A 141,648-nucleotide genomic window follows, 5' to 3' on the forward strand; every position below is an offset into this window, starting at 1 on the left:
GGCCACTGTGACAACTCTAGACAGAGCAAGGGAAAAATCATACGTGACAGCATGGGAAACGCTGAGCCCTCCCTGCAGCTGCAGCAGTGATCAGTCTCAACTGTTTAAAGGATCAGCTGTACCTGATGCACACCTGGCTGGAACCAGATGGCACAGACCATGTGTGGTTGGTTGTGCAGGGTAGAGCAAGAGTCAGATCCCCCCAAAAGTTAGGCCAATGTAAGACTGACATTCGGGCAAGATACAGACACTGAAAACCAAAGGGACATGTTTGTACATGCTTTCTCTCACTTATTTCAGACTGAAATTTGATTCCACAGTGGGATCTTTGAAATTTGACTGAGTCTTGGAGACACTGCCCTCCCTATGCTTGGATTAATGACTTTCTTTGGAGACTAGAATAAGTGTCTCTAGAACAGGTTATAAAGTGGGCCTAACATCTCCCCTTGCTTGTCTTGAACACAGGCTCCCCTGTACACTCCCACTTCCCCTGACTGCGTTTTCATGATGCTGTGACCCAGCACAAGGCCATCACCAGAAGATGGACAGATGCTGGTACCATGCTCTCAGTTACCTCCAGAACTGTGAGCCAAAATAAGCTCTGTTCTTTATAAATCACCTGCTGAAATACTTGACAGAAAGGCCTTTGGGGAGGGGGGATTTGACTTATGGGTCGAGAGGGTTACAGTCCATCAGACTTGCTCATGGCATTGGAGCCTGTTGTGTAGACTCCTCAGATGGTGTCTGAGCACAAAGTAGAGAGAAGGCTGGTGCCCAGGGTAGGTATAATCTTTAAGGCCTATGTGACCTACCTCTACTAACCAGGTCCCATCTCTACAGAGCCCACAGACCTCAAAACAATGCCACAAGCTGGGGACCAGTTACTCACAGCATGAGCTTATGGGGTGGCATTCCCAGTTCAAACCATAACACCCAATCTCAAGTATTCCATTATAGCAACATAAAGTAGACTAGGGTGATGTCATCGGTCAATCATTTATTGCAGGAGAGGTAGAAAATTAGACAGAATCCTCATCAAAGGACAAAGAGGGGTGGTCCCTTGACAGCAAAGGCTGAAGAAGACACAGAACAGAGGGACTGCCGTTGGCTGCAGGGAAACATCTTGGGTCTGTGCTTCATCTCTACATGTGAGTCAGCCACACAGTAAAAGGGAGTGGGAGACAGGCCACTGAGAGAGCCCATGACGGGTCTTCCCGCACCAGACAGGGAGAGAGGCCACTGAGAGAGCCCATGACAGGCCTTCCCGCACCAGACAGTTCCCTGCACTGAGGAAAACAGGGCTGAGGGAGCAGGTTGGGATTTCAGTGATAGAGAAAACACTTCCCAACTTGGAAAGGGACCCGAGGAAAAAGCAGGAGAAGAATGAGGACCACAGCCTCCTCACGGCACCGCCCCCCTTCTGTCATCTGGAGGCCTTTTTGGTTGCACAGCTGCTGCCTGCGGCTTTGGCTGAGGGATCCTTGAGTTCGCTGCCGCAGCTGCCTTTGGTCTTGACCTCCAGGGCCAGAGGTCTGTAGTTGTAACTGCTTGAGGAACCGAAGTCCACACTGAAGCCAGCACCTCCTGGTCCCGCATTGGTACTGCTAATGACAGCTGAGAAGGATGACAGAAGACCCAGCCCCAGTTAGTCTACACCCTGGTCAGAGCCCTTCATGCTGGAGACACTCTGGCCACTCCCTTGCTTGCTCCCTCTTTCTCTTAGTTTACTAAGGAATCTTTGTAAGCACCAATCATAGCCGTTGCTTCCTTTTATCTGCACCTAACCCCAAATATCCAATCTTTCTGGCAAGTGGTCTGGGTCTGTATATCAGCAGAAGTATGGGGAGGAAGATGGCCCCGCGTTCTGGGCTCAGGGGAAGAGCTGCCACAAGCATCACCTGCAGCCCACTTCCGGAACGCTGCTGTTGGGAACCACCAGACTGCTTTCTTTCCTAGTCCGGCATTCTTCTCCAGCCACTGCCTCTCTCACTGAAGCCAGACCCCTCTCCCTTTCTATCCTCAACCTCATCCCACTCCTTGGATTCCAATCTATCCTTTGTGCCATGGAATTGGAGCTACCTAGGCTCCTGAAAAGGTAACCAAGGACAGACCAAGACATGCAGATACTTACAAAGGCTCACGAAATTTGGGTATTCACCAGCCATCCTATAGGGAGAGAACAGACAGGTAAACCCACCATAACAATCACCCCATCTAGTCACAGGGTCACCTCTAAGATTAAGTCTCTCCCATCAGAGCAAGCCCCAACCCCAGCCCATTCCTGAGCTGCCTCTGAGGGGCACTCTGCTCTCTGGTGTGACGGGAGGGAGACTGGTCCCACACCCTCACTAAGGCTCAGGCTTCGCCACAGTGACTTCGAACTTGGATGACCCTGGGAGTTCTTGTCCCTCTCCCATCAGAGAACCATGAAGAGTCGGGGGACACTTTCTAACATTAGTGGCATTGACACTTGCTCTCCCATGGCCTTTTAGGGATTTTGCAAGTCAGTCCTTCTTGCTGTATAATTTGTGTCTTCCCTACCACAAGGCAAGCACGTTTGTTGTGTGGTTTCACTTCTCTAGGCCCCAAACACAGCCCAGTTGTCTTTGGCTTCCTTTTAAAGCCAAGTTTCCCTGACAAGATGAGTGTTGCTCAGAACTGCTCTGCTCACCGGCTCTCCTCGCCTTCCAGCAGCTTGCGGTAAGTGGCGATCTCCATGTCCAGGGCCAACTTGACATTCATGAGCTCCTGGTGCTCCCTCATCATCCGGGCCAACTCCTCCTTGGCCTGCTGCAGGGCACCCTCCAGCTGGTCCAGCTTGGCTCGGGCATCCTTGAGGGCACAGTCGCCTCTCTGTTCAGCGTCAGCAATGGCCGTCTCCAGGTTGGAGCACTGAAGAACAGACAGATTGAGCACTGTGGATCAGCCCTCCTCTCCTGATGCAGACTGGTAACAAATGTTTTGGGATCTCACTGGATGGTCACTGGATGTTGAGTCTATCTTGCTGTGACTCCAGGCACCATCTGCCTCACCCCCTCTACAACCACCACTCACACCTCAGCCTCTAAACATAAGCATCCTTCCCTGAGAGGAGGACATAGAGAAGGTGGCCTCTCTGGGTATGTGCCCCTGGCCCTGGCTACAGTTCAGCGGTGCCCATAAATCCCGAGGGAGAAATGGTATCTAGTAAGTTACTCTAAGTAAAGTACCTGCCTACTAAATCTACCACAACTGCAGCCTACCCTGCCCACTCTGCAAAGACTCTTAGGAAGGGGCAAGAACAGGCTTCAGAGAGGCATTTACACGACTGGCAGGCTCTGCAGCTGGCAAACAGCGTGAGTTAGGAATCTTGCAATCTGCTGGGGTCGGGGTTGGGTGTTTACATGTGTAAGGGCTCTGGGGGCTTCTTGAGACTTTTAGTTTGAGGGTGTTTTGGTCACTCTGCTAAGGCTTTGGTAGGGTCTAAATCTCAGCCTATTCCTTTTGGGTGCCGCCTTCCTACCGAAGCTTGCTTCATAGTGAGGAAGAAATAGCAGTTCCTGACTCCAAAAAGACTTCTAGATTTTTCCTCAGCTGCCACCTCCTCTGATTAGCAGCCCACAGATCTGCTGACACCCACAGAATTTTGGATGAATGGTTCAGCCTGGAGGAGACTCCAAGGACCAAGCAGCCTCCCCATGGGAAATCATAGCTCATCCTCAGGACCAGAGAGGCCCAGTCAGGCAGGAGGGTGACATGAATTTGGTCAAACTGCCCTCTGCTCTTTGGCAGGGTAAACTGGGGAATGCCAAAAGCCTGGGTCTTATGAAGAGCTGAGTCAGAGGGACGTGAGATCGGCAAATCCTTTCAAACACTGCAAACACTGAGAGACCCGGTGGGCGTCTTCCTCAGTGGAAGGGAGAGAAGAAGAGATGAGCCCCGTGGCTGGGAGTCTCAGGGGATACAACATGAAATGGATATCACAGGGGTCCCCACAGAGGATCTTCCCTGACAGCTGAACACAGTGGCAAACGGATCTGAAAGGTGACCGTAGGGAAAACAATCCCACACCCTCACTGGGGCCCAGGCTTCACCACAGTGGCTTTGAACTAAGATGGCTCTGGGACTCTTGCCCAGCTGTGAACATGCAGAATTGCATCAACTAGACGCCAGGAGGTTACTCAAAGTACCTTTAATATTGCATTTTCATGCATGTCTATCAGTCTTAAATAAAAAATCCATAAGTTCTTATTTCATCTGGGGATTATAAACACAATGAACACAGGAATTGTGTGTGTGTGTGTGTGTGTGTGTATGTGTGCGCACTCGGGTGCAGACTGAAGAGGAGGAGGATGGGGAAAATCCGACCTGCTTAAGAGGCTGGGGCTCTCAAATGCCTGACTGGTTTCCATACCCACAAATGATGGCTTCAGAATCACAGGCATGGCACCAGTGAGATTTCCATCAAATGCTCTCAGGGAGGAGGACAGTAGGCGCAGTTCCTACCTCATGACACCATGAGGAAGGCCACAGCTATGCAGAGCTCTGGGCTAAGGCCGGGGCAGAAGGTCACTGCCTCCCTCCCCATTCCATCTAAAGCTGACCACAGGTGACACTTCCTGTAGCAATGCTGGAACCTAAGAGTGGCATCCATGGCCCACCGCAGCCACCATCTGGCTTAGATGTTGACCGCCATCTCCTACCTGATGGTGTCTCTGCTCCTCCCTATACTAGAGGCAACACTCTTTCCTTGACTTCCCCTCTCCCTCTGCCCTTCATCCTGGAGAGATCTCACGTCCTCATAGAACTTCCCTTGGGGCCTCACCTGACCCTAGTCCCAGTGGATCCCATAGCACTTACAGCATGTGCTATGCGTGTAGAATGCTGTGCCCATCCACACAGCCCAGTCTGTCCCACCTGATGATGACCCCAAGACTGGTGCTGAGCAAACCCGTGTGCTGTCTCTTTGCATGGAACCCACCTGTTTCTTCACGTTCCCTATCTCTGAGTGGATCCTCTGGATCAGCCTGTTGATCTCTGTGATCTCGGCCTTGGTGAGTTTGAGGTCATCCCCATGCTGGCCTGCTGTGGCCTGCAGCTCCTGGATCTGAGGTAAGACCAGAAGGGAAGATTGCAAGGTGGTTAAAGACTTACCATCTTAGGAGCACTCAGCATGAGGTGGAGTGCCCAGCACAGAGGGAGTGCTCCTCAGCATGCAGTGGGGTGCTCAGTACAAGGGATGTGCTCCTCAGCATGGGGTGGGATGCTCAACATAGAGATGAGTGCTCCTCAGCATGGGGTGTGTGCTCAGCACAGGGGGGAGTGCTGTTCCGCATATGGAGGGGTGCTCAGCACAGAAAAGAGTGCTCCTCAGCACGAGGTGGGGTGCTCAGCACAGAGAGGCATGCTGTTCAGCATGGGGTGGGGTACTCAGCACAGAAGGGAGTGCTCCTCAGCATGGGGTGGGGTGCTCAGCCACAGAGAGGCATGCTCCTCAGCATGGGGTGGGATACTCAGCACAGAGGGGAGTGCTCCTCAGCATGGGGTGGGGTGCTCAGCCACAGAGAGGCATGCTCCTCAGCATGGGGCGGGGTGCTCAGCACAGAGAGGAGTGCTCCTCGGCATGGGGTGGGGTACTCAGCACAGAGGGGAATGCTCCTCAGCATGTAGTAAGGTGCTTAGAGCCTGTAATCTCCCTGTTGAGCCAGCATAAGCACCAGCCAAGGAGGGAGAGTGGTAGGAAGTAGAAAAGCAGCTACTCCTACCTAAAGCAAGGTCATGCTCTAGCTTGACGTGGGATTCCCCTCTGTAGGCTTTGAATATGTTTTATTACCATTGGTTATTTAAAAAGCTGTTTTGGCCAATGGCTTCCTAGAGTAAAGCCAGGCAGGAAATCCGAACAGAGATACAGAGAGAAAATAGATGGAGTCAGAGAGATTTAGCTGCCGAAGGAGAAAGATGCCAGTTGCCAGCCAGACCTTACCAGTAGATCACAGCCTAGTGGCGATACCATATTAATAAAAATGGGTTAATTTAAGATATGTTAGCTAAAAATATGCATAAGCTATTGGCCAAACAGTGTTGTAATTACTATAGTTTCTGTGTGATTATTCGGCTGAGCAGCTGGGAAACAAACGAGCAGCCTCTGTCTGCACTAGCCCAGCAGGGCCCTTGGCTTCTTAAACATGATGGCTTGCTCGAGCTTGAGTTTTCTGTCCTTGTTTCACCAAAGTTGGAAACCAGAAGCTAAGCTGGGGTGTGTGGATTACTCACAGACTTATGAGGGTTGTAAATGGCACGGTCTCATCTGCCGCACAGGGTCATGGTGAGGCAAGGGACTGTGTTTGTCTCTAAGGCATACTTCTGACTTCTCAGGCCACATGCCTATGAGGCCCAGCTCCCAAACAAAAGGGATCTCAACTAAGCTCATATATACATTCAGGCCCTCGTGTGCACATACACACTCACAAACATATACACACACGCACACAAAGAACACAATGGGTGTGCTCAGAGCTCTCTGCTCAGTGCAAACAAGGCTCACCTTACACTGGTACATGTTCCCTATACATCCAGGCCCACGTGTGCACATACACACTCACAAGCACATGTACACATGCACACTGAGAACAAAACGATTGTGCACAGAGCTCTCTGCACACTGCGCACAGGCTCACCTTGCACTGGTACATGTTCTCTGTCTCAGCCTTGCTCTTCACAGCAATCTCCTCATACTGGGCTCGAACCTCAGTGAGGATGCTGTCCAGGTCCAGCTGCCGGTTGTTGTCCATGGACAGGATAACGGATGTATCGCTGATGTGGGACTGCATCTGAGCAATCTCCTGGTGACCAATGTGGGGTGTTAGAGTTCCCCATGAGGACAGCACTTCCCCTGACTCTCCCTGGCCAACTCTTTACCCCTCCTCAGCTGGGAGTGAGAGTGGCTATCTTCAGCTTCAGTCCCAGGTGATAGGCACCTTGTTTGTACCCCACTTGTACTCGGGTCCCCCCCATTCTTCTTCAAAGCCAGAAACGCTAACCATGTCAAAACTCAAGGGAGTCATGTGCCACTTTTCCCTTCCCAGACTTCCTCTCTCCAGAAACGTTCCCTGAAGGCCCAGGCAGGGTTCGCAAGCCTCCCTCTACTCTCTCAAAGTTCCTTCATGTGATGTTTCTATGCCAAGCCTGAATGACAGTGGTCTCTGTCATCACAGTCTCCTCAGAGCTAATCTGGCTCTGTGACAGCCCTCAGTATTGCCTCAGTGAATGTCAGCCGCGCCAGGACAAAGGCTTTCCCATTCCAGCCCCAGCAGCTCCCTGAGGGAGGCCAGTGAAGTCCTTACCCCTTCATAGAGGACCTTGAAGAATTTGATGTCATTTGTCAAGGTATCTACCTTGACCTGGAGCTCCACCTTGTTCATGTAAGCAGCATCCACATCCTGGGGACACATATGATGATCAGGCTGCCTTCTCTAGCCTGCCCACCCTGTCCTCAGTGCCCTCCCTGTTATTTGGAGTGGAGTTTCTTTAACCCTTCATTCCCTTCACCCCGTGCTTCAAGAAACTAACTCGTATGAATTCCAAGGCCGCAGTAGAAATGCAGAAGAATGCCTGGGATATACGCTGGGTGCTAGGTTTGCAGGTTCTAGGTTTGCAGGTTCTAAGCACCCAAGGCTCTTCCCTTAGCAGAAGGAATGGAGACGACAGAGTCCCTGGGAACTGAGCTGCCCAAATGGTCCCTGCCCTTGCCCTGTGCACACCCCTGTGCACACCCCTGTGCACATCCCTGTTGGAAAGGCTCTAACTTTCTTCCTCCCCCCCGCTGCACCCGACCCTCACCTTCTTCAGCACCACGAACTCATTCTCTGCAGCAGTACGCCTGTTAATCTCCACCTCATACCTGTAGGAGAGAAGAGCCTTGCTCTCAGGACAGGTCAGGTCTGCAGACTTCCACCTCCGCGTGGCTACAGTGTTTACTTACTCCAGACCAAACAGCTTCCCCAAGAAGGAATACTTCAGAGAGTATTGTTTTTTCTAGCTCCTTCATCCATGTACCGTCTGCCCTGACATGATTTGCCCGGGACAGCACTGGGTGGGGGACATGAGGATCCACTGCCCTCCCCTTCACAAGTGACCTGCTCCATGTTGCTGGAGGTTCACCCACCCACACGCCCATCCCCACTGACGTGATGTGACACCAGACTACCGAGCAGAAGCACGACTCTCACTTTGGAACTATGCCACCAGGTTCAGACTTCCATTTCAGGCAAAGCAAGGTCTCAGAAAAGTGTTTGGATAAGCCCAGGATGTTTTTTATGTGGATATATTGTAGATTGAGAAAGTAACATTGTTAACTTTTTTTATTTAAAAAGCTCAAAAATGGTAAAATTTTGTTATACATTAAAAGGAGGGGATCTAATGCTTGAAGACATCTCTCTATATATTTAAATATAAGTCACGCTTTGCAGCTCCTCATGCATCCCTAAGGTACGTCACTGGCAGCCCCTCCACCCGGATGGATGTGAGTAGAAAGCTGAGTGTTTGAAGGTGTAACTGGGGGCTGGGGCTGTAGCCCGGTGGTCGCACACTGTACTAGCATGTAGGGGCACTTGGCTCCATCCCCTAATATAACTAAAGAAACAAACATAGTTAATATGCCTGGGATGCTTTCTGAGACTGCCCTGTTTGTCTAATAATGTTGGATAAACACAAAGAAAGCAGTTCATACATCATATCCCAGATTCCAGGCTGTGCTCCCTGCCCCGCCTCTGCAACCTCTGCTCAGATCTCCACCTAAGACCCAGCCCCATCCGGATTCCATTGTTCTCAGGTAACCTGCACTCATTGCGACCGTTTGGAAGCATTTCTGTAAGCCTGAGCCTATAGTCTCTCTGCGGTCAGGGCAATCGCCAGCTCTCCATGGGGGTCCCTGTGCAGAGCTCAGACCAGGCTTCTGTCTGAGGGGACTGCAGGACGTTCAGATGTGGAACAAGAAAAATATTTCACACTGAGCGTCTCCACCCCTTGAAATTATGGCAGCTGCTGCCTGACCCTACAAACCTGGCACCTAGAAGCAAACTTTCCAAGTACCAGGTTCGTGTCCCTCTGAACTCCCCCTCCTTGCTCTCAAAGACATTCTCAATTTTCCTTAAAGATGAGATTGCATGGGATGTGTACACTTCAAGATGAACTAAGTTTTAAATTTTCATATTGCTTAGTTTTAAATTTTGCTTTGGGGGGAACTGTCATAGAAAATCTTACTTAGGGGAACTCAAAAAGCCATTTGGGCTAAGAGGAGTTTCCGCCAGTGCTCTTTGCCCTAGCCTTCCACTTCCCAGGCTCGAAACTGGACAGGTTTCCTGGACAACACAGAGGAGCATGCTGAGTAGATCTACAATCGTTCCAACCCCATTTAGGGGTCTCTGCCTGTAGGATATGAGAGAAATACCCACGGTCTCAACCAGGGAGCTAAATCATGGGGAGCCATCTGCGGCCACTCCCAGCCACACCTCCGCCCCCACTCACCACCTCCGCCCCCACTCACCACCTCCGCCCCCACTCACCACCTCGGGCCCCCACTCACCTCTTCTTGCAGTCCTCCACCACTTCCCGCATGTTCCTCAGCTCCGAGTCCAGCCTCACCCTGTCCCCGGACAGTGTCTCCAGCTGCTTCTGCAGGTTGCTGATGTAGCTCTCATGAACCGGCTCCAGGCTCCTCTTGGAGTTGTTCAGGTCCAGCTGCTGCAGCAGGGCCCACTTGGTCTCCAGCACCTGGTTCTGCTGCTCCAGGAAGCGCACCTGCAACCAAAAGGCAGTCGTGGCCCACAGTTCCCTGTGCTACTGCCTTCTGAGAGTGGAACAGAGGAAATAATGGTTTATCCGAGGGACCCTTCAGCCAGGAGCTCATGGGATCTGAAAGGTCAAGGGAAGACCGTCTCTGAGAATGCAATGCTGTCATCTGCCTGGCAAGTGGCCATGTGACTGGGTCAGTTTCTCTTGCTAAAGATGCTGAGAGCTGGGGAAGGGGGTGGGGACAACAATGCTCCCTTTCTCTTAGAGCTTGGATGCTACTGGCTGACTTTTCAGTTTGTTCAAAGCCAGTTCTCACATATTTCGGGATTCCTCTCATTTCCTCTGCTGCTCACCAGCCGTTCCCGTCTACCTGTCTCTGAGCTCAGGGCAGGAGGAAAGACGCTGGAGTAGGGAGTTAGGAGCGAAAAGTCATTGACTGTTCCACCAACATGGGTTTATTTCTCATCATTCCAGGCCTTGATTCCTTCACGTAAAAACCAGAGGAGAAGCAGAGGTCTCGAGTTGATAAGAGTTAATGCGGGAACCCAGGATACAGTAATCTCTCCGCAATGCCAGTTGTCCCTAACACCCTCAAAGCCGAGCCCTCTTATAGGGGGCCAGGTGAGAGAAACCCATTTCTTGTCCCTTTCCCATTCACTAGGGTCCCTGCCACTGAGCCCCAACAAAGACACTTTCCGGGTTACCTATTGCTGAACACTCTGTTATGTCTTCTCTGTAAATATCTCTAAGCCTGACTTGAATTTTTTGACCCTTTTCTCTCACCTCTTCTGGAAATCTGCCCTCCCTCCTTTTACTTCCGTGCCTTATGACACTCCCTGGTCTTCTCCCTCTAGTACCCCTCTTCTGGATGTGGATCCCCAGCTGTCTTGTCCCACATGGAAGGATAAGGTTTCCCTTCACTGGGTGAGTGTGCCAGGTGCTGTCCTAAGCACATTAATCCTTCGGTCCCAGTGGGAAATCATTATTGAGCCCCTTTGACAAATGCTGGAAAGGAGACTAGCCCAGTTCTCCCGCATCATCAGCGGTAGAGTGAATGCACTGTGGCGCTCGCCAATGTCAAGGCAGGCCTAAATAGATGCCGAAGCACATACCTTGTCGATGAAGGAAGCGAACTTGTTATTCAGGGCCTTGATCTGCTCTCGCTCCTGCGCGCGCACCTTCTGGATCTCCGGGTCCAATTCTAAATTGAGTGGGGCCAGAAGGCTCTTGTTGACGATGACCTGGGGGATGCCGCCCGGTGGGCACATGGATGGACACGTGGGGCCCAGTCCTGCGCTGCCGAAGATGGTGCCCACGAAGCCTCCGGGGCGCCCACCGCTCGCCCCTCCGTGGCCCAGTGCAAAACCGCCGCTCCGCCCGGCAGAGCTCAACGCCAGCCGCCGGCCACCCCCCATGCAGAACAGGCTCCTGCTGCCAAAAGTTGCACCCTTGACCCCGGCCCGGACTGAGGCATGGCTGCCACTGAACCGGCCCGAGATGACAGCAGAGCAGCCACTGAAGCCCAGGCGCTCGGCTCCGGGATAGAGGGTCAACTGGCGGCTCATAGTTGGCGGTGGGCAAGGACCGGCAAAGCGGCAGCAGACAGGCCTTGGGGCACGGATGCAGCTGTACTTCTGGTCCAGCTCGCCCCTTAAATAGTCCTGCTTGGTCTGGCAGGATGGAGACAGATAATTTGTATGTTGAAAACCCCTTTTGGATCCCTGGATGGGGGGAGGGGACCTCTTGGGTCCTTCATTTAGGAAATTACCATTCACTTGCAAAGATTTCCGACTCTTCCCCTTCACCTGTCCATGAATCCCCCTATAAAACGACCCGGAACCCTGAATTTCCTGTGCTCACCTCCTGCATTATAATAATTTCACCACCTTATCTCCAGAGGCCTCTCTGCAATTATGTAGGTCATCACTACCAAGATCTTCGGGAGAAAATTCCAGAGGAGAGCTGGGGGAGAGGACACCAAGTGGAGCAGATGTCCGGGTTGGCTCTGCTGCAGAAACTTCCCATACGATTGACAGCCAACCTGGGTTAATTCTTCCCTCCCCGACTTCTGGGACCCAGAGCAGTGTTGGTACCAGGAACGCTGAGGATGACTTTGGAAGAAACTGGTGCTTCGAATCCAGCTCTTAGTTATGCCACAGAGCCTATGTTCCCCTTGGGGCAATCTGAGGTGGCCAGGCAGCCCTTGGGGGAAACTGACATGGCCTCCAGTGAGTGAGTCCATCAGAGGGCATAATAACAGCCAAGATGTTTGCCCACATCGTGCAGTGTGATGTGGTTATTGGGAGGGGTGAAGATGGCGGCGCCAGGTGAGATGGACAGATAAAGAAGGCCAAGGGGTCCTCATGGGGAGAAGTGGGCTTCTATGCTGTCAGAGGAGGGGCTGGGACCCAATGGGCCCTTACAAACTCCAGGCTGTGATTCTCAAACTTTTGTTAGATTCCACCCCGATTAAATTTTTGCCTCTTTCCCCCACAACAAGAACAAGAATTTATCAGTTCTAGCATCAAGAACATAAAAGAAGGAAAGATATTTAAAGCCAATTTGTGTAAGCCATTGGCTCACAAAAGTCACCCTTGTGGTCACTTTTCTTCTGAAAACTAAGACAGAGACACACATCCCTCTTGGGCTAGGTCTCCCCTTCTGCAAATAGGGAAGAGGTAAAATGGCCTTTGCCTGCCTCCCCCTGGGGGTTCTGCTGTTGGATGAATCAGGAACTCCCCACCCCTGCACTACCTTCATTACAGATGATGGAGAGACGCAGGTGACACATGTGACTTTAGAGACATCTGATGTGTGGGGATGTGGGCAGATCAAAGGAGGCTGAGGCCGGGGCTGGGGGGAGGGCGGTTCTGGCACCTGCCTCTGATAGCAGGCTGCTGTGTCACCCGGGCCCTGGAGGCAGCCTGTAGCATTCGGGTTTTTGATCGAGTTACCCCTAGAGGTTGGTGTACCAAGGAAGAAATGTCTTTTTTCAAGATCAGGTCTACAACAAAAGGTGAGTGAAGCCATTCTGGAATGATTCTTGCTAATGGACTGTTCAAACTGTCTCTCCAATGCCCTGGAATACTGTGCTTGAGAAATTAACAAGTACCATGTGAGAAAAGTGTCAGGGTGGGGGATTTTAGGTTTAGAAAAAAGTTAGGAAGATGTCTTGTGCAAGACTCGCAATTTTATTACTGCACTTAGTGACAGAGGATTTTCAAGACAGTGAGAACGCTCTGCGGGTATAGCGAGAGGACCTCAGTTCGGATCTACAGTAATCACACAAATGCCAGAGGATTTGCTATGTGTGCTGTGCAGAGACAGGAGATTCCTAGAGCAGGCTGCAGTGGGCTCTAGAGTAAACCAAGAAACCCTGCCTCAACATATGCAGTAGAGAGTTATCAGGGAAAACATGTGACATCAACCTCGGGACTCCATTCACACACATGTACAGGCAAAACACAAGCAAACAAACAAAACCAAAATGTCCAACCCTAAGAGTGAACTATGGGCTCCAATGGCAATTATGTATCATGTATGTATTATGTATGATGTGGAGGCTGCGAAGGCAGAGGACATGTGGGAAACTGCTGTACCTGCCTCCCCATGAACCTTAAAGTTTTCTTTAAAAAAAATCAAACCCAAGACAGGCATGGTAACACATGCCTTTAATCCCAGCACTTGAGAGGCAGAGGCAGGTGGATCCATGTAAGCTCAAGGTCAGTAGGGTCTACATGGTGAGTTCCAGGATAGTCAAGGCTACATAGATAGAACCTATCTCAAAAAAAGAAAGAAATCAAACCCAGCATAAGTAAATAAATGGATGGGTGGCATCCACAAGGTTAACAGCAGCAAACGCATCCGTGCTTTCGGCTAGCCAAGGGGCACTACAAGCCTGGACCTTTTCCACATACAGTGGCAAGGTGAGGTTATGAATGGTTGACTTTTTCAATTTTTTAATATTTCTGACTTGTCAAATATGAGCAGAAAATATTTTTATAAATGAAGCACTTTTAAATAAAACCAGAGAATAGAAAGAGAGAAAGTTGATCTTTACATCAGACATAAAATACTCCCCTTATTCACAAAAGAAAGTCTCAGGGTGTCCAGAGAATTTTGAACCAAAGAACTCACTCTGGCCACATATGTTATGGAAACCAGAGCTTCAGGGTTCCCCACTTCATCATTAAATGTATTTCAGTTATCCAAATGCAGAATGATTGGCATTGCCTCCTTGTAATGTTTATCGTACTGGTAAATTGTCACGTGCTACTGGAGTTCACTGGGAAGTCTAGAAAGGGTCCCTCCTCATTTCAGACCCAAGCATGTTCATCTCAAACTGTCCCCCTCCTTGTCCAGGGATGGACCACTCAAATGGATGAGCAACACAACTGAGTCTCCCCGAGAATAACTAGAAGGTCAGCCATTTCCACCTGAGGATTACTATGGTTTGTCCCAGGATATAAAATTCCCTGGAATGGGAATGGGAAGCCGGGAGTTGAGCCATGCAATGCCCATCCATGGTGGAAAAGTTCAGTCGGGAACTCCAGCTGTCTGCCTCAGCTTCCCCAGTCATTTCTGCTGGATGATTCTAAGTGCCCAATTTGATACCATCTATCTGCCCCTTGCTATGTAAGTACTTAAAAGCCTTTCTTTAACACTGTTACATCTGAGGCTCTCCCTTGGGAATGCCAGCTGATTGTCTGTTTCCCGGTTGACTTCTGCTGCATGTGTTTAAGCCCGTTTGATGGTGTCATCTTCTGTTTGCTCTCTCAATTTTGGGCTACTCTAGTCAACTCTGCTGGATGCTGTAAGTGCCTGATTTGGTAATGTTTGTTATCTGCCTGCTGTTTTCTCTATCAGCTACTTGTTATGTATTCTTCTGTTTGATATACATAATGAATTTACACATTCAATTGAAAAATGTGGCCACTGTATAGATAATTCTCCAAACTGCAGAAAGTTCCCCTTAACAGTCATTAAATATAACGTACAGCCTCACGTAGCTTACAGTAATGTCAACCAAGGCAGCTTGTGCCAGACAACCTCAGTTTCCTCTTTATCCCCAGCCTCCTTTGGGGTTCCAGTGGTGTTTGGAATCATGGACAAGGACTGGCCATTGAGAAGTGAGTTTGAAAAGAGCCACATCTCTGGTGATGAAGCCTTTAGGAGCCTTGGTGCCCTTTTCTTCTATCTCAGTGACCTTGGAAGCCATGTATCCCATGTGTCCTAGCTAAGAAAAGCCTAAGTGATACCCAGAAAAGCCTCATGATACCCAGAGATGCTGTTTGTGGGGTGTTCTAAGTACAGGCACTGAGAGAAACGACTCTCAAACACAACCCCTATTAAATTTAATTCTCACTGCAACTTCAGATGGTAACTACTGTTACTAACCACATATAAGACAAGGAATCTGAGACCATGGAGCAAAAGTATCCTCAAAAAGACTCCCTCTAATGCCTTGTTGCTGCCTCCTGTCTTCAGGGGTTACCATGCCCCTCAGCTGAGCCCCATCTGTCTCACTGGCCACAGTCCAGCAACAAGAAGCAAATTTGCCCACTCATTCAAGTGCCTCTGCTCCCATCTTCACTCCTCCCTGTCATCCACACAGGAAGCTGCCGGCCTCTGAAGTTTGCAGACATCCTGCCTCCTGCGAAAGCCTGCCCTGCCTCCCCTCAGTGGCTCCTCACTGCCAGGATGGTCACTGGGTCTTGTTGTTTCCTCACTGGGATATGGTTACCTTTCCTCGTGGTCATATCTCCCTACAGGACATACACAGGATCTCGTCATCCCTGTATTTCATCTGTTAGCACATGTAATAAGCAAATGTCTTGCCACAAGACTTGCTGTGGTCCATTAGCTTGCTTAATGCTGGAGGATTTGTAGAGCAGTGAAATAACTCTGTGTTTTGCCATGATGGAAGATGCATGTCATTATGTGATTGTTCAAATCCATAGAATGGACCGTATGTCAACTCTGGTCTAAACCATTGGACTGCCCATTTTTGCTGCCCTGGAGAATTTATCCCTGAGAATAGCTATTGGAAAATACAATTGTATGATCCTGGTGATATTTAATCTTCGTTGTCAGTCTGAAATGATTTAACCACCATGGAAATGTATCACTGTGTGCCTTTAAGAATGTTTCCAGAAAGGTTTGACTGAAGGTAGAAGAGACTGCCAAATGCAGGCAGAGTCATCCTATTGGCTGAGGTCCCAGGCTGTATAAAGGGAGAAAAGAGCTAAATGCCTGCATCTCCCCCTTCTCACTTCTCTCTGCTTCCTGACTACACTGGCAATGTGGCCACCCACCTTCTGCCATCACACCTTCACTGCCATAGAGGCCTGTGCCCCTTCTTTCCGCTTCCGTTCTTTCTTCTTCCCTCCTTCCCTTCCTTCTCCTTCCCTTCTTCCCTCCCCCTTACCTTCCTTCTCCTTCCCTTCTTCCCTTCTTTCTTCCTCCTCCTTCCCTTCTTCCCTCCTTCCTTCCCCCTTACCTTCCTTCTCCTTCCCTCCTTCCTTCTTCCTCCTTTCCTCCTTCTCTTCCTCTTGCTTCCCTCCTCCCTCCCTTCTTCTCTCCTTCCCTTCTTCTCTTCAGTTACTTCTTGCCAGGAATACAATCACAGCAATCAGAAAACGTATCGAACACAATTCCTAATGAGATGATCTTGCCCAAGCATGGATTTTGTGAATCGTTTTCCTAGTTCCCACACACCATTCATAAGTCAAGCTTTTGAAGCAAGGAGATGGCAGGCTTCTGTTGCCACTTGCATTAACTTAAGATGTCTTGACACAATATGCCATGAATCTCACATGATCTCTTCTTACTGTCTCATTCCAGCTAATATCAGAAGTATTATTCTGCCTCCTTTAGAGACAAAGAAACAAAGCTCATGTGAGCTGAGAGTTTTGCTCAGAATCACCAATTAGTTGCAGAATCAGAATTCAAATTTCTTAGCTCTGTTCTTGAAGTCTATTTTCTCCCTGTATGGTGGTTTGAAAGAAAATGGCTCCCAAAGGGACTGACACTCTATTAGGAGGTGTGGGCTTGTTGGGGGAAATGTGTCACTGTGGGTGCAGGCTTTGAAATCTCTTTTGCTCAAACTTCTCTCAGTGTGGTAGTCAGTCAACTTCCTATTGCCTGCAAGGTGTAAGACTCAGCTCCAGCACCACATCTGTCTCTGTCTCCCAAGTGCTGGGATTAAAGGTCTGCCTGGCCTCTATGGCTAACTAGTATGGGTAGCTCCACAGTCTGATCTTCAGGAAAGCTTTATTTGCTACAGTACAAACAAAATATCGCCATACACGTGTAATTGAGATGACCATTTACTTAAGCATAAACACACACATGTGCGCGCACACACACGTATTTACTAAGGACCACCAGGACCTGGGTCATTCTTCAAAGAGGAATCTACCTTTGGGGTTTTTAATCAGAAAACATCAAGTGTTAGGCATTCCAGAATTGGCTTCCCGTGCCTCTTGAACAACTTTAAGTCCTGCTTCCAGACATTTGACTCCTCCTGTGAGTCTGTATGCTGCTAAACATTGTATACCTGACTGTTGCCTGAGGAAAGAAGGGCTCAGAAGACACACCTGCTGGGGCATGGACAACGCTGAGTATCAGTGCAGGTGCTGGGGTTCATGCAGGTTAGTGGGGACCCAGCCTGTGCAGGGTCTAATTCATGCAGATCAAATGGAGGAAGCTCAGATGCCAGAGGCTTTCATTCAGTGAGCGCCCCTCATACAGAAGGGAGGTGGTCTGAAATGAGGATTTCTTCAGGAAAGAGGCAATGTGGCCATACACGAGTTTTATAAGTTTATTAGTGGAACACAGGAACAGAGAGCTGGGGCCTAAATAAGGGACCCCTGGGCCTAAAACAGACAGAGATCATGACAGATGCAAGTATGGTCACGTGTTGCTCTAGGCTGGGCTGGTTCTTGCAGGACATCCATCATCACATTCCAAGTCTGTGCCCAGATTGTCAGCCTAGAGAACCTTCATCTGCAAGGGGGCATGCAGGCAGAGGGATCAGGGCCTCATGGAGGTATGGAAGGCTAAGAGAAGTGGTTTCTTTGCACTGGGGCAGAAAGATGCATGAATAACTTCCTCAAATCCTGGTGCTGGTTAGTAAAGACTAAGCGGGGTGACTGCAGAGGAGAAGGCGATGTTGGTAACAAAGAAAAGCAAGAACTGAGTGATGGTGAATAGAACAGAAGACGTCCCGGAAGAGAATACAGAGAAAACCAAGGCTGGGCAGATGCAGGGATTGACTGTTGGCTTATCTCATGGTTTTCTTTGTGGGTGAGCCCAAAGCCATGTTCTTCCCGGAAACATCCTTAAATTCACTTGCACTACCCAGTCTGGCCTTGGTCTCTCCACGGGAGCTGCAATTCCCACCACCAGTGACACAGCCCCCAGACAGTATGCTGTAGCCCCCACCAACAGAGCTGGTCCGGTAGCCATAGTTGCCAGTGCTACTGAATCCAAAACTGGCCCCTGCACCAACGGCCCCAGGAGTGGAGCTGCTGATAACTGCTGTAAAAAGAATGGGAGAAAAAGGATCAGTGGGCATTTCAGGACAGAAGCCACCCGAAGTCCCTTCCAGCTTCCAGCCTGCCCAGCTAAAAGATCTCCTTCCTAACTAAAGCCCTCATGTGTGCCTCAAGTTTACATTTAGTGACACATACTCAATCCTGAACAAACCAAGCTCTGAGGAAAACAGCCCAGATGGTACAGAATCCCCGGTCAGGCACCTGCTCTTTCTTGGATGAACAAGAAATAACAAGGTTGCCCTAAAAGGACAGGGGATGCCCAAGCACGAGCCATGTTCTCGCATTAATCTGAGAAGGCATGCTTAAAGTCTTTCACTGTACTTCCAGTGGCTTGAGTTAGGGTGCTCGTGCTGCGGCCCCTTATCAATAGAGTGACCGAGCCTTGCGGGGCCAGGGATAGCGCTACTCTGTGCTTCGTGAAAGCATAGGAGCGGACAGGTGACTCTGACTCAGTTTCCCCTCATGCTTAACAGTGTGGGCGTGGGTAGCAGGAGAGGGTAGGTAGCTACAGAGTTTTACCCCAGCACAGACAACATTTCTGGGGGAAGCGGTGATTGTGCTAAGCAGGGTTGTGAAAAGCTAACTCTCCTGGTGAAGCAGTAGCTCAGAGTGGTGGAGGCAGGAGGTGGAACCCAGGATGCTCTCAGTGGCCACGGTGGCAAGCACCCCCTCGTTCACTTTCTGCTTGCTGACTGCCTGGAGCTATGCCCTCGGAGACATGAAATACTCACAGATGCTCACAGCACTGGTGTGTTCCCCAGACATCCTGCACAGAGAAAACACAGAGAATCTCCATCACAATTAGAATCCTGAGATGAGCTCCCATTCACTAGCTGGCGGGCTCCACTTGCACCAGCCCCGCCAGCCACCAGGCGGTCAGAAAGTGTTAACAACCTCTGTCTCAAGACTTGAACCTCTGCGTCCTTCCTGCCCTCCTGCCCTCCCCACTCTGCCTTCCCCACTTTAGACATATGAGGGCTACAGTCTTGGGGGTCCCATGCTAACACCACTGCTGGGGCCACTCTCCACTTGTGGAGTTTTTCTTGAGCCCATTGCTTGACTACTGGGTAGCTGAGGCCTGAGTAAGTAGTGGCATGGAGTACAGACCCGATAAAGTAGCAATGAATGAAACTCCCGTGTGGCTTTCGACCAGTCCCAGGATTTCCAAACGTCAATGTCCTGTGTCCCCCTAACTGGACTGGACTTTTGTATAGCCCATATTGTTATCAATTGAGTATTTTTAGCTGGCTGCCTTTTATAGAAAAAAAATGCATTTCTCTTAAAAGAAGGTTTTATGCCACAACGGACAAAACTAGAATTATATAACCAAATAAGAAAAGAAATGCCTCTAAAAAATAAATACAGTGAAAAATAAAGCAAGTTAGCTGGAGGAGGGGAGAGAGATGGTGCTATCTGCTGAGAGGCTGAACTTAGGGCCCACGATGAACACAAGGTATTTGTAGGGGCCACCAAGAGAGGCCTTGAAGCTGGCAACATTAAACTGAAACACTCTGAGGAGCTGGAGGGGAACCTAAAGGACATTGCTGTCACACTGTGCGGATGGAAATCTCTCTGGGACTTGTTGAACTGAAAACTATCCATCTACAGCCCCTCCTGTGTCCACATCCCACGGTCTACGGAACCGGATTGGGATGGGGGCTGTAAGGGTTCTCTCAGCGCCTCTGCTGTCACCTGCACTCCTCACCCTCCAGCACCCCTACCTGCACTCCTCGCCCTCCAGCACCCCTACCTGCACTCCTCGCCCTCCAGCACCCCTACCTGCACTCCTCGCCCTCCAGCAGCTTGCGGTAGGTGGCGATCTCAATGTCCAGTGCCAGCTTCACGCTCATCAGCTCCTGGTACTCGCGCATCATCCGCGCCAGCTCCTCCTTGGCCTGGTGCAGGGCACCCTCCAGCTCATCCAGCTTGGCCCGGGCGTCCTTGAGGGCACAGTCTCCTCTCTGCTCGGCATCAGCAATGGCCATCTCCAGATTGGAGCACTAAGAGACAGGAAGTGGCATTCCCCTTGAGTTCTGAGGTACCTGGGTCCTACTCTATTCCCATATGCATGTGCTAATGGCGGCGGGGAGGGGGCGCTCTTCTGTCCTGCTCCACTTCCTGGAATGTATCTGGCAGTGAGGACCTTAACCCGGGCGCAGAGAAGTGTACTATTCTCAGTCTTGTGGCTTTGGGGGAAACCATATAATGGTTCTAGACTTTAGAAGAGGAACAAAATAGGGGAGAAGATCAGGCTTCCCTGAGGAAGGGGTTTCTAGGACAGAGTACAAAGAGAAGGAGACAGGGCAGGAAAAGCCTCCCAGCCTTCCCTGGGGTGTGTAGGAGACCGTCAGGAGCCTTAGCCTTCCCTGGGGTGTGTAAGAGCCCATCAGGAGCCCCAGCCTTCCCTGGGATATGGAGGAACCCATGAGGAGTCCCAGCCTTCCCTGGGGTGTATGTAGGAGCCCGTCAGGAGTCTCAGCCTTCCCTGGGGTGTGTAGGAGCCCATCAGGAGCCCCAGCCTTCCCTGGGATATGGAGGAACACATCAGGAGCCCTGTTACTCACCTGCTTCTTCACATTCTCAATTTCTGATCGCAGCCTCTGGATGAGCCGAGTCAACTCAGAGATCTCGTTCCTGGTGTGTTTGAGGTCATCCCCATGGCGACCAGCTGCCAGCTGCAGCTCCTGGAACTGCAGGTAGGAAGTCGTAAGGCATACATATGACTTGGGGTTACCTGAGCTTACTCTAGCACAGAAACAGTACCTTCGCTTGGAGCCATGTGGCAGAGGAGGGAAGGGACACCCTCCATCCCCAGCTCATAGCCTCCTTGTCTTTAATCATCTGTCCCTGGGAGTATTCATGTCCCTTAAGCCTGGCCGATCTTCCTGAGGGTTGGATTTGGCACAGGACTCTTGGAAGTCCCACCTCTCCGCATTGCGTCTTTGTAAGATGCCTCCCCAGCTATGGCCCTCTCGGCCTGTAGCCCTTTCAAAGTCAAGCCTAAGCCGGGCGGTGGTGGCGCACGCCTTTAATCCCAGCACTCGGGAGGCAGAGGCAGGCGGATCTCTGTGAGTTCGAGACCAGCCTGGTCTACAAGAGCTAGTTCCAGGACAGGCTCCAAAGCCACAGAGAAACCCTGTTTCGAAAAACCAAAAAAAAAAAAAAAAAAAAAAAAACCCAAATTCCTAGCCTGGCATCAAGGCACTCACTTCATGGCCCTGCCTTCCTTTATCTGCTTCCTCAGCTTTGCCAAACAGTCCTTTGATATCTGCTCTTAAAGGACTCTCATGCTCTTGTGCCTCTGAGAGAGTAGGAGCATCTCTCTCCTCCAGAACCCTTCCCCACAGGCTCTCTCTTCCTTATGTAGCTGTAACTAGGCCAAGTCAGGAGGCCTTCCCTAACCCTCTGATTAGGTGCAATTCTGTTCCTGTAATTCTGGGCTTTAGCAGTCAGATCTCACTGACACGTTTCCGTACGTTCCTCAGTGGATGGGTTTTCAGTACGTATAGCATAATGTCCCTCCGGTACCCAAGGGAAAGATCTGATGGGCGAGTAGGTGGCTGGAAGGGTGAGGAGCCAGTCAGCGGAATTTCTCCACTTCCCATTCTCCCTGTCAGCTTAGCTGAGCACAAGCTATACAGACTGTCTTATGGGGCAAGGAAGGAGGGTGAACTTAGCACTGAATATCAGCCATGAATCTCTGTCACCTCGTGTTGTTTGGCTTATCCATGAATAGTCAACAGAGAATATCCCAGCTCAATCTCAGAATTCAACTTAAAGGGAAAACAGAGCAGGTGTGGTCTTCGGCACTTGGGGTGGTGTGTTGCCTTGTCTCCATCCCTGGATGTTCAGCTCTGATGTGGTTTAGCACCATCTGAAGTGACAGCACCATCACCCCTAATCTACTGAGTGCTCTTGGTGAGTCTCCTGCACCTGTAGCGCTCACTTATTCATCTCAGAATGGTGATGATGAAAATCAGTCTCTCACAACACTGGTCAGCACCCAGCCACGGCATCCCTCTCGCTAAGCCCATGGTGGAGTGGAGGAACCAATAACCCATGTGCAAATGGTCTCTAAACCCATCTGTGAGACTTGTCTTATTCTTCTGGAAAGGACTATGGAGATGACAGCCTGTGTTTGAGTGCTGGATCCTGACCACCCAAGGGGGTTAAATCCCGTGGCCATTCCCAGCCCTGGCTGATGAGAGTAAATGGAGAAGGAACTGGGACCAGGTCACTAGTCTGAGCCTTCATCCAAAAGTCTAGGCCTGTGTTGTCCTTTAGGCCCTGAAGGCTAGCCCTTCCCCAACAGGCTAAACCTCTCCATTGGAGACTGGGAAAGAGATGGGGAAGGAGAGATAAGGTCTCCTGGGGGTGATTTATCGAGAGAAAGAGCCCAGGGAACAGCAACGAACAATTAGAAAGTTACCATCATGATCAGAGAAACCAGATTATCTAAGAGTCACCTCCCACCCACACCCATGGGGAAGCTGAGATGTGAGGGATAACAACGCCCTCTTCATCCGTGGAGGTGGACTTGAACGAAAAAGTGGGGGTTGCCTGATCCCAGATCGCACTGGAGAGACCCGTGACTCACTGTAACGACAGAGCTGAGACACTGACATCCACACGCCCCTCCCCCAAGGGTACTTCAGAGTTCTCTGCCTCCAGAAAGCAGGTCCTGCCCAATCCCGCCCAGTCTTAATGCAAGACTCATTTGCTTCTTGCACTTTGTACCCTGAAATGAATACTGCCGGTTTAAGAGGAGCCTAAGGACAGAGCTGTCTTCTCCTTTCTTGCTTCCCACAATGCCAAGGTCAATGTCATATTCCCAGCTAGATGGGTGAGTTATGGTACATAAAAAACTGGGTCCAAACCAGATCGCCCTACACACATGTTGCTGGAGAGGTGCCCAGAGGGGTCCACCCTACCTTGGTCTGGTACACCATCTCGGCCTCGGCTTTGCTCTTCAGGGCAATGTCCTCATACTGAGCACGGACTTCGGCAATGATGCTGTCCAGGTCCAGATTGCGGTTGTTGTCCATGGACAGGATGACAGATGTGTCACTGATGTGGGACTGCATCTGAGCAATCTCCTAGAGGAGAAGAAGAATGCACGACATGCCTATGATAACCAGGGAAAGGTGGCAAAATGATATCCCAGTAGAATAAGCCCAGGGACACCCCAAACAGGCACAAGCAGCATTCCCTAAAGCGCAAGATCAGAGCCCAATATTGCTTTGAAAAACTTTCCAGTAGTTGTAAAGCCAACTGGAAGAAAATCCACATGTCTGTCCAAGAGGGGGCAAGAGGAAGGAAAGCAAAGGAAAATAGGCTGGCCAGCTATCGCCAAATCTTTGAACTACAAAGCCCTCAGCACCCAAATGCTGGAAGGCTCCTGCGCACTTTTAAATGGACTGATAAATAAGTACCTTATCATCACAAGTCCTTCCCGAATCCAAAGCTAGAGGCGAGGACAAGCCTTACCCCTTCGTACAGACACTTGAGGAACTTGATCTCTCCATCCAGAGCGTCCACCTTGGCCTGCAGCTCCACCTTGCTCATGTATGCTGCATCCACATCCTGAAGGAAATCCAGATACTTCCTACTGACCGGTCTCCTTTAAAGCCCCCATCCTGTGGCTAACTGTCCCAGGGAGAGACTCAAGACCCCAGGGGAGGAGCTTGACTTCAGTCCAGACTCACAGTGAGAGAAGGTACAGACCCTGTTCCTCCCTACAGCGACTTGTCTGAGATGTGGTGGCCATCCACAGCTGGACCCTTGTCCATTTACACAGCCATGAAGAAGATGGCTAAGTGTCCTGTGCTAGACCAGCAGTGTCTACGATAGACACAGCCAGCCTCCGTCTCTGGCTTGTCAGCCCCAGGCCCTCTGCTCTTGCCCCTGCAGCCACCATGGGGGATGAAGGCCAGGTGTCCTTCTTACCTTCTTAAGCACCACAAATTCATTCTCAGCGGTTGTACGCTTGTTTATTTCTTCTTCATACCTGCGAGGAAAGCGTCAGTGAACAGGGGCTGGGTGTGCCCGTGTTTGGGTGCCTATATCTGTGTGTGCTCACTGAGAAGTACAAGATGGCTGAATTGTGGATCCGGAAGCAGGTGCTTTCAACTGTCCCAGCTTGGTAGGGCTGCTTGGCTGGGTATCAGTAGGGACCTGCGCTTGGTGGCTGGAGAATTTGGGCCTAGGTTTCTTCTGACACCTAGGGAGTGAGTCCATTTTTCCTCCTCCTTTTCAGCATCCAAATCACAGGAACAGGACAATACCACTGCAACCTGAGATGGACGTTCAGGAAGCTAGAACTACCTGCACCCAGGTCAGGAAAGAATGACTCGGATGCTCAGGACTCAGCGAGAGGAGAAGCTCAATTGGAGCTCTACGTCTTGCTCTGCTGGGGTTTCCTTGGAGCTTGGGACACCCTGGAGCTTAGGAACTGAAGTTCTGTGTTGAACACATACAAGGTCTCTCTCTAGAAAGGTTAGGAAGCAACACATGAAAGAGAAAACTGCCTTCAAGGGCATCCCCAGCACTGCCCAGCAGGTTGAGTATCCACAGTCCAGCCTAGTTGGTTATGCCCATGAAGGCTCTATCTTGTCGGGTGAACTCAGATGGCTTGTTCCACTCGAGTTCAGCCCCCCCTGAGGCCAAATGCAAAAGTCTCAGGGCCTGCTTAGAAAGCCCCACCCCAGGAGCCGGTTAGAGACATGGTGTCCTCACTCACCTCTTCTTGCAGTCCTCCACAGCATCTCGCATGCCCCTCAGCTCCGAGTCCAGCCTCACCCTGTCCCCAGACAGCGTATCCAGCTGCTTTTGCAGGCTGCTGATGTGGGCCTCGTACACAGGCTCCAGGTTCTTCCTGCAGTTGTTCAGGTCCAGCTGCTGCAGCAGCTCCCACTTGGTCTCCAGCACCTGGTTCTGCTGCTCCAGAAAGCGCACCTGCAAGCCAAACCCACAGCCCACTGTTCCCTCTCTGCAGCCAACAGGGAGGAAGGGATGGGAGACTTTGTTTCCAGGGGGAAAGGACGGGTTTTGATCTGCTCTGTGACCTTCAAAGGTGACCTCTGGGAGAAAAATGACACCCATGTACCTCCCCCTGGCAATCCTCAGTCTAGCAGCCAGGAGGCAGCTCTGGAGGGTCGTGAGGAGCCCAATATGCATTTATCTCCAACCTGTTACAATGTTGGCTGTTTGTCTCCTGGCCCAGTTTAAATCTGCTAGGTAAGCATTGAGGGGCTGCAGGAATGTCTCTCTGTGGCAAGCTCTTAGATTTGAATTTGCCTGCCAGCTTCCCAGTGTGGGCCTGGGGACCTCGTCTGTTTGCCTGCTCTCTCTCCACATCTGTGGCTTCTCCCACCCTACCTGGAAGCCAGGTACCCAACTGAACTGGGGTCTTGAGCTCTCCTCTTTGATTTGCCAGGAAGTTTCCATTGTTAAAGACTCACCTACCCCTTACTCCTTGGTGCTCAGACTTGAGTAATCATCAGTATTCCTAGAGGGCTCTTCAAAATGCAGACTGCATAGGGTCCTGGCATTCCACCCCTTCCAAGGTAACTGCTGGTCTCTCCTCTACCTTCTAAGTCCCACTGGCTCTGCCCCCACTTAGCCACTTCTTTACCAAGAGTTCACTTGCTCTGCTTCCTAGAGACCTTCCAAATAAAGCTGTCTCAAGCTCCTTGCAAGCCTTTGGTCCTGTCCCTCAGTCCTGGTGTGTAAGATATTGCCTGCTTCCTCTCTGCTCTGTCCTGAACTATGTCTGTATCCTGCAAAAGGGTCCCCTCATCCTCTCTCCAGACAGGGTCCCCCACCCACCCAGGGCAGTGAAAGTGCAGGAAGAAAGGAGTACTTAGCTATCAGCTGTCCCACCTTGTCGATGAAGGAGGCGAACTTGTTGTTCAGAGCCTTGATCTGCTCCCGCTCCTGCGCGCGCACCTTCTGGATCTCTGGGTCCAGCTCCACATTGAGTGGGGCCAGTAGGCTCTTGTTGACCGTGACCTGGTGGATGCCTCCCGGCAGACACAGGGATGGGTTTGAAGGCCCCAAAGCCCCACTGCCAAACATACTACCAGCAAAACCACTCGCCCTATTCCGTCCAAACCCATATCCCCCTGTGCGCCCGCTAACGCCAGCCACATTGTAGGAGATGCTCCTGGCACCCCTCAGGCTGTAGAGACTCCGACTGCTGAAGCCCCCACCTAGGCCTTTGCCCCCTGCCCGGTAAGAGGAAGAGCTGCTGGACAGCACAGCTGAGCAGCCGCTGAAGCCCCTGTTGCCAGCTCCAGGCTTGCAGGTGAATTGACGGTTCATCATGAAGAAGCCACAGAGTGGATTTGAGATGTACAACCTTCCCAAAGAGACAGTGACCTGTTTACCCGCTTGTGATCTCAGTCTTCCCCTTTATAGAGCTCAAGAGAACAATTGCCCTAATTGGTGGGTTTAGTTTGCCTGGAAGGAAAAAAATCATTTTCTCCTATCAAAATCAGAGACATGGGGTAACTTGAAAACTCCCAAAGTGCTGGCTTGCAAGTCTTCTGCATGTAATTGAGTCTTATCTTATTAGCATGGGGTAATTAGCTGGCCATATTATCCCCAGAAGATCTTGACTAGGAAGCTTGTCCTGATCCCTACGTACTTCTTCAGAGGGCCGGGAGAGTGGGAGGCTGAGGAGGCTGCTAATTGTCAGTGTGTCTCTGAGAAACCCTGCACCTGGGCCAGCACCAGCTCACCTGATTCAGGGACCCCGACTGTCGCTTTCATGTGGTTAGGAAGTCCCGAGGCCTGGCTTTCCAAGGCTGCCAGAGGTGGTTCTCAGGTCCGACTTGCCAGGGGTGCAGAATGGGAAACGATCCAAATCCAGACTCCACCCTCTGGCAGTGAAGCTCCTGCTGTGCCCTCAGGGTAGGTCCCTTGCTCCTCTGTGCCAGCCAGGTGCCTGCCTGCCTCCGCCTGTATACACAGACTTCCACCCCAGTCTTGGAGCCTCAGAGTGACGTCATCACCACTGTGTATAATGGTGGACACAGGGGCAATATTTTGCAGTATAGAGAGCTCCTTGCACATAGCATGCTCTGTCTGGAATGTCTGCAGAGAGATGGTAACAGTCTCCATTTCATAAGTGGGAAAGCTGAGGCTTGGAAAGTTGAGGGCTTTATTCCTGTAGCAAACATTTCATAAATCCTTTCTCTGTAAGAATCTCAGAGGATGAAAATCACCTAGAAACACACAGGCCTCTTGATGTGGGATTCCCCTCTGGATGCTATAAATATATTTTATTGCCATTGGTTAATGAAGAAGCTGTTTTGGCCCATGGCAGGGCAGAATATAACAAGGCAGGAAATCCAAGCAGGGACAGAAGAAGAAAGAAAGCGGAGTCAGGTCAGACGCCTGTCAGTCACTGAGGAAATAAGACATAAAAAAATAAGGTAGCATGACGGTCACGTAGCAATACATAGACTAATTGAAATGAGTTAATTTAAGATATAAGAGCTAGCTAGAAATATGCCTAAGTCATCAGCCAAACAGTGTTGTAATTAATATAGTTTCTGTGTGATTATTTGGGTCTGGGAGGCCGGAAAATGAAAGCACAGTCTCTACTTACAATCTGCCGCAAGGATTTCCCTTTTGGACTTCCAACTCCATGTTCTGAGCCACACAGGCCTTTCCATGAGCCCACCCTAATGGCCAACCAGCTGGTTCCTTAGCACACACATCTACTCAGTCAGTTAGCAAACATCTGAGCCTGAGCGCCCCAGGTGTTGCGCTGTGTTCTGAAACCCTGGACAAAGAAGACCAAACATGGCTCAGAATTCTAGGAGGCAGTCAAATTATCATTCGACCCCTGACGCTGCCAATGCATGGGACCCAAGAGTTTCACAATCCCCAAACCTCAGATATACCCACAGTCAGCAATTTCCTCCTTAAACCCAGCATCCCACTAGTGCAGCACCTGACTGCAGTTTCTGCAGTGGTGATGAAGCATCCAACATTGTTGCACCAAGCAAATGCAGCCTTCTTTATGCAAAATAGCTCTTCTCTGGTATGAAAAAGCGTTTCCCTAGATGTTCCCAGTTTCACCACAGGCAATGGCCACTGTCAACTTTTTTAATCTTTTCTCCTGATCATAAAAGTTCTCATCCTCCCCAGGCTCCCTCATGAGAGAGGCAGAATGCATGAGGACGAAGACAACAGTGTCCTGGTTCCGATGCTGCACACTGCAGCCAAGCCCACCCTGAAAGCCCTGACTGACTCCTATGGCAGGCCCTGAAAACCCTCCCTGGCTTATTGGCCCCTCTTCAACCACTCATCTCTGCCCAGGAATGGGATCCAATATTCAGATCCAACTAGTGTTAGTATTTAGAAATTGCCAGAAACGATGACTTTCCCATGCAGTTTGTTAGATCAATGTAGTGGAGTGCAGACAAAGCAGACGGGCAGCCTTCTAAAGAGGACAGGATGCAGACCCAACCACAGGGAGCTGAGGCCCGAGTCTCATGGATTTGTAGAATGGCACAGGCGTGCTGTACCTTACTTCAAGCTGGACTCTGTCGACTGTGTGGTCCCGGGACATGATTGCTTCTGCCGTGTCCTTCCTTCATCCCTAGAGAGGAAACATGAGTTAGGCCTCCATGACAGCCCTGCAGAAGCAACAGCATCCAAAGGTGACTTTGGATGGTTCAAGGAAAACGTCTGTAGGTTATGGGGGGCAGGGGAGAGACGGCAGTTGTGTCTACCGAACATGCTGATGGTTGCTAGCTAAAATTAGATAGTGTTGGGGTCCAGGCTGATCCAAGGTTTTTGGGGGGGCTCAGATGAAAGGATAAAGGTGTGATGGATAGTTTTATGTCAATTTTACACAAGCCAAAGTCATCTAAGAGGAGGGAACCTCAATTAAGAAAATGCCCCCCACAGGGCTGGAACCATGGCTAAAGCACTGACTACTCTTCCAGGGGGCCTGGTTTCAATTCCCAGCACCCACATGGAGGCTAAAATTGTCTGTAAGTCTAAGATCTGACACTCTCACACAGACATGCATGCACCAAATGGACCAGATTTAAAAATAAAAATAAATAAATTTTTAGAAAGAAAGAAAAGAAAGAAAGAAAGAAAGAAAGAAAGAAAGAAAGAAAGAAAGAAAGAAAGAAAGAAAGATAATGCCTCCATAATATTCAGCTGCAGACAAGCCTGTAGGGCATTTCTTAATTAGTGACTGATGCAGGAGGACCCTACCCATTGTGGATGGTGCCAACCTAGGGTGGTGGTCCTGAATTCTGTAAGAAAGCAGGCTGAACAAGCCACGAGGAGCAAGTCAGTAAGTAGCACCCTGTGGTGATATTTTCTTTGTGATCTAACAAATAAAGCTTGCCTGAAGATCAGAGTGCAGAGCTAGCTATACTAGCTAGCCAAAAGAGGTCAGGCAGTGATGGCACACACTCCCAGCTCTGGGAGACAGAAGCAGACAGATCTCTGTTAGTTCAAGACCACCTTGGGCTACATGAAATTGACCCAGTCTAAAAGAGAAACAGAGCCAGGCAATGATGGCTCATGCCTTTAATCCCAGTACTTGGGAGTCACACGCCTTTAATCCTAGTACTTGGGAGTCACACACCTTTAATCCCAGTACTTGGGAGTCACACGCCTTTAATCCCAGCACTAGGAAGGTGAGGCAGGAAGGAACATGGCTGGGCCAAGAGAGGAATATAAGGTAGGAGGAGACAGGAGCTCAGAGCAGTCTGAGGATGCAGTCTGTGTGGGAGCCCACAGAAGTGTATCCATCCCACTTTGACTAAAGGTCAGAGAGCTCAGACCTGTTCTTGCTCCTTCAAGGTTATATGATAGAAGGTTTGACCCAAGGTGTGACTACTAACTGGATGACCTAGCCTGTGGTTACCTGGTGTTCTGGGTATTAAGAAGGTAATTACTTTGTGCCTTGTATCATGGTAAAGAAGTCTTTTGCTGTTGAAAGGAGCTGCGGGCTGCGTTCCTGCCACCTGGCTCCTGGACGCCAGCTAGTTTATGCCCCGAAATAACAACACACAAACTGTATTATTTTAAACACTGCTTGGCCCATTAGCTCTAGCCCTTACTGGCTAATTCTCATATCCTGATCAACCCATCTCTAATAATCTGTGTAGCACCAGTCTTACCGGGAAAGATTCAGCATGTCTGACCTGGCAGCTTGCTTCATTGCGTCTGCCCTGGAGAGCAGCGGCATGGCCTCTGTCTAAGGAGTCTTACCTCACTTCCTCTTCCTCCCAGCATTCTGTTCTGTTTACTCCACACACCTATGTTCTAACCTATCAGGCCCAAGCAGTTTCTTTATTAATTAACCAATGACCTTCCTCCATCATTTTGCCTCCCCCCTTCTGTTTGGATTGGAAATAAACGCAAGGTGAATCTCAGTAGTTACTGGATGCCCTCCTGATTCTATCACTTGTCTGTGCCTATTTCTTCCCCAATCCTCACTCTTCCCCACAATGGGTGAATATGTCGGGCTGGACATGGCAAGCCTGTGCCTGCTGTCCGAGGATTTGCAGAGACAGGACCGCCCCTTTGGCCTGAGCATTGGTAGAGGTGAGAACTCTCGTGGCTGGCCACCCTGCTTCTCTGATTCTTTAGCTTTCTCCCTCTGGTAGCTGACTCTGAGTTTTTATTATTAAGACCAATTTGTGCTACAGCTCTCCTCCATGGTCTCTGCATCAGCTCCTGCCTCTAGGTTCCTGCCCTGCTGGAGTTCCTGTCCTGACCTCCTCTGATGATGAACAAAGATATGATCTGGAAGTGCAGGCAAAATAAGCCCTTCCCCCACAAGTTGCTTTTGGCTGTGGTGTTTTATCACAGCAATAGTAACCTAACTAAGACAAAAGGAAATGCTAGTTCTGTGTGCTTACCTAGGGGCAGACTTGATAAGATCCAGTCCAGAGCTGGTAGAGTCTTGAAGGAGTTAGGGTTTTGGTTCCTGGGAACCCAGCTCCCCTCCTCACCAGTCAAGGGCTGTGGTAATCAATGGTAATCAATCCTAAGGCAACTATGTCTGAGGTGTCCTGTGTTTCCCTCACCAATGTTGCTTGATTTAGCTTTCTGTTGACCTTGGCACATAGTCCCTTTCGAATAGTATATCAGGTGCTGTACTTCCTAATAAACTTTCCTGGCATAAGCTGTAAGCTTATACACGATCTCCTGGTTCCAATTTTTGTCTTCTGTATTTTATCATCCCAAGTTCTTGCCTTCACACCTCAAAGTTTGGAACCCTTATTCCTTTGGGTTCAAGTAAAGAGAGTAAATTCCTGTTGCTGAAGATGCCTCATGCTTGGCTTCAGGGTGTGTTGAATTCAAGCTGAGGCTGAACTGAAGGTCCCTTCCTTCTGGCAGGCTTTCACAGTGCTGCAAGGCACCAGCGCAGACTCTAGGGGAAACTGTCACCAACAGTCCTGCTCATCTTTGAACCCTGAGTTCCCACAGATGAAATAGTAACACAACTTTTGACTGTCATGGGGGCAAATCACTGCTTTCTGTTTGAACTTAAGGCCTTCCCACAAGAGGGAACTCACATCTAGTTCCAGAAGTCAGGACAAAAGACAGTAGCTGGGAGATCATAGTACCTAGGAGAAGGCCACCATTACTGTTCAATGTGTGTACCACACCTGACAGGTGAGTTTCTAGACATCAGTGTCACATCCAGAGGTCAGTGCTGCTATCAGCCTGGATTGACTGTGGAAGGAAACTTGGTTTTGCAGTAGGTGGTTACACTACAGAGACTTACACTGATCAAGCTCTTAAGAATGCTTGGTGGTTGCGGTAGCATAATGGCTCCGTAATCAACCACAGAGGGCAGAAAATAATCAAGCATCTGCATCACCCTCTCCAAAACTCAGAGAGCATTGTGGAAGAGGAGGATGGACAGAAAAAGAAGTGGAGCATTGTGTAGCTATTTCCTCTGAACTAAAACATTCTCTCCTAGAGGGAGGCTTGTTAAGACTCAAGAACTAATCAAGCGTGGTAGCATACACCTTTTTGTCTCAGCACTTGGGAGGCAGAAGCAAACGGATATCTCGAGTACCAGGTCAGTCAGGGCTACATTGTCTCAAAATAAAGAAATAAAGACAAGAAAAAAAAAAAGATTCAGGAAATAAATGAAACTTAGAAGGCCCAAGAAATAAGTGAAACTCACAGGTCTTAAGAAGATCCTGAAGCTTACAGGACTCAAAGGGTCCCTTCCCAGAGTTATATAAGCAGTTAAATCAACAGAGAGAAGAGACTGAGCAACCAAGCTACCTACATGTTGTGCCAAGAGTCCCAAATCATCAGTCATGTAGGGGTGGACTTTTCTGCAATGCAGCTACCCCTGCATTGAGTCACCCATGGGTTTGTAAGTAAACCACTAAACTGACTGATTCACTAAGACTATCCTACTGGGATATCCTCATGGGCTTTACCTCCTGCCCCAGCTTTCTGCAGTCCAGAGCTTGGGTCAGGGAACAGCAGATCTCTGCACATTGCACTTTCTTCACATTCCTTGCCCTCCCCTGCCATACTTAGAATAACAAACAGGAAAGATGCTGACTGCATGCTGTGGCAGGGGAGTCATTAGCATTCTTACCCAGAGGTGGTATAACTGTTAGGAAGGTAACCACCCCCTTTCTGCTTAGATTGGAGGCCCACTAGCCATAAAGAACTCATTAGAACTGTAACCCTAGTTAAAAGGTAACAGATAGGAAGGTCATAGGCCTTAAGTGGGGGAAACCTACTGCTGCTGCTTTGGTAAGGGAACATGTTGTCAAGCTGATTTTTATACCTAAGAGTAGTGCTGCTCTCAGCCATGGTCAGAGATGCTTCTTTTTACAGTGGGCAGAGATAAGTGCAGAGACCCCAGCTGGTCAGCATACTAAGAATAGTGGATTATTAAATACTCAGCCCTAAGTGGGACTCTTCTTCTCTCCCCCCTCCCTGTCCCTCCATCCCTTCTTTCCTCCCTCCCTCCCACTCCTTCTCCATCCTTCCTTCTTCCTCCCCCCCCCCCACAATACAGGGAATACTGAAGAAGAGGGGGTGGGGAATGTAAAAGCCATGGGGTATGAAGAGGTACTGTGTTCTGGATATGACATGACCACTGTAGTCATGACGCTGTGGTCATCTAAGCCAGATCTGCAGGACACTGTGGCTGTCAGGGAGGAGGAGGAGAGCATAAGGCCCTATACCTAGGCTAAATAGCTATTTCACTGCTGAAGGAAGGGGGCTCTTATTTTAGGGTGTGGCCACTGATTAGTTGACTGTGACTCCACATCCATGCACATGCAAGCAACTCTAATTAATTTCAGTGGGCTGTAAGAGATAATAAATAGATAGTAGCAGGGAGACATTTGGAACAAGGGTTCTAGAAGAAATGTGATAAGAGAAAATCGGGGGTGAATATTATCAAAATGCATTATGGATCAATATGAAATTATCAAAGAATAAATAAAAATAACTTTTAAAATCTGATAAAAAGCCAGAGAGATGGCTCAGTGGGTTAAGACACTTGGTTTGAAGCCTGAGGATCTGAGTTCAATTCCCAGGGCCCACATGGTATGAGAGAACTGACTTAAAAAATTGTCCTCTGACCTCCACACATCCACACATACATAAACACACACACACACAAGTAAATAAATAAGCGGGCTGAAGAGAAAACTCAGAGGTTAAGAACACTTGCTACCCTTGAGAGGATCCAGGTCAATCCCTAGCTCACAACCACCTGCATCTCCAGCTCCCAGGGATCTAACTCCCTCTTCTGACTCCATGAACATGAGGCTTGCACAATATACATGTATGTACATGCAGGCAAAACACTCATCCATGTAAAGTAAACAAATCCTAAAGTTATCAAAGTAAATTCAATAAAAGCTTTTAAAGAAATAAACTAATATTATACAATAAGCAAGTATTCGTCTGTAAAACACAATCAGCCTCGCCTCATAAAGTTTCAGAGTTCAGTGCAGAAAGGTGAAGCTGCCCTTTAGAAGACAGCCAAGGGGGCAAAGAAGGTGGCTCAGTCAGCACAGGGCTTTCCTGAGTTTGCCCAGAATTCAGGTAAAGATCCACGTGTGGTGGGATGGGAGGTAGAGACGGGTAAATTGTGGGAGCCTAGACTACTTGTCAAAGTTCCAAGCCAATGAAAGAGCTCCCTTCCACAAAAGTGGATAGAATCTAAGAAATGATGCCTGAGGTGATCTAAAGACCTTCGTGTATTCAAGAACACACACACACATACAGAGCAGGTGCGGGGGAGGGAGTATAACAAGGCAGGCCAAGAACTTTAACTATTTTGGTCACTCAGTAGCCATTTGTTCAGCTGCCGAGTGAGTATTTTGGGCTTGGGCTTCTCTTATCCACTGGTTGCATAGGCCAGGAAGGTAAGACTATCCCACAGACCATTGGCTTCATCTCTGGCCCCTAATTCTCCTTTTTTCCCTGAGACTGCAGACCTGGAAGCAGCCACTTGAGATAGATAATACACACACACACACACACACACACACACACACATACAAACACACACACACACACACACACGGCAGAATTTAGCACAACGTCTCCTAGACCAAGCTAAGCTATCCTAATTCTGTGCCTTCTCTACTCAGCCAGGCTCTATGTTATTACTCAAAGGGACTAAACAGTCATCTATAGAATATCCCATCCAAACAGAAAAGAATATACCTTCTTCTCAGCACCTCATGGAACCTTCTCAAAAATTGACCACATACTCAGTAACAAAACAAACCTCAACAAATACAGAAAAATTGGAATAACCCAATGTCCCTTATTAGCTCACCATGCTTTAAAACTAAAAGTCAACAGCAATACCAATTCCAGAAAGCCCACAAACACATGGAAATTAAACAATGCACACCTGAATCATCAATGGGTCAAGGAAGAAATAAAGGGGGAAATTAAAGACTCCCTAAAATTCAATGAAAATGACCACACAACATACCCAAATTATGGGACACAATGAAAGCAGTGTTAAGAAGAAAGCTCATAGCACCAAATGCTTAGATAAAAAAAAAGCTGGAAAAATTCCACACTAGTGAATTAACTGAACATTTGAAAACTTTAGAACAAAAAGAAGCAAATTCACCTAAGAGAACTAGATGGCAGGAAATAATCAAATTCAGAGCTGAAATCAACAAAATAGAAACAAAGAAAACAACACAAAGAATCAATGAGACAAAGAGTTGGTTCTTCAAGAAAAATCAACAAAATAGACAAACCTTTATCCAAACTAACCAAAAAGAAGAAAGAGAATATCCAAATTAACAAAATCAGAAATGAAAAGGCGGACATAACAATGGACACGGAGGAAATACAGAGAATCAAGTCATATTTCGAAAATCTATACTCCACAAAATTGGAAAACATAAAGAAAATGGACAACTTTCTGGATAAATATCACTTACCAAAATTAAATCAAGACCAGAAAAGCAAATTAAATGGCCTATAACTGCTGAAATAATAGAAACAGTCATCAAAAGTCTCCCAACCAAAAAATAAAAATAAAAAAAAAAAAAACAGGACCAGATGGTTTCAGCTCAGATTTCTACAAGATTTTCAAAGAAGAACCAATAACAATACTCCTCAAATTATTCGACACAATAGAAACAGAAGGAACATTGCCAAACTCTTTTTATGAGGCTACAATTACCCTGATACCCAAACCACAGAAAGACATTACTAAGAAAGAAAATTACAGACCAATATCACTCATGAACATTGATGCAAAAATACTAAATAAAATACTGGCAAATCGAATCCAAGAACACATCAGAACCATCATCCACCATGATTAGGTTGGCTTCATCCCAGAGACGCAGGGAAGGGTCAACATACGAAAATCTGTCAACGTAATTCACCATATAAACAAACTAAAAAATAAAAACCACATGATCATCTCATTAGATGCTGAAAAAGCTTTCGACAAAATACAACATCCCTTCATGATAAAGGTCTTGGAGAGAGCTCTGATACAAGGAACATACCTAAATATAATAAAGGCAATATAAAGCAAGCCAACAGCCAACATCAAACTAAATAGAGAGAAACTCACAGTGATCCCACTGAAATCAGGAACATGACAAGGTTGTCCACTCTCTCCATATCTATTCAATATAGTTCTTGAGGTCCTAGAAGAGCAATAAGACAACAAAAGGAGATCAAAGGGATACAAACTGGAAAAGAAGAAGTCAAACTCTCACTGTTTGCTGATGATATGATAGTTTACATAAGCAACCCCAAAAATTCTACCAAGAAGCTTCTACAACTCATAAACACTTTCAGTAATGTAGCAGGATACAAGATTAACTCAAAAAATTAGTATTCCTCCTGTACACAAATGATAAAAGGGCTGAGAAATAAATCAAAAAAAATCACCCTTCCCAATAGCCACAAATAACATAAAATATCTCAGAGTAAATCTAACCAAACAAGTGGAAGACTTGTATGACAAGAACTTTAAATCTTTGAAGAAGGAAATTGAAGAAGACATCAGAAAGTAGAAAGACCTCCCATGGTCTTGGAAAGATAGAATTGACATAGTAAAAATGGCAATCTTACCAAAAGCAATCTACAGATTCAATGCAATGCCCATAAAAATCCCACAAAATTCTTCACATACCTCGAAAGAACAGTACTCAACTTCATATGGAAAAGCAAAATACCTAGGATAGCCCAAACAATCCTGGGAAATAAAAGAACTTCTTGAGGCATCATAATCTCTGACTTCAAACTCTACTACAGAGCTGCAGTACTGAAAACAGCCTGGTATTGGCATAAAAATAGACAGGAGGACCAATGGAACTGAATTGAAGGCCAGGATATTAATCAACACACTTTTGAACGTCTGATTTTGACAAAAAGCAAAGAATATCAAATGGAAAAAAGAAAGCATATTTAACAAGTGGTGCTGGTATAACCGGATATCAACATGTAGAAGAATGAAAATAGACCCATATCTATCTCCATGCACAAAACTCATGTAGTGTGGAGCTGCGGGCCTCCTTTTCGTCCTGCCCGGCTCCTGCACGGCTAGCTTTACACCAGAAATAACAACACACAAATTGTATTCATTTAAACACTGCTTGGCCCATTAGCTCTAGCCCTTACAGGCTAATTCTCATATCCCAATCAACCCATCTCTAATAATCTTTGTAGCATCAGTCTTACCAGGAAAGATTCAGCATGTCTGACCTGGCAGCTTGCTTCATGGCGTCTGCCCGGGAGAGGGGAGCATGGCGTCTGAGCTCACTTCCCCTTCCTCCCAGCATTCTGTTCTGTTTACTCCACCCACCTATGTTCTAACCTATGAGGGCCAAGCAGTTTCTTTATTTTTTAACCAATGACCTTCTTCCATCATTTCCCCTTTTTCTGTTTAAACAAAAAAAAGGAAGGCTTTAACTTTAACATAGCAAAATTACATATAACAAAACAGTTATCAAGTAAAAATTACAATATTTACATCTATTTTATCTTTATCATAACTAAGGAAAACTATAACTATAACTAACTATTCTTCAACTCCATCAAAGAATCCAGAAAGATACAATATTACTTAAGCAAACAAGGAATAAGCAACTTACAAAACTCTAGAAATCACAGAGATATCTCGCTGCCTGGACAGTCACCCAAAGTTCCTCTGTACCGTTGGGGCATCCATCTTCGGCCTACAGGCCCGTAGTTTCCAGCAGACATTTCCATGAAGCAGGAAATTTCAAAGGCAGTTCAGTCACTATCTGCTGTGTCCTGCAGAATGTCTCGCAGACTCTTTCATGAATCAGGAACCCCAAAAGATCATCTCACCTTTAGGCAAGTTCAGCAGTCCTCTCTCTGTGGGTTCTTTGTGTCCAGTTTATGCAACAGTCCAGGCAAGAGCAGTTTCTTGCCCAAATGGCTATCAAACTCCATAAGGATCCTCTTCGATGCCCATCTTCTTCTTGAAGTAGATTGGTGCTGCAGGAGCAGAGTGTCTCATTGTCATGTAAAGTCTTAAGTTATTAAAACATTAAATAGCATATTCCATAGTCTTTGAAAGATATGAAGAATGTCTATCTAAAATATATCTATGTACATCTAGAAAATCTAACATGACTACAAACTTGACTATTATAGATAACTATTCATTAACAACTTATATACATAACATTTTTACACGAGCTACACAATCACAATACCTTAATCAATATCAGAAATACATATACATATAACAAAATTGATTTTAAATTTAAATCACTAAAGCAAAATCCATATCAATGCAAATTATTCATACCTATATCATATCCTCCTTTAAATGTAAAAGAACATTTATAAACAATATTTGGGAATATGGACGTAGTTATTTCTCTCCAAACTGCTTCCTGCTGAATGGGGGCGCTGTTATTTAGGTCTTTCATGGTATAACTTGTGTGCTAGATTCATCTCAGTCAGCAGTTGAGTGAAGTGATTTTTTGAAGGTGTTCACAGCAACCCTTCAGGAGGGTGTGGTCCATCATACCATATTGGGATAGAAGCAATACAAAGAGTCTCATCCTCTGTGAAAACAAAAGAAACTCTTTTCCAAAGTATCATATCCTTATATCCAAATTCTGAAGTCAAAGTATTTTCAAAATATCTGTCTTGTATTAGTTCAGCAGCATTTATAAACAAATATCTTTTAGCAGCTTTTGCTCCTTCCTCAGCATTCAAACAATTCAAAGAGAGCATAATAGCATAAAGTATCAAGATTCTCTGTGTATTTTCCATCTTTGTGCAGCTTTATTTTAACCTTTATTTCATTTATTTTTACTTTTATTTTATATTCTCTATATATATTTGTCCTGGAATAACTCTGTAGACCAGGCTGTCCTTGAACTCTCAGAGATCCATCTGTCTCTGCCTCCCAGGCATTGGGATTAAAGGTGTGTACTACCACACCCAACTACTTCCTTATTTTTGTTTTTTACTTTTAAGAACTTTAACTTTTAGCCTGCATATATTTTTAAACACACTGTAAATCATTTAAAAGTTTTCTTTTTTCTTTGAATCTTTCTTTTACTGTATATGTCTCTTTTTTGACCACATGAGTCTTTAATTTATCAAGTAATATCAGTAGGACTAAAGCCGTGGCCCATTACTTAGCTTTCCAGCCTCATGGCTGAGGTACCGGCTGTAGCCATGTTTATCACCACAACTCTGTGGCGTTTCAAGGTCCTTACCAGCAAACAAGCTACAACACTCAAATGCTCTCTCTTTAGCTGACCTCCTGCCTCAAAGAGTCAGAGTTTGCCCTGGCAGGATGGCCCACAAAGCCGGCATTTTTAAATAGCGCAGCTTTTCTCCTGCTACAGCTGAAAGCCGAAAAGCATGCGTTCAGCTTTTCATCAACACCGTTTAAGTGTTTCGTGGCAGGACCTCTTAAGAGAGCTGCAAGTTTTTGCAGCTAAAGCTGAGTAAGGAAACCTCTCTTAGATGAGAGCGCTTGCTTGCCTCTAGCAAACAGAGCAGAACCGAGAAATTGCTGCTACCAAGAAAACATGCTTTACTCTATTCTTTCCCAAGCTTTCTCAGGTTTTCTGTGGATTCAGTTATAAACATGTTGGCGCCATTCTGTTGTCGGGAGCTGCGGGCCTGCTTTTCGTCCTGCCCGGCTCCTGCACGGCTAGCTTTACACCAGAAATAACAACACACAAATTGTATTCATTTAAACACTGCTTGACCCATTAGCTCTAGCCCTTACAGGCTAATTCTCATATCCCAATCAACCCATCTCTAATAATCTGTGTAGCATCAGTCTTACCAGGAAAGATTCAGCATGTCTGACCTGGCAGCTTGCTTCATGGCGTCTGCCTGGGAGAGGGGAGCATGGCGTCTGAGCTCACTTCCTCTTCCTCCCAGCATTCTGTTCTGTTCTAACCTATGTTCTAACCTATGAGGGCTAAGCAGTTTCTTTATTTTTTAACCAATGACCTTCCTCCATCAAACTCAAGTTCAAATGGATCAAAAACCTCAACATAAAGCCAGCCACACTGAACCTTATAGAAGAGAAAGTGGGAAGTACACTTGAACACATTGGCACAGGAGACCACTTCCTAAATGTAACCCCAGCAGCACAGACACTGAGAGAAACAATTAATAAATACGACCTCCTGAAACTAAAAACTTCTGTAAAGCAAAGGACACTATCAACAAGACAAAACAACAGCCTACAGAATGGGAAAAGATCTGTAATGTCTAATCTCCAAAATATACAAAGAACTCAAGAAATTGGTCACCAAAAGAACACATAATCCAATAAAAAAAATTGGAGTACAGACCTAAACAGAGAACTCTCAACAGAGGAATCTAAAATGACTGAAAGACACTTAAAGAAATGTTCAACATCCTTAGTCATCAGAGAAATGCAAATCAAAACAACTCTGAGATTCCATCTTACACCTGTAAGAATGGCCAAGATCAAAAACACTGATGACAACTTATGCTGGAGAGGTTGTGGGGAAAAGGGAACACTCCTTCATTCCTGGTGGGAGTGTAAGCGGGTACAACCCCTTGGATGTCAGAGTGACAATTTCTCAGAAAATTAGGAAACAACCTTCCTTAAGACCCAGTAATACCACTTTTGGGTATATATCCAAAGGATGCTCAATCGTGCCACAAGGACATGTGCTCAACTATGTTCAAAACAGCTTTGTTTGTCATAGCCAGAACCTGGAAACAACCTAAATGCCCTTCGACCAAAGAATGGATAAGGAAAACATGATACATTTACACAATGGAGTACTACACAGCAGAAAAAATAACGACATCTTGAAATTTGCAGGCAAATGGATGAAGCTAGAAAACATCATATTGAGTGAGGTAACCCAGACACAGAAAGACAATTATCACATGTACTCACTCATAGGTGGTTTTTAAACATAAATCAAAGAAAACAGCTTACAAACCACAATCCCAGAGAACTTAGACAACAATGAGGACACTAAGAGAGACTTACATAGATCTAATCTACATGGGTAGTAGAAAAACACAAGATCTCCTGAGTAAATTGGGAGCATGGGGACCATGGGAGAGGTCTAAAGGGGAGGGGAGAGGCTGGGAGGGGAGCAGAGAAAAATGTAGAGCTCAATAAAATCAATAAAGTACAAAAGTGCAAAAAAAAAAAAAAGAAAGACTGTTCACTTTTGATAGTTCTTAGTTTATTTATTTTATGTATACGTGAGTTTTGTCTACATGTTTCTTCATGTACCACAGACATACCTGATGCCAATGGAGGGCCGAAAAGGGCATCTGACCCCCAAGCACTAGGGTTACAGATGGTTGTGAGCTGACATGTGGGTGCTGTGAATCAAACCAGAGACCTCTGGAAGAGAAAGCAGTGCTTTTAACTGAGCCATTGCCCCAGCCCTATGTTAACTTTTCCCACTGACATTTCACAAAGATGCATATTTAAGTCTATACCCTTCCCATCTGCACAATGCCCGCAGTTCCCAAACATCCTCAGGTCGTCAGATGCCAGTCCTGTTAGGTGCTCGAGAAAGGTGATACTCTTAATCCTCACAGCTGCACGAGTGTGTAGTTATTACTAATATCTTTGTGTTTCAGAAGTAGACACTAAGGATCAAAAGATTAAGTGCTTTTCCAAAACAATGCCACCAGTTATTGGTAGAAGCGTGGTTTGAACCGTGGCCAAGCATTCTCGATGCACACGTGTAGACTTGAATCAAGTACTGAGTCTGAGTCTGTGAGTGCCCAAGGGGACACACAGTGACAGCCCTGTGTGGAGTGGGTGAGCACTCAGACTTTCAGGCAGCACCTCCTACTGTGTCTTTCAGTGGAAAGTAACAAAATACTTTTGGAGATTATCACGTTATAAATATTGCCAGCATTTGTGAGTCAACAGAACACGAAAATGCTAGTCAATACTAGTCAAATTCTTTAGGACTTTGTACACACACAGTCATCGAATGTAGAAGTAAAGTTAATCTTGTTTCCATTTTCCAACTTGTATGTTTTAGATTTCTTATACTGTTTAGGAGCCCCAATATAATACTAAATAAGATTAGTATCTGTTCCCAATCTTAGAAAAAAGCGTTAAGACCCTCGTTTGCTGTAAGCTCTCTCTCTCTCTCTCTCTCTCTCTCTCTCTCTCTCTCTCTCTCTCTCTCTCATCTGCCCCATGTCACTGTGGAAGATTTACAACCCAAAATCTGATGAGGGGGGCTGACAATCTGGAGATCATAGTTTAAATCCAAAAACCGAGTCCCAAGTCCACCTGCCAGAGTCACCTTCTTGCTTGTTCAGGGTGTGCTGTCTGATTTCTTAACGAATGGACATTCAGTTTTACCAAGTGCTTTTGCATTTGTTCAGATGGCTATGTGTGGTTTTCTTCTATAATATAATATTGCAAATATGGTCTTTTCCTTTCATTTCTGGAGAGTGAATTCTTAATGTTGACTAACCTTCCTTTCTGGAATAAACCTCCTGTGACATGATATAGATCCTGTCTACATAACCCTAGGCCAGATTTGTTCATATCTTCTTGAAAATTTTGGAATCTAAGCGTTGGAGGGATATGAACATATTTAAGTTTTTTACAATGTCTTTGTTTGGGGGCGGGTATTGACTGTTCTGTCTTCTGGAAGAGTTTGCATAGAATTGGTATTATTTTGGAATTAATCCTACATGTCCTTCAGGGCCTGGATGTGCAGTCATCGCATCTGTGAAGTCTTCCCCATTCTCACAACACCATCTAATTATTATTATTATTAATATTATTATCATTATTATTGTCATTATTATTATTATAAGGAGCCACTGCTGCCTGTGGTGAGGGTACAGACCCTAAAGAATAAGTAGACATTTTACATATTCATTTTGTTTATCTTTCTGATAGCCCTATAAAAAGATACTATTTTATTGGGTTTTTTGTTTGTTTGTTTTGTTTTGTTTTGTGTTTTGTTTTTTTGAAACAAGGTTTCTCTGTAGCTTTGGAGCCTGTTCTGGAACTAGCTCTTGTAGATCAGGCTACTTCAGACTCACAGAGATCCACCTGCCTCTGCCTCCCGAGTGCTGGGATTAAAGGTGTGGGCGACTACCTGGCCTGTTTTATTGTTTTATAAATGTGTAAACCCAGGCTATGAATTGTTAAATAATGTACACAAGGTCTTATGTTCTCTCATCTGATCTTTACTTTTTGTACTAAGAGCCTACTGAGAGAGACCCCAGAATAGCCTCCCATACATGCGACTATACCCCATCGTATCTGTGCCCACCCAAGCTTTGGCCCAGACCGTCCCTGAAGAGCCCTGGGAGGCACATCCCATGCCCCACCCTCACCCACCAAACCCCAGAGACTCTGGAACAGCATCCCCTCATGTGTATCCATTTCTCCACTACATCTGTGACCACAGACCTTGGTCCACACTGCCCCTGGAGAACATCTGTGACCACTAGACCCTGGCCCACACTGACCCTGGAGAGCATCTGTGACCATTGAGCCTTGGCCCACGCTGCCCCTGGAGAGCATCTGTGACCACTGAGGCTTGGCCCACACTGCTCCTGGAGAGCATCTGTGACCACTGGACCCTGGCCCACACTGACCCTGGAGAGCATCTGTGACCACTCAGCCTTGGCCCACATTGCCCCTGGAGAGAGCCTCAGCCCTGCCTATACCTGGAAGAGCCCCAGAACCATACCAGAGTCCACTAGAGGCACGGACCCGTCTGCACCTGGAAGAAAAGCAACCACCTAAGCCACAGACCCCACCTTCACCAATTGGAGGACAAGGGACCTCCTGAAGCACAAGCCCCACCTGCACCCACTGGAGGAAGAAATGGGCAGGCAGCAGTGTGAGAACACATCCAACAGCATAAAGACCAATATGGCACCACCAGAACCTAGCAGTCCTACAACAGGAGGACCTGAACATCCTAACACAGAAGAAGCAGAAGAAAACAACCTTAAATATAACTTTTTGAAGATGATAGAGATGCTTAAAGAGGAAATGAAAAATTATCTTAAAGCAATGGAGGAGAAGACAAACAAAATATTGGAGGAAATCAATAAACCTCTTAAAGAAACCCAAGAAAAACAAACAAACAGTGAAGCAAACAGATCAAACAGTTCAAGATTTGAAAACTAAAATAGAGACAATAAAGAAAACACAAACTGAGGGAAATCTGGAAATGGAAAATCTGGGTAAACAAACAGGAACTGCAGATGCAAGCATAACCAACAGAATGAAAGAGATAGAAGAGAGAATCTCAGCTGTTGAAGATATGATAGAGGAAATAGATTCAATGGTCAAAGAAAATGTGAAATCCAACAAATCCTTAACACAAAACATCCAGGAAATCTGGGATACCATGAAATTATTATAAGAATAATAGGGATAGAAGAAGAACTCCAGCTTAAAGGCACAGAAAATATATTCAACAAAATCATAGAAGAAAACTTTCCCAACCTAAAGAAGAATATGCCTACAAAGGTACAAGAAGCTTATAGAACAGCAAATAGACTGGATCAGAAAAAAGGCCCCTTGCCATATAATAATCAATACATTAAACATACAGAATAAAGAAAGAATATTAATAGCTGCAAAGGAAAAGGGCCAAGTAACATATAAAGGTAGACCTAACAGAATTACACCCAACTTCTCAATAGAAACTCTGAAAGCCAGAGGTCCTGGACAAATGTGCTGCAGACACTGAGAGACCACAGATGCAAGCCTAGACTACTATACCCAGCAAAGCTTTCAGTCATAATAGATGAGAAAACAAGATATTCCATGACAAACAAGATATAAACAATACCTATCCACAAATACAGCTTTGCAGAAAGTACTAAAAGAAAAATTCCAACCCAAGGAAATTAGCTGCACACATGAAAACACACTCAACAGATAACCTCAAATGTCACACCAGCAAACTCCAAAGAAAGGAAACATACAAACACCACCACTGAAAAATAAAAAGGGCAAACAATCACTGGTCATTAATATTTCTTAATATCAATGGACTCAATTCACCTATAAAAAGACACGGGTTAAGAGAATGGATATGAAAACAGGATCCATCCTTCTGCTGCACACAAGAAACACACCTCATTCTCCAAGACAGACATTACATCAGGGTAAAAGGTTGGGAAAATTTTTCCAACCAAATGGACCTAAGAAACAAGTGGGTGTAGCTATCCTAATATCTAACAAAATAGACTTCAAACTAAAATCAATCAGAAGAGATGGAGAAGAACACTTCGTATTCATCACAGGAAAAATCCATCAAGATGAAGTTTCAGTTCTGAACATCTATGCCCCAAATACAAGAGCACCCACATTTGTAAAATGAACATTACTAAAGCTTAAATCGCACAGCAGACCCCACACACTAACAGTAGGAGACTTCAGTACCCAACTCTTCCCAATGGACAGGTCAACCAGACAGAAGCTTAACAGAGAAATAAGAGAACTAATAGATGTCATGACTCAAATGAACTTTATACAGAACATTTTACCCAAACACAAAAGAATATACTTTCTTCTCAGTATCTCATGGAACCTTCTCTAAAATTGACCACACACTTGGTCACAAAGCAAACTTCAACAGATACAAAAAATTGGAGTAACCCCCTGTATCTTATTGGACCAGCATGGTTTAAAGTTAGGATTCAACATCACTAATCACTAATTGCAGAAAGCCTACAAACTCATGGAAACTGAACAGTGCCCAACTGAATCCTTCTGGGTCAAGGAAGAAATAAAGAAAGAAATTAAAGACTTCCTAGAATTCAACAAAAATGAAGGCACAACTTACCTAAACCTACGGAACACCAAAATGAAAGCAGTACTGAGAGGAAAATTCATAGCACTAAGTGCCCACATAGAGAAAACAGAGAAAGCTCACATTAGAGAATTAACAGCACACCTGAAAGCTCTAGAACAAAAAGAAACAGACTCACCCAGAAGGAGTAGACAACAAGAAATGATCAAAATGAGGGCTGAAATAAAATAGAAACAAAGAGAACAAAACAAAGAATCAATGAAACAAAGAGTTCATTCTTCAAGAATATCAACAAGATAGATAAACTCTTATCTAAACTAACCAGAGAGCAGAGACAGAATATACAAATTAACAAAGTCAGAAATAGAAAGGGGGACATAACAACAGACATGGAGGAAATCCAAGGAACCATTAGGTCATACTGTGAAAACCTGTACTCCATAAAATTGAAAAATCTAAAGAAATGAACAATTTTCTGGATAGATACCATATACCAAAACTAAATAATGACCAGATAAACAATTTAAATAGATCTATAAACCCTAAGGAAATAGAAGTCTCTCAACCAAAAAAGCCCAGGGCCAGATGGTTTCAGTACAGAATTCTATCAGAATTTCAAAGAAGAGCTAATAGTTATACTCCTCAAATTGTTCCACACAATAGAAACACAAGGAACATTGCCAAACTCTTTTTGTGAGGCTATAGTTACGCTGATACCCAAACCACACAAAGACTCAACTAAAAACAAGAACTACAATCCAATCTCCCTTATGAACATTGAAACAAAAATACTCAATAAAATACTGGCACACCAAATGCAAGAACACATCAAAAAAAAAAATCCACCACGGTCAAGGAGGCTTCATTCCAGAGATGCAGGGATGGTTCAACATATAAAAATCAGTCAATGTAATCCACCATAAAAATAAACTGAAAGGAAAAGACCATATGATCATCTCACTACATGCTGAAAAAGCCTTTGGCAAAATCCAACACTCCTTTATGATAAAGGTGTTGGAGAGATCATGGATACAAGAAACATATCTAAACATAATAAAAGCTATATACAGCAGGCCAACAACCAACATCAAATTAAATGGAGAGAAACTCAAAGTGATTCCACTAACATCAAGAACAAGACAAGGCTGTCCACTCTCTCGCTATCTATTCAGTGTTGTACTCAAAACTCTAGCTAGAGCAATAAGACAACAAAAGGAGATCAAGGGAAACAAATTGGAAAGGAAGAAGTCAAACTTTTGCTATTTGTAGATGATATGATAGCTTAATAAGTGACCCCAAAAATTATACTAGGAAACTCCTACAACTGATAGACATCTTCAGTAATGTGGCAGAATACAAGATCAACTCAAAAAAAGTAAATCAGTTGCCTTCCCATATACAAATGATAAAAGGGCTGAGAAAGAAATCAGAGAAACATCACCCTTTACAATAGCCCCAAATAACATAAAATATCTTGGGGTAATGCTAACCAAAGAAGTAAATGACCTGTATGAAAAGAACCTTAACTATTTGAAAAAAGAAAATAAAGATAATATCAGAAAATGGAGAGATCTCCCAAGCTCTCGGATAGGTAGGATAAACATAATAAAAATGACAATCTTTCCAAAAACAATCTACAGATGCAATTCCCATCAGAATCCTAACACGATTCTTCACACACCTTGAAAGAGCAATACTCAACTTCATATGGAAAACAAACAAACAAACAAAAAACAGGATAGCCAAAACAATCCTGCACAATAAAGGAACCTCTGGAGGCATTACCATCACTGGCTTCAAGCTCTACTATAGAGCTATAGTAATGAAAACAGTTTGGTATTGGCATAAAAACAGACAAGTGGACCAATGGACTCAAATTGATTCCATATTAATTCATACACCTATGAACTCCTGATTTTTAGCAAAGAAGTTAAATTTATACAATGGAAAAATAAAGCATCTTCAACAAATGATGCTAGCATAACTGAATGTCAACATGTAGAAGAATGCAAATAGATCCATCTCTATCCCCATGCACAAAACTCAAGTCCAAATGGATAAAATACCTCAGCATAAATCCAGTCACACTGAATCTCATTTAAGAGAAAGTGGGAAGTAGCCATGAATGCATGAACACAGGAGACCACTTCCTAAATATAACCCCAGCATCACAGACACTGAGAGAAACAATTAATAAATGGGACCCCCTGAAAATGAAAAGCTTCTGTAAGGCAAAGGACACAGACAATAAGACAAAACGGCAGCCTATAGAATGGGAAAAGATCTTCACCAACCCCACATCAGACAGAGTACTGATCTCCAATATATATAAAGAATTCAAGAAACTAGGCATCAAAATACAAACTAATTTAATCAAAAAATGGGGCACAGATCTAAACAAAGAATTCTCAACAGAAGAATTGCAAATGGCCAAAAGACACTTAAAGAATTGTTCAACATCCTTAGCCATCAGGGAAATGCAAATCAAAACAACTCTGAGATACCATCTTACACACCTGTCAGAATGGCTAAGATCAAAAACAGTGCTGATAGCTTATGCTGGAGAGGATGCCGAGTAAGGATTCCATTTGCTGGTAGGAGTGAAAACTTATACAGCCACTTTGGAAATCAGTATGGACATTTCTCATGAAATTGGGGATCAACCTACCTCAAGACCCAGCAATACCACTCTTGAGCATATACCCAAAAGATGCACATTCATACCACAAAAACATTTGCTCAACTGTGCTCATAAAAGCATTATTTGTCATAACTAGGTCCTGGAAGCAATCTAGATGCCCCTCAATTGAAGAATGGATAAAGAAAATGTGGTACATTTACACAATGGAGTATTACTTGGTGGTTAAAAAAATGACATCTTGAAATTTGCAAGCAAATGGATGAAACTAGAAAAAAAAAAAAAACACCCCGAGCAAGACAACCCAGACCCATAAAGACAAATCTAGTATGTACTCACTCATCAGGGGATATGAGACTTAAAACAAAGCATAACCAGCTTATAGTTCACAATCCCAGAGAAGCTAGTAACAAGGAAAACCCTAAGAAAGACATAAATGGATCCCCCTGGGAAGGGGAATTAGACAAGATCTCCTGAGAAAATTGGGAGTGGCGTGGGGGAAGGGGAGAAGGGGAAGGAGTAGGACAACATGAGGGAATAAGATGGTTGAGATAGGGGAAAGACCGAGAGGAGAGGAAGGAAAGAAATATCTTTATTGAGGAAGCCATTATGGTGCTAGTAAGAAACCTGGCACTAGGAAAATTCCCAGGAATCCACAAAGACGACCCCAGCTAAGACCCTAAGCAATAGTGAAGAGGATTCCTGAACTGGCCTTTCCCTGTAGTCAGATTGATGACTACCTTAATTGTCATCATAAAACCTTCATCCAGCAACTGATGGAAGCAGATGCAGAGATCCACAGCTAAGCACTGGACTGAGCTTCCAGAGATCAGCTCAAGAGAGGGAGGAGCGATAATATGAGCAAAGGGGTCATGGCCATAGTGGGGACACCCACAGAAACAGCTGACCTGAGCTAGTGAGAGCTCACTGACTCTGGACTGACAACAGGGAACCTGCATAGGACCAAACTGGGCCACTGAATGCGGGTGACGGTTGTGTGACTTGGACCGTTTGTGGGGCCACTAGCAGTGGGACCAGTATTTATCCCTAGTGCTTGAACTGGCATTTTGGAACCCACTCTTTTTGGAGAGGTACCTTGCTCAGCCTAGATACAGGGGGAGAGCCCAGGTCTTGTCTCAAAGTGATGCATCAGACTTGGCTGATTCCACTTGGGAAACTTTACCCTCTGTGAGGAGTGGATGGGAGTCTGGGATGGGGGAAGGCAAGGGGAGTGTGAGGAGGGGAGGAAGTGGGAACTTGGGTATGATTGTAAAATGAGAAAAGATTGTTTAAAAAAATTAATAATAAAAAAGAGCCCACTGAATTTCAAAGTACCAACACAGAGTCTGCAGAATGCGGTTCTCACACCGCAAACCCAGGAGCACCTGGAGCTGGGTAACCATGTGGATTTCTAGAATCCTCCACACTCCTCTATGATGAGAACTCCAGGGAGCTGCAGCTAAGAGCATGTGTTTTTAAATAAGCACCTAAACGACTTTGATATAGGCAATGGGTCCCAGAGTAGCCATTGCACCAACTGTATTCCACTTTGCAAGAATACAGTTTGTAAACTTCCCATCCATCCCTACCTAGACCATGAACTTCCTGTAGGATGTTCTGCCTTTATCTCCGTGTGGTCAAACATAGTCCCTCACCTCCATCATGGCGTGAGACGTTTATCTAAGTGGAATGAGAAGAAACTGGAGCAGCCTGTGCTCACACTCATGCTCAGACAAGTCTTAAGCCTCCTCACGGACTCTGGGTCCCAAATCATTAGCACTGGGAAAATGAAGGACACATAGACGGGATCTTAGAGGCTCTGAAATCATACAGAAATAAAATTTGGGAGGAAAGGCAATTGTCCCAATGTCACACAAGTACCTCATTCCCGGTATGAGGCTTTCTCCTTTACACAATGTGAGTGCTCAGCGTCAGAGGGCCTCCTGCAGAAGGCTGATGGGAAGGGGAGGACATGAGACTGAGAAAGCCAAAGACCTGGCTGAAAACACAGGAGGTTTTATAGACAGAGAAAGGGAGGGACAGAGGTCCCGAAAACCTCACAACACCACAAGTGTAAATAAATCTTTGTTCCTGTTTTCTATGAAAATGGAATTCACACAATCCTGCCTGGACCTCTCTGCCTTTTAATGCCCAAAGCATGAGAAATGGATCTTTGAGGTAGATGGACGTAGGACAGGAGTGCAGAGTTGTAACATGGACGGGTCCTATTTGTTGGGGTTTTCGTTTTGCCTGTTACCCCCAGCTGTTTAGTCCCAAAGAAAAAAATCACACATAGGTCTCCGTAAATTATAAAGCTGATTGGCCCATTAGCTCGACCCTCTCACTGGCTAACTCTCACATCTTGATTAACCCATTTTTCTGATCTATGTTAGCCATGTGGCTCAGTACCTTTTTTCAGTGGGGCAGATCACATCCTGCTGGTTCGGTGGTCTGGGCAGGAGTGGGAGGAATCAGCTTCATCCTTCCCAGAATTCTCCTGTTCTCATTACATCATTTCTACTTCCTATCTGGTTTTCCCTCCTATACTTCCTGCGTGGCCGATCAGCGCTTATTTAAAACATGATCGACAGAATACAGACAATTCTCCCGCACGGAGTAGAGACTCTGACTGGACTAGTAGACTACTAACCTACCCTTTGCAGGAGAGGACAGAGAGTCCCTCTGTGAAGCTGTCTCTTACCCAGCCACAACCTCTGAACCCCTCAGGCTGTGCCTGTCCAGCAACATTCAGGGCTGATTTGGCTGCTGGGAGTCCAGTATAAAAGCAGCTAGAGTCTGAGTGGGCTGTTTCCTTGGGAGCACCGAGGAGCTGGGAATTCAAAGACTGAGACGCTTGTCACTGAGAGTGTCCGAAGGAAAGTGGTGCCCTGCCCCACCCCGCCTCACCTCTCTACCCCTCAAAAGTCACCTGTCCTGGAACTCACTCTGTAGACCAGGCTGGCCTTGAACTCACAGAGATCCGCCTGCCTCTGCCTCCCAAGTGCTGGGTTTAAAGGTGTGTGTCACCCCCGCCTGGCCTGGACTGTTTTCTTGTCTAAAGTAGAACTTCAAATTCCCTGACCACTGGAGCACCCTTCCTGATCGTATGTCTGGAAACTAGTTCCTGCTTATGGCTGTGTTTGTACCACGAGTGTACCATAAAGTCACCGACCTGCAATCACTCTTCCCAGTGCACAGCCTTACTCCATAGGCCTCTCCACCTGCTGTGGTCTGGCCAGTTCTCAGCCCTGCTCTGAGAGTGTTCAGCCTCCTCTATTGCCACTTTGTCCCCTGCAGCTCTTGGGGCACCTCCTCCAAGCACCTTGCACTCTTCATCCCGGATGCTCAGGGATGAAGCACCTGTTCTTTATGAATACCTTCTGCATCGGCCATGCTCTCCCGCATCCCCTGAGGGTGGGGAGAGGCCCTCAGCAGGGTCTGTCTTCTATTAGCTATGGCCATTTGAATACCAACCCAAGCTGCCCAACCATTCCTTGTCTCCCTGGAAGCTCCAGTGGGGCATCAGGGCTTTGTTGGGAAGGAGCTGAAATCATCCTCACACCTTCAGAAACTCATAGTGAGAGGCACACCCCTGGGAAGGGGAGCCCCTAGGGTGTTGAGACAGGAGCAGATTTTTCTGGAGATCCCACTCGGGTGTTCTGTTTCAGCCTGGCCAGGGAGGTGGCTCTCATAGGGATATAAAGCTGTCCAGGGCTCAGCTGGCTTGCCCCGTGAATAAGTAACTTCAGAGCAAAGCTCTTGTCTGAAGCGGAAAGGGGGCACTCTGTGAGACATCCTTTCCAGAAACAGTTCTTCAGCCAAGAAAAGAAAATTTCTATAAATTCCCCTAGCTTATCACCTGGGAAGGCCACAGTCCCCAGTCTAACAAATGCTTCCTGAAAATGTTGCAGCAAGCCTGACTCCAAGGCCGTCCCCGGCCTCCTCCCACTATAGGAGGAAAACCTCCTAAGCGCCCCAGCCACCCTCCCTCAAAGACTGGTCTCTCCCACAGGAGTCCCACTTTACCACTGCCAACCCTTCCCTGTGGACCCCACCTCCACCAGAGTTTGACATCCAAGAGACAGTACACGATATCAATTGCAAATGAAGTTTATTATGCAGACACCCAGACCACAGCCCTCAGAAAGTAGAGTCCATTCGAGAGGCTATGTACACAGAAGCATAGTTTCCCTGGACCACTGTTGGGGGATGGAAGAGGGAGGCTACCCTGCGGTCCTCAGCAGAGCACATCTGGAAATGACTGCCAGATGGCAGTGCAAGCAGACCAGGGGTGGGACATGGCTTGGAGACACACTTGGAAACACAGATTCATTCCTAGAACACAGCGTGTAGCTCTGACTCTGTTTGTGAGAGATCTTTCATCACCCCCTCTTAGAATAAATGTCATCAGAGCTGGATTACAAAAATTGGGGTTGCTCCGAGTTAGAGATACAGAGATACAGCTGATATTCTGGAAGCAAAGAGTAGGGAGAAGACCCATCTCTATCTAAAAGAGAAGGTCACCCCGGAGCCACAGCTTTCCCCTGAACCAGCGCCCCCCCTTTCAGAGCCAGATACTGCGCCCCCAGATCCAGACCCGCCCCTAGAGCCTCCTCCAGAGCCTGAACCTCCCCTGGAGCCGCCTCCAGAGCTGTATCCGCCTCCTGCAGAACCTGAACCTCCCCTGGAGCCGCCTCCAGAGCTGTAGCCACCTCCTCCAGAACTTGAACCTCCCCTAGAGCCGCCTCCAGAGCTGTATCCGCCTCCTCCAGAGCCTGAACCTCCCCTGGAGCCACCTCCAGAGCTGTATCCACCTCCTCCAGATCCTCCCCTAGAGCCTCCTCCAGAGCTGTATCCGCCTCCTCCAGAGCCTCCCCTGGAGCCTCCTCCAGAGCTGTATCCGCCTCCTCCGGAGCCTCTGCCTCCAGAGCCGTAGGAGCTGCCTCCTCCATAGGACCCTCTTCCTCCAGAACTTCCTCCAGAGCCAAAGCCAGCCTTGGATGCCACCGATGAGGAAATGGTGCTGCTTGTCACGGCTGTAGGAGAGAAGACGTCAATCCAGGAGTTCTGACCACCTCTACCCTCCACTGCCCTTTAAGACAGGTACATTCCCCACTACGTACACACAGACACGTTGTCACTGATTTCTCCAGTCATCCTGTCAGGGAGAGAGAGAACAGAATTGTGACTGGACATCTGGACTCCATGGGTGAACAGAGTTGTTTTACGTTGTGCGCCTACTGATGTGGAATTGAGCTACTTCAGTCAGCCATGCCTTCTACGCTGACAGATGGGAGGATGACAGAGGGGCTGACAGACCCCACACTTATCTACAGCCTCAATCCATCCCGAGATATTGCTCCAAACAAAACCCTTGCACTGTAGATCCAGAGTGGCTCCAAGGCCAAATCTCTTGTGACTGTGTACCCTACATTGTATTTACAGCCACCTCAGGGACTCTGCTCTCCAAAATCCTTGCCACACCCCATTTCAAAATGAGGTTGCACCATGAACATGCAGCAGAAGGAACTGCAACTCTGTGAAACTGCCCACCCCTCTCCCCGAGACCCTGCTTCCTGTTTCCACTGAAGCCACTATGTCAAACTGCCCACCACCCTCAGACCCTGCCTCCTGTTTCCACTGAAGCCTTGGCTGCTTCAGCCCAGATTCTGGTGCCTGCCAGCTCCTTCGTGGGAACAGTGGGCACTGACTCTCAGAAGAGTGCAGGAAAGGCGGCTCCTTTGTTATGCTAACTACTGATGCCCAGGGCTGCAGACACTCAGGGCTTTTCCCTCCTGATAGCTTAAGCCACCTCAAGTCCCTAAGGATGCTGATGACAGAGGAAACAAAGTCCTCCTCTTAAAGCAGTCAAATGATTCAGTTTGTCATTCTTAAAAGAACAAAGTGTGTCCCTCCAACACATTTGATGCCATCTCCCCATTTGGAGCCAAACTGTGGGAGGGAAAGAAGCTAGTCACTCTACAGTCTTGGAGACAAGCCTTCAGTCTGACTACCTATGTTCCTGTCATTTGTTTTGCCTTTTTAAGACCAGGATATTTCCATTGTCACCTAGTTTAATGTCCTGTAACAGGTCCTGTCCACCTTCTCTATTGATAAGAGAACAATGCTGTCACTCTCGTCCTGAATGTCTGCTTGGAGAAGCATACTGATGCCAATCTCATTGTCCAGAGGCCCTGCCCAGCCTTCCGTTTTCTCTCCCTTTGCTCCTGCCCTGGCTCCAGGAGACAGGAGAGTGTACACCACGACACCCTCACCTGCACTCCTCGCCCTCCAGCAGTTTGCGATAGGTGGCGATCTCCACATCCAGGGCCAGTTTAGTGTTCATGAGCTCCTGGTAGTCCCGGAGCAGCCGGGTCAGGTTCTCGCGGGCCTGCTGCATGGCCTCCTCCAGGTCAGTGAGCTTGGTCCTGGCATCTTTGAGGGCATGCTCTCCACGCTGCTCCGCATCTGCAATGGAGTCTTGCACACTCTTACACTATGAGGAAAAACAGAGTAGGCTCAGCATGCTGAAGGGGATGAAGGACAAGACACGCAGTTGTGGGAGACTGAATCGCTGGCTCCGGAAGCCTTGGGGACTCCCTTTGGAGCTAACAGATGTTGCAGACGCTGTGCCATGACTTGTAGCTGCTGTCCCTGACCTATCTTCCTCCCACAGCCCTTTGACTGGACCCTGCAACGACCCCGACCCTTCAAACACAAGAACTCACCATCTATCCAGTTCTCTGTGCAAATGAAGAAATGCTATTCTGCAGAACTCCTGCTACCTATGAAGCAGACTCTGCCCCAGAAATCATTTCCTAAGTCAATGTGCAACGTGGACCGGCTCCCTCCCACTCACTGGCCCTCTGTGAACACAGTCAGCACAGCTGCTGTCTAGGGTCTGTGCCATGATGGAACAGGAAGCTGTATCTGCAGTCACAGCAAGCCGAACAAGATCTTGCTGTATTTGCTGTTGCTCCCTTTAAGTCAAGCAGTGCTTCCCCTTTTCTGATCTTCACTTCAGAATGTGTCTTAAACTACTCTAAGGGTCTTAACTAGCATCCGTCTGGAGGAGACTGGGATTGGTGTAAACTGGATTAGAACTTCTCAGTTTCTCTTCTGTCCCTCTATCCCTCCCCTACACTTTGGGGCAGATGACAAAGGGGGGGACTTACCCAGAGCCCCAGGTCTCACCTGCTTCTTCACGTGGGATATCTCCCCTTGCAGCCTCTGGATTGTGCGGTTCAGCTCGCTGATCTCCATCTTGATCTCTTTCAAGCTGTCCCCATGTTTCACGGCAGTGACCTGGAGTTCTTCATACTGACGAGGGCAAAGGAAACAGTTCACAGGGATGTTCTGTCTGAGCAAGGCTTAGCCTGAGCTAAAGAAGACCAGTGACAGGCCAGGGATGAGAAACCAACCAAAGAGACCATCTCACATGGCCCCGAGGATTCAGTGCCATTCTCTGTACGATCTTAGGAATGATGTTCAACTTCCATTGGACAAAGAGTCCAGTGCCCTACCTGGACATGACCTAGATAGGAGTGAGGTCAGTGTGGTTCCCTCTATATCCCCAGGACTTGCCTTGCTGTGGTACAGCTCCTCTGACTCAGTCTTGCTCTTTTGGGCGATGATCTCATATTGACTCTGAACCTCAGAGATGATGCTGTCCAGGTCAAGGCTTCGGTTGTTGTCCATGGACAGGATGACATTGGTGTCAGTGACAGTCTGTTGTAGCTGGGACAGTTCCTACAACACACACACACACACACACACACACTAATTAACCACAGTGTTCTGCCCACAGCTACAGTGAGAGGCCTCCCTTCCCTGGCATTGAGGAAATGTGGACTCTCAGACAAAGCATGCTTTGGTGAGATGAAAGTGGTATCACCACAGGGCTATCCTCGGGGTGGCGATAATGGCAGAAAAGTGTTCATGGGCACCCTAGTAAAATGCCTTCTCCTCCATGCCAGTGAGCCCCAGAAAGAACCTCGCCCATGGCAGATTCCTTTAAGTTTCCTTCCTATCTCAGAAGTGGACTGGGGAGTGAGCAGGAAGCATGATGCATTCTAACCTCTGGAGTATAATGGTCACGGTATCATGGAGTATAAAGGTCTCTTCTGAAAGCAGTGGACATAGAGGTGATGGAGAAAAGGGACTTTGACCTGGTGTTTCCAAACCTCACATGACATCAAAAGAAGTTTCTCTCCCCCCAACCCTGCTCTAGGGAAACCCCTTAGAGGACTGCAAAGACCCCACTGCGTTGACATCAGGCAGTCAACGATCCCATCCCAGCAGACTTTTCAACTGGAAAGGACTTTTCTTTAGCGGGAAAGGTAGAAAGGAAGGGTTTGTGGGGACTGTTTTCTTTACCACATCATAGAGTGTTCTCAGAAATTCAGCTTCCTGCATCAGTAAGTCCACCTTGGCCTGCAGCTCGGTCTTGTCCATGTAGGAGCTGTCCACATCCTGCAGAGAAGTTAGAGGCATCTGGAGCAACTCACATGGCCCCCTGAGTGTGTCCCAGGTTCTCTCTGCTGCCTCCAGCATCCCAGGCACTTCCAGATGAGCTGTGTCTGCATGGACCCTCATTCAGCATATAAACTACCATACACCTCTGTAGAGAGCTCCATGCCTAGATCAGCTGCTTACACAGCCCAGCATCATGACAGCTTGTAGTGAGCTGAACCTTACTGATTTCTGCCCTTCCTGATTGAGTCATGTGTGTTCCCCCAAATAGGAGAGATGGCTTCTGTACCCGCCATCATTCTCCATGCCTCCCATTCTACTCGTCCATCCAAAGTCTCCTGAATTTACCTGGATTGTTCTCCAAAACCCTTGCAGGACCTAGACTAACACTTGGCTTTCTGGAGTCCCTGTAGACATGGCGAGGTGTAAGGCGGTCCTACCTGCCCTGCCTAGGGTAGGCTCCTGCTCACCTTTTTAATCGTCACAAACTCATTCTCAGCAGATGTGCGCTTGTTGATTTCATCCTCGTACCTGTTGAGCCCCCAGAAGACAACAGCAGTTAGACAGCTCTGGTTGGCCAGCTCTTTTCTTTCCCTTTTCTACTTAAAAATTAAACTCTCTTTAAATGCTTAGATTAAAACTATGAAAGTAGCGTTCTATTCATGAACTCAAGCATATGTAGCCCCCCAAACCCTGCCTTCTTTGTCATCAACAAAGATGCCCCTCCTCACCACCCTGGTGCACCCGTATAACTGCTGCTAAGAGATCAGCGAATGGATGGCTATCTCCTCTCGGGGTTTCCATTGTCACTTACTTCTTCTTAAAGTCTTCCACAAGATCCTGCATGTTGTTCAGCTCTGAGTCCTGCGAGGTTCTTTCTGCAGTCAGCCTATCCACCTGTTTCTTGAGCGTGCTAATATAGGCCTGGTAGATGGGGTCTAGGTTGGTGGTGCGGGTGCCCACATCCAGCTGCTGTAGAAGCTCCCATTTGGTCTGCAACACCTGGTTCTGCTGCTCCAGGAACCGAACCTACAGTACCCAGGGGAAGAATATATAAGGTCCGGGTCACCTGTTACACCCGTGAACCACTCTTACCCCCAGGAACCTCTGCTGCTGCTCCGGGAGACGCAGAAGCCACACTCCTTCACCCTCACCATCCGAGGGAGACTGGGTTTCTGAGCCCTCCAGCCTCACCCATGGGCTGTAGAGAGCCCGCTCTGCTCTCAGAGCTCTCTGCTTCCTCACCACGACTTCCTGATCCCTGCTTCGTCCGCAGCTGCTCCCTAGACTCCAGGCATTTCCTCCCCCATCCTAGTACTCTGCCAAGGTCCCATAAATTCCGGAGAAAACAAAAAGCAGGCATCTGCTGGCCCAGTAGCAGACGGCACCAAATAGAGTCCCGGGGTGTGGGCAGGGCTCCTCCACCTGAGTTTTAAGAACCTTTTAAATTCCTGTCTAATTCAAGGCATAGGAACCAAGGCAGTAACACCCCAAAGTGATACCAATAAAGATTTTATGGGTCACCAAAATGAGAATGATTCTCTTGAGGGATAAGGTTCTATTCATCCCCATACATATTTCAATCACTCGGGAAAGACAAAATCTACCCTTTCTCGCTATCACCTTCCACTCCTGCCGTCACCTGGCCTGACACGCTCTGTTACTACTTGCCTATTTCTACTTTTCTATGACATCAAACTTTTCTATAAATAGTATCTATTCTGTCTGAAAAACAAAATGAAAAGCAGCAGTTGTAGAATGTGTAGTTCCCAAACAACATCTCGCCCGTTTGGAATTCACCAAGGCCCTGGCTTTGGTGGCCACACAAAGACTACTGAGAGAGTCCGGCGTTTCCTTCTCATCCAGCACACAAGCGCAGCATCTCATCCCAGAAGGAGCCGCCTCTCCGACTCACCTTGTCAATGAAAGAGGCAAATTTGTTGTTGAGAGTTTTGATCTGTTCCCGTTCCTGAGACTTCACGTTCTGGATCTCTGGGTCTACTTTGACATCAAGAGGCTGCAAGAGGCTCTGATTGACGGACACTTCATGGATGCCTCCACCAGGGAATCCTCCAGGTCCCCCAAAGCCTCCAAAGCCACCACCGCCGCCTCCGAAGCGGCCTCCGCCAAAGCCGCCTCCACCGAATCCACTGCCTCCTCCGAAGCCACTGCCTCCTCCGAATCCACTGCCTCCTCCGAAGCCACTGCCACCTCCAAAGCCACCTCCGAAGCCACCGCCTCCAAATCCTCTGCTTCCTCCAAAACCAGAGCCTCCTCCGAAGCCACCGCTGCCTCCAAAGCTGCTGCCGCCTCCAAAGCCACTGCCACCTCTGCCACCAAATCCACCACCGTAGCCAGCCACGCTAGTAGAGATGCTCTTGTACCCTCCAAGGCCGACAAGACTCTGACTGCCGAAGCCACCTCCACAAGAGCCTCCTCTGCCACCACCATGGCGGCTCAAGCAAGAGAAGCCGCTGGTCGATCTCCGGCTCCCTCCAGAGACCACAGCTGAGCCACTGCTGAAGCCCCGGAATCTGCCTCCTCCTCCTCCGCCTCCTCCTCTTCGAGACTTGCACGTGATCTGACAACTCATGATCGTTTTTGCTCAGCAAGGAAAGTAGAAGATCCGAAATGATTCAAGGCTGGAGATTGAACTGTGCTGTTGGGAGACTCGCAGGGTCCCCTTATATACCTGCCAACTAGGTGTTGGCCAGCTTGGGTGTGGGCCCACTTATGCTTGGGTTTGGTCTGCCTGGAAGCTATTCTTGGTGAGTGATTATCAACCTAATGGCCATTAGAACATCTACTAATCAGCTCTATTCCAGAACCTGCTTTGATTGCGAACTCCTGTTTATCTGAGCATCTGCCACGCAATTTGATTTTTGTAAAATCATCAGAAGAGGAGATTAGGATTTGGGTTTCTCAACTTGGAAAAAAAAATGTCCTGCAAAATGCTGCTCCCTGTTATGGACCTACCCATGGGAAGCTAGCCACCACCCAGGCCTGTGTGGGCTTACAATCAAGGGAGAGAGATGGGTTTGAGTCTCTGAAAGCGCTCACTCCAACGTTCCAGCTCTCTTGCTTCCTTGTGGCCCAAGGAAGAGGAGTAGAGGGGCAGTCTCTACATATTGTGACTGTGGTGAAGAATCAGCCTTTGCTCGTAGAGATAAATGGGCCTGCCATGCTGCAACAGTGTAGCCATTTCTCAGATTATCTCAGACCCTTTCTTGGTCAAACATACACACAGCCAAACTCTAGGGAAGGGATCCTTTTCAGCCCTATCTCCGTGAACTTTTATGTCCATCAACTCTGCTGCTTTGTGCATGAATGCAGACAGAAGTGAAGGGAAGAGTTCTGTTCTTAATCTGTGTACTCTGGGCATATGTGAAAGTGTTGCACAGACTACATGGCTTTGAGATCCAAAGTGTGGACCAACTCAGCTGCTCAGAAACCATGTGCTGCCTTGTGATTCTGAAGGCAATGAGAAGGCAGGTCCTTCACTGACATTCAAAAATGGGTGAGCATTGAGAAAACCAGCCAGCCAGGCTGTCTATCTGGAATTTATCCCTTACACCAAATCCAGGCCGTCTCTGCTGTCCATGCGGCTACGCATACAGAACAGATGCTGCGGAGAAACAGAATCAACTCAAAGTCTAGGTTTAAACCCCAGTTTTGCCATTATTGGCTGTATGGCCTTGAATTAAACTTTGAGGCTTTGTTACCTTAACTACAGAGTAGAAAATTGATATACAATGTTTTGGTAACTATGCTATTATAATGCTGTTATTTTGAGTGAGACAAAGATATTTTCTTTTCCTTTCAACCTCAGTGTGCTAGTCTCCTTTTTAATGGCTTATGTCACACTTTCACTGTTTGTGAGAAATGGCATTGTATAAGTCATGTTGTTCTGTGAGCCTCGGTTGCTCAGTTTCCTCACCTATAGGAAGTGAGGGGAGGAGAAAGAAAAGAGGAAGAAAGAAGAGGAGGAGGAGGAAGAAGAAGAAGAAGAAGAAGAAGAGGAGGAGGAGGAGGAGGAGGAGGAGGAGGAGGAAGAAGAGGAGGATGAAGAGGAGGAGGAGAAAGAAGAGGAGGATGAAGAGGAGGAGGAGGAAGACATGTGCAAGATGCGGCTGCTGTTAATAGCTGAAACTCAGTGAATTTTATTTATCCTTTGTTCTCCCCTCTCTCAGAGCTGTGTGGTAACTGCTCAGCAGGGGTGGGAGCAGAGATAAGGAACAAGGAACTTGTTGAGCTTTCTGATTTGCAGTAAAAGAATGCTGACCAAAGCAATCCAAGAGTCTCTCGAAGTGTTCCAGTCCGGCTTATATAATTACAATCATGCAAATAAACTATGAAGCTAAAAGCTTTAGAGTCTCAATCCAAAGCCAAATGTGTCACACTATCTATGGATATCTCTAAGCAACGCCCTAATTGTCCATTACTCCACCGTGACTTTGCTGAGGGGGACCACGCGAGCTTCAGAGGGGTCTTAATCCCTAAATGCAGAAAAGGAATAAACATTTAGTGAGCATTTGCCCTGTCCTAGTTTTTTGCCCAGCACTTGGTCAACATAAACATTTTAATTTTGTTCTCACCAATCTCCACTGGGCACCTGTCCCTTCTAGACCCAGTCTGTGATGTATCAAAATCAAAGAATCAAAATAAATAAATAAATCCTCTTCCTCTATTGAAAAGTGGACATTAGAAGTAAAGACTCAGATGCTACATAAGATTATATTTCTTTGTGTTTCTTTTTAATTTTACCTTTTGAAAAATAATTTCCATGAATTTTAAATATAGCATGTTTTGCATCATGAAAGGGGTGAGATGGGAATTAAGACTAGGACTGGCTGCAGTTTGATGTTCATGTCCATAGGAACCTGTGTTCCAGAGCCTCCCTGTACCACAAGAATATTAGCCTCCTGGTGAAAGCACAGCTCTTTTCTCTCTGGACAGCAGGAATCTTGCTTCCAGCAAAGCCTAAATCCCTGGTGCTTCTCAGGGGTTTGCAAACGCTGTCTGCTGGTCAGTGGGGCAGAAGCCTGAGCCCTTGGTGGAAAGCAGAAGGGAGCTGGTTCTCAAGCCCACAGAAATGAAGCCTGAGCAGGTGCGGGTGCTGCTAGCAGGAAGAAGTCCTCTACTCCTCTGCTCCTTAGGAGTGTGCTCCTCACAGCCTCCTGGGCACAATCATTCTTGTGGTGTAGTGATCTTGTCCCTAGACTTATGCAGGGAAGAGCCATGGTCATGTTCATCTTTACCAGAGACTTCCATCTCCCATCATAGGCACCCAGTAATGAGCCAGTGACCAAAATCTGATTTTCCAGGATTGGTTTGGGACTGCAGGCTGGCCCTGGTGCAGGACTACAGTGGTGACCTTGCCTGAGTCTTGCAGCCTCCCCTGTAGTCCCTGAAGATCCCACTGCGGGGGGGGGGGGGGGGGCGCGGGTCTGTGTCTCTAGCAGAGTCCCTTTCCATAACTTCCAAGTTCATCTTCCTTTCCCAGCGTCTGTGCCTTAGCTGCAGTGTTTAAAGGGAAAATAAACCACAGCCCTCCTCCTCCAGCTCCTGATTGCTGAAAGTGGCAAAAACCCAGAGTGGAGCCAGTCGTGTCCCACGGTGGCCAGCATGCCCGCATTGCCTGCAGCCCCCTTCTGAGCACCAACATGCTGCTCCTAAGAGCGCACAGCAGCGCCAGTGGCTGCAAGGAAAGGTGGGACAGAGCCTGGCAGGCTCCCAACAGGAGCCACTTGCTCAACTTCTTCCTCCAGGGCCTTTCTTTGTAAACGATTATTCTAAACTGCTTACTCAGTCCAAGTCCCAGGCCCTGACCCAGTTCCCCATCCCAACGCTAGCCTCCCCCGCCCCCTGTGTCTTACCTAACCTGTTCATTTTTTAGTAGGTTGAGCTCTGTTCACCCCATTTTCTGAAAAATAAACAGATGGCTGCCGTTTTTAAGGGGTCCTGGTCAAACTGGCTGTTTTACTGGGAATGCTACCTGGCTTCCCATAAGCCTCGCTCTGCAGGACAGTCCCCTGAATGAGGGCATTGCAGGACACACATGCCAGGCTTCTGGAGAAAGTGGGTGTGCAAGCTTCAGAAACAGAGGGACAATGAGGACAGGGGCAGGCCCGGTAGGCAGCAAGCATTTGACGTATGTTTGTGGAATGCAGTAATTAGTGAAAAACAAATCAATAAATTGATGAAAGAAGACACCAGCATAGAATGTTTAAACTTGGTAATGAATGAATGTCACTTCTTTCCCTTTGCTGTGAACATATATGATATATGTAATTTAATTTTAATTATGTGTGTGTGTGTGTTTTGAAACAGGATCCCATAACCCAGGCTAGCACTAAGCTCAATGTCCTCCTTCTCTAGGCTCCCAAGTATGAGGATTACAGGCATGTACCGCCATGCCCAGCTTTCTGGCCCAGAATACTGTATTTTTTATTGTGGATCTGTTCTCTACATAGTGGATCTGCAGCTGCATCAACTCCATTTCTTAAAGGTTCGTGGAGACCTGTCCCCTGTTGGCTAATATGCTGACATGGTGTGTGTGGCCTCATGTCCCCATTCTTCCAGAGAGAACTGCAAAGGGTCAGCCAAGGACAGCTCTGCTATTCCAGCACCAATCCTTCTTCCAGCCATACGGTTTCTCTGGACCACATTCTCCCTGCCAGACCCGGGTGCTTGCTTTCACCCATTTCCTACAGAGCCACTCAAACCTGGAAGAACCAGGTCGTCAGATATCCCACCCCACCCTAGTCAGAATCTGAACAGAAGCATCGTCGCAGTCACGGGCTTATGCTGTCCTCGTGGGTCAGAGGCTCCCCGGGCTCTTCCATGTTCAGGGTTGCCCTCTTCTCACCCAGCCCCTCAAAAGTGGGGAGCTCTCCTACCAATCCCATACATACTGCCACCACCAATGGTCATAATTCACACCTGGCCTCCCCTCCCCCAGCACCAGTGGGAAGAGCTTCTTTTTCTTGTCAAAGTTTCTCTATCGCCTCCGCAGGGATTATTGTAGGGAGGCTGGTGGAGTGATGCCCTCTCCCCCAAAAATGAATCAAAATATGTATTAAAACAACTTTTATTTTAAAAACCTAAATCCAAGCAATCCCTGCTTCTCGGTGTAGCAGTAAACTTTTTATAAAACGTCTAGAACAGCCACAGACTTCATCCCGGGGGAGATTTTTGCTGTAAGGATTTGGGGAAAGGCAAATGTTCAGAACTCTTTGAATAACTTTTTGTTTCTTGAACTCCAAAACAATGGATCTTGATGATTCTTCTTTAAAAACCTTTTAAATCCAAAACAAAACAAAAAATAAATGAAATCATTGCTAATTGAGCTATTAAAAATAAAGCTAGTACAGTCATTAACCCAGGATTATTGAATTTATGACCCGAATTACATTTTTATGAGCTTCAGGCACACTTCACAGCCCATCGGGTATTCAGAGAAGTGTGTTCGCCTCTGGTTAGCAGACTTTTACAACGGAAGCTGTGTGGTAACCCAGGAAGAGCGTGTTTAGGAGCAAAGGTCAAGTCCTTGTACCAGAGAGCAGAGGTGTCACCTGGACATGTCACCTCACTCGGCCCCATTCATCACCTGTGGTCTGAAGGATTTAGTGACCATGGGAGACTAATTTAGTGTCAGGGGACCTGAGTCCTCTGACTCATGACCACTAGCCTAGCCATTCTGGACTTTGGATTTCTCCTCTGTGAAATGTGGATGCTGGGCTACAGAGCCAGAGGGTTCAGATACCAGCCGTGCTTCAACATCTTTCAGAGATAAGCCCTTTGGAGAGCTGGAGCAGATCTTGGGGAGCGTAGGGACAGATCATGCAGCGCCACCCTGCTTCCAGCCGCTCCCAGGCAGGTTCAAAGGAAAGGTGGGCTGCAGGGACTCCGAGGACGGGACAGGAAGGGAAAGCAGCCAGGTGTCAACGGCTGAGGATGAGCTTTTGCCTGTGGGGTGGACAGCTGACCTGAACATACGAGCTCCTTTTAACATTCAAAATGGAGCTGAACCATCTGGCCCTGCTTTGCAGCTCTAATCTCCCTTCCTCAGCCTCTTCTCTAAGGCACTGGCAGGGGGTGACTTCACCTCCTCTTCTGGGGTACCACAACCATCATGAAGAATACTTGAAAGAAATTATTGGAGCATCTGGCAATGTATAATCATCTCCCAGCCCTCTCCTCCCTCAGACAACTAGACTGTGTGGGCTGCTCACCTCAACACCTGCCTTGTTTGGGTCTGCATGTGTCCGCGCTGTGTCTCTCAACGAGGAAGACCCAAAGATGCCAGTATCAGCAGTGTCTGAGCAGAATCCTCACTGCAGAAGGTTTGCCTCCACGCCAGTCATTCACAGTCAAGCAGAAATAATGCCTCTCTGGTAAGAAAAATTATAATGTCAGAATTTTTACGATGAAGATATTATAGCAGGCTTGTTCAGGCAAATCCATGAAGCCAGATCATTGCCAACATACATTATCCTTACCCTGCTAGGTACAGATGCTGGGAAGCAAAAAGAGGGCCTGTTTTCACTGAGCAGATCTCCCCAGACCCTGCTACTCCACAGCAGAGACAGAATCTGGAGTTACTGTTCCCCAGAAGCTGAGCAGGAGGCAACTACTGAAGCGGCTGCGACTTTTCTCTCTCTGGCATCCTTGGTGAAACCTGTGTGTGCTCTCATCGGATCAGTAGCTCCTGTGTGGGTGCGTGTGTGTATGTGTGTCTGTGTGTATGCATGTGTGTGTTTATGTCTGTGTGTATATGTGTGAGTGTGTGTATATGTGAGTGTGTCTGTTTGCATGTGTCTCTGTGTGTGTCTGTGTGTGTTTTTTCTGTCTGTGTATGTATGTGTGTGAATGTGTGTATATGTGAACGTATGTGTGTGTGTGTCTCTGTCCGTGTGTCTGTCTGTGTGCATATGTGTATGAGTCTGTGTATATGTGAGTGTGTGTTTGTGTCTGTGTGCATATGTGTGTATATGTGAGTGTGTGTTTGTGTCTGTGTGCATATGTGTGTATATGTGAGTGTGCGTGTCTTTGTGTGTGTGTCTACTTTCCTACTCTCATTCTCAATTCACTAACAGTCCCGTGAGAAGAGAATCATGAAAAAGTGGGGCATGTGGACAGGAGAGTTTCTCCAAGGTATAGGGTCTGTGCCCAGGACATCTGTTTATGATGCTCATTGCAGGGACTTGAAGCATCTCTGTGGACTCCAGATGGCTAGTGGTACAGTGCGTTTGCCCTCCTGACCTCCTCTACAACCTCCTCCTCTCCCCAAGACCATTCCAGTCCAGCTCTGCTGTGCTGCCAACCCTGAGAGATGTCTTTATTCTTTAAGCTAATGCTCCCTGTTCTGTCCCTCACAGTTTTGCCTTCATGCCCCCTTCTTCTCTTATACCAGGTCCTAAGTGTCAAATAGCACTTGGGATTCTCAGATCACAAATGTCTCAGCTTGGTTCATAAGCAGGAGTCCCTGGCTGGGCTCTGGGCAATCTGTATAAACTCGAATGCTGACCGGGAGAAGGAATCTGTTCACAGGCTTTATGACCTAAATATAGGAGCCTCTGTCCTGAACTGCCCTCACTTTCCTGCTGCTCCGGGCCATGGCTCCAAGAACCAACGTTAGCACATGGCAGTACCCAATCAGATCCCGATTGGCTGTCCTTTCCTAGGCTGCTGCTCCCCAAGCACATACCAAGACACGTGTGGAAAGAACTTTGCTGTGTCTGGATTCTCTTGGTTTCTGCTCACACCCCAGAGGGTGGAGATGCTGGGTGGACCAGCACAGATTGGGAGGGGCTGCAGGGAGATTTAAGGACACCGGATTAGGAGAGAGGCTCTGTAAGTTATCAGGTTGAATGTGAGGAAGAAGAGTCTCAGGAGTCCATAGGCCACAAACTGAAGGGACAGGTAATCTTGCCATCCTCCCTCTCTGTGAGGAGGGAGCACCACTCACCTCCTATTGGGCGTGTGGCATCAGCAGGAAAGCACCACGGAACTTTTAAAGGACGTGTTTCAGAGGCCCCTGTCCTGTTGACTTTGGAACACAAAACCATGTTGGCCTGAGTACAGTGCCAGTGTGACGACAAAGGCTTACCAAAAGAGGTGATGGCCACCTCGCCCCAAAGCCCCAAAGTGAGAGTCCAGACATAAAACTGGGCTGCCACCGCACCATAGGGAGTACCCAACCTCCCAGGGAGGAGGTCACATCAGCTGAGGGAAGACTGCAAGACAGAGCCCTAAATTCAGTATTCTTCAGAGGACACTGAGGATGGGCCCACTAGGTGAATGAATGTCCCAGGGAGGGAAGGACAAAGCACCTGGGAAGCAGGGAGCCAGCGCTTGCTGGCACCTGCTGCGAATTCTGGTGCTGAAGGATGAACACATTTGCCCGGCTCCTCCCTTAAATTTGGTCTCTTACCAAACAGCCTCTTGGACTCTCCCTTCTCATCCTTCCTCCCTGGATGAGCCCTGAGACTCGGAGCCCAGCTCCTACCTGGGAGTGCGCCACCTACAAGAGATACCTGTCCCAGTCCCTGGCTTGGCCCTGCAGTACTGCTGCCTGGCACCATGGCCCTCTGGGTAGTTTGGTCCCATCCTGAGTCATAGAGCATCACACTAGATCAGGTAGGAACTCACTAACTGCAGATTTTTGCCCTTGTCCCAAACTTTGGCCCCTGACTGCTGACCAAGGCTGAGCAGTCATACTCTCCCTTCCCCCGAGACAGCAGGAAGGAAAGTTGCCCAGTAGTGGAAGGAGCTTTTTGTTTTTTATCATTTGGGGCTTCTCTTTGCCCCCCCAGGCCCAATATTTATTTTTCAACACCTGTGGTGTCCCCATGGAAATGATTTTAAGGGATTATCTGTTTTGAGGAGAAAGCTCCTGGCATGGGGCCATATGAGCATACCAGCAGTCCTGTCCTGAGCTCAGACTGTCCGCAGGAGAGTTGATGGGAGGGGTGGGGGATGCGCCAACCCTAAGCCCTGTTCCTGTTGTGCAGGACACATACCCACTCTGCACAGCTGGACTGAAGCCCCCCTTCATCACGTAGTGCCCTCTTGACTGCACAAGGGTGACCCAGCCCTGGTTGGCCTTTGTGCCAGGGCTAGCTAAAGAAACATCTCACCTGCAACACCCAGCACGACTCCAGTGCAAATCATGTGCTTCACCTTACCCATGATTGGCACACGTCACAGAGGCACTTGGAAGTTCCAATCCCATGATAGCAAACTGAAAACACCCAGATCTCCTGGATGTCATCTCGATGCCTGATGGTGCACCCCTTACCCATGGTGTGCAAACCCATTTCTCAGCCCCGCCCCCCATTCCCTGCAACATCTTCCACTTCTTCCTACCAATCCCAGCTAGCTCTGGGTTCCCTACCCACTGCAGGTGCCAGGCACCCAACCATTATATGGCAGCTGTAGCAAATGGGCTTCCTCGTAATAAAAGGACTTTGCTTATTTTTTAAGATTCTGTGTGTGCATGTGTGTGTGCATGTGTGCGTGTGAGCTTGTATGTGTGTGCGTGTGTGCATGTGTGTGTGCATGTGTGTGTGCACGTGTGTGTGCGTGTGTGCACACACGCTTGCACTCTCATGGCACATTGAGACCAGAAGAGGCAGTCAGATTTGCCCGGAGCTGTGGTTACAGACAGCTGACAAGCATAGATGCTGAGGACGGAACTCGGTCTTCTGCCATACCACCTCTCCGGCACCACTTTTGCTTTTAAACGAGCTTTTTATTCAAGTTTTAGCTACACATATTTATGGAGTACAGTGCAATAAATCAATATGGATGACCTGTATGTGCCGATCAAGCAGAGGCATTAGCATTTCCACTCAAAGGAAGACATTTGAGTGCTTGAATACATGGGAGAATGAAGGGCAGGACACATCTCTTGTCCATCAAGGAAGTGGAACCCCAGGTGCACGTAATCCCACACTCAGTACCTTGTCAAGGAGGAGCAGCAGGGACAGGACCCCCTTCATGATGTCTGCAGGTCACCCTCGTACATGTCATTTTCCTTGACAACCTCCTCCAAAAATGATTACAATCAGTACTAAAGCATTTCATCTGCAATAAAGTCTCAAAAGAGGAAAGACTGAGGGCTACAGACCCCATATCTGTCAGGGAACCCCACTTCTGTCGGTTCCACCCTCTCTGGCCCAAGTTCCCCCACTGTGGAACAAAACGGATTTGAAGCTTTCTGTCCCTTGAAGCTTCTGGCCTCAACACAAACGTCTCAGAAACCTGGCAGAGATCCCCTTAGCTGCTTGTTATCATCACATTTAAGAGGAAGAGACCAAGTTCAGTGAACCGTGGAGGTCGGTGACAAGGCAGGATTCTGGCCCAGCTGCTCCCTCCCCAACCTGTGCCAGTCCAGACAGCACTAATTTCACAGCCAGAACAAAGGCACAGGAGCCTAATGAACTCCGCAGTCAACACTCAATTACCCACGATGATGGACGGTAGGAAGCATACAGCTGTGTCCTCACAGCTGTCTAAATCTTTCATTGTGGTGCTGATTCCCCTTGGGGCTGTCAGGCCCAGATCAGCCATACCTCCATGCTGGCTTTCCTGTAGACGGGCGGGGAGAGGGGCCCAATCCCTGCCTCAGCAGTCATAGGCTGGCGACAGCTTTGCCATGAAATGACTGCATTTCTCCTGCTCCTGTTAAACATGCACCTCTCTGTGGTGGCACGTGGCAGACTACAAGTACCAAGGAGGTGGCATAAGGCTTCTGGCATGGCACATTGTCTCCAAGTCTGATGTCTTTATTACAGAACTCCCTGTTACCCATTGTAAAGAGAGGATGGATGAGGAGATGCAGCCAAAACCAGGGCATTTCCCTGGGAGTCCATAGGCTTTCTCTCATCCCAAACACACCTCAGCAGTTAGCACAGTGGGAATTAAGACACAACTGTTTCGTCGTACACTCCTCGTGGGCGATCTCGCCTGAGAATCATTTCATTTTTTCTTCCGGAACATAGAGATAGGCATCACTTGCCTGGAATGTTCTTTCAGCCTCACCAGGACACGAGGAAATCAGCTATGCTGACAGCAGGAGAAACTTACACCAATGACTATATTGCATAAAGAGTAGAAATGTTGAGTGTGAGACAGTATGGGGTGTGGAAACGAGGCACTCAGCCTAGGCCCTGCCTCCCACACCTCTTCTCCTATTCTGTATAATCGAAGGCAAATGGGCACCTAGACCTGGGACAAAGTCAGGTCTCTAGAAGGAACAGAAGCTACAGTTCTCGAGGGCCCTACCTACAGAAAAAAGGGATTGAACAATGGGTGTCAGCAGAGACTTTCGGTCATCCAAACTGAAGATGTTTAGATTGGGGAGTTGCTTGCATAGAGCTTGGGGCTGCAGGCTTTTGGGAGTCATCCCTTATGTCAGGTGGGCTTTCTGCTTCTGAATTATCCCTGTGCCATGTAAGTAACCCTTCATCTATACTCCTGTTAGTAAGCCTGAAGAAAAAGCTCCTTGGCTCACAAAATTAGACACTGGTACAATTGCTGCTTTGGGCTTCGTGAGCTCCCTTTTCTGAGGTGAGTGTGTGTGCATGTGTTTGTGTGTGTTTGTGTATGACCATCCAGACTAGATATTGACTTACAAGCCCTTCTTTTGAGATGAGAAATGCCTGAGGATCCTGTCTATCCACCATCCCACCTCCACCCATGACTTCAATTCACCCTCCAAGACCCAGCCCAGATAAGCTTTCTTCTGGACTGGTGAACCAGAGACCTGTGCCATGAGGTCCTTCCCTCTAAATCCTTTCCACTCAAGTCACTGAAGAGCAAGAATTCTCTGCTCATCTGTAGTATATGACACTCTGCTGTATCCCTAGGATGAAAAGGTGCAGAAGATGCAGTCCCCTCCCTCAAGAAATTTACTAAGCCATGGGTGAGAGACTTAGGAACCAGGGTCACATAGAGATGCACACTGCAGAGATGGGGTGCTGGTCAGTGTTTAGCATCTGGTCTCCACTGGAGGAAAGCCCTGACGTGAAGAAATTTATATGGCATAAAACTACCCACCATAGCCAACTGGGAGCTAGCACACGATAGGATGGAATATAGCTAAGAACAGGCATTCAGCTGGCTCCCATCAACTGGCACACCGCCAGACATACCTACCAAGAGCAGGAAAATGGAAATAGAAAAAAGGATGCAAGATTTGGGGAAGAAGAAGCACGTGTGAGCTAGTTTTCAAGGATGGAGAATTCTATGCATTGAAAAGGGAGAGGGGACTTTCTGAGATGAAGAAACATTTGCATACAGATGGGTAGGTTTTGTTTGTTTAGCAGACAGTAATACCACTCCTCTCCCTAGTCCTGGCCCAGGCAAGAAACCAGTTGGCAGTAGCATTCCCAACAGATGGATGTGAGAAGTGTCCTACATACTTCTCAGCCAGGACCCCATGACCTTGTCACCTTCTTCCACCTGGCTAAGCCCACCCAGCAGGGCCTGCCTCAGAGGCATCCAAGGAGAACCTGCTTGGTGTATCTTTAGGGATACCCACCAGGACGATAACATCTGCAACAGTGTATCTTCCTAAAGCTGGATGTTCAGCTCCTGTAGTGGGTGAACTTGATGAGTCAGACTTTTAAAAAAATGAGTGGGTGTGGTGGTAGCCCACGCCTTTAATCCCAGCACTCGAGAGGCAGAGCCAGGTGGATCTCTGGTAGTTCAAGGCCAGCCTGGTCTACAAGAGCTAGTTCCAGGACAGGAACCAAAACTACAGAGAAAAACCTTGTCTCGAAAAAAAAAAAAAAAGAGTGAGCGGGATAAGGAGGTAGCTCAGTAAAGTATTTGTTGTGTCAGCACAAAGACCTGAATCCAATGCTCATAACCAAAGTAAGAAGCCAAGAGTAGTGATGTACACTTGTAATCAATTCTGAGCTGTACTGACTAGCTGGGCCATTATACTCAGAGAGACATTAGTTCCAGTGAGAGCTCTAGCTCAAAGAAACAAGGCAGACAGCACCTGAGAAACAATACCAAGGTGACTTCTGGGTACACACACAGTTACACAAACATACACACATACGTGTGCACACACATGTAAACACACACCACACACACACTCACACACATACACAGAGGGGGGAGGGAGGGAGAGAGAGACAGAGGAAGGGAGGGAAGAGAAAAAGGAAAAGGCTGGCGACAGGACTACCATCCCGAAGGCTGCCCATCCCGGGACAAAGCTGACAGGACTCACCCACGACTGAGGCCAAACCACAATGGCCTGCTTGTTGGGGGTTTCTGTCCTCCCATCAGGCCCCACAGCTGTTTATCCCCAAAGACAATCACACAGAGGTCTCCTTAAGTTACAAACTGATTGGTTTATAACTTATGTTGTAAACTTAAGTTTATATAAGCTCAGGCTTTTTATTAACTCTTATATTTATCAACTCTTATATGTATTATATATATTTATTAACTCTTATATTGGCCCATTATTCTAGTATATGTTAGCCACATGGCTTGGCACCTTTTTTCAGCAGGGTAGGTCACATCTTTCTTCTTCATTGTCTGGACAGGACCGTGGGAAGAGCTTCCTTCTTCCCAGAATACTCCTGTTCTCATTGCCCTGCCTCTACTTCCTGTCTGGTTGTCCTGCCTATACATCCTGCCTGGCTACTGGCCAACCAGCATTTATTTAAAACATAATTGACAGACTACAGAATTGTCCCACACCAGCCTCTTGCTTGTCTTTCTAGTAAAAGTCAAGATGAAGGGCTTTACATCATCCTGAAAATGGCCTCAGAGGCTAGACCACCCTGACATCACTGCTACACGGCATGTTTCTCAGAACTGCAACATCCCCTCCAAATTAGGAGATTTCTGCATTTCTATTTTATATGCATAAGTGTTTGTCTGCACCTATGTGTGTGTGTAGGCAATAGGCCCATGCCTAGCACCCATGGAGGCCAGAAGAGGACACTGGGACACCTGGGACTAGAGTTACAGGTGGTTGTGAGCTGCCATGTGGATGCTGGGATTTGAACCCAGATCCTCTGCAAGAGCAGCCATTACTTTTAACTGCTGAGCCATCTCTCCAGTCCCTAATTTTAAAAAAAAAAAAAATGTTCTCCAAAAAGCCTACAAGGTAGTCCAAAGCCATGCCTTTACATTTTTTTCAAATAACTGGTCAAAATATTCTAGAAGTTCAGTCGAGGAACCTGGGAATATTTGGAACAAGAAAGAGAAAAAGAGTATGGAAGAAGTGGGAAGAGAAAAGAGAGCAGACACAGACATGGGTTCTCACAGCCAGAAGAGATCTACCCTCTAAGACTTGTGGTCTCTCCATAGCTCTCCCTAGCTGGAAGAAGTGGGAAGACAGAGGGACATGGGTTCTCACAGCTAGAAGTGATCTACCTCTAAGACTTGTGGTCTCTCTATAGCGCCCCCTAGCTGGAGTCTCCTAATTGTTGATATGGACTCTTGAATAGGATTGCGCTGTTATCCCTAGGGTAACTTGGTCCGTTGATCAAATAAATTGGGTCAATTTGATTTTTAGTGCTTTGACTTGTAGGTCTCGGTTATAATCATTCGGAGGTTTATTTAAGCCCTACATTCCAGGTCTCTAAGGGAGCTTAACTCATTCTCACAGGACAGCACTTGCCATGCAGACAGTTGGACCTGGGTGAACATTCATCAGAGGGACCCCTATAATTCCTAAGAAGCCTGACCTCTTCTATACAAGAGTTGTGTGGCTCACCTTCACCAAAAGTAGCCATCACAAGCCACCCTCCATCACCATCTCTAATCCTTCAAGTCCTCTTTGTCCCATTCCTAGCTTTTGAAGACTTGAACTTCTCAGTGGATTTTTTTAACGTGCATTGGTGTTTTGACTACTTTCATGTCTGTGTGAAGGTATTAAATTCCCCTGGAACTGGAGTTACAGGCAGTTGTCAGTTGCCATATAGGTGCTGGGCATTAAACCCGGGTCCTCTGGAAGAGCAGCCAGTGCTCGTAACCACTGAACTATCTCTCTAGCCTCCTCAATATAACCTAAATGCTCAGTACCAAGCCCAGTCTCCAGAGATAAGACCTTTGACCTACTGCCTGTGAATCCCCACACCAAGAGGGATCTAACTGCTTCCCCACGTCTTCACGACCAATGAGCAGAACCAAGTAAAATGTTTTTCCTGCTGTCACTGCCAAGAATCTTCCTGAACTGTTCCAACCACAGCACCTTCTCTCCCTGTGCCCAGAAACCTGTCTTGGAAGCAGTGTCTATGTGTCTATGTGTAACGACACCTCTGTACCAGCAGAGGACACTCCACACTGCCTAGACAGAACAAGAAGGGCCTATTGACAGATTGGAAGCTGGGTGTGGGCCCCTGGGAGGGGTGGGAACACCTCTGCGTGAACCTGGGAAGGTCACAAGTTGACTAAGACTGCACCATTTTTCTGATAATGGATTGGCAGGGAGCATCGGGTGTCCTCCAGCAGATATGGGAGGAGCAAGAACAGTGACACAGAGTGGTGCAGGGCATCATGGGTATTCATCCTTTCAACAAAGAACTAAAAATTACTGGCACCACCCAAATGTCTTGTGGGCATCTTTCCTCTCCCTTCTGTCTGGCACAAGGATCCAGCCAATCTTTGCTTTAGAGAACCATTTTACAGACCACGTTTGTGCCTTCCAACTGCAGCTGCCTACAGGCCACATCTTCTTCTTCAGAGAAGGGGCCTCTGCTGCTTACCTGATAGCTCCCACCTGCCTATATGTTGACCTTACTCTGGCTCTTCTCAGTCCCCATGGACTTCTCTTCCAAGCTACTTCTTGCATTGTGCTCCCCTCTCGATTTCCATGACATCATACTCTCTGGCTTCTCATTCCTTAGTGACAGCTCCCTTAACACATTTGACTGTTTTGGTTTTGCTTTGTTTTCTTTAATCGGTCGGCAGAGTGGTCCTTGGGCTCTGTTTTTAATCATCTTCTTTCTTTTTTAAAAGAAATAATCTATATAATTTTATTTTATGTGCATTGCTGTGAAGGTGTTAGATTCTCTGAAACTGGAGTTAAAGACAGTTGTGAGCTGCCATGTGGGTGCTGGGAATTGAACCCAGGTCCTCTGGAACAACAGCCAATCCTCTTAACCACTGAGCCATCTCTTCAGCCCCTATCATCTTTCTTTTAATATGTTGTTTTAATGGTGAACAAAAGAAATAGAGAAGAAAGCTACACATCCAAGAACTCATCAACTATCCTCTCAGGAGGAGAGAGTGCCTTTCTACAGACAAGAGGGGAAATATGGTTGAAAGTATGTACCTCAGGTTAACCTCAGAATGCTCTATAATGTCCCCACTCCAACGTGCATGTGCCCTCACACGCACACACATGCGTGCACACACACACATGCCCTAAAGGTGATTGCTGTGCTAGGGATCTTTTGGAAACCTCTGGATATGATTTTTGCTTGTCACTCTGACAAGGGGGTATTGCTGACATCTTGTGATCAGAGTCAAATTGTGCTTGGCTTGCAGAATGGGTGTCACATGCAAACGAAAAATACTTTTCACCACTTTCCAGTACACTGAGCTGCTGCAGAAATAGTTGCTCTCTGAGCAAAGAATGCGTTTTCATTTCATCAGAAAACTTGCTGGAGTTTTCTACCTCTCTGTAAGTTTGTATCATCAATGATGAAGTTGTTCAGAATGTCAACATTAGCAACAGACAGCCCACATTTACTGCCGATTTGGACACAGTACTGCTTCCTTCTGTGTTCCAAAGCAACCAGGTCTAAGATTCTACATAAGAAAACATATGGAATGGTGAAGGGCTCACAAGTCCCCAGTCCTGGCCAAAAGTCGTTCACAGTTGATGGATGCTGGGGAGGAAGAATCAGTTTTCTTCAAAGGGGTGGCCCTGGTAGGTTGACCATGTCTCCTCAGCAGGTAAGCCCTTATAGCTATATGTGCAGGGCAAATTAGACTTCTTGAGTTTTTTTAAAGATGGAGGACATATTTGAGAGTGGTGGGAATGGGGCTAGATCTGTGGGAGATGAATATTATTAAAATGCTTAATTGTAAAAAATTCTCAGTGATTTAAGAAAAACTTATTTAAAATATGTGTATTATAGTACTACCAACTTTTACTTTTGTGTCTCCTTTTACACAGCCGGGTCAGTGAAATCATAAAATGTCTGTTTTTCTTGTCCCAAGAGTACAGGGTCTTACTTTAAATTTTTGTTATAAGACAGGAATCAATGAGAATGATACCTTTAGAATCCTGACCCAAGGAAATAACATTTTATCCAGACTTGGTGGCTTTTGTTTGTAATTCCAGTGCTTGGGAGACCGAGGTAGGAGGATTGCCACCTGTTGAAGGCAAGCCTGGGATACATAGTAAGTTCTAGGCCAGCCTAGGTTAAAGAGTGGGGCCTTGTCTTAAATAACAATAATGACAATACTAATATTCTTTTCCAAAGAGACTTTTATTCATAAAGTTACGATTTTATGCCTTTTTGTTGTTGTTGGTTGCCTGGGTGGGTTTTTTTGTTTGTTTTATTTTGCTCTGCTTTATGCTTATTTGCAGTGCTGGGGTTTGGAAATAAGACTTTACACATGCTAAGCAAAACTCTACTGCTGAACCCTCACACTGATATAGATGGATAGATGATGATGGAGAGATAGAGAGATGATAGATGATAGATAGATAGATAGATAGATAGATAGATAGATAGATAGATAGATAGATGGATGTAAAGATTGATAGATAATAGATAGGTTAGATAGATAGATACATGTAAAGATTGATAGATGATAGATAGATAGATAGATAGATAGATAGATAGATAGATAGATGTAAAGATTGATAGATGATAGATAGATAGATAGATAGATAGATGTAAAGATAGATAGATAGATAGATGTAAAGATAGATAGATAGATGTAAAGACTGATAGATGATAGATAGATAGATAGATAGATGTAAAGATGATAGATAGATAGATAGATAGATAGATAGATAGATAGATAGATAGATGATAGATAGATGTAAAGACTGACAGATGATAGATAGATAGATAGATAGATAGATAGATAGATAGATAGATAGTTAGATAGATAGATAGATGTAAAGACTGATAGATGATAGATAGATAGATAGATAGATAGATAGATAGATAGATAGATAGATGTAAATATTGATAGGAGAGAGAGAGAGATGGTGTGGGAAGTCCTTCTATCTATGTGTTGCTTTTATTGGTTAATCAATAAATCTGCTTCCAGCCAATGGCTTAAAAGAATAAAGTTAGGCAAGAAAACTGAACTGAATTCTGGGAGAAAGAAAGCAAAGTCAGAAGAAGCCATGTAGCTGACTGCAGGAGACAGATGCCTCCACTGGAGCCCACCACAACCACAGCCATGTGGTAATACACAGATTAATAGAAATCGATTAATTCAAGATATAAGAGTTAGTCAGAAATACACTTAAGCTATTAGCCAAACAGTATTGCAAATAATATAGTTTTTGTGTGGTTATTTCAAGTCTGAGCAGCCAAGAACGAACAAGAGGTCTTCAGCTGTGGGGCCAGGTGGGACAAAAACCTCTGCCAACAGATTGATGTGAATGTAGTCTGAAACATTTGGGGCTGATGCCCACCACCCACTGTGGGTCTGGATGCTTTTGTGCCTACTCAGGGTCAGGAGAAAGTAGCTGAGAACAGGCCCACAGCTCAACACTCCTCATGTGGGCAGGTGACAGGATCAGGTCTGCTAGGAGTGCACAGGCAGGAGAGCATGACAGATTCCCACCACCATACACAGAGATATTTCCAGGCTGTGAAGTGTGCTGCTTGGCAGATTTAGCTATTGCTCAGATAAAAAGGGTTTATATACTGCACTGTGCTACCCAGAGTTGAGGTGGTGAGGACGGCTCCCACCCAGCAGCCTCCACCATAATGGGCTGGAAGGAGCCAAAAGGCAAAGCAGCCTTAGCCTAGCAATGCCGCTTAGCATTTGAAGAAGTGCTTCTGATCAGAAAAGGATTAGAGATACGCAATAAAGACAAGTTCAGATGAAAAAGACCTCTAAATGGGTCATAGCATGTTTTAAAAATGTATGTAGCCTTGGAAGAGAGAAGAAAAAGAGTATAGAGAGTTATAATAAGTTAAAAAATAAAACAAAGTCTTTAAAGAGATAGAGTAAACTTATAGAAAAAGTAATAGAGTAAGAAAAATAAGCCACACAAAGGTGGAAAATACACAGAGTCTGGATTGTGTATATTATTGTGTTTCCTTTAAATTTTTTTACTGTGAAGGAGCCAAATACAGAGAGACATTTCATTGATGGGCTGCTAAGCTAAACTAACATATATATATATATATATATATATATATATATATATATATATTTTTTTTTTTTTTTTTTTTTTTTTTGGTTTTTCGAGACAGGGTTTCTCTGTGGTTTTGGAGCCTGTCCTGGAACTAGCTCTTGTAGACCAGGCTGGTCTCGAACTCACAGCGATCCTCCTGCCTCTGCCTCCCGAGTGCTAGGATTAAAGGCGTGTGCCACCACCGCCCGGCTAATATATATATATATTTTTTAAAGCTATCTTGGCTTTAAAATTTGGGTCTAAGGTCTTTGGAAAAGAGGTTCTTCTTTTGTTTCCACAGAGGATGAGAACCTGTGAATTTTTTCCAGACTAATGTGGTTTGATGGGCTCAGACCCCCTGAAAGATCACCATAAACACCGACAAAATTTACTTTGCCAAACAAAAATCAGGAAGAAGTTTGGAGAGAACTACTCTCTAATTCCCTAAATGATTGTTTATAAATCTTTGTTTACATTTAAAGGGGCTGTGCTATAGTGATGGATGATTTGTATTGGTATGGATCTTAGATTATTGATACAAATTTAAGGTTTATTGATACAAAATTTTGATATATATATCTTCTTTTGATTAAGGTATTGTCTTTGTTTAAAATATAATGTATAATTAAGAAATATAGGTTAATAGATAATCATCTACAATAGTTAAACTTGTAGTCATGTTACTTAGGTTTTCTAGCTATATAAAGATGTTTTTCAACTAGATATTCTTCAGATCTTTCAAAAACAGAATATGGCATTTAAAATGTTTTAAGAATTTAGGACTTTTCATGACAATGAGATATATCTGCTCCTGGCAGCACCAATCTACTTCAAGAGGAAGATGGGCACTGAAGAGGCTTCCTCATGGAGTTTTTTTAGCCATTTGGGAAAGAAACGGCTCTTGCCTAAACTGCTTGACTGGACTTGCAGAACCCACAGAAAAATGACTGCTGAAGTTGCCTAAAGAAGATGAGACTGTCCTTTAGGTTCCTGATTCATGAAAGAGTCTGCCATACATTCTGCAGAACATAGAAGAAAGTGACTAACAAACTGCCAATATAGGCGTAACTGTCTTTGAAATTCCCTGCTTCATGGAAAAGTCTGCCAGATACTATGGGCCTGTAGGCTGAAGATGGGTGTCCCAGTGTTGGCAGAGGAACTTTGGGTCACTGTCCAGGCAGCAAAATGTCTCTGTCAATTCTAGAGTTTTGTAAGTGGCTTACAGTGCATTTCTTGTTCTCTTAGGTAATATTATATCCTTTTGGAGTCTTTGATGGAGTTGAATAGATAGTTATAATTATAGTTTTCCTTAGTTATTATAAAAGTTAAAGTAGATTTAAATATTGTAACTGTAATTTTTGCTTGTTACCTGTTTTGTTTTATGTAATTTTACAATGTTAAAGTCAAAATCTTTCTTTTCATTTACACAGAAAAGGGGAAATGGTGTGGGAAGTCCTTCTGTCTATGTGTTGCTTTTATTGGTTAATCAATAAAGTTGCTTTTGGCCAATAGTTTAACAGAGTAAAGCTAGGCAGGAAAACTAAACTCAATGCTGGGAGAAAGAAGGTAGAGTCAGGAGCAGCCATGTGGCCACTGCAGGAGACAAATGCCTCCGCTGGAGCCCACTGCAACCATGCTGGTAAGCCACAGCCATGTGGCAATACACAGATTAATAGAAATAGGTTAACTTAATATATATGAGTTAGCCAGAAATACACTTAAGCTATTGGCCAAACAGCATTGCAAATAATATAGTTTCTATATGGTTATTTCAACTCTGAGTGACTGGGAATGAACAAGTGGCTTCCAACTGTGGGACCAGGTGGGACAGAAATCTATGCCAACAGATATAGATAGATGATAGATAGATAGATAGATAGATAGATAGATAGATAGATAGATAGATAGATAGATAGACAGATAGACAGATAGATGCAGATGTTTGAGCCCACTCTGTCTTTATCCTAATGAAGACTTTCTGGAGGATTTTAGCTCCTAAAACTCCAAGAACACCAAAGGCTCCAGTTCCATATCATCTTTTGGCTTTCTTTCTCCCTAAGTGCTAGAAAAGAGCCCTTGAGTCCGTGAAAACCTGCAGGGAGGAGTTGGATGGTGGATTGAGCTAAGCCACATTGGGGTGCTAGAGGTAACAGGTCTGGGAAGGGCTGCCAGAACCACAATGTCCAGGGTCTCCAGTTGTCTTGGGGATGACATACTGGAAAGAGAAGGCAACTGGTGGTGGGTGGGGAGTGGAGAGGGAAGCCCAGTCATCTCTGGAGTTAAAGGGCTCATCTCTGTTAGAGAGGTGACTGTATATGAGCCATATCATCTTGGAGCAGGAAGACGGTAGCCAACAACTGAAACATAGTGACCCTTCAAGGGAAAAGAATGGCCCAGAAATATTCCCTTGACTTCGTCAGTCAACAAACTAAGGAAAGTAATTCTGTCTTTCTAGCTGTATGACTCTGATGGAGACATCTGGATCTAGGCCAAGGAAGGAGGTGTCTTCAGGCATCTGAAAATTCACACAAAGTGTGGAAACCAGGTTGTGCTGTAACGCCTATGGATAAAAGCCAATCAGGTTCCAAACGGCTTATCACCTGTGTGGCGTACATTCAAATTCCAGTGGGGTGGAGACAGTCAGGAAGACTTAGAAGGAAAGTCCAGAGCATCAGGAAGCCTGAGGAAGGAGAGTGACAGGGTGTACACTTGCTCTCCTGATATACCTAAATACCTTTGGAAGGTTATTCAAGACACTCAGGACAATGACTGCCAGAGGAAGGGACAGGAGAATGTTGGCCATGAACCTGCATTCATGGAGCCCCCTCCTGCTGGTTGTGACTGCTTAGAGAAGTCACAAGTATCTCGTTGCATTAGGCCACTAAGAGATGACATGCTGCAGCTTAGACTTTTGGGGACTCTCACTAGAGGCTTCAAGAGTTTATCCGAATTCTCTTCAAGAAGGTTGGCTCACTCCTTGAATCTTTTTCCACTTGAGCAAGGGTTTCTTTTGGAAGTTCTCTGTGGCCCTCAGACTAGTCCTTATTTCTAAGATGTCTGAGGATTCAACTGTTTTCTCAACATGGGTGGCTCTGGTTTACATCTGCAGGCCTGGTAGGTAACAAACCAGAGCAGAAGCAGCTGCTGACTGACCTCCTACATTGCTACCCCTCCCCTGCCTGTGCCCAGTAGTGTCACCCAGGCTGCAGACACGGAAGCAGCCTCCTCAGCCTCACCCTCTCACCCTGCCCTGCCTACACCTAGTCTTCCACCAACCCCCTAAGACCTGACTGCTTATTGTCTATGAAATATATATCACCATTTTTGGTGGCTCTGCCATCTTTAAAGACTCAGACTTAGTGTCTATCCTGATGTCACTTGATTGTGCCCTTGCAATCCCCCCTCTCCAGGAAGAGCCCATCCAGCCTATTCTGAGTGACCTTTTCTTTTTTATTTAAGAGAAGATGGATGTTTCATAGGCTACAAGTCACCTCTATTGCACATCTATCTAGATTCTAAAATTAAATTCAGATACACATCTACAATTTCTGTGTCATCCGGTTTCTTTCCTTCAATGGCCAGTTTGTAATAAACGTTGATAATCTTTTCTTAATCAAGACACACAAAGCAGGGAGTCCGTTGTGCTTGGTGAGTTCTCACAAAGCACACAAACCCGTGTGAATAACAAAGGTTTTGAGATATTTTTAAGTTTCCACGAAAGAGAGAATATAGGAAAAGTCTATACCATCCCAATGAGTGGAGTTCTTTAGCTACAGCTTCTCAAATGAGGGGTCTTAAAGCTACAGTATGAAGCGGGTATGACATGTTCTGCCCCACCTCACTCATACCTAGGACTGGCAGGTGAGTCTGCCTATAGAGGGTCCACACGACACAGGAAATGGCTGACTTTGGAAAGCATCTGCAAGAATTTCAGGTGTGGTGCTCCAATCTCCTCTCCTCCCAGAGAAAGTGTCACCACGTGAAACTACCAAAGTAAGCCGCTTCAGTGCCAAGGCCAGTGCCTGCTTGACCTGTGGGATGGATGGGCTTGCAGAGCACTTAGCCCTCTGGGAGGTCACTAGAGAGTCCCACAGTGCTCCTCAGACAGGAGCTCAGAGCCACCATCGTTTGTGCTGTGCAAACTGAAATATCTCAGTTGAAGCAGCCTTAGTGATCCTTCTCAAACCCGTCTGACCACGCTACTCCCTAGTCCTCGCCTACCACAGCTGTTTCTGTCCATTCACAGCCCCGTCAGGCAGATCAGATGTCTCCGAGAACTCAGGCACAAGGCTCTATCCCTCCATTTCCTAATCCAACAGCAGCAATGCAACCCCTCTTTCTCCCACTGGCCCCCTATCTCCTATGAGCCATTAGGTCCCCAAACTCCATCTGAGAGCTTCTGCCCACAGCAACAGTCTGAGCTCCCAAGGGCCAACAGGACCATTTTCAGTTTGGGTCTGGGAATCTCTGACTTCATTTCTGTCACTAATCTTCTGCTTTATGCAATTTCATTCTTCCTTCCCTTGAGCGAATCATTGTCTCCTCCTGGAGTATTTTTCTTTGCTCTGATTAGTCTCGTGCATCCCTGAAAACCCTGCCAACATCACCTTTGGTCACTTTCCTATCTGCAGCTTTCTGTGTCTTGTGTGTTTCTACCACGGCTTGGGTCATGGGCATTGCAATGATAGGTTTCTATACTCCCATCACCCACATGTCAAAGATTTCTGGGAGCAAAAACCATGTTTCACCCAGCAGAGTGTCCCCAATGCTTGGTTTATCCTCTGAACCATGTTTTTTGTACAGGAAATGTTTATTTGAGCAATCTTGAATCCAGACACCAAATTCCTAACAAGAAACATACTGAACTATGATAAATAATAGCTTAGCCTAGTGGCTGGAAAGATAGCTCAGTGGGTAAAGGTCTCGCTGCATGAAGCCTTAAGTTTGGATCTCCAGCACCCACATAAAAGTCAGGCACAGCAGTGCACACCGTAAGCTCAGCATTGGGAAGACAGAGACAACAGACCCTTGGAGTTCACCGACTGGCCAGCCTAGCCAAAGTGATGTGCTTCAGTTTCTGTAAGAGAGCCTGTCTCAAAAATAGGGAATGATTAGTTATGGAAGATATCAATGTCAACCTCTGACCTCCACACGCACACATCCAACATGAGCACATACACATCAAAAAACCACACTAGAGTGTAACAGAGTCTAAAACATACAAGCTAAGTGCAAGAGCATGTGGTGTCCTTGAAAGGGTGGTGTTACAGCCAGTGAGCCCAGAGGTCAGGTCTTTCACACAGCCCTCAGAATCACCACCATTCATTATTCTAAGTCTACAAGTGCCCAGGTGGTACCTTTTGTGATGGATTTGGGGATCTTGATAACAAGATGGGGTGGCTCTGGCAGTTCAGTCAGTGAAAACAGAGGTTACTTCACAAGCTAATGCACGTACACTCAGTGACACACCCACTCCTTATGTGGTTAGTTCACACAGATCAGTCATCAGGAGGCGCAACCTTTTTAACTCTGCACACACTGGTAAATGGATCCCATCACTGAACAGTGCTCCCCAGTCCCTGAGCAGAACACCACCTTCTCCCCCTTTGCTTCCCCTTTGCAGATTGTATGTCTTATGTGTGTGAGTTCGTGTCGGTGCATGTCTACATGTATATGTGTGTGCATACTTACAGAGGCCAGAGGTCAACACCTTATATTTTGAAACAGTCTCTCACTGAACCTGGAACTCACCCACTTGGCAAGCTGGCTGGTGAGTGAGTCCCAGAGTTCCTCCTCTCTCCTCACCTCCCCTTCCCACCCAGTGCTGGTGTTCAGAGACTTGTTGCTGCACCTGGCTTTAATGTAGGTGCTGGGTTCCAAGCCCACATCCTCCTGTGTGTGCAGCAAGCCCTTTACTTAATAACCCAGCTCCCCAGCTCCCTCGCACCCTTTAATAGCCTCTATTTCTATGTAACAGTCACAATTCCATGTTTTCCTCTCTTGGTGTCTAGAACAAGTACTCTCTTATCCATTTTACCTAAGAGACAACTGAGATGCAGAATAGCCAAAGAACTCATTCAAGGATCTACTCATCCTGGAATAAGTTCTTCTTCTCCTGCCCTTTAAGTATCAGAGTGAGTAGACACAGGTACTCGTTCAAAGTTCCTCATTATTCCCATTGTTATGAACACTTTTCAAACTCTCACATCAGTCCAGGCAGCAAGACATCTAGTGGAGATATTTCTTCCAGCTGAACACAGAATGGGAGTGACCTCAAAAGTGGTGACATGGAAATTTCCACAAGGGAATGCACAAGCCATGCCAAGAAAGAAACACTGCGTGCCGGGGTTGTCAGTCTGCAGCATTTATTAGGGAGCTGTGTAAAGCGGTGATTGAAGCGTCCTGAGGTACAGGTGATAGCAAGATGAGGGCCGTCCCTCTCCAATAAGTCAACCAGGAGCAGATCAGTCTAGCCAGTTTTGTATGGGAGCTTGAGGAATCTTTTTCAGGGCAGGGGCCAGTTGTTACATGTTTAGCAAAGGGATTAACTTCTCAGTGCTTTTGGGCACCAACATAAACAGTTCAGGGGAACAGCTGAGGCTCAGTTCTGCGGGGAAAGCAAGCATCTGCCTAGTGGCTTGATGACAGAGCAGTCAACACACTCTGTGTCCTGGAGTGAAGACACAAAGAACCCTGGAAGAACTGGACTACAGAAGGAATGACTGCATAGGAAGGGGAGAGTGCTCTCCCCTGGCCCATCTGAAGCCTCCTTGGTCCTTAGCCCTGGCTGAACCTGGAGAGAGGAAGACATTTATAACTAGAAGCTAGGAAAATTATGTTTAGAGAAGTTAACTGACTATTCATGGTTTTTGGAACCATCAAGAAGGTGGTAATTTGTTGGTTCTTTAAAATAAGCATTTATTGGGCTGTCTAGAATTCAATAAGCAACGTTAACAAGGCTAGCTCATCACCACCATCATCATCATAGTCTTTAAAAGGGTATTCAACAGTCTACAGAGGCTTGGGTGAAATCAGGGACTGTATGGGTTTGACCTATGCCCTCTGTATATACGCTATGGTTATATGTATCTTGGTATTCTTGTGGGACTCCTAATAGCGGGAGCAGAGACTGTCCCTGACTCTAGGGTGTGTGCCTAAACTTAGTGTAATATGTTATGTCGTATTTGGTAGATATACCTGGAAGGCCTGCTTTTCTAAAGGAGGAGTGGGTCTGGGTGAGAGGGGAGGGAGAGAGACTTGGAGGAAAGGAAGAGGAAGTGGAAACTGCAGTAGGGATGGAATATATGAGAGAAGAATAAATAAATAAGTAAAATTTAAAAACCGAAGTGGAGAGGTGTTCACTATGGCTGACCTATTTGTATTATTCAGTCCCATTAGGAAGATGTAGTTTTATATCCCTAATGCAGAGCTACCAAAACTAAGATCTGTAACTTGTGCTTTTTAACCTAACTAATAAGATTCCAGCTTGAGCACGTCCATATGCACGTTTGATCTGTGCGCCTAGATTGTCCCTTTTTAAATTAGGCAAAGCTTTGGCTGGTGGTCCGCAAGAGATGGGAGAGGGAACAGCACTCATCTGACTGCTATCCCCCCAGTGGTGTTGACACTCCTCCTCAGGCCACAGTTTGTATTGTGGTTGCTGTAGCTGCCAATCCTCATCATGTTCCACATGAACAACTTCTTTTCCAGGCAGGACTTTCCTGTCTTCTCCATGCGGGGCCCCTTCCCCACCTGCTCATTCTAAGAAAGCCTTCTCACATGAATATAACCTCCAATACGCCCACCTATTGGGGCAGAGCGTGTGCCCTGGGGTTCCATCTGATCTGCCTCCCCTCTCAGAAGCTCCCCATCCCGACTCCCCCACAAGTCATTTGGTCGCGCAGTCTTTCAATCACACAAAGCATTCGTTCACCCTCCACCTATCGTAAACAAATAGACTGAAGCTGATTGAGAATTTCAAATGCAGTTTATTGCAGCAAAACGAAGAAATGGGAGAGGTTCAGAGTGCTCCATAGAAGACAAACGACTCGCAAACACCGTATGTACAAAACCAAAGCAGCTGAGCGTGCTGCAAGATACAGGATGGGGCGGTCCAGAGCACTGAGTGCTTTGGGCACAGCAAAGAAGCTCTGGGTCTGACGTCCTCTTTGAAATGTCGTGTAGGTGGTGGCAGTTTTGAGTTGTTACTCCAGCAAAACATAAAGTGGGGTCGTTATCAGGGGACTCAGATATGAAAACTTCTTTGGAGGCAGAGCAGGGGTTGGGGGGAAGCGCAGGGGAAATAGGCTGAATCGGTGCCGTTCATCATAGCTCTCTCTCCAATAAGACTAGGGCAACTGATCTTGGTCTTGCCAGCCATATTTGGTAGTGATGGAAAGGGAGAGCTAATGGGGTGGTGAGCACCTCTCTATCTGGTCCCCCGGGAGTAACTAGTGGAAACGAACTTCACGCTAGAACTGCCACTAGAGGACTTAACTCCCCCGGAGCTAGATCCTCCACGGCCTCCTCCAGAGGAACCGTAGCTGCCTCCGGAGCTGCCACCGCCCCCTCCAGAACCACCTCTGTGGCCCCCACTGCCGCTGCCGCCACCGCCGGAGCCACCATAGCTGCCGCCGCCACTTCCGGAGCCGCCGCCGTAGCTGCCACCTCCAGAGCCGCCGCCGTAGCTGCCGCCGCCTCCAGAGCCATAACTGCCACCTCCGGATCCGTATCCGCCGCCACCTCCGGATCCGTATCCGCCGCCACCGCGGCTACTGCTTCCGCTGATGCTGGTGTGGCTGGTGCTCACCGCTGCAGAGAGACTCGGTTACACCCCACCCCACTCAACTCGTTTCCCATCCCGCATAATGCCCTGAGAAACCGACTTGTACTTACACACGCTCACGTTGGGGGTGCACTCTCCAGACATCCTGTGGGAAACAAATCAGACCCTTTAGGACACCGCATCCTCTCATACCCCTTCCCTTGGAACATATCCTAGACGCCCCAGTGCTCTCCTTGAGAAAGCTGCTCCTTAGCCTTGTGCCTCTCAAGCCTGTCGGGTCTCTCAGCCTGAGTCCAAACAGGCAGAGATCTTCCTAAATCGGACAAGGCGCTTACAGCTAGCTGATGGGGCTCAGTTACAACAGCGGTGTCAAGAGATCCAGCCCAGCCCCAATGAATTGCTCCATTTCAAATGTTAAAAAGGAATGGGGAGACAGGCAGGGAGCAAGTCAGAAAAATTAGAGTGGGGAGGAAAGGAAAAGAAATAAGAAAAACATAGAGCATGTGAACACAGTCCTTGCTTCCCAAGCCCAAGACAAATTGCCATCAGGAAGGACCTTCCTCACCTGATCTCCTCTCCTTCCAGGAGGGTCCTGTACGTGGCGATCTCCATGTCCAGGGCCAGCTTGGTGTTCATCAGTTCCTGGTAGTCTCGCAGCAGCCGGGCCAGTTCCTCCTTGGCCTGTGTCATGGCGTCCTCCAGCTCATTCAGCTTGTTCTGGGCATCTTTGAGAGCGCTCTCACCACGCTGCTCAGCTTCGCTGATGTTCTGCTGCATGTGTGAGATCTGAGAACAGAAGAGAGCACGTTACATGGGCAGGTGCACAGTCCCTAATGTCACCTTGATCTTCCCATCAGGTTAGCTCCCACCCTCCATGGGCCACTACGCTGAGGCACACAGGACCACTGGCCCTTGGGTCACCTTAGCAGCCATACAGTTCTTCTCCTGGGCCTGTCCTAAGACTCCGAACCTTCTGCCCACCTCTCCTCCCTCCTCTGCTCCTGTTTGCTCTGCCATGGGCTAGTCCATGCATTGTGACCATCTCTTCTCTACTCGGTCATTTTCACAAACTTCCCTTTAGAGCATCGCATGTGTGCGTTGAGTGCGGGGAGCTGGTATAGTCCCCAAAAACAATAGAGGAGGCAGAGTAGTGTTGGTAAGGACTGCAGGCCTCAAAATCAGGAGAAGTCTCCCCTATGACTGGAGGATCACCCCATTTTGTGGCACTGAGGGTACCTGCTTCTTGACACCATCAATTTCGGATCGAAGTCTCTGAACGACTCGGTTCAGCTCAGAAATCTCCATCTTGGAAGTTTTCACGCTGTCACCATGTCTGCCAGCCGTGACCTGCAGCTCTTCATACTAAAGATGACATGTTAGTTCAGTTAGTTGTGGGTAGAAACCAGTGTGCTTGGGCACACAAACATGCCAACAGGCACAGGACACCACATCAGACCTTCCAGAGAACCTACGAGGTTTGCACAAGCTTACCTTGCTCTGATAAAATGTCTCAGCTTCTGCCTTGCTTCTCTGGCAGATGTCATCATACTGGGCCTTGACTTCGGAGATGATGCTGTCCAAGTCCAAAGTGCGGTTGTTGTCCATGGACAGGATGACATTGGTCTCACTGATGTGAGTCTGCATCTGAGACAATTCCTGAAGGATTGGAAAGTTCAGTGAGTCTCACAGAACAAAAACCCAACTTAGAGGGAAGGCTCTGGAGTTGGAAGGAAGGCACTCTGCAGAGCGTTGGGGTCAGGACTCAAGGACCTACATCTAGGGTTTCAAATTCAGGAGTTTACCTCACGATAGAGCGCTGTGAGGAAGTCGATTTCCTGCTGCAGGTTGTCCACCTTGGCCTGGAGCTCTACTTTGCTCATATAAGCTGAATCCACGTCCTGGGGGACAAAGGTATCATAAAGCCACCTTCTTCCCAGGACAGGCCTCCTCTCTAGCCGTGAAGGAGTTCTCCAAGTGGAGCTGGACTTAAGATCTGCTCCTCTTTTCTGCAGTTAGATCGCAGTTCTAGACTGTTCCATCTCCTCATACCACAGGAAGCCTGCCTGGCTTGCTGAGAACTTGCTTCCCCTCTCACTACGTATAGGTGCTGGAAACCAAGGAGCAACTGAGGCCTGGACTAGTATAGTAGGTCCATAAAAATGAGAGAAAATATCTCTACCGCCAGATATTCGGCAGGCTGGCTACCTGACTCTCCACAACATGGCTTGCTTCTGCCATGACCTTCATTGTTTCCCGGATGAGGTCCACCCCACAGAATCTGCTCACCTTCTTGATGGTCACAAACTCGTTCTCTGCGTTTGTCCTCTTGTTGATCTCTTCCTCGTACCTGCAGGGAAGCGTGGCTGATTACTCAGTTAAAGGAGTTTGAGGCTTGAACCTCGTGTTCTGCCGATGGCTGCCTCCCTTCACAAGCAATGAGCAATGGCATCTTGCCACCTCTTTCTTTTGAGCACTGAAATCATTAAACTATCCATCTTCTGAGAAGATGAAGAGGCTTTTTTGTTTCTTGTTTTTTAATGCCCAATTGATTTGTTTCAAAATGAGAGAAAGCCTTTGCCACATAAATCATATTCTTAGAGATCGCTTTCTGGAAATCTTTTGGATAACTATTGAGTCAACATTCACCCGCCTAGGCTCCCTTACTTGTTCCTGTAATCTTCCACCAAGTCCTGCATGGTCTTCAGTTCCGAATCCATCCGTGATTGGTCACTCTTCAGTTGGTCCACTTGCCTTCTGAGGTTGCTAATATATGACTCAAAGAAGGGATCTAAATTGTGGGTCCTGGTTGAGGTGTCCACCTGCTGCAGCAGCTCCCATTTGGTTTGCAGCACCTGGTTCTGCTGCTCCAGGAAGCGCACCTAGGAACCAAAGACCCATTACCCCAACTGCAGGAGCGGGCCACCGAGCAAGACCAGTGCCTCACTGGGAAAAGAACTTCAATTCCCATTTGACAACAAGAGGCTTAGGGAGAAACCCATCGAGGTGACATCAATCTCTGAGCAAAACACAACCCATGAGTTAATGCAGAGATGCCCTGGAAGGAAGGAACTGTGTAACATAATAGTACAGCACACACAAAGTTACTGGAATCATCCTCTGAAATGGACATATGATACTTAGGAAGTTTGCCTTCCAATTGCTTTTAGGCAGATAGAAACTTGCATTGCTGGGATATATACACAGTTCAAAAGTATGTTAGGAAAATAACAAATTGGATTTGAAGCTTATTGTGCCTAAATTTATATTGACATTATTGATAAATTAGCAGAAAAGTCAAAAGTGGCTCGTGTTTTCCTAGACCTGAATATGTGTATTTTAAAATCTCCTTCCTGATCCAATCCTCATGGGAAATTGCCAGGGGATAGAGATCCCTTTGACAGCACAAGGTATTTGGCGCCAACCTACTCCATCCTTTATGCCACTCCACAGGCACCTTTTACGGCCAGGAAGACCCTTGTGGGTTTCTTATTTGCAACCTAGAAAGTTCCATTAGCCCTATTTCTATGTAATCTTCAGTCAAACTTAGTTCAAGAGCTCAATAAAAATGGAACAGAAGGTCATACAGGCTCATCTCTGGATTCCCTTTCTCCAGTAACTTGCTCATTAGCATCCTTTCTGAGCATACTTTTAGCACATGTCCCAGAATTCCATTCTACATGTCCTCTTAGTCATCAAATGCAGACACAAGGCTAAGCCTACCCCATCTTGCCCCTCAGTCCCACAGCCTAAGAGCAGCTAGCTCTCCCTAAACCCCATGCAGGTGAACTCACCTTGTCAATGAAAGAGGCAAATTTGTTGTTGAGTGTCTTGATCTGCTCTCTTTCATGAGACTTCACTTTTTGAATCTCAGGGTCAACTTCCACATTGAGAGGTTGCAGGAGGCTCTGGTTGACAGTGACTTCCTGGATGCCACCAGGGGGACAGACAGGCCCAAAACCACCCCCAAATCTACCACCCCCATATCCACCACCACCAAAACCACCTCCACTGCCAAAGCCACCACCACCAAAACCACCGCCACCAAAACCACTGCCACCAAAACCACCACTACCAAAACCACCACCCCCGAAACTACCACCCCCAAAGCCACCACCACCAAAGCTCCCACCACCCATGCCACCACCCATGTGTCCACCTCCAGCCACACTCATGGAGATGCTCCTACCACCTCCAAGGTTAATCAGACTTTTACTTCCAAAGCCACCACCAGAACCCCCACTCCCACAGAAGCCTCCTGAAAATCTCCCCCCACCGCCTCCTCCACTGCGGCGCACAGAGCTGCTGGTGGATCTGCGCTGGAAGCTGACAAGGCCTGCAGAACCCGAGCTGAAGCCTCTGCCGCCCCCAAGCCGGCAGGTAGACCTGCTGCTACTACACTGTCGACTCATGTTGGCTTAGAGAGAAGAGCAAAGACAAGAGAAGAAAGGAGCTGAGAACTTCTCTGCCTTGAGCCCAGCGCCATGCCCTTATATACTGGGAGGAAATTGGGCTTGGTCCTCAGAGTCAGCGGAGATGCAGAGCCCGCAGAGGGTTTGGCTTGCCTGCAGCCATACAAGAATTTTACGAGCCTCAACAATACGATAAACACTACACACCTAGATCCCAGGATGGGCTCTCAAAATTGCTGTGCAGACAAGATTGACTCGTGTGGTAATCATTTTATCTGACAGGATCTCTCCTCAAGTGTTTGTGGCTTTGAGAAACCGGGACCCCATATTGACTCCTTGGTGTTCTTGACAGGATCCCTCCCAACCCCGCACAAAAGTCTGCCTGCCTGCCCTCTCACCCGTCACTGGGTGCTGCAGAGTAGCAGGTGCAATTCCTCGAGCATGGATCCCTAAAGGAGCCCTCGTTTTTCAGAGTTCGTCCTTTCAAACCCCAACACTTATCAAATCACACCTCCTGGAACAGAGTAAAGGCTCTGGAAGCTAGAAATCAAATGTTTTCTAAAGTTGGCTTCTACAAATGTTCGGCATTGATTGACAGAAAAGGCGCTGCCACCGAGTAGGCTCGAGGGTCTGGAAGCTCCTGAGGCGAGCGCTGAGTTCTTTCCTAAGCTTCCTAGCTGTTCCTTTTCAAAGACAAACCAGGGCAGGAAATGGGCACAAGAGGCCAACAACTGAAAGTAGGTGCACGCAAATGCCAGTATGGAGTCTTGTGGAGATGAGTGGGCATCTAGTAAGTGCAGTAAAGCAAAGTGGGGAAGTTGAGGCATGACAGTCGGTTTGGAAGAGAGGGCAGTTACAGAAATCTGGAAAATCTGTCCTGCAAGGTTCGCAGAGTTTCTGAAGTCAATGACAACAGCTATTAAGGGGGGCAGGATTTAGGGGGGTGGTGTAAAAACAAGTCAGAAAGGGGTCATGTGCCAGGAAGTGTTTTATGGTTTATACGCAGAAGTTAATGTTCATAGCAACTTTGAGAAAGATATTAGTCTACCCATTTTTAAATGAGAAAACTGAGGCATGAGGGTTGGAAAGCTTCCCCACATCTCCAGAGCTGCTAAGTGGCCATGGAATGTGAGCTGAGAGCACCTAGTGTATAAGATCCTAATCCATGTTTTGTATGTCAGCGTGCAACTGAGCTCATACTCGCCTGTGTGCTGTGGGAAGCCCTGGACAGCATGAGACGCTATCCTGCTATGGAGGGCTCTGAAAGAAAAACGAGTTTATCTTTTGAGTCCTTGGATCCTGGCACTTGGAAAAATATTGTTTCAAATCACTCTAAGAAAGAGGAGAGTGGAGATGAGGAAGACGCTGCTCTGTCTAGGTGTCATCATGGGCATATGCACCCCACCCGGCCAGGGGCCTTCCTGAAGAGCAGCTGATTGGTATTTACAGACAGTAGTGACTGGAAAGACCTGAACCTACATGGATGATCATTTAAAAACTTCTTAGAAGCCTGGCATGCTCCCCACGTTCGATGCAAATGGAGGCAAAGGCACCTTATGGGAGCCTGCTGCTCTGGCTTCTGGCTCCTTGTGAGCACGTGGGAACTCCCCTGTGTACAAGCAAGCTCTGAAGGAGAGGGGCATCTCTAAAGACCATTCCCCCAGACCCTGGCAGCTCAGAACCAGGCAATTGTGCCAACCCTCTGCAACCAACCCATCAAGCTTTCTCTTGTATGTTTGCCTGCCCTCCTCCAAGAAGTCCCCCAGCCTGTCCTCTGTCCCCCACTCCTCCCGTTTCCATAGCACTGTCTTCTGGAACTCTGTCCCAGTGCCTGCATCCTTGGGCTGCTAAACTCTCCATCTCTTTAGGGAATGAGTAATTGGTTCTTGGGAACAATGGGGACTGGAGTGGCCTTGGCGTGCTAATGATTGTTGCCTAATCGTCTCTGACAGGCAATCAAAACTCTTTTAGTCCAGCATACTCCCTTATGAGACATATCATTCGGCACAATCGATTCCTTCTAGCATTTTGGAGGGGTGTGCATATCTGTCTGCATGCTCGTGTATGTGAATGTGTGTGAGAGCCAATGACAGATCTTTCTAGTGAGCCCTGCTTCCCTAAGCAACCAACAGAGAGAAAACCAGTTTATAGCTCCGCAAACACATTCCACCAGGGACCCTGAGAAGACACAAAAGCACCCTCAACTGAAGTTCCATGGCTCCCACAGGTCACATACCAAAGTTTATTTCCCACGAGGCCATTGAACCCATATATGAAGCTGAAAGCTGAGGTCTCGAGAGGGTTAACACATTCCAGCTAGGACAAGACACCGGTGGAACAAGACCCTGGGCTTTCTGCTGACCTTCCTCCTAACCTGAAGAAGTACAGAGAAAGCAAGTGGACCTGGGGACTATTCCCAGCTTCTGGTGCTCAGAGACTGTGCCATCAAGCCTGCCTACCACAGAAGTGAGAACATGGCACAGCCGAGATTGTAAAGTCAGTTCCTAGGAAGGCTCCAGTTTCTGAATCAAACCCCTGTTCCCTCTCCACAGCTCATTTTTAACCCTCGAGGGTAGGAACTGCAGCACTGCCGGCGAGCCACGGCTAATTCCTAGGACGTCCTCCGATGCGGGGTACTTTAAAACACCTGTGAAACAAAGGCATAAGCCCCACGCTCCGAGAACACATAAATGAAGAGGAGACACAGACCAGACTTCTGGAGGTCCAAACACTCTTAGGTGTTGTATCTCATGTAGTTGGTACTGAGAGGTACTGGCCCCACTTTAAGGAAAGGATAATAGGTTCATAGAGGTTGAAGTGTGTACCCTGGGTCACCAGATGGTAACTGACAAGCCAGACTTGTTCACCTCCAGAGCCAAGCCTCTTGACCTTGGCCAGGCTGTTACCTGCGTCACGTGTCCCTTCTCCATTCAACCTCAAGCAGTGACCCTTCCTCTCTGTGCTTTGTCCAGCCCTCTTCTTCCCCCTTCCTCTCGGTCTCATTTTTCCAGTTCATTTCTTCTCTTTCTGATAAGGCCTTACATTATCCTGTCAACTTGTTGCAAAGCCCATCCCGCAGACAGGATTTAGGACCACACACACGCACGCACGCACGCAACGCACGCACACGCACACACATGCACACAGACTCTCTCTCACACACACACCTCTCGTCCTGATTAGCTGCGCGAGACTCTCATTTCAGTCTGTCTGTAATAACCAACTACTCAGCTGGTTGGTGGTCAGCCCAGACCTCACCTCCTCCAGGGAAGTTTCCTTGATTAACACATTGCTATTCTGTTGGGCTCTTTCCCCTGAACTAGGTTACTGCCTTAGCCGAGCATATGCTGATGTGCTGGCTCTTTTGCAGGTGTGTGCCTGTGTGCTTGCTCACCAGTACTAATCCTCCAGGTCTTAGGGGCTTCTCAGCCTGCTCTATGGGCCCCAGCAATAGCACAAGCTGAGGGCCTTCCAGAACATCTGCACAGGCCTTTCACCATCCTCCCCCACCCCCCACCCCCACACCGCTGCCAAGACAAGCTTTGGGGCACAGCAGGGGCTGGTGTGGTGATGTTTTGAGAGCTTTTTGAGGGATGGGACCAAGAAAAGAATTAAGAGAAACATGCAATGACAAGCCACCCAGCCCTGAGGGACTGCTGGGCTGTGGGAGACAGAAATTTCAGGGGAGTGGGAAAGCTGAAGCCTGGGAGGAGTTCAGGGAGTCACAGACAATGGGGAGGCGGGGTGAGATGTTGAAAGCTGACAAAGGGCTGAGGAGGGGCCGAGGCTTTTTAATGCTGGATGGAAAGGGGCAGAGCTAGGGGAAGACTCATTGAAGGCAGGCAGCAAAGAGCACAGCCCCCAGGAGTCACTGCTGGGCAGTGGGGGAGCCACCAGAGGCCTATGTAGGAGAGAGAGACAGTGGATGCTGTGTGGCTCTGTACTGGGGTGGGGATGGAGGAGGCCACTTCCACACTCCTGGAAGCACATTTCCAGTTGTTTGACCCTAGGCAGGTCACCAATCCTCTCTGAGACTAAGTTTCCTCCTTTGTTAAACAGGGACTAAATCTCCCTTCCAAGGAAACTGTAGGATGTAGAAGGTAGGAGGAAAGTCGGTAAGAAAGGAGGAAGTCGGTAGGCCTTGCATTTGGAAGGGCCCAAAAGCTGATATAATCACGGGGGAGATTTTAGTACAAGCCCCTTGCTAAAAATTGTCAAAACCCTAAGGTTTAATGTCTTAAAACTCCCCAGGGCTTGGGAAGACCATGAGTCTGTCATAGAGAAGATGGTGCTGCGTCTCATAAAAATGAGGCTAGCAGCCAGCACCTGCAGCAGAAGGGAGGCAGAGCTAAATGCATAGAACGCTGGCTAAAACCATGGGATGCCTGTTCTGTGGAGTGGAGCAAAATGCCACGGTGCGGGGGCGGGGGGCAGCAGACTGGAAACCAGGCTGGAACTTGGAGCCCCCAAAAGCCTTCCAAGGTTAGCATTGAGACATTTGGAAATGATTGTTCATTCTGGAGAACTTCCCAGAAGCCCAAGTTCCCAGCCCAACCCAGCAACAGAGCAGTGATCAACTTGAAGACATAATTTCCTGAATGGATCGAAAAGCTGATTAAAAAAAAAAAAAAAAAAAAAAAAAAAAAAGCCATGGGGACAACAGTACTCTTGAAGAGGGACTGCTGGAGCACCTGGATTTTTAATTTGAAGATGCGTCCTGGGCCAAAGGGCTAGGCAATCAGGTGACATTCTCAAGACTCCTCCTCAGACCAAGAACTTTCCCAGCCTAGACACGCACACCTCAACATCTCATCCAAGGTCAGATGGAGTTAGAGGGAGTGAGAGAGGTGGTGAGCCAATGGCTGTTCTTCCTGTTCTCTGTGTCCTAGATAAAAATCTCTGCAGCTGGAAAGCTGGTGGAATTAAATTTAGACTTCTATTGTGGCCCGCCCTGCCACATCTCCCAGGGGGAGGAGCCATTGGCACAGCTTCCCTGGGATCCACACTAGCTCCTATAGCAAGTATCTGATGGGTGATGGTTGATGGGCAGGCCATGCTCTCCTGACTACCTGTCTTACGGGAAAGCACTATTTCAGCTTGTAGAATACCCCACCAAGCCCCCACTGGGGCCTCCTAGGTCCTGTCACAGCGACAGTGGAAACCATATGAGATAATACAAGTGAGGCATTTATAGAATTGCTTGTTATTCTCACTGGGATGATCTGGGTGTGATGGTATTTGGCCCTCGTGAAACTGCTCACTGACCACACCAGAGAACCTTCTCTAGAGTCTTCTGCCATCTCCCAATGCCAGTCTCTGTTGTTCAGGCCTAGAGAACTCCCCATTGCCCAGAACATAAGCCTGTAGACTCTAGATTCTAGGTTCTTTGCTTGCCTCCTCTCCCTCTCCCCATATTTCCTTTGTCCCTGCTCTGGAGTATCTCCCTGCCCACAATCCCAGAACTGGGGCATTTGGTTCCCTCCTCCTGGTCCATGATTCACATTCCTCTCTGACTAAGATAGTCAAGTCTTTGGACGTTAGAAAAGGCAGGGCTCTGTTTTCTGGGACAATCCCAACTCCTGCCTGGAAGGATGGGAAAGATGGCCTATGACTAGCCCCAAACTGATGCTTTTTCCCAGAGTCACCTTGGATTCCCTTCGAACATCACAAACATATGCGTGATCCCAGTCCACACCCTCAACCGTGTCTAGTGCTGCCAGAAGCTCAGGTTGTTTCACAGTCCTGGCTGGTGCTTGGCCTTCCCTGGTGTCTGACCTTATTCTTGCCATTAAACATACAGAGTGGGATCCCTTGCTTTCCTCCGGCCCTCCCACATGCATGCTTATGGCAAACTGTGAAATGCTTCCATGCACATAGCCCCACCATCCTTTGTGACTTCCCTCAACCTGACAGCTCTCCAAGGGGCCTCCTTCATTGCAGCCACACGGCTGGTGTCTCACACGAGATCAAATCTACTGGAGTTCCCACCTGCCCAGGTGGGTCATCAGAGGGGCCAAGCCTCCTTGTCTAGGCAGGCTCTTCAAATCTCCGTAGTTAACAAGCTCTTCTTCCCCGCCCCAGGCTTCTCTCTGGAACCTCCAGCCATTCCACAAGGACCAGGCTCTTTATGTCCACCACTACTGCCCTGGTCACTATTCTCTGCATAGGCTCTGGTCTGCTACCAGTCTTGGCTTTTACAGCTCCCAGAGTGATCTCCCAACAGAAGAGCCTGAACAGGACTCTTCCTGGTTCTCCTCTTCCTGGTTCCCATAGCTGTCTCAGCTGTCACCACGCCCTGTTGACTAACGCGTTCTCCGTGACAGGTAAATGCTGTCAATCATTTTTATTCTCATGGCTGTCTCCCCACCTCTCCCCAGGCCTTTGGCTTTTTACTTTAAATATAGAACCTTGTTTCCATATCCTCTTTCTCTTCTTCTGTTGGAACAATTCCTCTGCTCATCTCTCCCTTCCCTAATCTGCTTCCAACGGGCCTGCTGCCAAGACAGACTGTCAGGTGTGGGAATACGTCTTACCAATATAGTCTGTGGTCAAAACCGAGTGCATCCCATATCTGAATTCTATCTATATTCCTTCACTGAACGAGAAGCCAGGTCACAAATCTTATGAGACTCCCTCACATTGACTCTGAAATTCCACATAGGAGGCAGGTATGGAGTGATTGACCCCATTTTAAAAAACATCTGCATCTTGTTTCCCTTGAAGAATCTCTTAAAGCTGCCCTGACCCTTGTCCCCGCTCAGGGAATGGGCCTCCGCTCAGGGAATGGGCCTCCGCTCAGGGAATGGGCCTCCGCTCAGGGAATGGGCCTCCGCTCAGGGAATGGGTCTCTGCTCCCGGCCTCCTAGCTCAGTTTTTTCCATGACACCGCTCCCTCTCACTCACACATTCTCATCCTTCCTTACCTTTTAGCCGCCTGTCCAGAGGACCCTTCCAGGCTCCCTGTCCACATATCATGAACTTTAACCCCAAGCCTCACACTTTCCAGTCCCCATAAGCTAGCTCTGCCCTCCAATGACCCCTGCTGCAGCCCCACATTCCAGCTCTGGGTCTGCTTGGGTCCTGGGGGTGAAGGGGAGGTCCCGTTCCCACCTGAAGAGCCTGACATACGGGTGCTTTCTCCTCCCTCTGTGCTTCTTTTCCCTTCTAATGTGCCATTTGTGCTTCAGCACCTCAATATTCAGAAACCTGTCCATTCTCCATGGCATCTCAGGGCCTGGGCCACTGCCTGCGGCACAATAATTCACTCCAGTATGATCGTAACCCACACAAAGCCATCATAGGAACTGTACAAATGTTGAACACTGTGCAGCTGGCTTTTGAATGCTTGGTAAGTGTTGAGAGCTTGGGAGGCTTCTCAAGATGGTGCACTGCTTGTACAATAAAAAAATATAGAAGACGATACTCCTTGGGGGCAGTGATGGCACCACAGGAACATGCTCGCCTATCAAGCGTGAGGGCCTGAGTTGCTCTCCCAGAACCCACAATATAAAAGCCTGGCATAGTGACACACACTTGCAATCTTAGCACCAGATTAGGCAGAGATTGGTGTGTATGGCTCTCATTGGCCGTTCCACCAGACTAGCCTAATTGGCTTGGCAAGTCACGAGCCTATAAGAGAACTTATCCCCCTGACCCAGAAAAGAAGACAGACCACACTTGAAGACCAACAGCTGATACCCTCTGGCCCAATGGGCATATGCCCATGCCTGCATACACACACACACACACACACACACACACACACACGCCTGTATACATATGTATCTATACTCACACAAGAAAAAAAATTAGCCTTACCTTCCCAAATTTGAATTAATTTAAAAGAACTGAAGAAATAACAACTCGTCTCCTGACCACAAAATATACTGAGATCACAGAAAATTTTATTGTAGAAAACAGCAGAACTGCCAAGCCCTTCAAAGTTCAGCTTCCAACAGGCAATGAAGTCACAAGCATTCCCCAGGGATCCCTACAGAGAAGCCCTTCCAGACAGAATTACAGACTCAGCAAGCCAGTGAAGGGGTCTCTAGAACTTGGAAGCAAAGCCACATTCCCTCTCTAGTGGCTGTTCATTGGTTGTGCTTTTTTCTTCCTGCCTCCTCGGCACAGTTCAAGGATTTTTTTTTCAGAGAACTGTAAATTAAATTTTAAATTAGGAATTCAAGTCTGACAACTAGAATCAGAGTTCAGAAGGGACTTAAGAGGTCTGAGAGAGAGCATTGGGTTGCCTGCTAAAACCCGGGCCATTTCCAAACTGGCACAAGGTTGGATCTCTCCCCAGCCCAAGGCAACATCTCTCATTCCTCAGGCCCAGGCACCTGGGTAGAGCCAGGCTGCCCTACCGGTGCCCGGTGTTTGGGCAATTCTCAGCACGTCCTTTTGGAACAGAGTTCTGGAAGGAGCTGACTCCAAATACAGGGGCTGCTGGAAGGGGGAGGGGCAGAAACAGACAGTGATTGTCAATCCCATACCACCCCAACCCACTGCTGAGAACAGCCATTCCTTGGACAAGGGCTCCAGTTCCCATGCTCACTGAACGATCCCTACTTGGGGCTGTTAACCCAGGAGACAAAATAGATCAGCACGGGCATGACCTACAGGTACCGAATCTGAACAAAAAAACCACCCTTGCCATCATGGTGAGGGAGCATAAGGCTACAGAGCAAGCCCCCTCCCCATGGCCCTTGTCTCAGATGTGCCCCTCGCTAAACAAGCTTGCCTTGCAATAGGTTTCTGGGAAGGAAGGCCGCTGTGGGTGAGGGGTTATTATTTACTGAGCTACCCAGTTTGAGGAAAGGGGATCTGGGACTGAGGCCCCTAGTGAAGTTGTTCTCCAAGCTCTTTTTCTTCGTTGCTGGACAAGGGCCCTGTGTATCAGGACAGTGGAGGGACAGCGGAGGGGTGCCGGAGTGAGCATGTGTCTTTAACGAAATAAAGAGGCAGTAAATCTGACCTGCTTCCCCATCTAGAGTCGAAGTGACCTGGAAGCTTGCTGAGACCCGTTGGGAAAAGGTAGGTGAGAGAGCCCAGGAGGGCGTGGGGGGAGGGCGGCAGGAGAGATACTGAAGCCGCTTTCCCGCTACTCCACCACGCGCCTGCGCGAACTGTGGGTAGAGGTCTGCACTAGCTGAGTGCGGGAAGAGCCGCCGCTCCGGCCACCGCCGCCTCCGCCGTATTTGCTGCTGCTTTTGCTGCTCGAGCCGTAGCTCCCGCCGCCGCCGCCCCCGCGGGAGCCTGATCCTCCTCCGTAACCGCCGCTGCCTCCGCGGGAGCTGCTGCCATATCCACCACCGTAACCGCCTGAACCCCCGCCGCTGCCGCCACCGTAGCTGCCGCCGCCTACAGTCACCTGACTGCTCTGCACAGCTGTACCAGGGAGGGACAGACGCACAAGGGTCAGAAGGATTCGGCAGGGGGACCCAGCGGCACCTGCTGTGAGCGCCTGCAGCCCGTCATCCCTGGTGACCTCCTCTTTGAAAACAGACTCAATGGAAGTCACTGCGTACTTGCAAAGGATGTAGGCCTTCATTTAATGTGCCACCTCTGTTTAGAGACAAGTCCTCAGTGCTCAGTTTTTATTGAATATATCTCCTAATGATATTTAACCAGTGCTGTCAAGTATCCCAAGCAAGAAAAGCAGGCCTTGCTCACTGTGGTGTTTCTTGTATGAGACTAGAAAACAAAGCCAACCCGGCCCAGCCCATCCAGCCTCCATCCCGGACAGACGCTGCTACTTACAGATGCTCACTTGACTCTGCAGCTCCCCCGACATCCTGTGAAATGAAAGCAGGGCCATCAGCCATAGGAGCAGAGATGCTGGTGTAGGGGTAGAGTAGAACTGTCCCCGAGCCCTTTCATGAAGTCTTAAAGCATTTGTGGGTCACACCTGGGCGCACCTATCTTAGGCTGGAGTACAGGAGCTTGGTGCTTGGGAGAAGGGGTGGGTAACAATGGCTTCTCCCTTACCCTTCCAACCTATACACCCTAACTTGCATGTTTCAGCTCACCTTGAACCACCATCTTTCTGGGAACACCTGGAAAAGCCTTTCTTCATTCTCATTGGTCCATGGGTACATTCACATCTTTGGCCCAGGGCACCTGGCTGCTGTACACCCACCTGCTCTCCTCGCCCTCCAGCAGCTGGCGGTAGGTGGCGATCTCCACATCCAAGGACAGCTTGGCCCCCAGCATTGCCTGGTAGTCTCTCAGCAGCCTGGCTAGCTCCTCCTTAGACTGTTGCAGGGCCTCGTCCATGTCTTGCAGCTTTTGCTTTGCATCCTGGAGAGCCCTTTCTCCTCTCTCCTCTGCATCGGAAATGGATCCGTGCATCTGTTCGATCTATATCAGAAACAAGTGGAGCAACACAGAGGTATTGAGCTCCTGGAATCTGACCTTGACCTTATGGGAGGTGGCACATCTGCTGAGCCCACCATGAGCACCCGTCCCACCTGCTTCTTGACGCTGTTGATCTCCGCCTGCAGCCTCTGGATGTTGCGGTTGAGCTCTGAGATCTCCATCTTGCTGTTCTTCAGGTCATCTCCATGTTTCCCTGCTGTGATCTGCAGTTCCTGGTACTGTAAGTCAGAGGCAGCACCATGGTCAGCACCTGTGGTTTGCTGTGGTCTCCCAGAGAAAGCTCTGGGCCGCTTTCTCTTGGAGTAAGGTCATCCACCCCAAACTTCCCTCAGCTGAGGAACAAAAGGACATGTGTAGGTACAGTAGTGCACACACACACACACACACACACACGCCCACATGTGAGCACCTCCCTCCTCCCTGATTTTCACCAGTCTCTGGGCGGTCTCCTCTTCCATTCAGACAACCTTGTTTCTTAATGCCCATCACCCCTTTTTCACTCACCTAAGCCTTCACACCACCCTTACCCACACCGGACCCTCTCACTCTGTCCCACCCCCATATTCTCCTAGCAGGCAGGAACTGCTGGCCTCAGAAGTCCTCACAGTCATTACTTTCTCTCTCCTGTGCCAGCATTGCCTCATCAACCAGACTACACACAGGGTGTCCTCAGGAAGAGCTGACGAGAAAATGTGCGTTCTGACACAATTCCCCTTCCCCAGGTCCGTGAAAAAATCCACTGTATCCCACAACATCTGTTTCCAGATTGTGGGACAGAGGTCAGTGACTCTAGAGTCGGCTTCAAAATCTACAAAGCAGACAACCACATCCTGGTTACTCAGGATTCAATGGCTGAGCTGCCTGCCTTTTCCCTTCAACTAGAGTCTTAACCATTCAGAAATATGCATTCATAACCAGGAGGTAACAGAAAATATGCCAATGGCATGGTAACAAGTGTTCACCTAATAAGTTCCCATACTGTTAAGAAAGTTGTAGAATGTTTAGAGTCACAGAAAGCCATTTCTAAGTAATATATAAGATAGACAACAAAAAAGATAGTATTCTGAAAAATAAAAACAACAAACGTTGTGGTGGTTAAAGAACGCGTTTGTAATTTGCACTCCTGAGTCTAGTTATGGTTAATGGCAGCTATTATTGCAAGGCTTAGGAGAATTAGGCGGTGTGGCACCTATGAGTATGAACTGAAAATAAATAACAAAAACAGGCAGGAACTAACCACACGCATTCAGAGTAGTGGGAAGAGAAGGGTAATCCTTGGCCAATTATCGGAAGTCTTTACCATTGTCATGTTACACGTTAAAGTCAGGAGGCAATATCAGTTTGGGGAGTTTTTGTTTACTTGGGGGTGCAAACTCAGAGCCCAAGATCACCTTGGTCTGGTACAGTGCCTCGGCCTCATCTTTGCTCTTCTGGGCGATCAGCTCATATTGGACTCGCACCGCATCGATGATGCTGTCCAGGTCCAGGGAGCGATTGTTGTCCATTGACAAGATGACATTGGTGTCACTGATGTGCGTCTGCATCTGGGACAGCTCCTGTGAAACAGAGCATAGTTCACTCCTTCCACCCTCCCCTAGAGCCTCAGTCGCCCCTCTGCTTCTCCCTCAAGGCTGCCTGGGGAAGCCGGAATCTGAGCTACAAGGACCTCTTATAAGTAATGAAACATAAATGGAAGGTCTTAAGTATCTCAACTCAAGTGATGGGGCCCAGGCATCGTGGCAGGGGGAAGCAACCCCGTGACCCCCTCTCCATCATGCCTCCTGTACTCACTGCCCCAGCCTTGCTCTGGCTTCACCACCTTTTTGACACAGGTCTTTGAAAGACACAGCTTCTCCTTGTAGCCATAAGAGCTCTCAACGACAGCAGAAGGGACTCCAGTTTGGAGTCACCTGACTAGCAGCTTGACGAAGCAAATAACTGAATCTCAGTTCACGCGCTCTTCTGTTGAATGGGCAGCTCCACAAGCAGAGCTTCTGACGCAGCACTCAGCTGGGAGCGTGAATCCCCAAGTTAGACACAGGTCATAGGTGGACATGGGGAACAAACTCCGGCTCCCCTCCAGTTTGTCTTTTCCACAAAACCCCTCCTATCATTTTCTTCAGGGTTCTCCCAGAGCCCAATGGACTTCCCACAGAGCGTGAAGAGCTGCTTGTTACCCTCGTGTCCCAGGAGACCATAAAGCAGGAAACCACTTCACCCTCACCTACTCAAGATTCTCACTGCCTACTGCATCCCTGCTGCCCCAACCAGAACCTTGAAGTTCAGAGAATGGCTGCCCAACGTGAAGAGCTGGATTCCTGGTGAGATGAGACTTCTCCGGCTCTTATGGGGTATGAGAAAAGAAAGGGGTTTCTCCTCAGGACTGAACTCACCGTATCAAATAGATATTTCAGGAAGTTGACCTCCCCATACAGCGTGTCCACTTTGGACTGCAGGTCTGATTTGCCCATGAAAGCAGCATCCACATCCTGAGTGACGAAAATGTTTGACTTTATTACCCAAGCATTGCCTGCCACCAGCCTCATGTCTGGCCTCAGGCCACTGTCAAATGTTCTCTCTCTGGATTTAGTTCCTGGCTGAAAATGTCATACTTCACTCAAATCAGGGACGTAGAAAGTGACTTCCTAGCTAGAAAGAGGCACAACAACCTCCACCATGCCTCAGCCACATCAGCTCTTCAGATTCCAAAGCAGAGTCCATCTGGCTTCCTTTCTCTGTAAAAGCCCTGCAGTTGGGCAGAGTATGTGCCCATGCTGGCCCAAGGGTCACTCTGTCCACAGTACAGAGCATTCCCAGGGCTTCTCTCCTACCCAGTCCTCAGCTCCCTGAGGACCCCCTTTCCATTACCTTCTTCATAACAACAAAGTCGTTCTCAGCATTGGTCCGCTTGTTGATTTCATCCTCATACCTGTGGTGGAGGCAAGAAGCACACTGAAGGGCTAACCTTGGCCCTCTGAGGGTTGGCTTCCCAGCAGAAAACCAAGACTTTCCCAGGCCCCCACCATCCTGAACTCAGACAGCCCTGCTCCAGCACTGCTGGCCTCTGCCAGGGCCTGGTGTTCTGACCTCACTGATGGATGATTGGGAGTAACTCCAAATCCTCCTGGCCAACAGTAAGGACAGGACACAACATGAAAAACTCAGAGACACAAATGTCCCCAAATATCCATTTGTTCTAATGTTATGATGTTATAAATGTTCACCTCAGGTTTTTTCAATAAAACCATAAAGTAATAACCACTTTGACCAAATCTTTTAAGAGAAAAATATTTCACCTATAGTTCTGCCCCCAACTATGACCTCTAATGTGAGTTTTATTTTTCCCTGGGGACTCAGACATATGTGACCCTCCAGTAACCCAACACAGTGAGCATGGCCTTTGAGGTGGGAGACTGTAGAAAAGGCCCCTTAGGACTAACAGCTGCTCATGAAGTCACCCCTACCGGTGCCGCTGTTAACTATTAAGTATCATTTCATGTCAGCCAGTGCATCTCAGTGTGGTCCCCAATCCACCAGCATTGGCTTCACACATATACTCTGACTGCATCCCAGACTCACTGGATCAGAACCACTGGGTGGGACATAGATCCAGACACAACATGAGGCAAGCTTAAGTTTAAGAACCCACAGAGCTATTCCATCCAGTTCTCAACAAGGAGGGGACGCTCCCGACAGAGAGATGAACTTGTAGGCAGGGCTCACTCACCCCCTGCCCTTCCCTGCTCAGTGTAACTGACAGCTAGCTGCCACTGACATCCCACCAGGACTGTCACATGTAAAACGCCGCCCCCTGCAGAACCACATGAGCCCCCTGGTTCCACTGCAGCAAAAGGACCCTGACTTGCCCCTTGGTCCCTCCCCCACCTGGGTCCTTACTTGCTCTTGTAGTCCTCCACGACATCCTGCATGCTCCTGATCTCCAAGTTTTGGCGCGACCGCTCAGAGTTCAGAAAGTCCACCTGTCTCTGCAGTTGGCTGATGTAACTCTCGAAGATGGGCTCCAGGCTACTGGTTCGAGTCGTGGTGTTCACCTGCTGCAGCAGCTCCCATTTTGTCTGTAGCACCTGGTTCTGCTGCTCCAGGAAGCGTACCTAAAAAGCAAGGTCCCCAGTATACCCCAGACCATGAGTCTGAACAGCCTTCTCCGTGGGAAGAGCTATCCGTGGCCTTGCAGCCCACTCAAACCTCGGAAGTTCAAGATGGGCCTTCAGGCCATCAGGGGAGGTAAGCGGTTTCTTATGTCGCCTCCAGCCAGTTTCACTGAGCTGCGCACCCTGACATAACAGAGCTTTCAGCCCACACTCAATTTATCCATGCCAAAATGAGCATTTGTCATTTCCTTTGTCTTTATGACTGAGAACAAGAAGGCAGAAGGAATCTGGTTTAGTATCCTGGGCAAGCTTCACTGGGTGCCCCCTGAATCCACTATCATCTTTGCTGGCTGCAACTGTGGTTTTCAAGACAGCAACCTCATTTAAATGCTATTATAGCCCAGGTAGAACTACTAAAATAAGTGCTTCCACTTTTTAAAGTCCCACAATGCAATTTACAAGTCCCAAGTAAGAGCTTTGGGCTGACATATTTTGAAAAATGCCTAAATTACTATTTCCTTTGCTAGCCCAAGAAATAGAGCATCAACGTGGCCCTGTTCATTACTCCTCCCCTCAAACTGTGGGAACAAAGATTAGACATAGAGTGGGGGCTGACGGCATGGATCAAGAGCATGGATCAAAAGTCCTTTGTCCTTCATGTCACAAAACTCAGCTTTCACTGTCCCCTGCCAGTTGCCCACAGGTGGAGCTTCCTGTGCCATGCATTGATAAAGACAGCTGTGCCAACTGTGGGCTTCCCTCAGGGACTATGTGTGTGTGCACGCGCACACATACAAATTCTCACACATTTCATATGTGTGTGTGTGCGTCATACATCTGTATATAGATTTTACATGCACAAATATTCACATTCACACAGACAGGTGTATTCACATTCATGTACACACATTTACATACTCACTTGCACACAAACACATTCCAACATAAATAAGTTTATAAACATATCCGTTCATATATACACATTAAGAGAGAGATCTCTATGAAAGGGAGGGGAACCACTGCTCTGTGCAAGCAGAACAGCCCTTTGCAGACACTGTCCTAAGATGGGGCACTATAAGCCACCCAGAATTCCCAGGCCCCTGAGACTCCGCCTGTCTGAGGGGCCAGCTCTTGCCAGCTCTCCTTGGATTCTGCTTCTAATCAGAAGAATGTGTGTAGAGAACATTGTCTCTCAGGCTTGCCTTGGCTGTATCACAGCAAGGGATTGGGGCAAGCAGTTCTCAGATGTTCCGTGTCAGTGCTGCTCGTAACCCCATGAGGAATTCCTGCCACTATCTATTTCTGTTCTGTGGTGACACCCCCAGAGAGTGGGAAGGTCAGTTACTCCATTACAGCTGGATGTTTGTTGACAGTGGCATAGTGGGTATGGGCCTTCTCAGACTGTGACTTTTATGCCAAGGGAGGACTTATGAAGGAGAGGGTGCTGTCCTTTCAAGGGATGGCTCTGCTGTGTTGTTGAGAATAGGCCAGGCTGTGCAAATGGGAAACCAGCCTGAGAAATTACAGTAATAAAAGCTTGTTTTTGTCCAGGCTGGAGGCCACCTGACTGATGGTCATCAAGGCCAGCTCCAAAGGAGAACAGGAAGCCATCTCCTGCACCTTGGTACCCTGCTATATAACTAAACGGGCCTCTGTTGATGGCAGGAGCCTTGATCCAGTGAAAATCCCAAATTAATTCCCAGAAATCTGTGGTCCTTTGCTGATGCCAGTTTTCCCTGTTCCCCCTTCGGCAATGTTGGCCTCCTGGCAGCATCTCCCTTACTATTAAGTCCCTGCTCCAGGCAAACCTTCCGGCCTCTGCCTGTACTCAGGCACCATGGTGTCCAGATTGGTTTCACTTCCAGAGTGAACACCCTGAGGCTGTCCATGGCCCTCCTCCATGCCCTCCTCCTGCTCACACACCACTTCAGCTCCAACACTTGCCCTGATAGCAGGAAGTGGTCATTGTACCTCCCTCTGCAAATGCCGAAAGGAAGATTTTTACTGTCTGCGAACCTCTCCTCAGAGACCTGAACATGAGGCAAACCTAATCAGTGAAGTGGGGTAAAGGGCTTCACAGTGGCCCTCTGTTGGCGTCAGGTGGCGTACAAAGGACAACTCAGACAGAATGCCCTGTTAGGCATTTCTGACCATAGCTTCTGGAGAGACCTGCCACCAGGACATTTACTGAAGCCCATGACAGCTTCCCAGTTGTTGCTGCTGTCTGCCCCTCTACTATATCACCACCTCTCTCCTTCCTGTCACTTTCCCAGAAATCTTGACATTTGACATTCACTGGAAGGGATCACACTTGTCACAATTCCTTGCTACATGGACATTCTTTCTGTTGAGTGCTTGGCTCTCCTTTCACTTTCAAGACCGAGGTAAGACCTGGGATCTCTCAGTGAAGCACTCCCAGTGTCCAGCATGGCACCTTCAGGCTACCATGACCCAAAGGCTGCCACACATACTAACACATCTCCTATAAACTGTCCCAATTCTCTGCCATTCAGCTTGGGGGCTCCCTGTAGCTTCTGTGTATGGTGGCATGCAGTAAACCTAATGAAATATTTGTGGAATGAATAGGAGTGAGACACATGGACAGGTAGACTGACAGACAGGCAGGTGAATGGGTGGATTGATAAGCATTTGAGTGTATAGCAGGGAAGGGGTGCAGGCATGAGTGTTGGATATAAGCATGGGTAGGTGATATTTATTGTGGATAATAGATGGGTGGGTGGGTGGATATTTAGGTGGATGAATACAAATGAATGGGTAAACAGATGGATGGATGGATGGATGGATGGATGGATGGATGGATGGATAAATAAGGGTGAGTGGATGGATGGATATAGTAGATGGATGTATGAATACATGGTGTAAATAAGTAGATAGATATAGATAGGTGGGCAGACAGATAGAAGAAGATAGATAGAAGAAGGGAGATGAATGGATGTGAATAGATGGATGGGTGATGGGTGAATGTGTGCCTAAGAGGATAAGTGGATGAATGGATTGGGTGAATGAGTAGATAAATGGATGATGTATGTGGATAAGCAGATGGATGCATGGATGGATGCATGAGTGGGTGGATGCACGGATGGATGCGTGGGTGGGTGGGTGGATGGATGGATGCATGAATGGATGTAGTTCAGTTGGTGGGTGGGTGGATGGATGATGGATGAATGGATGGATGGATGGATGGATGGATGGATGGATGGGTGGGTGCATGGATGGATGTAGTTCTGTTGGTGGGTGGGTGGATGGATGATGGATAGATGGATGGATGGATGGATGGATGGATGGATGGATGGATGGATGGATGGAGTTCTGTTGGTGGGTGGGTGGATGGATGATGGATGGATGGATGGATGGATGGATGGATGGATGGATGGATGGATGCATGGATGGATGCATGGATGGATGCATGGATGGATGCATGGATGGATGGAGTTCTGTTGGTGGGTGGGTGGATGGATGATGGATGGATGGTGTGGTTGAGTTGGTGAGTGGGTGGACAGATACGTGTGTATGGATGGTGAGTAGGATGGATGCTGAGGCGGGTGATTAAATGAGTGAACGGGTGTCTAGAAACACAGATAAATGGAGTGTGGATAATGATGACTGAGAGTGAGATTGTTATCATGTGTACCTGTTGGGTATCACCACACCTCTTATCTGCTTTCCTACTAAAAGGGAAAGATGAAATGCAGCCCTGAGAAGCCTACATTAAATGTTATCTATGTAAAAGCCTCGGTCAAAGGCTTTCTTGGGGTCCCAGACCACACAGAATGGAGGGACTGTCACCAACAAAGTGAAGCAGCTCCGCAGCATCAACACTATGGCAGAGTGTGAGGCCCTCTCAGCCACTTGGATGCTGACCAAGGACTCTATCTACCCCTAAGGTACTTACCTTGTCAATGAAGGAGGCAAACTTGTTGTTGAGAGTCTTGATCTGCTCACGCTCCTGGTTCTTGACCCTTTGAATTTCAGGGTCTACCTCCAGGTGTAGGGGTTCCAGGAGGCTCTGGTTAATAGTCACCTCATGGATACCCCCAGGAGGAAAAGACGGACCGAATCCCCCAAACCCACCAAATCCAGCACCAAATCCAGCACCCCCAAAGCCACCTCCAAATCTGCCACCACCATAGCCACCACCTCCAAAGCCACCACCCCCAAAACTTCTTCCTACTCCAAATCCTCCTGCTCCTCCCCCAGGGCAAAAACCACTGGCGCTTCTCCCTACTAGGCTCCCAAAGATGCTTTTACTACCGCCCAGATTGTAGAGACTCCGGGAGCTAAACCCCCCTCCATAACCACCGCCACTGCACCTCCCCCGTGACTGGCACACAGATCCCACAACCTGTCGCCCACCGCCAAAGCCCGAGGAGGACCTGCTGCTGTAGGCCCTCCTGCTCCTGGAGCTAAAGGCAGACTGAGAGCTAAACCTGTGACTCATGGTTGCTAGGGCAACCAGAGGTGGAAAGCAAGGGCCCAACAGGAAGGAGGCAGAAAGCAGGAGGGAAGGAGCTGTGTCTCCCTTGCAAAGGCTTTGGCTCAGTCCCTATATATACACACACCTGCTGGGCTGGGTGCTTGGGAGGGGAATATTTGCCAGCTCCATCTGCTTAAAAACTTCACACCTATCTGTTGCTGAAATTACACTGCAGACAAACTCCCCCAACTTGATCATTTATCATTTATCTCTAACTATGGAGATATTGAAGGGCAGCAATCTCTCAGGATCTCAGTGTTGGAAACTCCTGTGGAGTTTCTCCTCAAATCTCACACTGATCTCTTCCTACGAAACACGCTGAGTTGTTTGTTTTGGGGTGTGCCTGAGAGATCTGGGATAAAACTACAGAATGTCTAGTGACCCTAGGACCACAGCTGGGATGAGAGTGGAGACACTTGCTTCAACAGGGCTGTCCCTGTCCACAAAAGCTGGTTTTATTTTCCATTGTTTTTGTATGTCAACAAAATGTTTTGTGAGCATCTCCCTGTAATATCTCCTAGACTCAAAGGCAAACTATCCCAAACTATCTTCTTCTCTTCTAGTATTTCTAAACTGACACTGGCAATATTTTTGGGGGGAAAAAATGAGTATTTATTCTTTAAGGAATATGTAAAGACCACAGTTTTTTATTTTATTGTTTTTAATAATATATTTTTCTCCCCTCCCCTCCTTCCTCTCCCCTCCCCTTCCTATGGTCTCCATGGTCCCAATTTGCTCAGCAGGTCTTGTCTTTTTCTATGTTCTATGTAGATTAGATCCATGTATGCCTCTCTTAGGGTCCTCATTGTTGTCTAGGTTCTCTGAGATTGTGAATTATAGCCTGGTTTTTTTTCTTTGCTTTATGTCTAAAAACCACTTATGAGTGAGTACATGTGATAATTGTCTTTCTGGGTCTGGGTTACCTCACTCAATATGTTTTCTAGCTCCATCCATTTTCCTGCAAATTTCAAGATGTTATTTTTTTCTGCTGTGTAGTACTACATTGTGTAAATGTACCACATTTCCCTTATTCATTCTTCGGTCGAGGGGCATCTAAGTTGTTTCCAAATTCTGGCTATGACAAACAATGCTGCTATGAACATCACAGTTTTTGTAAAACCTTAATTTAGGTTTAGTATTATTATTTTTTATTTGCTCAGCATAAAATTGCCCTCCTAGCAAAAAAAGTAGCAATAATAACAGTAAGTTCCTCAAGGGTTACTCTCAAATTCTGTATTTATAAAGAACTGCAGTGAAAGAATTGTGGCCTGTGTGCATTCTCTGAGGGCTGTCCCCAGTAGGAGGCCTAGCTAGAAATTCAGGGTGTGTATTCGTGTCATCTGACAAAGAGTGTTTCTGCTTCTGGATACAAATAGCTGGTGGACTGCATCCAAATGTATGAAAATGTCTTAAACACGAAGAGAAAGAATAAATGCCCAGTTTCAGCAAACAAGATTGGTAATTTCTCCACGGGGACACAATTATTTAAACCCTCAAGGAAGTGTAACGGGACCAGAAAAGGTCATGATATAATAAATCTTATGAAGACCTGGGGGGCTCAAAAGTCACAAGGAGCGTGACTCACTCAGGCAGATCACAAGACACTTTCTCCTAGGATTTTAAATGCCATTTTTCTATGTGTTCATGCAATAAATGATTTTTTTGCAATAGTTGGGGCTGACTCCCAAGTGCTCCAGCTTTGGGCAGAAATCCCAATCAAGGCTGGGATGATCGTCTGGTCTGAAAAAGCAAGAGACTGTTTGGAGGGAGACATCCTGCAGCTGGGAGTGTCCTGAGGGCCTTATCACTCTCCACAGTGTTCTGAGCGTGGGAACTGTTTAATGGGTCACCTCCAGGGGTAGCTGTGGAGGGGAGAGAGTGAGCCTGAGATGGGGAGACAAAAGCTCAGCTCCTGGGTGTTGCCATCTCAGACAAGTCATGTGCTCCAGAGCCTTGGATGCTACCGTCTTTCCAGACTCCATGAATTGAAGCCCAGCAGAGTACACTACAATACCCTAGAAGTATGTGTGCTAGCTGCTTTCTCCCTCCCACGAACCCATCCAGGTGAGCAACAACCGTCCACGTCATCCATGATTCCAACTCAAGCTGTACAAGTCAAAACAGATGGCCACCCTAGTCTTTTTCCATCTATACACAGCCATTATTCCCAACTTAACCTCAAGGGACTTTAGATAAGACAATGAAGCCAGGCCCGCATGTTCAAAGATAAGGAGAAAGCAAAAAGGTCAGAGAAAGAGTTGGAAATGAAACTCTGGAGAGTCAGATGCATGAGAAAGTTGCCAAAAGGCCAGGGTTCTGAGTCAAGCAGAGGCAGAAGCAACGAAAGAAGAAAGAGGAAGAGGTCAGAAGAGTTATGGTGGGACAGTGGACATGGCAACAATGGTTGATGAAGGAATTCTCGAGATGAGCATCTTGAAACTTGGCTTTAAAGCAAAACTTTGCCTCTTCCCAGCCCCTTGGTTTGGACACTTGCGTCCTCAAATCTTGGTTTCAGACGTCTGAAACAAAGAGAGTAACATCAGCAGTGCAGGAGACTCTAAGGAGGGCTATGCTCAAATACAAAGGGGCAGCTATCAGTTGGCCTTATGAATGGGGCTCCTTCCCCTAACACCTTCAGGAAGCTTTCACCAAGGCTAAAGACCTTGGGAGCCCCTCTCTCCCTCTGCAGAGCTTGTCTGTACTGTTGGCTTAGTCCATCTCTCATCACCTCCATCTCCACACCCAGCTAAATAAACAGGTCCTTAACATCAGAACCAAACACAGCCTAAAAAGTGCCCACCAGATTGCTGGCAGAGGCTAGTGGCAGAGTCCTGCCACTGAGTGAAAGTAAAGGCTAACACAGAGATATTTGAAGAAGGAAGAGCCTGGCCCCACATTGAGCCAGCCTCCCTGGTTCCTGGCTCTGTGGTTGCCCTGTTTACTGGCTCCCCCTCCCATCACTCTCTGCCTGCCATCATCAGCAAGAACTCTCCTTAGAAAACAAGTGGGGAGTCAGCTTGCCCCACCTGACTCCCAAATACTGAAACCCAGGCTGCCAAGAGGGTGAGGCCCGAGCAGCTATCAGTCACAGAATCACAGTCTCAGCAGCAGCAGGGGGCAGAGTTCCAGAGGATCTGCTGGTGTGACCCGCAGAAGCGTCCCCACAGATGCTCCCTGTCTCATCCAGCATCTCCCAGGGGCTGGACGAGGATATGGCAGGGGTGTGGCAGAGAAAGACCTGAGGAAGCATCTCACTCCCCAGCCCCCACCCCAAGGGCGAAGCTTTGGGGCTATGAGGCAGGTATGTATGGAGTTTGTGTCAGCCTTGTGACTGGAACTTTGGGACCTGTAACCTACAGATAAGACACTATGGGGTGGTAAAGATGGGGAGAGAGCGGCTGCTGGACAGAGCAGAAGCTCCAGCCTTAGTTATCCACCCGGCAGGAGCTACTTCTCCCTGTTCGAGTGTCAAAACCGAACTTGCAATAGAGGTCACCAGTCAGTTGGCTGGTGTCATTTCACATCACTGGGGACTTCTGATTTCTGGGTGAGGATGCCTACTGGGCTATCACCTAATGTCCCAAAGTACCCAGGGCCTCACCTTTGTTACCCTCTTTGACTAGAATCCCAGGACCAGACTGGAAATGAAGGATAAAATGACCTCCTTCTACTTTGTCAAACCTATCAGATGATCTGAGGCTTGGAAACCCCCATGAGGCCATAGCACATCTCTGCAGAGTCCCTTGCAGAAGGTTCCAGAGACAATGTTGTTCCGGGCATGTTAAGGCTCTTCCATCCAAAGTACTGGAGATCTGACTTTTTAAACACCCTTCACCAAAGCTGGCACTGTCTCTTATCCCTGATCAAAGGGAACAGCTGGGCATGTGTGGGCCTAAAAGAAAACAAGGTTGTAGGCTGGACCCAAGCCAAATTCCAAGAGAAATAGTCAAGGCCCTGGTCATGAATCACAGCTGTCTGAGCAGAGGACACTTCTATATATTGGATCAAAAGGGAGTCAGGAGGTACTCAAGATTATAGAGATAGTTGGTAGTGGGGTAGGGACCAGAATCCCAAATCTCAGGGGCAGGAGATAGGAAATATTCAGTAAATTCCAGGCTCATATGTCTCCTTTCCATGTTAAAGAGATGATAGCAATACAAACACAAGGAATTAACTATTATTCTTTCCTCCATTTAAAGAATAAGCAGGTTTCTGGAACAGTGGTTATGAACTTTTATTGGGTTCTTACAATGAAGAAGCTACATGGATGGCATTTGAGCCTCATAGACTCTTGGTACAAGGGTTCATGCACGTGTAGAGGCCAGAGGTTGGTGTCAGTGTCTCCCTCTGTCACTTCATCTTATATTCTGAGACAGAGTCTCTCCCTGAACCTGGAGCTTGCTGCTTCTGCTGGATTGTCCAGCCAGATTCTCCTGGGACCCGCCTGTCTCGCTACCTCCTACACTAGAGCTGCAGTCTCCACACACATCACCAGGGCTACAGACTCACCTCACCGCCCTCTGATTTTTCTGGGGATCCTGGGAGTCTGAATGTGGATCCTCATGCCTGTACACACGTTTTACCCACTAAGCCATCTCCAGCATCACCCCCCCCCCCGCCTTTTTTGCAGACGACAAAGTTTCTTGTAACCCAGGCTGGCCTCATACTCTCTGTGTAACTAAGGATGGCCTTGAGTTTCGGAGACCCTGCCTCCACCTCCCAAGTGCTGTGATTACAGGTTTGCATCACTGTGCCTGGAAGAAGAGGTGCTGGAGATGAGCTGGGGGCTTCAGGAATGCTAAGAAGGTGCCCTACTAACTGAGCCACATCCCAAGCCATGCAACCACATTTTACTGATGATTTGAGGTGAGCAAGCAGCCAGTCATAGTGCCTGTAGCCCCTGACCCCAGATTTCACTTGGGCAGACTGACTCCACAGGCAGAGATCCTGCTGTTTTCCTTCTGCTTTGTGGGATTTGCTTTTAGAACTCGGCGGCGTCTGGAGTCTGAGTCTTGACTCTGCCTCATAGGAATTACGTTCACTAACCTCTCCACACTTGAGTTTCCTCATTTGTGATGCCCAGGCACTGCCTACCTCATGGGATTGGGAAAGCTGGGGCAGTTAATTCGTGAGATGCTCTTAGGACATAGCCAGGCACGATTGCCACTTAACTGTTACTAGACAAAGCAACCCTCTGTCACTTAGCATAGTTCCCCCAGGGAGCCTCTCCATGTTGTCACAGCTGATGGAGTTTCTTTCTCCTGTCAGCTCATTAACATTCTATCGCATATTGTATGTGCCATATTCCCTGGTTTGTTTTTGTTTGATTTTGTTGCTTTTTAGTGTTTTGAGACAAGATGTCATGTAGTCCAGACAAGCTTCAAAACTTCTGTAAAGCTGAAGATGACCTCAGTCTTCTGATCCTGCCTCCTTCAATTCCCAAGAGCTGGGATTACAGGTATGTCTCACCATAACCAGCTCAAGTCTTCTTTAACCTCTGGATTGACTTACAGGCCACCCAATATGGGTGCTGGGAACAGAAGTTGGGGTCTCTGGAAGAACAACAAGAGCTCTTAACCTCTAAGTCACCTCTCTGGCCCCAGCAAGTTTTTATCCATCCATTTGTCTACGGACAATGAGGCACACTCACGTCTTCAAAAAAAGCCCAATTCCATCTCCTTTTTAAATATGCCCAGAAGTGAATTGCTGAACCATATGGTAGTTCTATTTTTAATTTTTTTCTGAACTTCCATCCTGTTTTCCATGAGACTAACCTGGTTACCTTACATTCCCACCACTGGTGGGCAAGGAGCCAACGCCACCAACCATGAGAGAAATGTAATGTAAATGACAGTCACAGCGAGATAAGCCTCACCCCTGTAAGGATGGCAACCATCAACAGATAAGATAGGAGTGTTGGCAAGAGCGTGGAGAGAAGGAGCCCTCGCACAGGTGGGGCCGCGGTGCCTCTGAGTGCAGGCAGCACTGTGACAGGCCCCACATTCCTCTCTCACTGTAACAGGCTATCCCGGTCTACTAGGCTGTCCCAGGCAAGCCTTTCCCCTCCAGACTTAAAGCACCCCCTGTTGGAGACACAGTCTCCCATGGTTTTAGCCTGGGAGCACTGGACTGTCTCCTAGCTGTATGTTGTTGACTCAGTGCGGAGTTTCTGTGCTCTACCAAGGTGTGGCCTCTATTTCTGTTTATCTAACTTCCTTCGTCCATCTTTCGGCTGGTGAGGAAGAGACTTTACAAAGAAGGTACTCACAGGTGTGCTCCTTCATGTCGGTCTTCTGTTGTTCTACCTGTTTGTCCCTTGTTTGCCATGGGCCTTACCAGCCCTGCACTGAACCTGTGTTCTGTCCAGAACCAGTCATGTGCCACATCATGACGTTTCAGCCAGTCATGGACCACATATTCAAAAGATATGGCCACATATCCAGAAGATTATAATGAAGTAAAAAAAATTCTACTGCCTAGAGATAGCACAGCTACGTCGATGTTGAAGCAAAGCATGACTCCTGCATGCTACATGCATGCTACTGCATGAATGAAGTGGCCGCCCTGCAGGGGCATGGAAGTACAGAGCAGTGCGGGTGCAAGGTAGGTGAATCGAGTCTTAGTTTACAGAAAGATACCAAAGACTGCGATAGCCAAGTCACACAAGTCGATAAGAACGCAGTGATTTCCCGATATTCAGCTCGGAAACGCATCTCTGTGGTTGCTCATTCACCAATTATCAGAGAGCAGAATTCTCCAGCATCCTATAGCAGATGTCTACCTAAAACAGTGTCCACAGTCCCCCTCACGTTCCATTAAAGTGAAAAATGGAAAAGCAGAGTGTGGATGTTTGAGAGGGAATGGCCCTGCAGGCTGAGATTTGAAGCCTGGTCATTAGGGAGGGCACTACAAGAGATGGAGTAGGAGGTGCGGCCTTGGTAAAGGAAGCTGTCACTGGGGGTGGGCTTCGGGGGGTTCAAAAGCTCAAACCATGCCCAATGTCTCTCTCTTCCTGCTTCCTGCAGATCGGGATGCAGAACTCTGAGCTGTCTCCCTGAGTGTCCATGCTTCCCATCACGTTGGTAGTGGAGCAAACCTCTGAATGTAAACAAGCCCAGTTAGATGTTCTCCTTTATAAGAGCTGCCGTGGTCAGTGTCTTCACAGCAACAGAACATTGGCTAACACAGAGCAATGACTCTTGGCTAGCCTTTCCCAAGAACAAACTCCTCCATGAATATGGCGCCTGCCCTTCTGCCAGATCTCCCCACAAGCATCCTATTATTTCACCACTGCTATGTGGATGCCTCCAACTATCAAAAGTGTCTACCCCACATTCAAAACTAAACATGAAAGCAGGGGGCACTTAGCAATCAGATGGGACTGGGTGGGCCTTGGATTTGTGGTGGACACGGAGTCATGAGAAGAGGCCCTCTGAGTCTGTGGGAATGAGCACAGCTGAGAAATAAAAGTCATAGTTCAACATTCTTCAGGACTCATGTTCATGGGAAGAGAACTTGTGGGAGGGAATCAAAGAGGCAAATCCAGGCAGCTAGACAGACTCCTGGCCAGGTCCCAGAGGCCCCAGAGGTCACAGAGGTCACAGAAGTCACAGGCACCCTCTCTCAAGCTCTGATAAGGACAATGCATCCTGCACCCCACGTCCAACTCTCAGCTCATATTACAACTACCCAGACTTCTCATCAATAAAATTTAATAATGATAGGTTCCCCCTGGGGTCATCAATAAGGCTGCATGTGAGAAAAGTTCTCTTTGAACTGTCATGCAGTGTGCCACGCCGGTCACCTCTAACATTTGCCTCCACTTCCCTTCCACAGCAAAGACTGACTTTGATGACTCCAGTCCCAAAGGCAAAGCCTGGTGTTCTCCAGAAAGAGGACTGTAGTGGTGTTTCATTTGTACAAGTAAAGCTTGCCTGAAGTTCAGAATACAAAGCAGCCACACTAGCCAGCCGTACAGGCCAGGCAGTAGTGGCACACACCTTTAATCCCAGCACAGCCACACTAGGTAGCCATAGAGGCCAGGCAGTGGTGGCACACACCTTTAACCCCAGTAGCCACACTAGTTAACCATGCAGGTCAGGCACTGGTGGCACACACCTTTAATCCCAATACAGCCATACTAGGTAGCCATAGAGGCTGGGCAGCACTGCCACATCCATTGTTCTTCATCAGTGTTCAATGCTCTTTACCCCTTTCTAAACCTCAGTGTCTTCCCCAACAACCAGGACTCTGAATCTTTCCCCATCCTTCCTCCTGATCTAAGAATGAAGGCATGGCCACCAAGAGACACCACAAAGAGCTTGAGCAAGGGGTTCACTCCAGACCTGCTAGAACCTTAGGGCTCAGATGAGATGGGAGGCGGGAAAATGGACCTTTTGAGGCCTCTGCCCCCCACCCCCACTCCACAGAGCCCATCTCCTAAAGACAGGGTTCTGCTGCTTACAGTTTGGGGACTCCAGCTTCAAATAGGCCTTGGGTCACTTCTAGTGTGGCACCCCTGATGCTGAGGGAATCAGGTCTGGGGAATCAGAATGGAGGGCAGACCTGGGGGGTGGGGAGCATGCAACAGAAGGCTGTTTTCTGCAGGTGTGCAAATGATCTTCACTCGAAAATCTAAATAGTGCCTTGGTTCCTTGTGTGGCCCAGTGCCTTCAAAAGGGGGACGTGAAGGGTGGTCCTGCATTATCTGCCTGTCTCAGAAAGAGAGGTGAAGGAGATGCCCTGTGGGCAGAGGTACAGGAAGCCGGTGGAGCAGTGTGTGCAAAGCGTGGGGCAGGGCAGATCCCATTGACCCTGCTGCAAGCAGTTAAACTGTGATGGAATTCGGGTGCATAGCAGCCCTTTGTGAACTGCAGAGCAGACTCGGGCACCCTGCTAACACAGGGGAGTCTGGAGTGTCACCAGCACATGCCTGTTCTGGATTGTCAGCTTGAGCACATCTGGAATCAACTGAAACCCAAGTGACTGGGCACACCTCAGAGGGAAGTCTTTGTCTTAAGTAAATCATGTGACATGGGAAAGCCCACTTCTGATCCGGATGTTGATCCAGATCACACCTGCTGCCAGCCTCTATAAAGAGCATGGAAGAAGGAAGCTTGCTCTCTGCCTGCTTGCTCTCCCTCTTGCTAGCAAGAATTCCTTCACTGACATTAGAACCTGCTTCTTTGAGATTCCTGCATTTACCGAAGACCAAATAGCCTTGTAGACTGAGCGTTACTGGATTCTTAGACCTTCCCATTGATAGGCAACCATTGTTGTATTAGTTAGACCACAGCCTGTAAGTCATTCTAATAAACCCCCTTTCTGTGTAGAACGATATTCATTCTATAAATTCTATTACTGTAGAGAACCCTGAGTGATAAATACACTTATAGACATCTTCCTATAAAGGGAAGTATCTTGGCATTCATGGGGCATCCTCAGTTTTTAAAGCCCCTTCACTTATCTAATCTGACAAATGGGCAACATGCCATCTATGAAATGCACAGCCTTTTGTGGCTCCCAGACAAAATATTTCACTCTGTGACCCTATGTGAAGCTGACAAAAGCATGAAGAGTGAATTACGTTTGAAGACAGATGCAGTCAGCAGGGAGATTCCATCTCAGCAACCAACTGCCTCGACACTCTACCCAGAGAAATGGAAACTGAAGTAGAGGTGAAGAGCCAGGCACAAGGAATTCTCCAGGATCCTGATCCTGTTCAGAGTAGATCGACATGCAGAGGCGTGTTTACTCTTTGGGCATTTATTTCCTTCTAGGGGGAATTGGTGAAATGGCTCATTTGGGGAGTGTTAGGAGATGAGAGGAAGGGAGAGGAGAGGAGAGAACAGGAGAGGAAAGGAAAGGGAGAGAAGGGGAGGAAAGGAAAAGAGAGGAGAGGTAGAGAAGAGGAGGGGAGGGAAGAGGAGAGGGAGAGAAGAGGAGGGGGGAGAGGAGAGGAGGGAAGGGTGGAGAGGAGAGGGGAAGGGAGGGGAGGGGAGGGAAGGGGAAGAGGAGAGGAGAGGAGAGGGGAAGGGAGGGGAGGGGAGGGGAAGAGGAGAGGGGAAGGGAGGGGAGGGAAGGGAAGGGGGAGGAGAGAGAGAAGAGGAGCGGAGGGGAGAAGAAGGGGAGAGGAGAGAGGGAGAGGAGAGGAGAGGAGAGGAGAGGAGAGGAGAGGAGAGGAGAGGAGAGGAGAGGAGAGGAGAGGAGAGGAGAGGAGAGGGAGAGAAGAGGAGGGGAGGGGAGGGAAGAGGAGAGGAGGGGAGGGAAGAGTAGGGAAGGGGAAAAGAAGACAGGAGGTGCAAACCACAGGCTGGGCAAAAGAATCACACTATAAAATATTCCTGATGCAAAATATTTTCTTTATGACACCGAGTATATAGTTTTGCAGAAAATGCTTACCAAGAATAAATGAGGCTCTGGGTTTGATCTCCAGCACTGTAAGAAACATATATTCACAATTCTGATGGCTCTCAGAAAGATTGTGATGAACCAAAGGCATCAAAGACTAAATAATGTATCTTACATGTAATTTTTTAAGACCAAACTAACCTTCAGAGACAACCACAGTGTTGTTGAAGGAGTATTGTCCATGTGAACTTACCCCTAGATGACTAGAGTCATCTGGAAAGACAGACTTCAACTGAGGCATCATCTCCATCAGACTGCCCTGCAGGCTTGTCTCAGAGGCATTTTCTTGGTTAAAAAGTGATGTGGGAAAGCGCAGACCACTGTGGATGGCACCACCTTGGGAAGATAGTCCTGGATTGTCCAAAATACCAAGCTGAGCAAGAAGTGAAGAGCAAGACAATAAGCAGCACTTCTTCCTAGTCTCTGCTTCACTTCCTGCCTCCAGGTTCTCGCCTTGGCTCCCCTCAATAAAGGGGCTGTGACATAGAAATGTTAAGTCAGATAAACCCTTTCCTCCACAGGTTGATTTGGTCAGTGTTGTGTTATAGCAACAGAAAGTTAACTGGGATGGCAGACCAAGCAAGAGAGCAAAAGAGAAAACAACGATTAAAAAAAAGGAAAGAAACAGTGAGATTGGCGTCTTCTAAGCATTAAGCAATGGACCAAAGTTGAGCCACTCTTGGGCGGGGTAAATCCTTGAGTCAGTGTGGCTTTGGGGTGGTGGATGGAACAGGATCCCATGGCAGAAGCTGTTAACAAATATTTGAGTCTTTATTACTTACATCTTCTCAGAAGTCCTCAGAGAAGAAAATTATAGGGGGTGAATCCTGACATCATCTGCACCAAATCTAAATTTGTCAGGGCTGTGAGCCTGTCTACAAGTCCAGCAGATAATTTTGGCTGGGTTCCTGGTGGAAGGGAGGACAAAGGCACAGTCCATGAATCTTCAGAGAACATTTCTGATGCCTGAGCCAGGGCAGAGCAGCAAAAGGTGACAAGCACCGAAAGAAAGCAAGAGGCCAAGTCTGTGGGTCCCTCTTCTCCTGTGAAGGTGCAAATGTCCAGCTGGTCAGACTTCACAGGTCTGAGTTAAGAGGAGCTGGAGGTCAATGCAAGGCTGCAATACAGCAGCTGCAACAGCCCAGGCCCAGGAAGGTGTCACCCAAGTGAAAAGGTCAGATGAGAAACCAGGGCTATCCCACTGGACTCCACATTCCTGGGTGTGCAGAGTTCTTCTCCTCCCTCACCTCTGTCTGCCTGGGATGAATGTTTCTTCTCTCCCCTTTACTTGCCCTGCTCCCTCTACCATCACCCCTATAAGGAAGAACTGGAAGACACGCAGAGACAAACAGAGACAGGCAGAGGAAGACCTGTAAAGCACGAGGCAGCTGATTAGAGGATTAGCTGATTAGACTTGCAGAGAAAGAGAATGAGGAAAACGTTACAGACAGAGCTGAAGGCAGGGCTAGGAGCAGAGGGACTGTGATCCCTTTGTGTAGCCACAAGAGATAAGAATACCCCTCTGGGAAGTGACTTTAGGGAGATTCCTAATGGCCTCTTTTGTGGTGGGGGAGGGGGGAGACCTTGGGGTCTCTGGAAAGCAGCCCAACAGTGAGTGGTGGGGTGTGAGAAGCTATCCTGGATTCACACTCCCCACAGGCCCTCTGTTCTCCGCAGCTGGGCATCTGAGGACAGCAGTGAGCCTGACATTGCTTCTGAGCCTAACACCCTCGCTGTTGATGCGGAGAAATGGAAGAGTCAAGTTTGATGAGATGTGGGAAAACATGAGATGGAGGCTGACCAGGGTGGGTGGGTTTGGCAGGAAGAGGAATGTATACTGACTAGAGCCTAATACAAGTACCAAGTCAGACGTATGGTTGGAGCAGAATCTTAAAACAATTTGGTGCTTTGGAGCTTGAACTAGTACAAAGAAAGACTTAGCAGAGATTAATCAAAAATCCTCCACATGCATGCAAACAAAGCTTCTGTGCAGCTCAGCACGAGAGGTATAACATTGCAATAACGTGGAAAGTGGTGCCAGCTCAGGGTGAGTCACCGCAGGGAGGGGTTGCCAAAGGCCCAGGCCAGGCTAGAGATACTCAAAGAGAAGGCCTGTGCTCACCCCTTTCCTGGGCTAGCCAGAAGATTTTGCAGGGAAAAACTAAAGAAGACAGGGGCACCCCAAGGGAAATAGAAGTGATGTCTTGAAAAATAAAACTTAGCGAGAGGAAAACCATGTTCACATTTGGAGACTTACACACAAGGGGCTCAGGTTGTGCCTTCCCTAGGACCTCTGAAGGAGAACATAGACTCATGAATGAAATTTATAAGACTGTATGGGAATTAGAATGCCCCACTGCAGGAGAACGGCTGCCACTGTGGAGAATGTTTTAGAGGAAATACAAGTGTCTAAAATAAGGTTCCTCTTGATGGTTTCTGAAGTTATTTCTAGATAAATCTTCAGAAATGAATTCATAACAGTAACCCTGGAAATAATGGTGTTCAAATCTCGCACTGAGCTCAAGAACAAGCTGTGCCAAGCCCTACCAGTGTGTGCACTGTTTAAATGGTCTGTTGGTCAACAGGTGGTTACTGAATGCACAGGATATTATCCGACATAGCCCCTTTATTTAAAGAGTTTATATTAAGGCCACTAAACTAAATTTGCAAACATATATAAGATCATCTCTCATTTTAAAATCTGTTTGGGGGGAGGTTGAGACAGGTTCTCATTAGCCCCTTCTATCCTGGAACCAGGATAGTCTTGAACTCACAGAGATCTGCCTGCCTCTGCCTCCTGAGTGCTGGGATTAAAGGTGTGTGAAACCATACCCAGGTCATCTCTCATTTTATAAGGTGATTTTTATGTTTATTATTTAGTCTTTGAAATATCCCTTTAAGAAAGACACAATTTCATCATCAGATTAATGAATAATCTTGTTGACATTTTAAAATCACTTACTCAGGACTGCAGTATGGCTCAGATGGTAAAGATGCTTACACCAAGTCAGATAACCTGAGTTAAATCCCTAGAACCCACATAGTGGAAGGAAAGAACCTACTCCTGCAAGCTGGCCTCTGACTTCCACCCGCATGCACTCATACATGTAAATAAACAGCTCTAATGTGTGAAGGTTTTGATTTGCTTGTTTACTGTCTCTAGGAGCTTGCGGTTTGCGATGTCACTCATCACTAATATATCCTTAAAGAGAACATCAGTTTTCTAGGTTTTTCACATCCCTCTCACCCCATATAAAATAATTAAATTAGAAATAATAATCCACATGAGAAGATGAAGTGCATATTGCAATCAGCAGGTACAGACACTCTCCAGGAATCAAGGCAGAGGGAAAAACACAAAGATATGCAAGTCTTCCACTTAACAACTTCAAAGGACACATGATTTTATGTCTTGCTTTTATAGAAAACAAAGTGGGATGTATTCTAGGCCTACTTTAGAGCTTTTCTTTGAATCAAAAGTTCATTTAATTTTTAGACAAGAAATCTCCTAGCCCAGATGCAACAAGAGCAAAAGTAGCAGAGATTGGAGTTGAGTTGGAGAAAGCTCTGGGAGTATCAGACATGATTCCTGAAAGACAGCACACACACACATGCATGCACACATGCATGAGGGGGGGAGAGGGAGAGAGGGAGAGAGGGAGAGAGAGAGAGAGAGAGAGAGAGAGAGAGAGAGAGAGAGAGAGAGCGCAAGTGAGCTTGCGCAGGATCCGTTTCAGCACCATGGACAGAACAGCAGTGCTTCCCTCAATGGAGCCCTCTCTCCAGCCCCCACCCCCACCCTGCATGCTGAAGGAAACCTAAAGCTATGGAATTCTGTAGGACTCTGGGCCACTAGAGAACAAACATAGAGAAACTATTACCATTATTATCATTGTACCCAACCCTGCCTCAAGCAGTGAGGATGCAGCCTGGCCTCAGAGGCTTGAGACGCAGGGATTCAACAGTGGATTGGAGATAGCTTCCTTCCTCCCCAGATCTTACTGTTCAGGACAGCAATGGTCTAACAAAACCACTGGGGCCACCATGTCAGTTATGAAGCTCAGGTTATGCATAAGGGTTCATTACAAGAGTGAAATAAGAACCCAGGGCAGCCCACACACTCCACCACCAAGCTGAATGTTCCCCAGGAGCTGTGCCACACTCCCAAAAGAGGACAGCCACATTTACTGCACAAAAACTATAGATAGATCTTAACTCAGAATGGCTGTAGAACCCAGCTGTTTTAAGGACAGTCTGGATGCACAGCAAGCACTCAGCACACATTGGAACTTGTCCAGTCGTGCCATCCTTATGAACTACAACAGAGAAGTCATCTGAGAGCACCCACCATGTGGCATACCCTCTTGTCAATGCAGTCTTTTCTTCTCCAACATTTGCAGGCAAAGGTTATTTAGGGCTTCATAATTCAAAACATAAAAAGCAGGAGTGTGTGTGTTTGTGTGCATGTGTACATGTATGCATAGGCAGGTAGGTGTGGAAGGAGAAGCAGGAGTGTGTGTGTGTGTGTGTGTGTGCTCTGTGTGTGTGTTTGTGTGCTGTGTGCATGCATGCATAGGCAGGTAGGTGTGGAAGAAGAAGAAGCAGGAGTGTGTTGTCTTTGTGTGCATGTGTGCATGCATGCATAGGCAGGTAGGTGGGTAGATAGGTAAGTAGGTGTGGAGGAAGAAACAGGAATCCCAAACAAAAGACTTAGAGATTTGGCTACATGTGTAGAGGGAAATCTGGCTGACTCAGCAATGCATTAAAAATTATATCTAATTCTGTCTGAGCACCAATTACTTTGGAAAGCCAAGCAAAACTGTTAGAAGAAATGTCTCAAATCCTAGGTGGTCTATGTACATCTTGAATAAATGACCAGCTAAGACCCTGCATCTTGCAAAATGGCAATGAATTGAGTATATGGGCATCCAGGTGAGAACTATTTGGCCTTAGCTATGAGTAATCCCAATTTAGTAAATATGATGCCTGACTTGAAGCATCCACAGATGACTGGAACAATGGGAGTGAGAACAGAACTCGGGGACACAAATTTAATAATAGCAGGTAGATGAGAAGAGGCGAACACAGCCATCTGGAGGCAGGGAAGGCAGCATCTCTGTTCACCAAGGATAAGTTAAGATAACTCATGACATCAGTGAACTGGGAATTCAAGCTAGGTTATCAAGAGAAGAAAACGTCCCAAATGAGTGGAGAAAATAGGTGGCTGGAAGACAATAAAACAGGTGGACTGAAGATAACAGTTGCCTTCTCGGGATGTCTCATGCAGATGTGCACTGCTTTCTCAGACATTTGTAAACCCCTGCTTCCACCATTTCCTTACAAATTCTTCTCCCCACATAGTGAGTTACCTGTCATCCCTGATCCTTTACCAGTAAAGTTTTCAAGGACTCCAGAGTGTTCCCCATTCTCTCCAGGTCACCAGGTCCTTCAAGAAGAGAGTGAGCCTCCCTTCCAATCCCATTCAAGGTGCCAGTCATCTTTTGGCTCCTTCATTGCTCAGGCCAGGCTCCTAGGACACACTTTCTGAGGTACAGGTTTGTCTAGACAATGTGCTTAGGATCAACATGAAGGAATTGATGAATGAAGCAAGATTGGTGTCTTGGTCAGGGTTTCTCTTGCTGTGAAGAGACACTATGACTATGGCAACTCTTACAAAGAAAATGTTTAACTGAGGGGGCTCACTTACAGTTTCAGAGTTTCAAGTCATTATCATCATAACAGGGAGCATGGTGGTTGCAGGCAGACAAGGTGTTGGCAACATCTTGACCAGAAAGCATCATGAAGTTGACTGATAGTCACACTGAGGGAATCTTGAGCAAAAAAAGACCTCAAAGCTGGCTCTCACAGTGACATACTTCCTCCAACAAAGTCACACCTCCTGATAATGTCATTCCCTCTGGGAGCCATTTTCTTTCAAACCACCACAGTTGGAATAAGAGTTCAAATGTCATGTGACTGGGTTGATCACAGCAAAAATCCCAGATTATACCCTGGAGATTTAACTCTTGGGACCTGCCAATGGGAAAATGCTTTAAATAAGAGGGGAGGTGGAAAGAGAAAGAATTATCATATAAAAATGTTATTTGGCAAATTTCATTTACTCTAAACAGTAAATCCCATAAAGACAGATGCTGCATCCTCTCCTTCCTTGGTCCTGGCACAGTGCCAAGGATGTGGTAGGATTTGCTGTAGTTGTTGGCTGTCTCAATGGGAAGTAGTCATGGCACAATAGACTAGGTAACTCTCAGGGTAGAAAACAATATATTATAAGCCCCTATTCTGTGAAATTTATGTGTATGTGCACTTTCATATTTATATGTGCTATGCATGTGTGCATGTATGTTGTTCTATGACTTTTCCTGGAGACACAGGAATGAGTATCTATTCATCTCAGATAGGGGACTGATAACAGTGTAAAGAAACTATGCTACTCAACTCTAGTTTGTAGAGTCAGTGAGCTTATCGGAGTTTCTTACAGAAACATGGGTGACTCAGAAGCAGCTGCATCACCAAAAAACCCACCACAGGCTGGGTGATGACGCCCAAATCTCCCTACGTGTGCAAGCCAGGAGAGTGTAAGCTAGGAATGTGCCAGCCAGGAGAGTGCAAGCTAGGAGCATACAAGCCAGGAGAGTGTAAGCCAGAAGCATGCAAACCAGGAGTGTGCAAGGTAGGAGCTTGCAAGCTAGGAGAGTGTAAGCCAGGAGCATACAAACCAGGAGCGTGCAAGCCAGGAGTGTGCAAGCTAGAAGCTTGCAAGCTAGGAGAGTGTAAACCAGGAGCATACAAGCCAGGAGTGTGCAAACCAGGAGTATACAAACCAGAGTGTGCAAGCCAGGAGTGTGCAAGCCAGGAGTGTGCAAACTAAAAGAGAGCAAGCCAGGAGAGTGTGAGCCAGGAGCGTGCAAGTCAGGAGTGTACAAGCTGGAGCATGGTGCCTGCTTAGAGGCTGGGAATGATGAAATGAGCTTCCCAAGGGTGAGTCCCCTCTTTAGTACAGTGAGTGCTTCTGGGTAGGCCTGTCACAAGAACTCAAGCAGATGAGTAAGGATGAAGCCATATCAACCCAGTATCCTTTATACTGTTACTAGTCTTCTAGAAGACCTAATTTTGCTCTACTTTTGGATCTGGTCTATTCTATGAATCCTTGAATAAAAGGCAAACACCAGTTTCTGAAGCACAGTACAATTTATTCAGAAAGGGAAGCAAAAACATGAAGCTCAGGAGATCAAGGGAACAGATGTGCCCGGTATACAAAGGGCTTCATGAAAACCAACAGTTTGGAAAGCTTGATCCACGAGCAGTAGACAGCCAAAATGGACCAAGCTAGACTAGAAGGCTCAGGAAGGCGTAGGTTCAGGTGTTACTGTCCAAATTTGGGGCCCATCACAGGGTCTTCTCCAGGCCAGAATAGTAGCTGGGTTACCCTGGCCTAGGAGAAGACTCAAAGATGAGTTGAACTCCTTCTCCAGGGAACTTGAGTGAAAGCAGGGTTGCACTGTGCACCTATTGTGCCAAGCAGATGGGGGAGGGGCGCAGCTGCAGGCTGAGGCAGGGGAGCAGCACTGTTGCAAGCTGAGGCAGGGGAGAGCAGGCTGTGGGAATGTTTTGCATCTGAGGATCACTTGGAGCGCTGCTGGCTGGAGCTGGTGGTCTGGGAAAAGTGGACACTGCTGCTGCCTCCTCTGGCAGACTTGTAGCTGCCACCAGCAGAGGCCTGGGTGCCACCAGTGTTAAAGCCCATTCCTCGCTGGCTTACAGAGACGCTGCCTTCACTGCCAAGCCTGCTCCCAGTGCTCTCCCTGCTGCCTCTGCTGCTGCCACTGCTGTCTCCTCCATAGCTGCTGCTACCAGCCCCTCTGAAGCCACCGCTGCTGGTGCCACCTCTGGAGCCACTGCTGCTGCCGGCCCCTCTGAAGCCACCACTGCTGCTGCCACTTCTGGAGCCACTGCTGCTGCTGTTGACCCCTCTGAAGCCTCCAGAGCTGCTGCTTGTGCTGGTAACATTGCTGACCACCGCTACAGAGAGATACAGGTTAGGAGAAAAGCCTGGGGAGCTGGATCACAGCTCACATGAAGGGTACAACACACGGTTACAGCCCCGAGAGATGCCTCATGTCACAGGGATGCCTTGAACACATTGGGACAAATGCAGGTGCCTATGTACCCACATGCAAAGACCAAAGAAGGATGTCCATCTCCAACTTATTCCCTTGAGATGGGATCTCTCAATGAGCCTGAAGCTTATCATTCTAGCAAGGAGAGGTGGCCAGCCACTTCCCAGGATCCACTCTCTCAATCACAATACTATAGTACAGGCAGGCAGAGCTATGCCTAAGCTTTAAGTGATTTCAAACTCAGGTCCTCATGCTTGCATAGCAAGAGATCACCACCCTGAACCATCATTAGCCCCATGGAAGGTTCTTGAATGTGTTACTTACAAATGCTCACGGCATTCTGACATTCTCCAGACATCCTGAAAGGCAGAGGCAATGGGAGTCACTTCTTCAGTGAGCCAACAACCAAAGAACTGGGTCCATAACCTCACACACCACATCTTAGCATCTGCCCTCCCAGGGGCCAAGCCCTGGGAAGGGAAAGGCAAGTCCAGGCTGTTCCAATCTCCATCTCCCCAACAGAAGGGGGCTTATTATGGCTTGCAGGACCTCTGCCAACCACACTCCATCTCCCTGTCTTCCCACAATAAAGAGCTGTTCCAGGCAAACTGCCACCCCTTGTTTGATTGGCCACTCTGACCTCTCCCCTGCTGCTAAGACGAACTTCTCTGTCTGGGCATGCCTTTCCCCTCTTCGCCAGCCCTGCCTTTATTTACCCAAGTTTCCTCCTCCAGGAAGCCTTCCCCAGTGAGGCTCAGGGTTGCATGGGGCTTGGGGCAGCAGTTGATGGAGAAATCATGAGATACTGACCCCCAGTGTGTACTGGGAGCATTTGAAATTGTTCCGCTCACAATACCCATCTCTGGGCCTGATGCTTGTTCATTGAGCCCTGAGCAGACATGGAACGTTTGTGTGGCCCCGACTACAAAGTGATTGCTGACGTTGGCCACTCCCTTCTCATCACATGACTCTCACGACACCTAACTCCTCTCCACTGTTTCCCATGGAAACTCATCAGAATTCCCACCTTGGGCTCTCCTTCCTCCATCAGACTGGGGACAGACTGAGAGCAAAGGCTCTGAATGAAGATGCATGAGACAGGACTCAACAGAATGCCCACTCAGTTCTTGACACTGTCTTTACCTGTGGTGTCCACTTTCTAAGCCTTCACCTGCCACTGTACGGTGCTATCTTTCAGGGATATTGTATGCATCAGGCACTTCGCCATATAGACTCAGCTTCAGCAATGGGGATCACAGGATTGTTGGCAATGAATTTCCAACATGGTAGTCACTAGCCACATGAAGCTATGTAAATTAGTTTCAATTAAATGTAAAACTCAGCTCCTCAGTTACACTGCATTTCAAATGCTGGAGGAAGCCAGGCATTGAAGCATAGCCAGTAAACCCAGCACTCAGGAGCCTAGGGAAAAAGAATCATAAGTTCAAGATCAGCTGGGGCTACATAGTGAGACCCCCATCTCAATAGAAAAAAAGAACAGTGGGGTGGGGATAAGGAGAGAAGGGAGGAAGGGACCAAGGAATCGAGGGAGGCTGGTGATTATTGCACCAGACAGCCTGGCCTAGACTATTTCCATCTGGGAAAGTTCCAGGGGGCGGCCCTGGTCTGTGACTTTTATCACAGCTTCAAAGTGCTTTTCCTACCACATGTGTCCACGATAAATTAGATAGTGAGGTAATGACTATGAAAAGCAGTGGGCTCGAGCACTTCCTCTGCTGCTCAGGAGACTCCCTGGTTTCTGTCCAACTTGTCCTCTCCTTTTATTAGCATTTTCCCCCTTTTTTTTTTTTTTGGTTTTTCAAGACAGGGTTTCTCTGTGGTTTTGGAGCCTGTCCTGGAACTAGCTCTTGTAGACCAGGCTGGTCTCGAACTCACAGGGATCCGCCTGCCTCTGCCTCCCAAGTGCTGGGATTAAAGGCGTGCGCCACCACCGCCCGGCATTTTTCCCCTTTCTTGACTACCTGAGGTCACTATAAAACCCTGCTTGGTGCCGGGCGGTAGTGGCACACTCTTTTAATCCCAGCACTTGGGAGGCCAAGGCAGGCAGATCTCTGTGAGTTCGAGGCCAGCCTGGTCTACAATGGCTAGTTTCAGGATAGGCTCCAAAACTACAAAGAAACCCTGTCTCGGCATGGGGGAGGGGAGGAACCTGCTTGGAGAATGCTAACCCCTCACCTGCTCTCCTCGCCCTCCAGCAGCTTGCGGTAGGTGGCAATCTCCACATCCAGGGCCAGCTTGACATTCATGAGCTCCTGGTAGTCACGCAGCAGCCGGGCCAAGTCATCTTTGGCCTTCTGCAGGGCAGCCTGCAAGTCTTGGAATTTGGCATCAGCATCTTTGAGGGTCACCTCACCGCGCTGTTCAGCTTCTGCAATGGATGTCTGCAGGTTGGTGTTCTGGGAAAGAATAAAAACTGAAATTAGCATAGGACTAAACAAACACCTGACTGTCCTTAGGACGGGATCTCGTCACCCATCTTCACTCCTCCTTCCCTTTCCCAGTGGCACGTGCTCACAAGTCAGGATAATGTTGCAGTTTGACTAATTCATCCTGGGCCCACTGAAATCAACTCCAGACTCATGAAAAGAAACGCATCTGCTTCCCTGAGCTGGCATAGGTAACAGCAATCTGGTTAGCCTTCTATCTCTTTTGCAAGACTGCTAAAAAAAAAAAAAAAAAAAAAAAAAAAAATTCCCTTCTCTGAACACTTCATTCCAGTGATACAAAGTAGCCATTGGGGTTGTACAAAGTGTGACTTAAAAAACAACAACAGTCTTCCAGCCGGCCGTCAGACTACTTTAAGGCCAGCACTGCAGTGGTCAGATTAGCTATGCCGATCAGAATTACAACCCTCCCTCCTGCTGGGTTCTGGGATTCCAAGGAGCTCAGCCTCCAGGGGAAACAGCTGGACAGCATGGGCTCCCTAGGCTGTGACTTCACCAAAGAATGAAGAAAAAGAAGCAAAAGAAGCAAAAGAAAATGAAGCAAAAGAGCTCCGCTGCTAGCCACACCTGCTTCTTGACGTTCTCAATCTCCGCCTGGAGTCTCTGGATCATCCTGTTGAGATCCATGATCTCGCTCTTGGTGCTCCTCAGGTCATCCCCGTGCCTGCCGGCTGTGGTCTGCAGTTCCCCAAGCTGACAGAGGAGATGGATCAGCAGGGCTTTGCAAAGTGTCAACAGATTTTTCATGAGACTGATCAGAACTTAATGACCTTAGGGGTGAAGGGAAGGGTCCCACCTTGGTCTGGTACAGGGCCTCGGCCTCAGCTTTACTCCTCTGGGCAATGTCCTCATACTGCGCTTTGACCTCAGAGATGATGCTGTCCAGGTCCAGGAAGCGGTTGTTGTCCATGGACAGGACCACAGATGTGTCACTGACATGGCTCTGCATCTGGGACAGCTCCTATGGGGAACATGGATGGTCACAGGTCCCAGTTGGTACTAGGACTTCTCTACTAGCAGAGATGCCCAAGAATGCTAAATAATGGGGTAGAAGAAAAAAATAAAGCTTTTATTTCAGGTCTGTCTGGAGCCTACAGGATGCCAGCAACAAAGCTAAAAAGGGCAAGTTGCAAAGATGTATCAACCTGGAAACATCAGCCCGAGAAACCAAGGGCGGCTTCTCCTTGGAGCACAGGGCGGACGGGTGTTAGGAGCTGACTGTGATCCGGGACTGTGGAGCTCGGGGAAGAGGGGCCCTGACCGTGAAGGCAGGAGGAACAACGTGGGCATTTCCAGGGTGGACCAGGGCTGAGTCAAGAGCCTCAGGGCTGGCTTTGAGAGTGGGCTGCCTCTAGACCTGCCCCCTAGAATTGTGCTTGTGAAACTGCTGGTGGCCAGTGTCTAAGCAGCAAACTGAAGAATCACCATGTCATAGAGGGTCCTCAGGAAGTCAATTTCGTCCGTCAGACTGTTCACTTTAGCCTGCAGCTCCACCTTGCTCATGTAAGCACCGTCCACATCCTGAAAGAGAGAGACCAGAGAATGGCTTCTGTCCCCTTCTACCCAGCCTCTCTCCGAACCCTCCTCTCTCTCGCTTATCCCTCCCCTAGTCCTTTTAGATCTAACTTCTCACTTTACCTTTTAAAGGGAACAAAAACAAAGTACAGTATGTGTGTGGGCTAAAAAAAAATAATCTTGATTATTAATGCTACGCAAGAGATGTTCATTATTAGTAACATTACTAACTAGCTTGTCAGTTACAGTTGGGTTTAAACTGAACAGCTCCCTTCAAACGTTTCCAAAGGATGTGGAAAGAAGTGAGCCCCGTCCACAGGAGTGCTTTGCTCCCACTGTGGGAGACACAGGGATTCTGGGTTCACTCCAACACTCACTCACCTTCTTCACCCCCACAAACTCATTCTCGGCGGCAGTGCGCCTGTTGACTTCTTCTTCATACCTGGACAGGAAGAACCACAGGTTGAGACATTTTTAGAGATGCCTCAGCAGTTAAGCACACTGGCTGCTCTTCCTGAGGTCCTGAGTTCAGTTCCCAACACCAACACGGTGGCTCAAACCATCTGTAACTGTAGAGTCACATGATCCAGTGCCCTCTTCTGGTGTGCAGATGTCCATGCAGACAAAATCCCCATATACATAAAACACGAAAGTGGGAAAGGCACATGGAGCCACAGTCTCCTCACTCTGCCGGCAAAGCTCTGCTACCATCGTTCTGAAATTCTTCAGAATTTTTTAACAAGGGTGCTACATAATCATTTTGCCAAAACCAGAAAATCACATGCTATCTGGAGACATCTCAGAGCTCAAGGGCTGCCTCGTCCTCTCCAAGCTCAATGTGAAGCCCCTGGGAGTGGATCAAGAGCCCATCTGTGTGCCTGAGCTCTTTGAACAACTTCAGTGAGTTAATGGTGAAAGAGCAGAGGCTCCCAGAAGCAGGTATACCCCTCAATGTGAGCCCTGACTCCTAGTGATTCCTGGAGCTCCCTCCCACCTGGGAGGCCCTGTTCACTTCTCACAGATCTCAGGTGTGAACTCAAATTTGGAACCTTAAGAAGGAGGCAGAGTGAAGTTCCAGACGCAGAAGACCAAATATAGAAAAGACTAGAATGAATTTGCACAATCCAGCCCTGGACCGGGGCTAGGGATCACTCAGACCCAGCACTGCCCACACCCACTGTTTCAGAATAGCAGCAACTGAAACACAGGGATTTGCCCTTTTCATGACCTTCCTAGGTGACTCCTGTGTACAGATGATGCTCCCGACCTCAAGAGAACCCCCGTGCTCATCTGGACTGATGTAGGAGGGGAACCTGCCAGAAACTGAAACTGTAAGGATCAGCTCCTACTTCGCCAGCTTCAACCTGGACAGACTTCACTCCACAAACCCAACAGAGAGTGTTGACTGAAGGTGTTTGAATCCCGAGTGAGGAAGCTCCTCCATGGGGACCCTGACCTCTTTTTGAAGTCTTCCATCAGGTCTTGCATGCTCCTCAATTCTCCGTCCAGGCTTCCCTTCTCCCCGAGAAGGGAATCCAACTGCTTGCGCAAGCAGCTGATGTAGGATTCAAAGAAAGGTTCTAGGCTCTGGGGCCCTGAGCCAGCGCCTGTGGTCTGCTGCCGGAGCAGCTCCCACTTGGTCTCCAGGATCTTGTTCTGCTGCTCCAGGAAGCGTACCTGCATCGAGAGAGGAAAGGAAGGAGCCCCTCAGTCGGCACATGGGCTGTCCACCCCAAAGGTTAAGGAAGATGGGGAATAGACCCAACTCCTCAACCCACAGTGACCTCTGTATTTCAGAATTTGAGAAGATGTGGAGTGGAAAGGGGAGGGCAGGTGTATGTGGAGTGATTTGTAAACCTGTTCTCATATGTCCTATGTCCCTTAATTCCTACAGCCACCTGAACACCGTTAAATCACTGTAAGTGAGATGCATATGGAATAGCAAAGTGAATAGCCAAACCCATGACGACCTTCAGTCTCTCAGGACCCTTCAAAATGCAACCAAAGGAAGCCAGAGCAGCTATAGTGTTTTTATGTAGACTTAGCTATCAGCTCTCTCTTCTCTGTAAAGGTAGTAGAAACAGCCAAGGGATCCTCAGAAATTCATCTTGCAGCTGACCAGGTCTCCTCTCTGCCTTGGACCCAGCCTGGCCTGCTCTGCCCCATCATGGACAGTTCAGCTGGCAGAAGCACATTATCACTAGGCAGATATGGTGCTGCTGAGGATATGAGAAGCAGACCCCAGATTTGTACAGAGTTGGTTAGCTGCTAGCTAGTATCAGGCAATTGTCTGCCCAAAAGAAGGTAAACTGTTCTGGACTTGTGGCAAATTCTTCAGCACTAAAAACATACTTGATCCCTCACCATGCTGGTCCTCATCTCGTCACTAGAGGGAAAATAAAACCAGGAGTCCTTCCCTCCTTCCACAGCTGGAATGAGGACACAAAGAACAAGAAACGTGTGCTCACTATCCTGGAAGCATAAGGTAGCCAGCCTGAGTGCCATAAGGTAGGCATCCCGCTGGCATCTTTGTGTACCATCCTCGAGTTCCACAAACACCCCCCCCCCAATGCCTCTGGGCTCTGGGCTCACCTTGTCAATGAAGGAGGCAAACTTGTTGTTGAGGGTCTTGATCTGTTCACGTTCCTGGGCCTTCACTTGCCCAATCTGGGGGTCGATCTCCACATTGAGGGGCTGCAGGAGGCTCTGGTTGATGGTCACCTCCTGGATCCCCCCAGGGCAGCCACTGGGGCCAAAGCCACCTGGCCTACCAAAGCCACTAGCTCCTCCAAATCCAGAAGCTCCTCCAAAGCCACCTCCATAGCCACCTCCAAAGCCACTAGCTCCTCCAAATCCAGAAGCTCCTCCAAAGCCACCTCCATAGCCACCTCCAAAGCCACTGCCAGAGCTGCCACACCCTCCACCGAGGCCACCAGTCTGGGAGCCACCAGCCACCACACTAATAGAGATACTTCTGCTGCCACCCAGATTATAGAGGCTCTGACTGCCAAAGCTACCTGCTCCGCTCCGGAACCCACAAGCTCCTCCACTGGCTGCCCCAGTGCGAGCCACACAGCTCCTCCTGCTGCTGCCGGATACCACAGCCGAGTGGCCGGAGAAGCCCTGGCCAAAGGACTTCTTGCAGACTTGTCTGCTCATCGTGAGGAGTGTGGCAGTGAGCTAGCAATCACTTAGCAGAGCGAAGGTCTGTGGAGAGGATGGGGATGACAGCAGAAGCTCTCCTTTATATTCCAGGCTGCTCGGCTTGGCAGAAGGAGAGGCAAGCAATTACCGGGGAGTCATTTCGGGTTTGGTTTGCCTCACAGGCAATAAGTTACTTCTTGGTTCCCAGCACACCTCAAAGTTAATCCCCTGGGCCAAAATGGCTTTGCTTTCTTAGCTTAATCACCCAAACTTGCCCCAGTTGACAGAAGGCAGCTCGCTCCTCCCTCCTGACAAGTAATTTTCTTAAGAGTTTTAGAGAGTTCAGCAGAACCCATCACATCAGGGTGACCTGGCCCTAGACCCCAAGGGATTAGGAGCCCTTGACCTCCATAACCCTGTCAGCCTCTCCCAGGGAACAGGGTGCCAGAGCTAAATTCAATGGATGATTTGTTGTGAGCCAGTTCCTGTGGCAATCCCATGATGCCCAAGCTGTTTTTCTCATTGCTGGACATCGTCTTCCCATGGCATGCCGCCTGTATCCTGTTCTGAAAGCTCTGAAAGCACCTAGAGGGGGCTGGCAGGAAGAAACGCATTAATACGAGGTTCATCCGCTCGCTCCCTCTGTGGTCAGAGGCTTCCATCTGAGCAGACCCAGAGTTTAAGGAGAAAGATGGCGGTTGTGAAAAGGAAACGAAAATAGAACCAGTGTCTAGTCCCTGGGAAATGGAAGCCTAAGGTTTGGAGGCAAAAAGTGTGAGGCTAGGGAGAGAAGGTCTCAGAGCAGCCCTGCCCCCATCCTAAGGTCTCAGAGCAGCCCTGCCCCCATCCTAAGGTCTCAGAGCAGTCCACCATCCTAAGGTCTCAGAGCAGTCCTGCCCCCCATCCTAAGGTCTCAGAGCAGCCCTGCCTGCCCCCCATCCTAAGGTCTCAGGGCAGCTCTGCCCCCCATCCTAAGGTCTCAGGGCAGCCCTGCCTGCCCCCCATCCTAAGGTCTCAGAGCAGCCCTGCCTGCCCCCCATCCTAAGGTCTCAGAGCAGTCCTGCCCCCCATCCTAAGGTCTCAGAGCAGCCCTGCTCCCCATCCTAAGGTCTCAGAGCAGTCCTGCCTGCCCCCCATCCTAAGGTCTCAGAGCAGCCCTGCCTGCCATCCTTGACCAACAGCTGGTGGTTTCTGGATCGAGAAACAGGACAGGACAGAAAACAGAGATTACTCGACCTCACTCCTCCTGGGATAAGACTATGTGCACACACCTTAGGAGCCATGAAGGTCCAGGCAACAGGATCTTACCCTCTGCCAACCTGTCTCGTCCCCAGCTGCTCAGATACCAGCACCCTCTAGGCTCTGAGCTCTCCATGGAAGGACTTGACTACTGCCACTCTGTCTTCCAGCCCTGGCACACCAGGGTGAGCACACCACAAAAAGGTCAGCTGACTGAGGACTTGCCGTCCAAGATCACAGTCTTTGGAAGAGAATGTGCACAGGAAGTCTGGTGTCTGTCTGTGTAACAAACACCCCTGTAAAGACTTCAGACCCAGACCACTTCGGAGACCCTCATCTAGGCTGGAATGTCTTGCATTTTTTCTACTTGCAGGCTGCTTTTGGCTGGAGTCATTTTTACATGACCTGATATAGAGATACATACAGTAGATACACACATCAAACTTTTAGCAATAAATCATAAAGAAATTGATTTTTAGACAATTACTTAATATATATATAATTTTACCATGTGTTAAAGATTAGAGTAGATTTGATACTAGTGAGATGAATGAGCTTATTTATATATACAAGCAAGTATATGTACATATTTATGAAGAGTTAAAGAGAACACATCTTCAACATTTTCAGAATTGACTGGTATTTCAATTTTTTTAATCATCAATGCTGGGACTGCCACCTCACATAAGAACACAAAATGGCATATATATATATATATATATATATATATATATATATATATATCCATTTCAGAGACTGTTGGCATTTCTGCCCTCATCACAACTCAAAAGTTGACAAAAGAGACTTTATGAAGCTCAAGTCAGCAATTCAAACATGAATTTTTAAAATCAAACATTTTATCACAATACAACCCAAAGATAAACTCATCTCACATGTGCACGCTGAGGAGCAACAGTGGGGAAGTCTTTGTCTTCTGTAATCCAACAGTTGAGTCTCTACAAAGGCAGACCCTGTGAGTGGAGGGACACTCACACTGAGACGCACAGGGTCTCAAAGCTGAACCAAAGTGCCCTGGTGCCGTGTGACGCGATGGCATGCACAGTGTATGCCCTGGTGCCGTGTGACATGGTCGCACACACGGTGTAAGTGTTGGTGCTGTATGACACAATCACATGCATGCTGTAACACGCTCGTGGTGAATGGTGAGAAGTTAGACTGTAGTGAAGTCCACACAACACAGGGGACGCTGCCAGGAACAGCTCAGACTTATTTAGTGTTTGGTTTTAAACAACTTTTTTCATCATTATGCTTTCAGAAACCTTTTATTGCCAAATTTTTCGTGACCCCTATATTTAGTCACTGAAGCCCATATCAGGTGGCAACCTTCAGCTTAAAAGTCTAGACTCAGATCTAGCTCCATCTGGCTCAGGGGTCAGGGATACAGGACCCTTGACGGCAGGACAGCTACACAGAGGAAAGGCTGTTCTAACTTCCAGACTCTGCTGTCTCCCACCTTCACGAACCCACATCACACACGGTGCAGCCACACTTCCCAGATGTTAGTCCCATACCTGACTCACATGGTGTGACAGATGGTCAGACTCCAGGCTCACCATCCAGGGGCTGTCTGGATTATCTGCAGGATTCTACCCCAGCCGGTAGCACCAGGATGATGGTCTGAGAATGAGCAAAGGATGGGTGGGAGGCAGAAGGACCGAAGTCAAGGGACCTGACCACAACCCTCACTCCTGATATCCCCAGTTCACCTGCGACCATACGCTTGGCTGGGTCCCACTTCATCTCTTGTTGGCTCCTTGATCTAAGGAAATTTGCCTTTGTGGTCCATTTCTGTCAGCTGTAAAATGAAGACCTACTGGGACGGAAGAGACCGGCAGGAAGCAGTTGGCAGCCTGGGTAACCCTGGACCGTGACTCAACTCTGGAAGTCTATTCTAATCTGTCAAACACTTGCCTGCCTCGCGGATTTGTGGTGAGTCCCGCAGCATGTAACAGAACTAAAAATACCTTGGAAAGGATAAAATGCCACCTAATCAGTCCGGAAGAAAGTCTATTGGGGCTGAGTTCAAATCCTCCCTCAACCTCTCACCCCGTAATGATCTTGGACATTTCTTTCCTTATTTATAAAAGGAAACATCTATCCCAATGGAGAGATTGTTTTGCAGTTGATAATACATAGTTTCCAGCAATAAATGTTTGGATTTAAGGGCGGAGGCTGGAAACAGAACCAAGGCTTCTAGAGACAACTGAACTAAGATCATTGAGAATTTGGGACAGTGTCTCATCCAATTGCCCCAGTTGACTGAATTCACTTTGCAGCCCAGGCAGCCTCTGCAGTTACCATTCTCCTGTCTCAGTCTCCTGCACCTGCACAGTCACCCTGGAAACACAAGGGGTCTGTGTTAGCTCCCCTTTGAGACACATCTCCCACCCGCTGGATGCCAAGCCCTGACCCTCCAGTGAGGTTTTATTGACATTGAAAGCAGATCTAGTGCCCTGCCTGGGAGGAAAACTAAGCCGGCTTCCCCAGAAGCCCCAGGTGAGCACCTGATGCCCTCCCCCTTCCTGGGATCCGGCACCAAAGCAATAAGTGTCAGCAAAGGGAGACACTGGGCAGATCACAAGGGCCTGTGTTGACCCGGGATCTCCCAGTTCGTGCTTCTTGAGCCGGCCAGTGCATTACCACCTTGCCTGGCAAGTTAGGATTGTTTTTCCAACAGCTCGAGGAAGTTGCCAAGACTATCCAGAGTTGCCACACTTTGTTTGCTGGAGGATCTGGTAGAGGAGTGCCTGCACAGCTTGGCTACTGCCGCCAGCCTGAGTTCTAATCCCTCACGTGCCGAAATCTTCTGTAGGAAGATTGTTATGCAGCCGAGCACTCTGGACTTTTACTCTCCACCCATGAAAGAGGGGCAATTGTTCCTGGGTAGTTTAACCAGATTGTTCTCTGGTATTCCCCAGCAATGAAGAGGCTTAAGAGGTGCCAGGATAATTGTGGGTGGAGGAATAAAGTGGACGATGGTAGTCATCAGCTCTAGGTCCAGGTGAGCAGGCAGCCCTTTCCACCCAGGGCCTGCTGAAGGGGGGCAGTGTTATGTTTTTATATGTGTAAAGCCATGGATCCATTTCAGAAGAGTCACTATTTTGTTCTAGAGGAGGAGAAGGAAAAGGGAGAGAGGTGGGGGGATAGGAGGGAGAGAGGAGGAAGCCAAGGAGGGATGAATGAAACTGTCACTCTGGGAATACTACCTCTGAATAAAAATTAACTTTTTTTTCTCTCGTTGATACCACATTGAAACAAAAACTATCACTACTGAAATTATTTAACCAACAACTAGTAAAAAAGAAAGCTAACACAGAGCAAGCTCAGGTTCAAGTAGAAACTTGATGAAGAAGCACATGTCTGTGCAAACACATAGCAAGCTCAGGTTGAAGTAGAGCTTGATGAAAAAAACACGTGCCTAAGCACAATCAATCACTTTATTACTAAGTCTCAGCTGGCGGTACTTATAATTTAGATTAATTATGGTCTCACACTTGAACTCACACCCAATCTTTGTCTGATTCTTAGATCTCTCCAAGGGCTTATCGAGGACAGAATTTGATTCCCTACCATGGCCTTTGTTAAGAGGTTTTATGGTCAGACAAATTTAGGAAATGAAAATTCTGTAGTTCCCTAGAATTACAATAATGCCCATTCACCCATACACCCTTAGAGGTTCACTGGGAAACAATCCTTTGACCTTTATTTAATCAGAGCTTCCCAAATAAGCTTAGTCATGAGTCACATTAGTATAGTATTCTCGGGGAAGCACTAGTCAACACCCATCCAAGATGGATAAGGTTGGCAAGACCAATGCCTGGTGTGGGATATCCTATCTCACTTTAAACTCTGAGTTTGTGTTTGTGCTAAATAAACTCAACCTTGTATCAGGAGGTAGGACCAGCAACTAGTTGACAGAAAGTAATCATAAAAAGTCAGAGAGAGTCTGAAAG

At 47.6% G+C, this 141,648-nt stretch overlaps 5 protein-coding genes across 9 annotated transcripts; all 5 read right to left on the reverse strand.

Annotated features, from left to right (window-relative positions):
- Window positions 1-1,423: 1,423 nt before the first annotated feature.
- Window positions 1,424-11,336, reverse strand: LOC130888354 (keratin, type II cytoskeletal 72). Of its 2 annotated transcripts, XM_057791238.1 has the most exons (9): window positions 10,884-11,336; window positions 9,563-9,777; window positions 7,819-7,879; window positions 7,323-7,418; window positions 6,657-6,821; window positions 4,961-5,086; window positions 2,672-2,892; window positions 2,132-2,166; window positions 1,424-1,614 (listed from the first exon to the last, which is right to left on the reverse strand). In XM_057791238.1, the coding sequence occupies exons 1-9, from the start codon at window positions 11,334-11,336 to the stop codon at window positions 1,424-1,426; spliced, it is 1,563 nt and encodes a 520-aa protein (XP_057647221.1). The 2 variants fall into 2 exon arrangements, with proteins under 2 accessions (XP_057647221.1, XP_057647222.1); XM_057791239.1 differs by lacking the exon at window positions 4,961-5,086.
- A 6,279-nt stretch (window positions 11,337-17,615) lies between these two features.
- On the reverse strand, window positions 17,616-26,651 carry LOC130888474 (keratin, type II cytoskeletal 73). Its single transcript, XM_057791406.1, has 9 exons — window positions 26,211-26,651; window positions 25,069-25,283; window positions 24,276-24,336; window positions 23,817-23,912; window positions 23,261-23,425; window positions 20,894-21,019; window positions 20,109-20,329; window positions 19,061-19,095; window positions 17,616-18,312 (listed from the first exon to the last, which is right to left on the reverse strand). The coding sequence occupies exons 1-9, from the start codon at window positions 26,649-26,651 to the stop codon at window positions 18,056-18,058; spliced, it is 1,617 nt and encodes a 538-aa protein (XP_057647389.1). The 3' UTR covers window positions 17,616-18,055.
- A 26,289-nt stretch (window positions 26,652-52,940) lies between these two features.
- Window positions 52,941-59,823, reverse strand: Krt2 (keratin 2). 2 transcript variants are annotated; one of them, XM_057791508.1, is made up of 12 exons: window positions 59,553-59,823; window positions 59,146-59,468; window positions 58,045-58,259; window positions 57,701-57,761; window positions 57,135-57,230; window positions 56,343-56,507; window positions 55,953-56,078; window positions 55,034-55,254; window positions 53,882-53,916; window positions 53,716-53,794; window positions 53,471-53,676; window positions 52,941-53,437 (listed from the first exon to the last, which is right to left on the reverse strand). In XM_057791508.1, the coding sequence occupies exons 1-12, from the start codon at window positions 59,821-59,823 to the stop codon at window positions 53,262-53,264; spliced, it is 1,974 nt and encodes a 657-aa protein (XP_057647491.1). In that variant the 3' UTR covers window positions 52,941-53,261. The 2 variants fall into 2 exon arrangements, with proteins under 2 accessions (XP_057647491.1, XP_057647490.1); XM_057791507.1 differs by having other exon boundaries at window positions 52,941-53,794; window positions 59,146-59,823.
- Window positions 59,824-86,574: 26,751 nt separating this feature from the next.
- Window positions 86,575-91,779, reverse strand: LOC130888528 (keratin, type II cytoskeletal 1-like). The gene is made up of 9 exons (XM_057791552.1): window positions 91,162-91,779; window positions 90,035-90,249; window positions 89,657-89,717; window positions 89,173-89,268; window positions 88,862-89,026; window positions 88,607-88,732; window positions 87,936-88,156; window positions 87,481-87,515; window positions 86,575-87,396 (listed from the first exon to the last, which is right to left on the reverse strand). Exons 1-9 carry the CDS (start codon window positions 91,777-91,779, stop codon window positions 87,014-87,016), a joined length of 1,920 nt encoding a protein of 639 aa, XP_057647535.1. The 3' UTR covers window positions 86,575-87,013.
- Window positions 91,780-99,712: 7,933 nt separating this feature from the next.
- On the reverse strand, window positions 99,713-136,450 carry LOC130888480 (keratin, type II cytoskeletal 2 oral-like). 3 transcript variants are annotated; one of them, XM_057791420.1, is made up of 19 exons: window positions 136,240-136,450; window positions 135,884-136,134; window positions 134,748-134,968; window positions 133,673-133,733; window positions 133,202-133,297; window positions 132,573-132,737; window positions 132,344-132,469; window positions 131,508-131,728; window positions 129,636-129,670; window positions 129,181-129,213; window positions 110,182-110,426; window positions 106,054-106,268; window positions 105,025-105,085; window positions 104,550-104,645; window positions 103,548-103,712; window positions 102,249-102,374; window positions 101,918-102,138; window positions 101,539-101,573; window positions 99,713-101,166 (listed from the first exon to the last, which is right to left on the reverse strand). In XM_057791420.1, exons 1-19 carry the CDS (start codon window positions 136,448-136,450, stop codon window positions 100,880-100,882), a joined length of 2,871 nt encoding a protein of 956 aa, XP_057647403.1. In that variant the 3' UTR covers window positions 99,713-100,879. The 3 variants fall into 3 exon arrangements, with proteins under 3 accessions (XP_057647403.1, XP_057647404.1, XP_057647405.1); XM_057791421.1 differs by lacking the exons at window positions 99,713-101,166; window positions 101,539-101,573; window positions 101,918-102,138; ... (4 more) ...; window positions 106,054-106,268; window positions 110,182-110,426 and adding exons at window positions 128,816-129,003; window positions 129,046-129,105 and having other exon boundaries at window positions 129,145-129,213; window positions 135,884-136,450; XM_057791422.1 differs by lacking the exons at window positions 99,713-101,166; window positions 101,539-101,573; window positions 101,918-102,138; ... (4 more) ...; window positions 106,054-106,268; window positions 110,182-110,426 and adding an exon at window positions 128,816-129,078 and having other exon boundaries at window positions 129,193-129,213; window positions 135,884-136,450.
- Window positions 136,451-141,648: the final 5,198 nt, after the last annotated feature.

Source organism: Chionomys nivalis, chromosome 17 (genome assembly GCF_950005125.1).
Source record: "Chionomys nivalis chromosome 17, mChiNiv1.1, whole genome shotgun sequence".
Taxonomy (NCBI): domain Eukaryota; kingdom Metazoa; phylum Chordata; class Mammalia; order Rodentia; family Cricetidae; genus Chionomys; species Chionomys nivalis.

Bases quoted from the DNA above. Each gene is read 5' to 3' on its own strand.
- LOC130888354 (XM_057791238.1), bottom strand. From the start codon at position 11,336: ATGAGCCGCCAGTTGACCCTCTATCCCGGAGCCGAGCGCCTGGGCTTC. The intron at 6,822-7,322 runs GTAAGGACTTCA...ATTGGTCACCAG, and splicing joins TCAAGGTCCTCTATGAAGGG to GAGATTGCTCAGATGCAGTC. The intron at 1,615-2,131 runs GTAAGTATCTGC...CATCCTTCTCAG, and splicing joins CCCAAATTTCGTGAGCCTTT to CTGTCATTAGCAGTACCAAT.
- LOC130888474 (XM_057791406.1), bottom strand. From the start codon at position 26,651: ATGAACCGTCAATTCACCTGCAAGCCTGGAGCTGGCAACAGGGGCTTC. The intron at 25,284-26,210 runs GTGGGACAGCTG...TTTGGCTTGCAG, and splicing joins TCGCCTCCTTCATCGACAAG to GTGCGCTTTCTGGAGCAGCA. The intron at 21,020-23,260 runs GTAGGGTGGACC...TCCTACCTGCAG, and splicing joins AGATGGTGTACCAGACCAAG to TTCCAGGAGCTGCAGCTGGC.
- Krt2 (XM_057791507.1), bottom strand. From the start codon at position 59,823: ATGAGTTGTCAGATCACGTGCAAGTCTCGAAGAGGAGGAGGCGGAGGA. The intron at 55,255-55,952 runs GTGAGACCTGGG...TTTTCCTCATAG, and splicing joins TATCCCACGTGAAGAAGCAG to TGTAAGAGTGTGCAAGACTC. The intron at 53,917-55,033 runs GTGAGGGTGTCG...TCTCCCTGACAG, and splicing joins CTGGAGGGCGAGGAGTGCAG to GATGACTGGAGAAATCAGTG.
- LOC130888528 (XM_057791552.1), bottom strand. From the start codon at position 91,779: ATGAGTCGACAGTGTAGTAGCAGCAGGTCTACCTGCCGGCTTGGGGGC. The intron at 88,733-88,861 runs GTAAGCTTGTGC...TGTCATCTTTAG, and splicing joins AGACATTTTATCAGAGCAAG to TATGAAGAGCTGCAGGTCAC. The intron at 87,516-87,935 runs GTGAGGAAGGTC...TGTTTCCCACAG, and splicing joins CTGGAAGGAGAGGAGATCAG to GATGTCTGGAGAGTGCACCC.
- LOC130888480 (XM_057791420.1), bottom strand. From the start codon at position 136,450: ATGAGCAGACAAGTCTGCAAGAAGTCCTTTGGCCAGGGCTTCTCCGGC. The intron at 104,646-105,024 runs GTAATGGAAAGG...TTCGTCACTCAG, and splicing joins ACTTTGTTGTTATGAAGAAG to GATGTGGATGCTGCTTTCAT. The intron at 101,167-101,538 runs GTAAGTAGCAGC...TCCCTGGTACAG, and splicing joins GCAGAGTCAAGTGAGCATCT to CTGTGCAGAGCAGTCAGGTG.